At 41.8% G+C, this 140,088-nt stretch overlaps 4 protein-coding genes across 11 annotated transcripts in view; 2 read left to right on the top strand and 2 right to left on the bottom strand.

The window, feature by feature from the left end:
- Nucleotides 1-1,454: 1,454 nt before the first annotated feature.
- LOC117401995 (dual specificity mitogen-activated protein kinase kinase 7) lies at nucleotides 1,455-25,062 on the top strand. Of its 3 annotated transcripts, none has more exons than XM_034002782.3 (12): nucleotides 1,455-1,691; nucleotides 4,316-4,363; nucleotides 9,380-9,524; nucleotides 10,925-10,991; nucleotides 12,294-12,407; nucleotides 13,410-13,529; nucleotides 14,493-14,600; nucleotides 15,783-15,962; nucleotides 17,613-17,693; nucleotides 18,436-18,578; nucleotides 22,508-22,553; nucleotides 24,693-25,062. In XM_034002782.3, exons 1-12 carry the CDS (start codon nucleotides 1,556-1,558, stop codon nucleotides 24,831-24,833), a joined length of 1,329 nt encoding a protein of 442 aa, XP_033858673.1. In that variant the 5' UTR covers nucleotides 1,455-1,555; the 3' UTR covers nucleotides 24,834-25,062. The 3 variants fall into 3 exon arrangements, with proteins under 3 accessions (XP_033858673.1, XP_033858674.1, XP_058863826.1); XM_059007843.1 differs by lacking the exon at nucleotides 1,455-1,691 and adding an exon at nucleotides 2,192-2,210; XM_034002783.3 differs by lacking the exon at nucleotides 4,316-4,363 and having other exon boundaries at nucleotides 1,456-1,691.
- Nucleotides 25,063-36,899: 11,837 nt separating this feature from the next.
- Nucleotides 36,900-61,413, top strand: LOC117402014 (transforming growth factor beta receptor type 3-like). 4 transcript variants are annotated; one of them, XM_059007833.1, is made up of 18 exons: nucleotides 36,900-37,086; nucleotides 39,894-40,034; nucleotides 41,702-41,871; nucleotides 42,413-42,550; nucleotides 42,743-42,923; nucleotides 44,999-45,167; nucleotides 46,550-46,697; nucleotides 48,053-48,236; nucleotides 49,056-49,333; nucleotides 50,158-50,307; nucleotides 52,127-52,234; nucleotides 53,734-53,910; nucleotides 54,716-55,120; nucleotides 56,294-56,453; nucleotides 57,746-57,811; nucleotides 58,060-58,167; nucleotides 59,925-60,018; nucleotides 60,975-61,413. In XM_059007833.1, exons 2-17 carry the CDS (start codon nucleotides 39,974-39,976, stop codon nucleotides 60,014-60,016), a joined length of 2,595 nt encoding a protein of 864 aa, XP_058863816.1. In that variant the 5' UTR covers nucleotides 36,900-37,086; nucleotides 39,894-39,973; the 3' UTR covers nucleotides 60,017-60,018; nucleotides 60,975-61,413. The 4 variants fall into 4 exon arrangements, with proteins under 4 accessions (XP_058863816.1, XP_058863814.1, XP_058863817.1 ...); XM_059007831.1 differs by having other exon boundaries at nucleotides 52,127-52,252; XM_059007832.1 differs by lacking the exon at nucleotides 36,900-37,086 and adding an exon at nucleotides 37,140-37,161 and having other exon boundaries at nucleotides 52,127-52,252.
- A 475-nt stretch (nucleotides 61,414-61,888) lies between these two features.
- Nucleotides 61,889-126,596, bottom strand: LOC117401970 (KN motif and ankyrin repeat domain-containing protein 2). 2 transcript variants are annotated; one of them, XM_034002747.3, is made up of 13 exons: nucleotides 126,486-126,596; nucleotides 98,090-98,216; nucleotides 75,105-75,206; nucleotides 72,710-74,509; nucleotides 72,007-72,246; nucleotides 71,721-71,829; nucleotides 70,922-71,251; nucleotides 69,908-69,995; nucleotides 69,021-69,240; nucleotides 67,273-67,415; nucleotides 66,316-66,516; nucleotides 65,383-65,481; nucleotides 61,889-64,066 (listed from the first exon to the last, which is right to left on the bottom strand). In XM_034002747.3, the coding sequence occupies exons 3-13, from the start codon at nucleotides 75,139-75,141 to the stop codon at nucleotides 64,016-64,018; spliced, it is 3,318 nt and encodes a 1,105-aa protein (XP_033858638.3). In that variant the 5' UTR covers nucleotides 75,142-75,206; nucleotides 98,090-98,216; nucleotides 126,486-126,596; the 3' UTR covers nucleotides 61,889-64,015. The 2 variants fall into 2 exon arrangements, with proteins under 2 accessions (XP_033858638.3, XP_058863813.1); XM_059007830.1 differs by lacking the exons at nucleotides 98,090-98,216; nucleotides 126,486-126,596 and adding an exon at nucleotides 80,444-80,730.
- Nucleotides 126,597-135,613: 9,017 nt separating this feature from the next.
- LOC131706628 (volume-regulated anion channel subunit LRRC8C-like) overlaps nucleotides 135,614-140,088 on the bottom strand; it is a 12,483-nt gene continuing 8,008 nt past the window's right edge. For both annotated transcript variants that reach the window (XM_059008074.1, XM_059008073.1), the window contains exon 3: nucleotides 135,614-138,920. In XM_059008074.1, coding sequence (XP_058864057.1) covers nucleotides 136,563-138,920 — 2,358 coding nt within the window. In that variant the 3' untranslated portion in view covers nucleotides 135,614-136,562. The remainder of the gene's footprint in view (nucleotides 138,921-140,088) is intronic.

Below are 140,088 nucleotides of genomic sequence, written 5' to 3'. Positions count from 1 at the left end.
CAGTGTGAAACACGTGTTCCATCTTCTTATTTCTAATCACTTTTCATAAAAAAAAATTAAAAAACACATTTGCATATATATATATATATATATATATATATATATATATATATATATATATATATAATGCACTGCATGTATCTAAGTGTTCGGTGGCTATCTCGAGTGTATTTCCCGAGCCACCGAACACTTAGAAATTGCAAGTCGTTAAATCTATTGAAAAGCAGACGACACCCCGATATTATTTAAAACGCGCTTGATCTGTTTTATAGAACCTGTCGCGATTTAAGCATTTAAAATGCTTTGTCAGGAGCATTCTGATTGATTACAAGTGTAGTTGCTGCAAGGTTCCAAAGGGGGCGTGATTTATAATGTAGACATTCTGAGGTTAGACTAAAAAAATCAATGAGACAGAGGAAAGCAAATGTTGTGTAGTGTGTGTTTGTGTTTCTTCTGCTGAGGAACAGATCTTGCAATACAGAAATACAAAATGCATGGTTATTCACAGGCATGGAAATAAGACTCGGTGTGATCCATTCCTGGTTTTACTATGAGCTTCACCAAGACACACCTAAGAACATAAGAAAGTTTACAAATGAGAGGAGGCCATTCAGCCCATCTTGCTCGTTTGGTTGTCAGTAGCTTATTGATCCCAGAATCTCATCAAGCAGCTTCTTGAAGGATCCCAGGGTGTCAGCTTCAACAACATTACTGGGGAGTTGGTTCCAGACTCCCACAATTCTCTGTGTAAAAAAAGTGCCTCCTATTTTCTGTTCTGAATGCCCCTTTATCTAATCTCCGTTTGTGACATGAGCTTGTTATCTATACACTGGCTAATCAAGATTGCATGAACACCTGGAATGGGTGACACTATTTCCATCCCTGCTTTATGAAGGGCTTTATAGGGCAGCAGTGTGGAGTAGTGGTTAGGGCTCTGGACTCTTGACTGGAGGGTCGTGGGTTCAATCCCAGGTGGGGGCCACTGCTGCGGTACCCTTGAGCAAGGTACTTTACCTAGATTGCTCCAGTAAAAACCCAACTGTATAAATGTGTAATTGTATATAAAAATAATGTGATGTCTTGTAACAATTGTAAGTCGCCCTGGATAAGGGCGTCTGCTAAGAAATAAATAATAATTATGTCTGATGTATATTGTAAAACTAAACATTTCAAAAATACAGTAGTCATATATATATATATATATATATATATATATATATATATATATAGTTGCAAATGACGTCAGTGCCTCCTCAAAAGAAAACAACAACTGGATTAACTAAAACTGACTAAATGTGTGCCTTCACTGTTAACGGCGTACCTATCCTTTGTGCTGGAGTTTCTAGGTCAAAAACACTTTGGCACCAGAACAGCGTTTACTCCTCCTAGCCTGGAGGAGGCGCTCGTCCTCGAACTCACCAGCGTGGTCGCGCCGCGAGTATTTTTCCCCTCTATGGTGCTCTCTTCCAGCGTGTTCCCGGAAGTGGCTGCGCTGGTCCCGAGCAGTGTAAACTGTGTACTCTCTGGCACAGCGCCCCGGGTTGTTTTCTGTGGTATGAGCTCTGACATGTCGTCGCTAGAGCAGAGACTCTCCCGGATCGAGGAGAAGTTGAAGCAGGAGAACATGGAGGCCCGCCGGAGGATCGACCTCAACATCGAAATGAGCCCCCAGCGGTCGCGGCCGAGACCGAGTAAGTGTTTCCCGTTACCCGGGGGAGCAGAGGGAGAGAGACCGTCCGCTCGCTGCTCGGGCCCGGTACAGAGAAGGGGGACGGCTGGACATAAATATTAGGGACAGTGTATAAACAAACGGACCCGACAACGAAACGGCCGGGTGGAGAGGCGAGCGGCAATTTGGGAAGGGTGTTTCAGACCGATAGTTTTGACAGTATTTAGTGTGGCTAGTTTGGTATTTCTAATCGTTTTTATTATTATTTTTTCTGTGTGTGTTGACGGCAGGCCTATAGTCTGTATCTACACTGAGCACAATACTACTAGCCGGTCAGAGAAATCAGTGATCAGAAGTAATACCCCTGTGGTTTTTGGATTCTAATAATTTTATTTCTGAAATCTCGACGCCCCATTTCCATCGCGAACAGCGCCGAAACGGAGGTGTCGTGTGTTTATTGTTTTTGGTTTGTTTTTGTTCTTCATTTTCCACAATACTACTAGAAGACGAGTTTCAGAAAGTTCTCCTTTCTCCGATCTGAGTAAGCTGTGACAAAGTGATTGCGACAACAGACTGACATGTCGATACTTTGAGTGAAAACAGTAATAGGCTAATTTGATATTTTATTCAACACAATAAACGTCGTGTCAATAATAATAAAAAGTTATTCTTGCATTTGGTGACATTGATTTTACCCCAAATTGTCAACGAGGTGGTCTAGTTTTAGTTTCTGCTACTGTCTGTTGTAGTATCTATTTAAAAGCGTATGACAATTTGAATCGGCTTTTACAACTGGTCAAACAAACCCTGCGAACTTGCGATATCATGATGTACCCATGTATTGCTTTATTGCCCTATAATATGAAGTGAAGCGTGTGTGTGTTTCCTACATTAGCGCGATTTAACAGGTGAGCCGCCTGGCAGGGCGAATTCAAATGGAAAATCCTCTGTTCACAATCAAATAGATATCATACTGTGACTTTCCAAACGTGCAGCCACAGTTGCTTCTCAGTGCAATACTTAGCGCTTTTAAGGTCTTCCCTGCACTTTTTCTGTTTGCAAATTTTGTTGAATGAAAATCAAAACCCCAAACCACATCTCAGTAAGCTCCGGTATTTATAGTTATTGTGTTAATCCAGTTGCTGAGCAGTGTTTTCTTAACACATTTTAGTAGGGTGTCCTGATGGTTTCCACAGAAAAAACAGGAATGGCTCAAACTACCCAGCAACTTGAGACTAAATGATTTTCTGTAGGGGAATGCAAACCAATGAGATCTTATCACCATGGCCTGTTTAGGTAGTCTAAATGCTATTGACGTTTTTAAATCAGTGCTATTGCTAACAGATTCTGATTGTTACCAGACTGTTCAAGTTCCATTATTGTTACTTTTTAGTAATGGAACTCCAGTGCTTTGTATTGAAATCAATGCTCACAGTCTGGTGTCTTATCTGTGGTTGTTGCTACGTTGATGAGCAGTTTCCCCCATTCTGGGTGTTAATACAAACCTGATTCCCCCCAGTGTATAGGTAACAAGCTCAGGTGTGGATCAAACTGCTATGCAATGAGAGTCTTATTCCCATCTGTGCTTCACCTAGGACAGAGCGGAGAGTGCTTCGTTTTTCAAAGAGAGATTTGCTGTATTCGCTGGTATTATGAAATATTTTGCTTGTTCAGGCTGGTAGATTGAGGCGTGTTGTGTTCTCTGGTCCATAGCCCAGTTAAACAGTGTCACATGGTTCATGTTATGTAATAGCAGACTGTCTGTCAAGGCTGCTGGACTCGAGACTTCTGCTTTTTTTCCAATCAACCATTTACTGAGTTAAAAGGAGCTGTCAGTTTGGGTTAAAATTATCCTTTGAAATCCAAATCCGTAACTAACTCTGGACATGTAGTTCCTTTTTGTAAGAAGGCTTTTTAAGTTGGCAGTAATTCAGGTTTAAAATCGGTTTCCCCTCACCGTAGTCTAGCTTGAATTTCAAACACGTTTTGTTGACTTTGAAACATTAGGTGCAACACTTTAGAGCGGCCCTCCGTATTGGTCCGGCGGTATTAAAGTCCTCCAGTGAAGGGATGGCAATAAGATTCCTATTGCAGAGCAGTTTCACTCCTTCCAGGTTTTACTATGAGCTTGATTAGCCACAGTGTATAGTTAACAAGCTCAGGTGTGTCTTATTAAACTCCTAGTAAAACCAGGAATGGATCAAACGGCTATACAATGGGAGTCTTTGATGCAGCTGGTGTCTTTTTCGTTGAAGACATTTTAAAGAAATCGTGCAGCTCTGTTCAAGCATTTACTGGAAGCAAACTAAACCGGCTGCCAGGTTTCTAAATGCAGTGTAACAGGTAGTATTTATTTTTAAACAGGAGTTTTCTTTCCATCAATATTAAATGTTTTCTGACTCCCAGTCCCTGCTGTGTTCCAGCAAGTGGAGCACTCTGCTTTCTTGGCACAGAGTTTTCTTTTGAAATCCCTGTGCTGCCTGTATGATGCATCATACATTTCTGAGTTTGTTTTGTGCCACCCACTTATTAGTTTTGTTTCATTTGGTTCAAATTTGGTCAGTCTGGTGGTTTGTTTTATTATTTTTTGGTCCCTATTTAATTTGTGTTTGTGTTTTTTTTCTTCTTTTTTTATCCCTCCTTCAGTTATCGTCATCCAGCTAAGCCCTGCTCCAGCCCCATCCCAGCGCGCAGGTATTAAATCTCGTTTTATCGTCGCCACTGCAGCCAAATTCCCTCTCCTCTCCCTCTCTCCTGTTTCTTCCTCCCTCATCTCCTCAATCCTTTTTCTCTGTTTTTCTTTCTTGATCTGTGGCTTGCACTAGCCCTGCACTCAGTCCTGGGTTTCAGCACTAGCTTTAGTCCTTATTGAAATGATCAGTAGCTGGGAGTCACGGTCCTGGAATGTCATTCCATTCCAGGTTTAACAGGTAAAATGAGATCATTAACTGCTTCATTAACTGCTAAACAGTTTAGAACAGGAGTGGAGGCGACAACTTTGGCCACCTCTGGTCTAGATGTTAAAATAAATTAAGGCTTTGAAATCTCCTTTTCTAGAGCTACAACATTTTCTGTGAAAAAGTAGACTTGATTTAGTGTTTCTCTTTAAATGTATTTGTTTAAATTTATATTGATGTTTCACAAACAGGATTTGATGACATAGGTTTGCAGTGCATTAGATCGCTATAAATGAGTTAACATTTTAAAACAAAATAAAGTCAATGTAAGATCATCCTCATGAATAGGACAAGTTTAGGTTAGACTTAAAATAAATTTATAACTGCATGAACATCTCCTACCAACCTGCAGACTCGGTGTGACTTCATGCTGTGATGAGAAATGAGATCAGTTCATTCAGAGCAGATTTAGCAGGGGCCTGATAGTTCAGACTCCTGGCACCTGAGCATTTCAATAGCGTACCTACAAGGGGAGCTCTGAAACCCAGGACTGAGTGCAGCAGGGCTAGTGCGAGTTTCAAGCCCTGTCAGTATTGGGGAGCAAGTTAAGAATCATTTGTAAAGGTCTGCTTATTAAAGGGTGATTTGATAATTGAATTTTGTTAGTGCCAGTGCTGACCACCAGAGTGCAGTATTGCCCTCTGTTTATTAACCAAGTAAAATCCACAATACCTGTAAACTGGCTATAACTACACAGTACGGGGTCAAGTATACCAACTGTGCTTGAAGTGTCCACAGTTCAATTTAACCGACAGGTTCTTAAAATCATATCTGAATGTTCCTAGAATAGTTAACTTCACAAGTGGATATCAATATTTTATTTACATAAGCTTGTTCAATTTTAGGAACAGTTTTCTTTCATTCTTTTTTCTCTTTTCCTTTCTCTCTCTCTCCTTCCCTCCCTCCCTCCCTCCCTCCCTCCCTGCCTGGCTGTTTTGCACCCTCCATACCCATTACTTAAAGCGCCTCCTTCTGGTTGGTTTGCGTCTGCAGCAGCAGCAGCAGCATGGCTGTCTCTTGGTTGGCATTAACCATGTTACCTGTGTCTGCATTGTACTGCATGCCGGCTTTCAACACTGCATGGCCAGGACCACAGGTCCCCATGGGGGTGAGGGGGGCGTCTCTTCAGTGATCTTTTGTATTTATTTTTATTCGGAAGTGGGATTGAACTAGCCACTCATGACGCTGCATGCTGTTTGATAGTCTGTCTGTATAACAAATGCACTGGGAGATCGTGACTGGATCTGCACAGCATTTCATATTGTTGCCATCCCTGAAAAGTGGGGGAATGACCTTTTAGACTGGTGGTTCTCAACCCCAGTCCATGGGGAACCCCTGTGTCACCTCGTTTCATTCCAGCTGAGCTCTTTTACTTAACTAAACTCTTAATTGAACTGATCATTCGCTTAGACCTTTTTAATTGTTCTCGTCTCCTAACAAGTTGCAGATTTCAAGTTATTTATACGATTACACAGTTCAGTTGAAATCTCCAACTGTTTTAAGAGCTGAAAACAATTAAGTCCTAATTAAGCTAATTGTTGGTTCAATGAAGGGTCTAGTTAAGTAATTGAGAGCTCAGTTGGAATGAAAACCAGCAAACACAGGCGATCCCTGAGGACCGGGGGTGAGAACCACTGCTTTAGACTAAAGGTATTCCAGGAGGCTGCCCTGGTCTGTTCTTGAATCTCATAAGCCATGTCTTCTGGGCCTACTGCACTACTGGAACGTTAAAACGTTTTCTTAGTAGGTCTTACCCCTGGATGTAAAATAAATAAATTAATGTCTGAATATTATTTACTTCCTTTTTTTCAGCTTCCGCGCTCCAATTTGAATCCACAAAGCCTCTAGGTTCTTAATGCCTGTTATTGTGGGTTTTTTTTGTCTGTTTTTAATGTATTTCCTAACTTCAATAGGCCTGCAAGCCTCCTTCAAAAGGCACAATGGAATGGCTTCTGCAATATTTGCAATGTAATGATTATTATTAACATGCATTTCTGTTTCTTCAGTGCTGTAATGCATTGTGCTCCTTGAAGGCTGACCACAGTTTGAGCGCAGGGCAGGTCTAGGTTTCATTGCGAGACCGCAGTACAGTCTGGGATCGATGAAAATGTACAGGCGGCATTTCCATCGCTGAAGTGGGTTTTGTTTCCTCACTACTGCATTTCTCCTAGTGTAAAGCCCTGGCCTGGGAAAGCAAAGTGGCTGGAACTTGGTTTCAGGAGACTAAAGCCAAAAGTTTTGCATCACATCATTTATGAACATAATTTAAATATTTTATTTAACATCATGTAATCAAAGAAACTACAAAATGAGAAGCCATAATAGTAGTGCAGTATTTCATGTCACATGTTTAATTTGTCAGTGTGACAGGATAGCGCTGTGGCCCGAGCTGTTATCAGCAGGAAGGAAACTCGGAGACGAGAAGCGTCAGTTTAAGCGCTAAAGCACACGTTTATTTAACAAAAAAATAAATACATTTACAAGAGCCAGGCTGAGCGATGCCTTCACTGGCTTTTCTTTTCCAAACAGCACCCACACAAAGGGTTTTTACCTCCCTTTTTATACAGGTGGTCATTCCCCAGTGACCTCATTAGGGACTGACCACACCTGAGATAGGATTTAACCCTATCCCTGCCACAGTCAGGTTTTCATTAGAGTTAGTAGAGGGGTTTCCGAAAAATATAGCGTTACATGTCCTCAACTGTTTAAATAATGTACCTGTAATTCTTCTTTTTATTGTTAACATCCTGACAACTTTTTACAATTCTAACTTTAAAGTCTGTTTCAGAGCTCTTTTGAAAATGTCCGCTCTAGTGCACTGGTAGTGTCAGGATTATTGTCCACATTGTCAGCCAGGTAACACAGCGATCCATGATGTGGTACGGAAGAGAGAAGCAGAGCACTTGTAGCTTTTTATTCTTTTTAAATCTCTCTTCCTGCAGTGATTTAGAGGACAGATCTCAAACCCCAGTGCACTAGAGCGGCCGTTTTGGAAAGAGCTTTAAAACAGACTTTAAAGTTATAAGTGTAAAGATTCAGTATGTTAACAATGAAAATGAAAATTACAGGTATGTTATTTAAACAGTTTCAGCAACACTATATTTTTAGGAAACCCTGCTACTTACTCTTTAAGTATATGGGGAAAACTACAAAGTGGTATGCAATTCAATATGTTAACGGAACATTATTCAGCAGGTTTCATTCAACTTTATGAAGCAAAATTTGTTAATTCTGTAAGGTGATGCAAAACTTTTGGCCACAGCTGTAGATTTCAAACCACTGCGCGGCACACCAGGAGAGACTTGGGTTTTGATACAGCAAAGTTGCCTCAAACTAGGTCTCCTGGAACCAGGTTTCAAGCCGCTGTTCCTGAAAGTGGCTTTGTGTTCCATCAGCTTAAGGACGATCACCAGAGAAAAATGAAGAAACTGCTGATTCTGTATCCCGATCTTTCAAAATCTTGCTTCAAATATTCTTCTCTTAAGCATTGCTCTGTGCCTCAGACATATTTTCAGTATGCCAGGAAAGTCTCAGAGTGTGAGTGGGTGGGTGGAGTGTTTGTAAAAGATTTAAATTGCTGCTGTCGGGTTGTACCGCACTTTTAAAGATGGCTTTTAATTGTCATGAAACGTGCTGTGTGGTATAAGCGCAGAAAATGTGTCTTTGTTCCTTGTTTGCGATGCTATCCCATCGATTCCTTATGAAAGCAGCAGCACCAGAGCAGTGTTGTCAGATTTGGGTGCAAACGCTGAATTGTCCATGTTTCATCTCAAACTGAGCTAGCTGGTTGCCAACCAATCACCATGTTCTAACTAACTTTCCAAACCTTTTCTATTCCAAAGACAACCTGGATTATCCAGTAAACAGGGTTGGGGTCAATTACTGTTTTTTTTATCAATTCCCATTCCCTTTTAATCAATTCCAACATACTGATCAAAATCGCAATTTGCAGTGTTCCGTTAAAATGAGCTTCTCACTGTGGCAACAAATCACTTAAGTCACTCTTCGTCAACTGAATTGGCTTCAAATGAAAGCAGATGAACAATCACAACAATTATGTCTCTAAAATATGAATTCCAATTCCTGCGATGGAATTGGGAACTGATTTTAAAAAAGGAACTGTACTTAAAAAAAACCCCCAAAAAAAACCCAAAAAACCCCAGGACCCTGCCAGTCAAGTCCCCTTACATTTTTAAAAAGTAATGTTGAAACCAGCCTTAATCTGACAAGTAGTTTTTTTTTTTAAAGGATTGCAATCAAAGTTTCTGACTGCTAAAAAAAAATAAAAAAAAATAAAGGTAGTTTCTCTGGGTTTATCCATTAGAGCATGGTAGGAAAAATAAATTCTAGTGAGAGCCTTATAATTCCAAGCACCTGAAGAGCTCTAGTGAGATCAGCAGCAGCAGTGGTGGCGATAGCTCATCCTGTTTATCAGCTCTGTTAATATCATAGATTGGGATCACATTGATGGAAATAAGACTCCTCCTACTGCATAGCAGTTTCACCCATTTCAGGTTTTACTACCAGCTTGATTAGCCCCAGTGTCTAGGTAACAAGTTCAGGGGTGTCTTATTAAACTTAGTAAAACCAGGTTCAAACCGCTATGCATTGGGAGTCTTATTTCCGTGCCTGGATCAGTAGCACTCAGCAGTGGCGGTTACAGGTGCGATTGAACCATCAGGAGGTGTGGGGCTCCTTCACTGACCTGCGCTGTGCTCAGCCTCTCTCCCTCTCTCCTCCTCCCTCTCCCCAGCCCTGCAGCTCCCGCTGGCGAACGATGGAGGCAGTCGGTCCTCTTCCTCGGAGAACTCTCCTCAGCACAACTCGCACCCCAGCCGGCCCAGGCACATGCTGACCTTGCCCACCCCTCCTTACTGCCTCCCGAAGAGCCTTGAGAAGTAAGGGAGGGAACCAGCCCAGTCGCAAGGCCGTTTCGTTCAGACGCTTAGAGCATTTAAGGCAAATGACAAGGGCGGGGGAACTTACGTTGTTCCAGCACTGTTCTAAATGGTTTAATTGAACCAATTAAACCTCAAGTAGTTAATGATCTCATTTTACCTGTTAAACCTGGAGTGGAATGGTCATCCAAGACTGTGATTGGACACCCTTGGACAAGGGCCTATAATTTACCTACAAGTGATGGCCGAAAATGAAATATTTACTAAAGAAGTTGTTTTACCTTATAGACTTTTCCAAGAAGTGCAAAACAGACGTAATGGTATTCAACTAGCAATAAGAAGTATAAAAGCCATAAAGTTTACAGATGAGAGGAGGCCGTTCCACTGGTCAGCACTTGTCCATTTCCTGCCAGCTGGTTTAATATCAAAACGTTATCAAGCTGGGTTGTAAAAGATGGCAGTGATGGAGCATCACCATGTCTTGGTAACCCTTTGTAAACCGTTCCATCCCGTCACCGCTCTGTGTGTGAAGTGGTGTCTCCTCCCCTCTGTCCTGCGTCTATCGCTGCGTCGTTTCTAACTGTAGCGTTTTCCTTTTTACCCAAGTTGCTGTTTTCTGCTAGTTTTATACCATTTAGTTTACCTTTCCACTTGCATCTGCAGCTCTGGCCAAAAGTTTAGCATCACCCTATAGAATTAACTTCTTGTGCTTCATAAAGTCAAATGAAACCTGCTAAATAATATACAATTGCATACCACTTTGTAGTTTGAATAATGTTACGTTAACTTATTGAATTACGTACTGCATTGTAGTTTGAGTAATGTTACGTTAACGTATTGAATTTTGTAGTTTTCCGTATACTTAACAAAAAACGGACAAATTGAAAAATGTGACATTTTAAAATCTAACATGGGATACTGTACTACAAGTATGGCTTCCGGTAGACTTTTGCAATATCATTTTGCTTTGATTACATGATGTTAAATAAAAGATCTAAAATATGTTCATCCTAGTTTTTTATTTTTTTTATTTGTATGTTTCAATTCTAAAATTCAAGTGATGCAAAACTTCTGGCCATAGCTTTTATATAGGGCTCATAGTGTTTTAAAGATAATTTTCTGTTCATTTGACTGCTAAAAACTGTCTTCTCCGTTAACAACCGCAGCCCAAACAGGTCAGAGATGCTGGTTGTGTTTGTTCCGGCAGTTGAGAAACACTTAAAGAAACTGAGTCAATTTGAAGAGGTAATCCACAGAAGACAAACAAAGACTGAAATAGACTTCCAAGTCCAAACCCTTGCATTGGCTTAAATGATTTCTGTATTCAGCGCTATTGAGTGTTTTAAGAGTGATGGCTGTTCTGGGAGTTGTAATGCCTTTTTTTTTTTTTTGTCTGACAGTGCCGAGATTGACCAGAAGCTACAGGAGATAATGAAGCAGACCGGCTATCTGAAAATAGATGGGCAGGTGAGCTGCTTTTACTGCAGGATGTGTATGGAGAGTAAAAACTTTCTCAAACCGTTCAACTTTACTACAGAGAAAGTTCTCTAAACCAGTGGTTTGCAACCCTGGTCCTGGGGACCCCCCTGTGCCTGCTGGTTTTTATTCCAACTGAGCTCTCAGTTATGTTACTAGACCCTTAATTGAATGGCCATTTGCATAATTAGACCTTTTTAATTGTTTTCATCTTCAAGTAAGCTATAACATTTTTTTATAAGGCCCTTGAACACTGCAACTGTTTCAGAGCTGAAAACAATAGAAAAGGTCTAATTAAGCAAATTATCATTTCAGTTAAGGGTCTTGTTAAGTAATTGAGAGCTCAGATGGAATGAAAACCAGCAGATGCGGTCTAAACAAAGGATAGTGGCAGTGGCCATGAATAATCCAGGAGTGTAAAGATCCACGCAGCACAAGAAGAAACAGACACAAGCAGAGGCATTGGCTGTAATGTTGGTTTGCTTGATTGGTGCCTCATTTCTGCTGTGGGCCGATGCGTTTCAGTGTTTTTTCCAAACGTGGCCAACCTCTGAAGTCCTTGTCCTGCATCAAAAGGTCCCTGGGGGATTGTGGGATGTTATTGTGCTGTGTTTTATAGAAACCCGTAGCAGTGCTACGTTCAGCAGTGAAAGAACGTCCGTCGCTGTTTTTATTTTTTGATCTACATACAGTTTGGTGCAGTGGCCATGAACTGTTTCTGGATTTCAGAGTCCGCCCAGATTGTTTGAAGAATTCCCGTTTCTTCGTTGGCACACATGACGCAACAGTTTATCTTCTTTGGCCAAACTCTTCTCAATAGCTATTGCAGTCGTGAAAACAGCTTGCAATGTGTAGCGCTCAAGCAAATACAAGTGTGACAAAATACGATTCAATAATACAGCAGATAACAGTTTTGTACTGTGCTGTATTTAAATGCACAATCATTGCACTACTAATATGTCATTGTAGATAGAACTTGCTGCATCCTAGTTCATATTGTATTTTAGTGGTATTATTTGCACTTACTGTAAACTATACTGTATTATATAAAGATTGCATTGTAATCCTGTACTGCTCTGTAACACTTAAGTCGCCTTGGATAAAGGCGTCTGCCAAATAAATAAATAATTATCATAATTTCAAGCAGTGACAAAGGCATCAAAACCAAAACAGCAAACCTACAGCTTGCAACACTGAAACCTAGAGTAATGAAAAAAACCACCCCATAAAGACTGGTGTACGTGTACAGGTACGAGTGGTACTGTTGGCTAGCCTGTGCTTTTGCTCTTGCAGCGGTACCCTGCGGAGGTGAGCGATCTCCTGAACGAGGGGGAGATCGGCAGTGGGACGTGCGGGCAGGTCTTCAAGGTCCGCTTCAAGAAGACGGACCACGTCATTGCGGTGAAGGTAAGAGTTTCCACACACACCTGCACGCACCCTTAACGCTTCCCATGGTATTGTTATAGATTCCCATGGTTATAATATGCATTTATCACGGTTTGGCATGTTTTTAATGTGCTTTACCATACCTCGCTGGTCTTTTTACAACGTTTTCACTATGCTTTATTATACTTTATGCTTTTACTATGGGGCTCTTTTATAAGGGTTAGTTTACAATGTTTACAATGCTTTCATTGTGCTTTTATTACCCATTGCTTTGCTTTTACTAGGGGAAATTATTATTATTATTATTATTATTATTATTATTATTATTATTATTATTATAATATAATTCTTAGACGCCCTTATCCAGGGTGACTTACAATTGTTACAAAATATCACATTACAAAGTATCACATTGTAAAATATCAAATTACAGAGTATCATATTAGAGGGTAAGGGTAGTAACGTGCAGAATGCGACCGACTGTTCCCTTTAGTCCTCTTATATTGATATTTACAGAATCTGACCTGGGCTCCGGCTTTTCTAAGGGTACACACAGAAGCACCTTTTATCAACTTCATTTTCTGCAGAAGGGTAAACATGGTGCATGTGGCAAAAGAAAGTCTTGAATAAAGAAATAATCAACTTGGTTTTATGAAAAAAAAAAAGCTGTGGGTGCATACGCAGGGCTGGAAATAAAACTTCTACTGCATATAGGTTACAAGTCAGGTGTGTCATTAAAATCATAGTAAATCCAGGAATGGATCAAACTGCTATGTGATGGGAGTCTTTTTTCCATCCCTGCATATCCCCAGTCATGGTGGGAGGGAGGGAGGGAGGTTTTTAGTGGCTTAAACACCAGCAGAACAAATAGCACCATAGATACAGAGACCAGGAATACGGGATAAGAGACTTCCCTGTGTTGGCTGTTAGCTTTCCTATTCATGCCTCTGTCCCTTTTAGTAGCAGCTTGTTTGTCAGCAGCAGGTGGGTTCCCCGCTTTAATCCCCGGTCTTGTTTCAACAGCAAATGCGTCGGACCGGAAACAAGGATGAGAACAAGCGGATCCTGATGGATTTGGATGTGGTGCTGAAGAGCCACGACTGCCCTTACATCATACAGTGTTACGGAGCCATCGTCACGAATGTAAGAAATATGACTTGCCTTTTCATTTTTTTTACTAGAGTTTTTAACCTTTGAACGTTAGGCAAGTCTTAAATGTTTTGAATGTGGGGGGGTTGGGGGTGCATTCAGGTCAAATATGGGTGTTCGCCTTGGTGTTTAGATAGTACTGTGTGTACAGTGAAAGACAGTGCATCTCATATTCAGTATTTCTTCAGTCTGTTCCAAGATTGGGGTCAATTCCTGTTTTTCAGTTCCCATTCCCTGTTTAATCAATTCCAACTCATCAGTGATCAAAATTGCCAGCAGCAGAATTCTGTTAAAATGAGCTTCTCGCAGCGGCAACACAGGATGTAAATTGAAGTCACTGTTTGTTAGTCAATTTTAAATTGGCTTCAAATGAAAGCAGGTGATCAATCATAGCAATTACGTCTCTAAACGATCAATTGGAATTTATTTTAAAAAGGAACTGGAATTGAAAACCAGGAATTGACCCCACCCTGGTCTTTTCCATACACGGTAAAGTGTTGGGCTAGATCCCCCAAGTACTTCACTCCGAATCGTCATTCGCGTAATATTTTTCAGAATGGAAAAAACACACCCAATAGTTACCAAACCACAAATAAACGACGGAAACATCTAATTTAGTGGTGTGTAAACCGACTCATGATGTTTCTTATTTATTTTAGAATTGTAATTGGTTGTTCTTTACCTTTCAGAAAAAAAAAAAAATGATGCTAATGATGATTTGGAGAAAGTAGCTTTGAGAATCTAGCCGCTACAGTCTTATACATAAAGACATGTTGTGGTAGTTAAAAAATAAATAAATATGACGGAGGGCTTTTATGGTTGGGTTTCTAAATATGAGAAGGAAATGAAATGGAAAATCCTGATTGGTACTCTGCACTAGCCCCAGTGCGGGGGCGTCAGACACACTACCCTGAGGAATTTGCTTCTTTTTAACCCTCTTCCCGACTTGCGTTGCAGACGGACGTGTTCATAGCCATGGAGCTCATGGGCACGTGTGCGGAGAAGCTGAAGAAACGAATCCAGGGCCCCATTCCAGAGAGGATTCTGGGCAAGATGACCGTGGCGGTGAGTCCTTCCTTCTCCCTAGACAGTTGCAGAGAAGGTTTCTCGTATGCCTCGTTTCAAAGTACCACTCAACCCCGGGTTGAAAAGCCTGCTGGCCCTGATACTGCGTTTCCATGTTCATTTAGCCAATCCACGTTGGCTGCCAATCCGAGCTGCCCCGTATTTTTTTTATAATAATAATAATAATAATAATAATAATAATAATAAACTTTATTTTATATAGCGCCTTTAAAAGCATTCGTCTCGGAGCGCTTAACAAAAAGAAAATACAAGAAGTCATAAAAACACAGAGGCCAAACAGAAATACAGAATCATACGAAAGCCTTTCTAAAAAGTAAGTTTTAAGACTTGATTTAAAAACACTCAAAGTAGCAGAGTCTCTAATCTCTATAAGAAGGGAGTTCCATAATTTTGGGGCATAACAACTAAATGCCCTGTCGCCCGTAGTGCGTAGGCGAGCACGAGGGACACTCAACAATCTAAGATCATGTGGCGAAGGTTGCGGGTAGGAGTATAAAAAGATAAAAGATCAGATAAATAAAGTGGGGCCAGCCCATGAAGAGCCTTATAGGTAAGCAGTAGAATTTTAAAATCGACTCGGAACCTAACAGGCAGCGAGTGCAAGGTAATAGGATCTGATAAGACCTGGACAGAATTCTGGCTGCAGAGTTCTGGACATATTGAAGTCTGGCAAGACTTTTGGACTATTTCCCAAAGTGGAATGGGTGGAAGTACGTCACAACACTGACCAATCAAGGGACAAGTGGCCTAAACATTGAATCCACTTCTGAGTTGAGCAGGCTTCTCCGTGCTTTAATATTCTTGTATGTTTTTTATTACTTTAGTAACACACAGCTCTAAAGAATGGTTAGGATTGTCGAATGCAAAGCAACAGCGTCCGTCCTTTTTGGGTTTCTAAACAAATTAATGTGACCTTTGCTGCAAGGCTTGCTGGGAAAGAACCGCCAACATCCGTCTCAAACTCGCACTGCATGGAAACAGAGTCTTTTCACTGGGGGGGGGGGGGGGGGCCAGGAGGACAGCGATGCTCGGATCGGTGGAATAAGAAGTGAATCCTAATGGTTGTGTTGCTCTCTCTCTCACGCTCTCTCTCTCTCTCTCTCTCTCTCTCTCTCTCTCTCTCTCTCTCTCTCTCTCTCTCTCTCTCTCTCTCTCCTCTAGATTGTAAAGGCATTGCTGTATCTGAAGGAGAAGCACGGAGTGATCCACAGGGATGTGAAGCCCTCGAACATCCTGATCGACGCTAAGGGCCAGATCAAGCTGTGTGACTTCGGCATCAGCGGGCGGCTCGTTGACTCCAAGGCTAAGACGAGGAGCGCTGGCTGTGCTGCTTACATGGCTGTGAGTCCCAAACGCATACACACACCTGCACAGGACCATGTCGACCTGTAAATCACTCTACCTGAGCACACCTTCTCCCTACCTGAGCTACCCTTATTAAAGTTTACCAGGGGATTTTTGCATGGTCATTTTCCCCGTTCGTTTTCGATGCATTTACCTTGGTTTGCCATGTTTATTAATATTTTACCGTACCTCGCTGTTCTTTACAATGCTTGCCTATGCTTTGCCCTGCTTTCAGTATACTTTATTACACTATGCTTTTAGTATAGGAAACTTTTATAAGGGTAGTTACATGTGTTTAACAGGGGTTGCTCAAACTCTAGGATATTGAATGATTTAAATAATAAGCTTAATTGATGGTATTTTGGAAACCAAGGACTGATTTAGAGGGCTAGAGTGAGTTTCGAACTCTGATATTACTAACGAGGGGAGGGGGGGAGGGAGGAAGGAATGTGTTTACTTACTAGTAGCAAAGTTATTTTTAAATAAATAGATGTGGTTTAACTGGACTGTGCCAAGACACCGGTTCAGTCTGATTGTGATCACTGAAACACAGTGCACACACTCTCATGCACTGTGTTTTGATTATTTTTATATTTTTTAATTAACCTTGCTATTCAATTAACCTTGCTATTCTATTTTTTTTTGTTTCCAAAACTATATTTTGTGTGTGTGCGTGTGTGTATGTGGATGGAGGTCTCTCTATGTGTCTGTGTGTGTCTCTCTTTTTTTTTTTTTTACTCTGTTGTGTTCTGTTTATTTCAGAAATATGTAATCCTGCACAGTCCTTGAGATGTGAATTCAAGGCTGTTGTCCTGGATGAGAGCGGTGCAGATTAAACGCATCGCAATGTTACTCAATACCCTCAAATATCTAATTGCAACAACACTTTTTTTATTTATGTTTTTTATATAAGAGCCCAATTTTTTCCCTTTTTTACCTATTGCGATCGAAACCATGCCCAAAATTATTCATGGTATCACTGTACAAGACATTTTTATAATGTATCTTTAAGATTGCAATCTTTATATGATTCATGGCTACCGTTTCAAAAAACGGTAGCCCCTAAACACAACCAGTTACAGTATAGGTGATGAGCAAAATCAGTTGCCTTATATGAGTTTTCTACTTTGATATTGCTCTGTATAATGCTGTAGTTAGACCTAGAATACTGAGGACAGGACAGAATCTGTAAAAGTTGGGATGGCCAAATGGCCTCTTCTCGTTCCCAGACTTTTCTTATGTTCTGATGCGTCTGTATCGGCTGGTCGAGATCCAGTCCAGGTCTTTATTCCCAGCACCTCGAGACTCAGTACTGTCTGAGGTGTAGCTGAGTGTCCATGGAAATGCCCTCCAGCTACACCTGGGGAAAGGCAGTGGAAACGATCTGTTCGTTAACTGAACCTGCTCGGTGTTAATTAAGTACTTCTTTGTACCTGCTTGGAAGAAAGCCCCAGACTGGCTCTGATGGGACACATTTACGGGTCTGCATACATGTTCTTACTGTGACCTGATTGAGGTTTCTTGAGCTCAATCTAGAGTGACAGCTCTGCAGTGAGAGTCCTGTTACACTGCACTTAAGGTAGAGCTGTATAGAAATCTGTGCTGCCAGGGTTTTCTTAATGAAAAGCTCTCTACTTTTGCTCACAGCCTGAAAGGATAGACCCTCCAGACCCCACCAAACCTGATTATGACATCCGAGCGGACGTATGGAGTCTGGGCATCTCTCTGGTAAGCGACCGCTAACAAGATCTTGATAAGAATTGATTTATTTTCATATCGTTACAAAGCAAGTCTGAGCAAGGCAAGTTATTTTATGGATTTAGATATTAAAGGTTCTGTCTCTAGTATACACCTTCCATCATTTCTACAGTATGTTTGAACACCAGCTAAAATCAATCTCAGTCTGGTTTAAACCCGCCATATTCATTTTTCTTTTAAAAGTGCATTTCTTTCGCACTGGCTTTTATTTTTAATTGACACCTGCAGTGACTAATTGTGAAAGCGGTTCACTTGTGTGCAACGAGGGTAACTATTGCATTGGTTGTGTTTGTGTAGTTTGGTGTTCTGAAAGGGGTACAGTAGAACCTCACTGAACACTTTGGGAATGGAGGTTGGTAGTAATTCTGACATGCCTGTAACTCTGAATATGAGTTTTCTATGTTTTTAGTAAATGTGTACACCTGCTATCTACAGCCTTAATCTGCTGAATAATACAAGGATACAGCACAGTAATGCAATACTCATATTGTTATGATCTTGCTCAGTCACTCAGCATCCTTTTGGCTTAAGCAAAACACCAGCATTCACTTATAGGAGCACCTGTCTGGTTGCATTGCACGCAAGGTTGAGTGATTGCATACTTCCGGCTGAAAGTGGGGTGTTGTGTAGACCGGTCAGTTTGTAAGTTTGGTGTTCGTAACTCCCGTGGTTGTACTGTGTTAAAGTATAGCACCCCCTCTGTCTTCTGCAGGTGGAGTTGGCCACAGGGCAGTTCCCCTACAAGAACTGCAAGACGGATTTCGAGGTGCTGACCAAAGTGCTGCAGGAGGACCCCCCTCTCCTTCCCACCGGAATGGGCTTCTCCCTGGACTTCCAGTCCTTCGTCAAAGACTGGTCAGTGCCACTCCTTAGAATTAGGGGTGTATTTTTTTCATGGTAAAAAAACGGCTTATTTCACGGCATAAAAATAAGTGTATTTCACGATTTAAACTTATGTATTAAAGCAGAAAAAATAGCGTCACAGTGAAAATTGATCATTTTTTTTCTCGAGTTCATTATACAATAAATGTTTAACCCTTTGCGGTCCATTTATTCCACGCGTCTCAGGCGTGTCAGGTCCAATTTATTTTCACACATGCAGTTTATTTTAGACGCGCTGTTTAAAAGTATTTTTTTTCACAGTAGAACAGGTTTAAAAGGCACTGCATATCAACAGGACACTCAGTACTGCATCTCAAGCCCCGCCCCACCCCTTGTTTGCTGTATTTTTCACATACCTCTTCATTGTAGTGCATACCGATAAATCATCTCCTGATCACTTGTTTTATCACCAAACTCCTCAATAATGTGATCCAAGTCATTATTTTATTACTATAACATCTAAAAAAAGCTCTGCAAATGTCTGTGATATTCTTTGAGCGCTGGATGCAGAAGCAGCTATCTTGTTTGTTTATATCCGTTGTAACACAGCGGTGAGGGGGTTAATCCTCCCTGCATGAAAAACATGTGCGAATGCACAGTGGTTTAATTCAATTGTTTTGTTTATTGTTTAATTATTTCTGTTAATTGTTTTATTGTTAATTGTTTATTGGTGATTGTCCCCTGCACCTGGTGATTATTATTAAATTAGAGCCAGGTGCAGAGTATAAAAGAGAGGCAGCCAGTCTGTGCGGGGCTGCTGTGTGTATAGCCCGCTTGCGAGGGTGTGCAGGCGTACCAAGTAGTGAAGGTTTGTTTGTGAAAAAACGGTGCGTTTTGTTTTGTTACAGGTAAACGGCTTAGCCGTCCTGTTTATAGGTTAGGTTCCTGTTTTGTGTCTAGTTAGCGCTCTAAAAAGGAGCTAGGTGTTTATTTTGTGTTTTATTTTGTTTTGTGTTTATTAAAATTAGCACGTCAGTGCAGTGCAAAAATCCATTCCTGTGCCTGGGTCAGTGTTTTTAAAGGGGCAACGAACCCGAGTGGGTGTGATTCTTTTACACCGTGTTATCTATGTGATGCCGGGGCTATCTGTATTCATGAGATACGCCCCCTTTTTTTTCGGCTGCTATCGATCTCACTCGGCCATTGAATAGTTTTCTCGGCTTTTTCCGGAGAAAAAACGACGAGAGACCTTTTTTTTTGCGTCTTTTTGATGCTGTTGGACAGGGTCCGACATCGGACCGGAAAGAGAAAATTGCAATGTCAGACCAGGTCCGACATAGGGCCGCAAAGGGTTAAATGCCTACTTGAAAAATGGTAAATTCTAAATTGTAGAATATTTTCTGTTTTTTTTTTATGTCCACCTTTTTAAAGACATTCTATTTTCACCATTGTGTGTGTGTGTGTTTATAATTTATAATTTATAAGTTCTAGAAATGTCTCAAACAAAGAATTTTAGGAAAAATCTTATGTGTCAAAAGTTTTGCTTTTGTGGATGAGGAAAAAAAAGTTACAATAGATGTCTACAGTTATTTATTTCAGCATTTTTTTTTTCAGAACTCCAAAAATGCTAATTTAAAAGTATTCATACCCTGACAAGGAAAATTGAATTAATAGCTAGTTGAGGCACCTTTGGCAATAATAACCTCTTTTAAACGATTCGGATATTTGTCAATGAGCTTTTGGCATGGTTCTTTTCTTTAGTGATTGTTGATCATTCTTCAATGCAAAATTGTTCCACTTCATTCATATTCCAAGGACTTCTCTTGTGCACAGCCTTCTTCAACTCCCACCAAAGATTCTCGAATCGGATTTAGATCGGGACTTTGACTAGCCCATTCCAGAACATTGGTTTTATTCTTCTTTAACCATTCTGAAGTAGAGATTTTGGTGCGTGCTTTGGATCGTTGTCGTGTTGGAACGTCCAGTTGCGTTTTAAACCAAGTTTTGTAGCAGAGTTTCAGATTATTTCCTGTGCCATTAGAGGAAAAACAGCCACATGCACCTCCATGCTTGACAGTGGGTATGGTGTTCTTTTCTTTGTACGCCTCATCAGACTTTCTCCAAACGTAACGACTATCAGTGTGACCAAATAGCTCTTTTTTTTTTTTCCCCCATCACTCCACAAAATCTTTTTTTTTTTTTTTTTTTTTATAAATTTAGTCTTTGCCAATTTTTATTATTATTTATTTTCTCCCAATTTGGAATAGCCAATTATTTTATTATGCTCAGCTCACCGCTACCACCCCTGCGCTGACTCGGGAGTCGAACACACATTGTCCTCCAAAGCGTGTGCCGTCAGCCGACCGCTTTTTTTCACACTGCGCACTCACCATGCAGCCACCCAAGAGCTACAGCGTCGGAGGACAACGCAGCTCTCGGGCAGCTTGCAGGCAAGCCTGCAGGCGGCTGGCCAGACTACAGGGGTCGCTGGTGCACGGTGAGCCCAGGATACCCTGGTCGACTTGAACTCGCGACGTCCAGACTATAGGGCGCATCCTGCACTCTATGCAAGTGCTTTTACTGGATTTGCCACTCGGGAGCCCACTCCACAAAATCTTTGACCAGAACTCATATCCGTCATTCAAATGCCATTTTGCAAACTTAAGAGATTGTCCGTGACGTTTTCCTAAGAGTGGCTTTTTCCTTGACCTGCGACCATCAAAACCTTCACCATGCAATACTCGACCTATGGTTGAAATGGAAACCCCAGTCCCACTTCCAGTCAATTCACTTTGAATATCTTTGGCAGTCAATCTCTGATTGTTATTAACCTTCCTCACAATTCTTCTACTTGTTCTTGGTGAAAGAACCTTCTTTCTTCCAGACCGAGGGAGCGTTGTGACAGTACCATGAGTCTTGGACTTCTTAATAATAGTAACAATAGTTACTGTATTACTGTATTTAATAGTTACTAAGTCATTGTATTCATCTTGCTCTTAATTGTATTATTACTTGTACTGTAACACTTGAAATGTATTTGCTTACGATTGTAAGTCGCCCTGGATAAGGGCGTCTGCTAAGAAATAAATAATAATAATAATAATAGTTGAAATTGGGATACTCAAATTCTTGGAAATCTTCTTGTATCCTTCTCCAGCTTTATGACAATAAATCATTTTCTGCCCAAGGTCTCCAGATAGCTCTTTACTTTTCCCCCATACTGACTTATTGGTAATGACAGCAATCATCCTGTGCCTAACCCTTTTATACATAGAATGTTCACCTACAATCCAGCATTTTCTAGAATTAGATTCTACATCATCATATTGACATTTCTAGCACCTTTATAGACAATACTATCATAGAATCAAAGGGTATGAATACTTTTGAATGAGCATTTTTGCAAAAACAATTGCTGAAATAAATAATTGTAGACATCTATTTCTTTGTAACTTTCTTTCCTTGTCCACAAAAGCAAAATGTTTGCTATAAAATATTTATATATATATATATATATATATATATATATATATATATATATATATATATATATATATATATATATATATAATATTTATACTAATTTTCAATCATAAAAATTCTAGGTGATGCCAAACTTTTGGCCATAGCTGGAGTTAAAGAGAAAATAACAGGTAGATAGATGCCAGTTAAAAATGCTCCAAAAAATTACAAAGTAAGCCTGTGCTCAAATGAGGGCAGTGGCACTGAATGGGTTAAACAGCTTCTGCCTCCAGTGTGTTTAGCACTGTGACGTGCGATATCTATTGAAGGAGCTTCCTGTTTCATTAAAGATGGCGCTCGCATTAAGAGTAGATGTAGCTGACCTCTCAGATGTACTTATTCACTGCTTCTTTGGAACTGCTGTACTTTGAATGAAATGAGTTTGGATGCAATTGCCTTTAAACTTTTGTAACCAACTTTTTTGGTTTTCCACCCTCCAGCCTTACAAAGGATCACAGAAGGAGACCAAAATACCACAAACTACTTGTAAGTTTTCTTTACAGAATTACGGATTTGAGGGTCAATTCCAGTTTTTCAATTCCCCTTCAATCATTTCCAACACATTGATCAAAATTGCAATGAGCAGCATTCTGTTAAAATGGGCTTCTCGCAACAGTGGCAGCAAATGACTTGCATTTGAAGTCCCTGTTCGTCACTTAAATGGGCTTCAAATGAAAGCACCTGAACAATCACAGCAATTATGTCTCTAAAATATAGAAATGTGTTCAAAGGAATTTGAATTGGGGAATTGATTTTTTAAAAATTGGAAGTGGAATTTGAATTGAAAAACAGGAATTGACCTGGATTTGATACTTTTTTTTTTAGAGAGCCATTTATAGATTTCACGTAATATTTATGACTAGATGTCATCAATTGTGTAGTAATTTTGTATTGTGGTAAACTGATGTCTGCAGTGGTTAAAATGCTGCTGGGATGTTGGCTACCTTTATAATTTGGGAATGCCATTTTGAAACTGCTGCAGGCCTAATATTAGTGTAAGAAAAAGATAACTGGTTGTAAACGCACAGTATATATATATTTTTCAATTATGTCCTTTGTTCACAAGCACTTATTTTTGCTATGTTGAAATTTTATTTATTTTTTTTTAAAATTTGTATGTTGCCCATTTGTCATTCTGTCGTCTGGGTAGTCCTGGCTCAAGTTTATAAAAATAAAAAGAAATCAAGAAGAGAACAGTCTGTCCTGACAGTGCTGCTGGAAATCAACCACCACTGCTTGCCCACATTCTGTCTTCACCAGATATGCTTGGAATTAGAAAAAGGGGGGAAAAATGTGATGGTTTGCTACAGTACGGCTATTTAGCACCAAGCTGTTCACTCCTTACCTCCGAGAATAACAATACAGTACATGCTGTGTCCTAGCAAAAGCTTATCTTCAGAACATCTTGTAGGAATTTGATCATTTGCACAGGTGGGGAAGCATTTTGCTGTTGCACAGTGCTTGGGATGTGGGTTTTAGTGCACAGTGCAACGCTAATATGCTTCCTACCTTCTTTGCTCGCAACACATTTTTTCAGACCTTGTTTTGGTGCCAATGAAGAATCTCTCACAACACACACAAAGGGTTTTACACAGGGAGGAAATTCAGCTTTAGGAGGTAATAATATCTAGCAGAGCTGTGAAACCTCTTTGGTTTGCAATACCGATGACTAGGGAGTTTGTATAAAGCGGTACCAAAAATATATACAATACTAACAGGGGGGAAAAAAAGACTAACGTAAAATAAGTTTACTTAAACTAAATGGCTGATTTGAATAGGAGCAAATATCTTTTACAAAAAAGAGCTGAGATCTTTAAACACAACATAAAGGTGTTTGCATTTTTACTGTCCCTGTTTCACCCAGAGACAAGCCCTGCTAGTCTTTTCAGACCCATTAATTCATTAAGTCTCATTGTCCTCATTTGAGGACTGGCTACTTTGTTATATTTTGGAGCATTTTTTAGCTGGTATTTACCAGTTTTTTTCATTTTCTTTTTAACTATTTTGCCTTGGTAACTTTTATTCTGATTTTGTTAACCGCAAAAGTTAAGTCTAAGTGCAGCTCTTAATTCTGCAAATATGACTGAATGACTCTGCTGTTAACTTGCTGAGCACGCTTATACTGTTTTTGTTTAAAAAAAAAAAAATTGTGATTACAATATCAAAACTGGGACGATTTAACAATTTTACTGTTTCCGACTGGGACAAAAATTTAAGGCTGGCAACTGGGACAATCCCAGTTTTCCCGGGATGTCTAGTAACCCTACACAAGAGCCATCCGATAGCCTGATCTCTGCTGTATACCATTACACTGTACACATGTACAATACACACGTAAAATATAAGTGAAGTGCCGAACAGCTTTCCTGTACGTGCCAGTGAAATACTGCAAGATAGAAAGAGCGAGAGGGATAAAGAAAGAAAGAAAGAAAGAAGGGAGAGTGACTGCAGCCCTGGCACAAAGAGGAACAGTTTTAAAGCCACTGGGAGTTCGTATCTCAGCTGTATTCCAGTCCTGAGCTCAGTGGTGAATGGTTCTTTAGCGCTGGAACTAAACTGAAGCAGCAAGCTTTCCTTAATCCTCCCTCTCACTTCCCCTCTCTTGCCTCTCCCCTGTTCCTGCAGGAGCACAACTTCATCAGGCGCTACGAGGTGCTGGAGGTGGAGGTGGCAGCCTGGTTTCAGGACATCATGGAGAAGACGGAGTCTCCTCGCACCAGCCAGTGTTACACCCAACACCAGATGCTGTCGTTGTTCAGCAGGTAGCCAGGGGGCGCCAGAGAGACAGCTGCCAGCGCCCCGCCACTCAAAACACAGACTGACTTAACACGACTATCAGCGACAAGATGAAACAAAACCGCTTCTTAGTAATTCAGTATTTTTTTTATTTTTATTTTTTTATATTTTGCGGTTATGATAAGCTACAGAAGAATTGTTTTTTTTTAAGTTTAGGATGAATAGGGGGAGAATCGACCTCCTTTTTTTTTTTTTTTTTTTTTTTAAAAACATGGTTTTATCCAGTAGGTTTTTCAAACTGCAAGATTTCTGGTGACTACAAAAAATGAAGCTTTCTTTTCTGATCGAGACATTTACTGCAGAGGGAGACTGCGTTTTTAACTTCCTGAATACTACTCGGCGTAGTAAAGCAAGGTTTTTATTCTATTTCTTTTCTTAAACGTCGCTAGTTAAAGTAATCCCAAAGGTTTCACAGGGGGGAAAAAAGCAAAAGCCACAGCAGTGTGCCAGACTCCTCCTTGTTCCCTAACACTACACATGCACATCTCCCTGGACTGTATGCAGTACACTGTAATCATTTCCCCTCCCTCTATAACCACTGCATTGTGATGTCCCCCTGCTTCCTTTCGACACAATACAAGATGACCCCTTCCCCGTTTAATACAGTAAAACCTGTCTAATCCGGCATTGATTGGGACTGAAAAATTGTGCAGGATTGTACAGTGTGCTGGAATACAGAGGTACTGTAAAATCTAACACTGTACCCAAAATAGGTTATCAATGGCAAACTATTTGAACACTTTGAAAAGCTATGACGGTACTTCTCCAGTAGTTCAAGGATTGTATTTAAATGTTACTTCCGTTATGTAAACAGGGACTTTACTGTAGACTTACCCATACCAGCAGGACATGTTCACTGACACAAAATACTTAACACAGGACTCTCTGCCAGGCTGCACAGTCAGATTCACATTGATTTTAAGACTTGTAAATCATGCTGGATTCCAGAAGAGACAGGTCCTGGATTGTAGAGGGGATCAACCCAGAATTATACAGAGAGAGGCTGGATTGGGCAGGTTTTACTGTACTTGCCCTAAATAGCTACAGTTTCCAGTGCATACCCAGCTCCTGCCCCTCTGTAGCAGGGTGACAGCCCCATTTATCTGAAGTCTGATGCACACAGCTTGTTTCGCTCCCACCGTGCATGCAGTTCCCAGGGGGCAGAATTGCATCGGCTTGGTTTGGGGATTTCTGAGCTGATGCAGCTTTAGCATTGCTTCTATTTGCTGGCCTCCCTGTGGTTTAACCTTGAGATATTTTTATTGGGAGCGGGTGGGAGTGAGGGAGGGAGGGGAGTGGTGATGGTTGCTTCAGGCAGCCTGAGAGACTGTGCCGACATTCACATGCTGGTAAAATAAAATAACACGTGGAGCAGGAAAAAAAAGATCTGAGCTTCTCTCTGTTTTAACCCGTAACTTTTAAACCAGTCCGAATAAAACCCACAGAAACGTCTTCGTTCACCCCTGAGACGAGCATTACTTTAGATCGTAATTTTGTATATGGAGAGAAGGGACTGGGATTTGTAATGTCATTATTTTTTTTTTTTTTTGCTGTTTCTGCTATCTGTGTTTTATAATCTCACTCGCACAGTGTAGGAGCAATTAGTTTGAACATTTTAGGGTTGTGCACACATTTCGTTTCTGATCTAGAGGAGGCACTAGGCATTTTCAAATCTGTTAGTAATGTCCCAGTACTGCTGTGAAAAACTGCTTGACCGGCAGCGGCATTATTAACAGCTCTTGGCAAAATGATTCTGACCTTTTTTCATTCACAGCCAACAATAAGCTCCCTGCTTGTCCTGGGAACGCTAGTGGCTGATAATTGGACAGCTTTATGATGGCAGTCAGATTTTGTTCTGGTCGGTGAAGAGGGTCGAATTGGCTTCGACAGGCAGGCATGACGTTCCAGACTGCAGAGTCCTTTGTCTGTTTAGCAAAGATATTAGTTTTCGCACTGAGACACAATGCAATTTCTTGGAAAGATGCTTACAATGTACCCAACTGAATCCAAAGTTCAGGACGTTACAGACAGCATGTCCTTAACCTTGCGTGCGTGGGTTTTTTATTTTTATTTTATAGGGTGTATTTTTATTTTGTATCCCTCTAACTACTATAATGTACTGATTTCACTGGGAATTTTTTTTTTGTTTGTTTAAACATGATCATGCAGGTACTTTTTATCATTATTGTAATAATCTTTCATTTTAAGCAAACTATTTAAAGAGCAAATCATTTGTATCATTAATTAGGGTTATTGTACCCATCTAACTACAGTCAGCACTCGCATGTCCGACCCTATATAATTTTGACTTCAGTGATGGTTAAACGAGTGTGAGGCATATCTGATTTATTTCATCTGATTTGACGTGTATGTAGGCAAGCACGTTGTAACCTGCCCCCTACCACTCAAACACCCCCTGCCCTGCACACACACACACATTTCGTACAAAGAAAAAATATGACTTGCGTTTGAGGAACTGTACAGGGAGACGTTGATTCTTTCATTGAAATTTGTTAGCGCACAGTTGGGGAATAACAGCAGTAAAAGACAAAAACGTGTCAGTTTTTTCAGGGAACACAAAAAAGATACAATGTCAAAAATGCATAGCTGAAAGGACTGTTTTAAAATGGGCTTCCATTTAGATGTACTGTAGTTGGTATTGTTGGTACAGTACTGTATTTTAATTCAGTAGTGTAATACAGTACACACTTTTAAATCCATATTGTAGCAGTATGTAAAATTCCCCATTAACGACCCAACAGCAAAATGAAATCAAAATGTTAGCCATGCGCAGAACTGCTTAAACGCAATGCAATTTATCAAAAGATTAAAAAATAACAAGTCTCCAGAATTAAAACCGTATCCAAAGTCAGTATTCAAAATTGCAGAATATAGTGCTCAATAATGCCCTAATGTTACAGTTCACTTGCAAATGAAAATGCATAACCACAACTAAAGATCACAGATTTAAAAAGAAAAATGCATCACAGTATCTTAAACTGTTTAATGATTAACCGTGCCTTCGTTCGCTTTGTTTTTGGAGGAAGCGCTGTGTAACTGCAGTGCACAATAAAGACAGACTGATTTGCCATCCCAGACTGACGTGTATCTGAGTGTCGTATATCCGAGTGCTGACTGTACTATAATATACTGATATCGCTGGGAAAAACAAAAAAAACCATAATCCTGCAAGTACCTTTTAAAAATATTTAATCTTTTTTATTGATTAAAGAGGAAATCGTTTTTATCAAGTTTTGAATGCAACCGAAGGAGTTGAACATGTGTCTGTCAACGCAAGGAAGCTAGGCTTCATGAAATAAACTGGAAGCGTTGCACAGTTGAGTATTGTTTGGAGAGAGGGAGCGTGGGTATTACACTTGTTTTTAAATCTGGAATTTGATTGCGATTGGCAAGTAAAGATAGACATGTCGGGAAATCTTTACAATGCTGACGTACAGAATTGTATAACATTGGCTTTAACAGGGGTGGAAATTAAAATAAATAAATCCAAGGACAAACAAATTTCTATTACAGACAGCAATCTGAAGATTAGTCATTGCATTTATCTGGCCCATTTAGCAGTTCTAAATGGATGTTTTAAGGGCTGTATTGAAGGCGCAGTGTAATGCAGTTAATTGATGGAGGATGTAGACTTCGCTGGACGTGGTTAAAAGAATATTTGGTGGCTGAATGTTGGTAGTTTGAAGAAGGCAGCAGCTTGACAGAACGCAGAGAGGGAAGCTAATTGCATCAGCAGCTCCTCAATCATGTTTTAATTATGCTGTTTTTAATACTGAAACCGTACTGCTGGTAAGCATGGGCTTGGGGGCTGGAGCGCTAGGAGGTTTGTCATTGCAGCGGTTCAGGCTGATTTGCAATTAAGGAGTCTTTTAAGGTTTTCAATTGCCTTTGCTCTTCCCCAGCTGAGTTCCAAGCATGACGCTTTCCCGAGCTTTCTCAGACAACAATTTTATTTCTACATCTTTTTCCCCTGATGTTAGAAATAGAAACTCAAGTGAAAGGGATCTTGTTGACTGCACACGTTGTAGAAAAAACATGGGCAAGAGCTGAATATCAAATATCCAGGCCGGTTTATAGGTGAGAGAGCTCCCATCAGGGGATCTGGGAGTACTTTTAAGGTACACAAGGAATGGAGCACTTGTTGTTCAAACGGTTTCTTCTTAAAATACATTTTGAGAGCGACTCAAGCATCACGAGGTGGAAACTGAATTTTGGATGACCAGATCCAGTAAATGTTTAAACCCTATTCAGTGCACCTCATTGCAAATAACTGTATATGTGTAGGACACACACACACGTCCCTTGTACCTTTTTAAAGGGTGAAGAGTATGTTATTGAACCAGTGGGAAGGAGTTTGTATCTGTATTTCCAATACAGTTGCTGTTTTTGATTCAGTTCATGAAGGGCTCGTTTTAACTGGTTTTGGTAGATAGGGGAGCGCAGGTGTCACAATGAGGTTCACAATGGCTCGTGGAGTGGAGCGTTGTGAATGAGGAAAGACGCTGTATGTGAGAAAGCAGAAGCATGTGGAGAAGGTTACTAGGAGTAAACGGAGTGGTACTGAAGCAGGTATTTCTAAGTAAAAACACAGACTTAATGGAGACAAATTATTTTTATAGTTCTTTTGCAAACATTTTAGTAGTTTTTTTATTTTTTAAAGCAACAGAAAGGGTTTTTAGTTTATTTATATACAAGAAAGAAAAAATCTACGCGTTGGTGTTGATTTGTTCTTGAGGTATGCAAGTTATCCTTGTTGAAGCCGAGTTGGGAAACCACTGCAGTTAGCATTTTTAACGTTGGTAGCCGCTGGCACGATTCAGGTGTGTAACAGTCATGTCAGAGGAATGTGTGGAAGTTTATACAGCAGCACGCTTTTCTGTTGGGTTTATATATTAGAAATCAAGCACACTCGATGGAAAGGGTCATTAGAATAAAGGCAGAACGCTAATACGCATTGCAATTTGGTGTTAACATTAGTAAATGTAAGTATTTATTTTTGCATACAGTATTACAGCACAGTAATATACTTGGCAATACCTATTGAAAAAAACATACAAAAAAATGAACAGTTGCAATTTATCCTGTTGAGCGTTTTGTGGAGCTAAATTTAATAACTTTATTTAAGGTTGCTTAAACATAGGTGAATGTTTAGGTTATGTTTTATTGATATCGATGTCTTTTTTATGTAACTTTTTGTTTAATTTGTATTGTACCACGCTGCTTTTGAGTGATTTTCTTTCTTGTTCTCTCGTGTTATTACCAGCATGTGAATTCAACTTCAATCTTTAGCTTGGTTGGATAAAAAAAAAAAAAAAAAAAGAAAAAAACCAATAATTTAAAATTAAAAAGTGCAGTTTTATTGCATTTTTTTTTAAGTCGCGATATTTTTTTACATTTTATTTAGAACAAAAAGGTTTTGTTTTTCATTATTATTATTATTATTATTATTATTGTTCTATTGTTATACAGACAGGGATGTTCACAAAAGAGTATGCGATGCATGCAAAACCACACCATTTTAACTTGACAAGCCAAAGGTTTTAAACAAAACTATATAAGGTAGTGTCACAGGGGACTGCAGTTGACTCAAAGCCAGGGTTACTGCATGGTAACACATGAAAGAGATCAGTCATTTGCTGGATCCATATTAGCAATCGCATGATCACGTTTATAGGTCTAACGGCTATCCATTTCAAGTCCTTTTATTTATTTATTATTTTTTAAAAAAAGAAAATGTTTCAAAAGGTCACACTTTTGTTTAATGGTCCCTCCTCTTTCTGTTTTTAGTTTGTGAGCAGTGTCCAAAAACGCTGAATGCAGAAGTGATGTTCAACAATTATGCAGTGCTCCCTCTTCTAAAGGAGCGCTGCTGTATGTACCAAGTGTGTCAGACCTTTTAAAATGCAATAGGATTGGGTCTTCTGTTTGTTATTGATCGGCGCTAATGCATCAAATTTGTGACAGAGCAACAAAAGTGTGTCTTTTTTTATATATAAATACAGTATATTGTTTATGAATTTATTGATTGTATTTTTTTTTTGTTTCGAAAGGAATTTCCCTTTTTCAATTCACCGTCGCAGCTCTGAAAGAGCTGAAAAAAAAAAATCAAAACGTGAAAGATACTGCAGGGTATTGTAGATGAGTCTTACTTGTTTTTTGATGAAATATGTTTTAAAACCGATATAATGAGATACATAGAACTGCTGAATTATCGACATGTGTTAGTGCTGTTCATGGGGGGTGCTGCAGTGCAGAGGTGAAACATGATCACAACCAGCCCTTCCAAATTCAAACAGCCACGCCCAAAGATAACCTGTGCAATCTCTCCTGTGAAATTCAAGATGAGGGGTTTCAATAGAAAAGAACCCCCCTTTCTGCAAATGTGACGTGCACACAACACCGTGCAAAAGCTCGTCACAGCAGTAGCGTGTTCAATTTGAATTCGAACCCTCTTTTCCGCAGAGGGAAAATGCTTTTTACTTGCAGGGGGTTTTCAAAACTCCCCAAAAAAAGTGAGCAGTTTTTCTTTTCAGTATCAGCGTACCAGGCTTGCCCAATGGCAGCGACTCAAGTTTGCTTATTGACTATCGTGAGCCTTGTTTGGGGCTGCAAGCAGTCGAGGGAGAACTTTCAAAAGTATAGGAAATGCATTACGGATTAAATGTTTTTAAATGGTTGGAGACCACCAAGTGTTACTACCAGACTAGCAGGGACATACAACACAGCTAAATCCCATCGCCATCGTAGCCACCAACTTTAATGAAACCAAAGCTGATCTCCTGTCAGCGTCTCAATCCTCCGAAGACAGACCTGGATATGGCATACTGGTGTGGCGGCTGCTGCTGCTGCTGGTGTTTGTTGAATGCTGTTCTGGTTGCAGGTGTCTGAGAGACTGCCGACCCCCAGTATTGTGCACAAAAACGTCCGCTTGCATAATAGCATGAGGTGACCTGTTCCCCCTCCTCTCTCCTGGCTCCACTTGGCTGTATAATCTCACAAGGACACACATACAGGGAGAGAGAGCAGGGGCAGTGGCTACTGTTCTTTTAAATCACAGTGTCAGAAAAACAACTAAAACGCATTAAAATGGGGGTAGTTTGTTCTATTGAAACCAAATAGATGTATTTTAGATTTCACAGGTGTTTGTGTTGGTGTTCACCATGCTTGTAAACTTAGGCACGCTGCACATAATATGTAATCAGTCAGGGGGTTTCAGTAAATGTCAAATCCCCTGTTTTTAAATTCAAGCTAGTTTTATAATGACAGCACATTGCACTGCAGCACCCTGTCCTCAGTAGAATCTTGATGTATGTAAGGTGGGAGGGGACATGGGAGAGGGAGGGGCTTGTTTGGTTAAGGGGTGGGGCTTGCATGGTGACATTTCATTGTCTCTTGCATGAGTAATGTTTAATTTAAAAAAAGAAGAAAAATTACAAAAAAAAACAACAAAATGCTATTATAGATTTATATTTATTTTATTGTGTTTTTGTTTGTATGTGAAATTGTACGGTTAAGAGTGATTTATTTTTTTTCTCTTTTTTGTTTCGTTTCATATTTATATATATAAAAATGCCATTTTATTGTGAATACCTCAATTTCTTTTTGGAAAATGCTCATTTATTTATATTTCTGTTTTTCTTGTGGGTTTTCTTTCATTCATCACCTGAAAATCAATCTGCTATGTTGAAACGTGTAGCATCCCATATACTTTACCAATATGTTTTTTTCTTCTTCCATATTTTAATTTGATTCTTATTAGCCAGTGTTGATAACAGTAGGTTGTTTCTTGTTAAATGTTTCACTTTAGAGCTGGCAGATAAACCTTTATAACTAGGCTTGCTCAGTTTCAGCATTCAATTTTCAGGGTCTCACAAAATACCATAATAAATCTCTCACCTTTTCTGTATTAGACTCTGTTTCTTCATTGGAACACAGTGAAACATTGTACAGCAGGTTTGACCACTTTCAGTTTGAGTTGTTTCTGGCCAGCTGAGCTGTGATTGAGTGGGGCGGAGATACCCAGTCGACAATAGGAAAGAAAGCGTCGGGTATGATTGACACCCGTATCGTTTGCTGTGATTTTCCTTGGATTGGATATCCCGGCTGCATTTGGTCACCTGCTAGTCGGAAGCAAAGAATAATGTATTTTATTTTATTTGTATTTTTTTTTTTAATCCATGGCGACTTACAGCTGTTACAGGGCAGTAAAGGGGTACAATGCAAGCTTAATATTTAAGTAGTGTAATTTTACAGTAAGTGCAAATACTACTAAAGTACAATATAAATTAGGATGCAACAATTTCTATCTACAAAGAGATTGTAGTGCATTAGCTGAGGTCAGGCAAGTCCAGTGCATGGTAGGAGGGGTAGAGCAAGAGATCTAGAACAGCAGTCTAAACAGGGGGGGTCATGAGGAGGCGTCGGAAGGCGGTGAATGACTGGGCAGTCCTGAAGTTCTCCAGTCGCTGGTTCCACCACAGAGGGTCGCAAAGCCCCTGCAACTCATTGCACAAAATAAAACAGGTTTCACTAAAGAACCTGAGTCAACTCAATAATAAATAAGTTACTCAAAAAGGTGAGTGATTTACTACGCTGTTTTGTGAGCCCCTCTAACATAAACAGTGAAAGGGGCGAGTCTGTTGCTAACCACCCACGACTGCTGCTGCAAGTGGTAGTGGGCCATGTCTGTTTTGACCTGGTGGGTGGTGTGAAAGCATTTTTTTTTTTAAAGGGGGCTGAGCTTGTACCACATCTTTGGGGAATGTAAACGGCGCTGTCAACAGTTTTTGTTTTCTGTCTGATCGTTTTTAAAGTGCACAGAATGCAATAAAGGACACTAAGGGAGTTGTATTGTAGTCTAAATTTAATGAATGAACCGGCCAGGAAAAGTAACCGAATTACAGCCGTGTCTAAAGCTGTGTTTGTGAATAATGATCTGGAATTCATTCTCACTGTCTGCTGTGCTGTTCCAATGATTGCCCTCTGCAGGACCCTGGTTCATTCAGGTCTCAGTGTGGAGAGTGGCTGTCTCGGGGCATGTAGAGTGAGCAGATAGTATGTCTATAAAGACAGGACAAGGTCTTCATAGAATATACTCTTTCCAGGAAAGAGGGTGGGTACATTTTCCATTTCATGATCAAACATTTTGCTTGACATTCTAAAGGACAAGGTATGAATACGATTAAACCAGCGATAAACAATACAGTGCTCCCTCCAGTCCAGAGCAGGCTTGAGGCATGGAGACTGAACTGCTCGCTCCCTCCCTCCCTCACCCCCCTAAGAGAAAGGGTGCTCCCTCCAGTCCAGAGCAGGCTTGAGGCATGGATACTGAACTGCTCGCTCCCTCCCTCCCTCACCCCCCTAAGAGAAAGGGTGCTCCCTCCAGTCCAGAGCAGGCTTGAAGTATGGAGACTGAACTGCTCCCTCACCCCCTAAGAGAAAGGGTGCTCCCTCCAGTCCACAGCAGGCTTGAGGCATGGATACTGAACTGCTCCCTCCCTCCCTCATCCCCTAAGAGAAAGGGTGCTCCCTCCAGTCCAGAGCAGGCTTGAAGTATGGAGACTGAACTGCTCCCTCACCCCCTAAGAGAAAGGGTGCTCCTTCCAGTCCAGAGCAGGCTTGAAGCATGGAGACTGAACTGCTCCCTTCCTCCCTCACCCCCTAAGAGAAAGGGTGCTCCCTCCAGTCCACGGCTGGGTAGTGTGAGAAATCTCATAATAATATTTTGATAGAAGTCAGGGCTAAGTTTGTCGTGCACACTATGTTTCAACAGACATAAACACAGCGTTACTGACAGCACAGTAGCAGTGCACGGATGTTTATCTTACCTCTAGCTGGAACAGTTCATCTCACCGAAGTGATATGATTAATTTTGCAGCAGCCCTGGTGTAACCTTGCCTGTGATTAGTACCCAGACAGCTCTAAACAGTAACTGAGACAGGTTCCGGAATACAGCACTTTCAAAGGGTAAAAGCAGCTGTTGGCATGGCAATGAAAATCACACTATAATTGTAAAAGAAAACATGCACGCACGCACACACTACTAAAAGGGTTTCTTCCAGTGAATTAAATTGTTTTGATTTAGGAAAGATGAAGCTCTGTGGTCAACACAAATCAAACCCGAGAAACGTATTTTACGGACGCACGTCATAGATTGACGGACAGATGCAGTGTGCTTCAAACTTCACCAACTGACGGACATGCCATAGATTCAAATACAACTTGGCAGGTGTTCACTGCAGACCATAATCAAGACAGGGGTGTCAGTAGGTCTACCAATGTGATTACAATCTAGAGGCGCCGTGGTGACACCCAAACTACTTCCCAGAATCTCCCAAGCTTTCTTTGACAGATACAGTCATTTTCCATTTTAAACGGAATGCGGTGCCGACCTGCTTCTTGATAAGAACTATAAAACAATGCGTATCAACACATTTGAAAAGAAAGTTAGTTGACAAATTGACTCGACTCTTTGTGTAGAAGCCAAAAGCTTGTTGTCGAAACGTGCGTCAAAGAAGTTTGCAATTTGTATTTGTATCTTGTATTGCGACGCCCCGCTTCTCTGCTGGAACAATGGTCATGGAGAGGCGTGTGTCTTAATGCAGTATTGCACAACAATGCAGTGTTTCCTCTGAAAGAGAAGCAGTCATTTGTAGAATTGTGAGGCTATTCGTGGTTTTAACCCTGCCTGCCTGCGTGAGTTCCTTTTTCCCTGTGTAAACCGGCTCGGTCTCTTATTCCAAGAATACGATTAAAAAACTACGGGTTTTAGTTTTCCAGCTCCTTCAGTTTGGAACTCGCTTCTAAAAATGTATCCGGAATGTGGGTGTATCAGTAGTTTCTTTTTTTTTAAATCTAAGCTCATAACATACCTCTCTGATTTGGCCAGCAGTTGGGCGCTCTTTTGGCTTGTGCATTTTTTTTTTGTAACGTGCCTTGGGATGCTTGCACGTGAAGGACGCTATGCAAATGAAATCGCTATGGTACTGTATGGTATGATATTAAACTAACCTATCTTGGGGTCAGCGCTAGCAGTGCATGACTGAGTGAAAAAGCACCGCCGCATCATAGTGAGTCATGCAATCATGATTCCAATAGAGCAGAGTTGACGATCTCAGCTGACGGCTCAAGCTGCGCTCTCCCCTCATTGTGCTTCACCGTGAAAGGGTCAGTAGTTTGCAGGATTTATTTGGTTTGTGAAAATACGCCAGTACAACACAACAGCAAAAAAAGAGATAAGCCTCATTCTTCCAAACGCCGACAAACGACCCGCACAATTAAAATGCAAGCAGTACATTGATACACGCTGCAGGAATATTACATTTATTTTAATGATATTAGTAAAAAATACATCTGGATTTCTGACCAATATACATTTAGACTTCAATGTCCGGTCCACAGCCATGTTGAGGCTCGTTTCACACAGACCCCGATTAGTACTTATCTTGTACTTATTAAAATTAGTGCTGAACCCTACAATGCCCAAGTATTTGTAAATGAAAAAAGCTACTTGATTTATTTATGTAACTAGATTCCGCTTCGTGTACAACATATATAAAATTATGACTTGTGAGGCTGGATTTTAAAAAATGATAGAGGGGTGCCATGGCTAAGTTGTATCATAGTAAGAAATTGGCATTGCAGTGTCGGGTCTGTGAACCCAGCAGTTAAAGAGTATCACATTTTAAACGATTTACGTTTGGGTTGAAACTAAAAAGACAGTAACAGAAATAAAAATACATACATCAAATAAAATCTGACTTTTAACTTTTTTTTTTTTAAAATGTACCTTTTTTCTTATTTCGTGCACGCTGTTGAATCAACCAGAAAAAAAAAAAAAAAACATGATTTTTTTTTTGTTTTTGTTTTTGTTTGGACGTGTTGTTAGAAGGGAGGATTTCGTTTCAGATGGACCCGAAAGAGTTACAAAAAAAAAACAACTTTCTAATTTAACCCCGCCCCTTTTTTCTTTGTGTTTTCCTTTTAACAAAAAAAAAAAAAAAAAACTGTAGTGCGAAGTTGCTAATGTGACCGGGTCGGGGGCTACCATCGCTGCAGCAACCCAGCAGCGGTGCAGTCGGTATAATACCGAGCAAAGGTTCATTCGTGAAGATATGCAAAGCGAGCATCGTTAAACACCAGCCTTGGCTGTTCATTTAATTACAGCTGCTGCAAAACAAGAACGACAAAGACTCAAAAACAGGTAAACGCGCCGCTTTCAACTTTTTGGCTGTCGTTGTTGTTGTCTGATGTCGATTTGAGTGAGAGGCACTAGACGGTAAGTCGGTTCTTACTAATGCAGTTTCCCCCCCTAGTTTTACATTTCTTTTTTATATGCTAATGCACAAAAAAAACAAAACAGATTTTAAACGGTATGGAATAAAAAACAATATTAGCTCTCAGCAGTAAAAGAGAACACTGCATGATAATATTTACTGTAATAGTATTGACCGTAACAGTGTGTGCAACTTGGGGGGGGGGGGGGGGGGGCTGTTTAGTTTATATATGTACTGTGTGTGTGTAAAATGTAACACATCAATAGAGCTTGCGTTGTGATTTTTATTCAAAGAAAAATGTATTTGATGTTAATACAAGTTTATGCCTTGCAGTCTTCTATGCCATTAGGGTACTTTCATGCCATTAGGGTACTTTCATGAGCTGTTACCCTAAAAGATAGAAGTGGCATAGCTTTTATGCTTATTTAAATACATAATATAATATCATGTAATATTAACTGATGAGCATTTTATTTAACGGGCTCATCCAGTTGATAGTTCTCGTATCACACAGCCGCGTGGCACGGGAAACTCGCGCCAGTTAATACCACAGCAACGGAGCGTTGCCCCAGCGCGAGCTGATCAAAACAGCAACACATCTCCACCCTGCTGTGGTGTGTCCTTGATAAAGAAAACCCACCTGTGCAAATCAGATCAATTCAAGAGAAACACACGTTTCCAACGTCGAAACTACCTCGGCAACAGGCTCTCTGCTTTCAGTCTTCGGGCCAAACCGCATTTTCCTTGAGGGAGTCAGCGTAGACATGTATAAATCGGCTTCCCGAAACATCTCCCATCCACAGAAGAAGATGCTTTCTATTACACGCTGATTCTCACAAAAAAAAAAGACACACAGAAATGATAGCAAACGCAAACACTCTCAGAACAAACTAGTGAACATAAAAATAGGTGTATCTATATAAAAAAAAAAATGTTAACATGCCTAATTTTAACACGCTCCCTAAACTTTTTTCAGCCTCCTCAAAAAAAATATAAAAAATACTAGTTGCTACAGAAACCTGATGGCAAAGAAACCCCAGAACTGGCACTCTGTACTGTCTCACATAATGCAAACCGTGTTTCAAATTTTGTTCAAGTTATCAAAGTTGTTACTATTTGAAATAGAAATTGTTATGCAAGTTCACTCTCTGTCTAATAACTCATGGACAAAAATTAAGCAGAGTAAGCCCCCCACAACAAGCAACACAGAACTTGGCAGGAGAAAAAATTGCCCAAGAGAGATGATAGAAAATACTACATTGGGGTAGTGTGTGATAAATGAGAATTTGAATGCACACGCTTTATGTAGCATCCTACCCTTGAGTGTGCTCTACATTCTCATATCACACACTACCCCATGCAGCATTCTCTATGTATAACATAATATAATATAAGGGTTTTAATCTTGACATTTTCTGTTGATCGATTAATCATCCGATCAATGCAATCAATTAATCACGCATGTTTGCTAGTGATATGACACTGTATTGAAAGATAATTACAAGTAATCACTTTTAGTGACGTGAAATGTCGTTTTCTTTTGAGCCGTTCTGCCCGTTTGCGTTTCCTTCAGCCAAATGCCATGAAGATTAAAAATACACTAAGAGCGGATGTATTAGTATAAATTTCCAGTTGCATTACAACCGAGAATACTGTGTTTCCGTTTTTGGTTTACTGTAAACTTGGCATATGAGTGCTATTTTATTTCAGTTAGCTGAAGAAAAAGTAAGGTATAAGCTGTTCATTTTTTGATACCGTCTGAAAGAAATGTGTTGAATAAAAAGAAAAATCTGCTAACTTGCGACTGAGGTGATATGAGAAACTTGTAGTATTGCTGTGAAAGGAAAGCACCGGCGATGAGCAAAGCTTTCTCGTACGCCGTTTTTTGATACCACACTCAAGATTAATCGATCGATTATTTTTTAATCCCTCAGGTGTGATTAATCATTACATCGATTCAAACCGCTTCTATAATGTACTGTGTAAGATACTTGATGTTCATGAGAAGGTCAACGTTGTAGAATGAACCACACTTGAGTTAAAACCACAAGACTCATTTTTTTGGGGGGGAGATTAGAATGTGTTACAGTGTTAAAGTTGCAGTTGATGTAGAAAGTTTTAATGCAGGGCTGTCAAACTCCAGTCCTCGAGGGCCGCAGGGTCTTCTGGTTTCATTCCAACTCAAGCTCTCAATTCACTTAACTGATCTAATTATTTGTTCATTTGGACACATTTCATAATTTTTTCAAGGTCTTTTACGGCCCATGATTTTAAAAATGCACTTGATTCAAGGTCCTGGTACGCTACCTATAAGACATTTTGAGGCCTGGAGAGAAGTGTTAAATGTGTCCAATTAATCAAATAAGTAGAGCGATTTATTAACTGAGAGCTCGGGTGGAACGAAAGCCAGAACACACTGCGGCCCTCCAGGAGCTGGACACCCCTGCTGTAATGTTTCAGAATATTTCTCATTCCATTCCCTGGGACCCTTGGGATTTTTAAAAGCAGTTACGTATTAACTGCTTCAGTCCAGTTTCTTCATATTAACAAGCTTCTGAAGGTTCAGCGCCACAGACAGCTCTTTTCCAAGTTGCTCCACAACTTTTCAGAGTCGCCCCTCCATTCTTTTTAGCGAGAAAGGGGGTTCCTGTCCAGTTAAAACACCACAGGGATGGAAATAACATTCCTATTGCGCAGCAGTTTCACCCAAGTTATTTTTTGTTCCCTTTTGCAGATTCTCTTGTCCCCAGCATGTAAACGTTGCCAAAGCCAGGTCAAGGTTGCAGTGTCTCGCATCGCCACGCCTGAGCAGAGATGGGGTCCATGGCCCTGCTTTTCGTTCTGTGTCACCTGGTGTTCTGCGCAAACTACGCAGGTAGGTCTCATGGCAGGGGCTGAGAAACTGCAACACTCTGTTAAGTACATTGCAACTATGCATAATAACATTGTAATTGTGTGTAAGTACACATGTATTTACTAAGCAACTACTGTGTAAATACACAGTAATTGGAGACACTTTATAGAAAGTGTTACCGAATGTTCTGTAAGTCACAGGCTGTTGTGCAGCTTTCATTAGAACATTCTTTTTGTTTGTTAAAGCACAGCACTGAATCACCTGATTCTCAGAAGCCCAGTTCTTTTAGTTTCTGAGAAACAGGCTGTTTCGTAAACTGGGAAACTATCTTAGCATCTCCACGCTGCCCTGAGAAGGCAGGACTGCAGGGAAACTGCAATTTAATTCCCACCGACAGATGATAATTTAGTAGCGGCGAGAGCCTTGCTGAACCTGATACATTACGGATTAGCGGATAACCCCTGCTAAGATTAGCATCAGAACATTACAGAAAGATCTTGTTTCAGACTATTGCATCTTAATTTTCAATATCCCGATCATTATACAAGTCTAAGCCTGCTTTTTCATTCGCAGATTATGTTTTAAAAAAAAAAAAAAAAAGTTAAAGACCTTGAATGATTCATCTTTATATGTCCTCTTAATCTCTAGTTTAGGGGCAGTGTTGGAAAGTCAGCTAACACATCCATGCTTTGTGTGCCTGTGGGCCCCAGAGCTTTTAGCTATTAAGTGTTTTTTAATGCCCTTGAACTAAATGTGTGTAACTCTGTAGAGCTACGATAGTTTCAATTTGTTTTCACTGTTTCACTGTACTTTATTATTATAGTAGTGCGATGTATTAGAACACCCTATTGCTTTTGTTGTTTTGATTTGTTGTGAAATCAAACCACAGTGCATTTTATGTATTTATCTATTTATTTATTGCATTTATATAGCATTTTATACAACACTATTACAAAGCACTGTACAGTACATAGCAGAAAAAAAGAACAAATCACAATACATTTGTATAGCATGTCACACACACAACTGCCAAGTCAGACCATTTAAGTAACAGATTTAAATAACAGTATAATAATAATAATAATAATAATAATAATAATAATAATAATAATAATAATACAAAAGCAGCAATTTTAAAGTTACATTAAAACCCACTAAGATAAGAGCCATTTTCTAGTGTTTTTAGACTTGACTTGAAAACTGTAACGGTCCCAGCTTCCCTGACAAACGAAGGCAGAGCATTCCATAATTTTGGAGCTCTACAAGAAAAAGCCCTGCCTCCCGTGTTGCTTTTGTTGACCCTAGGAATAACCAGCAGCCTCGCATCCTGTGATCTCAGAGTGCGGTTTGGAAGATACGGGGTCAGTAACTCCTGCAAATAACTAGGTGCTAATCCATTCAGGGCCTTGTAAGTTAACAGCAAAAGCTTAAAATCAATTCTATACTGCACAGGGAGCCAAAACAGGGGTAACATGCCACACATGCAATTAATTTAAAATAGTAAGAGAAAAGGAACACAGCCACAAATGGTAAAATGCAGGAGACCTTTTAGAAGTTGTTTAATGTGCCTAATTAAAGCACAGAGTGGTCTAACAAAGAAGTCTTCAGGACATTTAAAAAAATGTTTCCTTTAGTCTATTCATAAATGAATTGAGCTTCTTGTACTGTTCTGTCTCCGTCCTCTGCAGGAAGCTTTTCTCCAGATCAGTGCAGGCAGTCTCCAGTGGGGGCACTACACCCAGTCCAGGGTCTTCTGGAGACCTACCGTGCTGGACTGGGATGTGCCACGCAGGGGAAACATGGTCACGAGGTCCACGTCATCAACCTGCGCAGGACCTCACTGGACCGGGCCAAACAGGTGAGGAACAGAACCCAATTGCCATCTGATCCCATCCCAGGAAATATAAGAAGCTGGGTTAAGTTTGGTCAGTACTTCTAGGATTGCGATCTACTAAGTTCTCAGAGAGCTAAGCAAGAACAGTAGGAGCAGGATCAAGTCAGAACTTCTTCTACTTCTTGAATTGTGATCTGCTTAGGTCTCACATAGCTAAGCAGCAGCAGGGTCAGGTCTGGTCAACACTTATTCTTGTATTGTAATCTGCTTCGATCTCAGAAAAGCTAAGCAGCTTAACAGAGTGATTGCTGGTCAGTATTCTTCTAGGATTGCGATCTGCTTAGATCTCAGAAAGCTAAGCAGGGTCAAGCCTGGTCTGTACTTCTCCTTCTTGTATTGTGATTGGCTCGGCTCTCAAAAGCTAAGCAGCTAAAAGAGCCAGGCCTGGTCAGTCCTTCCTTTTGAATCCTGGCTCGGTGAACTCCAGTACAGGTTGGAAATGAAAGCCCTGGAATTGGTGGAAACCTCTTCAGGTATCACCCCAGTGTCTGTTTGTCCCTCCCAGGTGACGCTGCATTTAAGACCGATCTCCATGCTGTCCGTCCACCGCAGGCCTCTGATCTTCGTGCTGCGATCCCAGCGTGCCCTGGGCTGGCGTGTGGAGGCGGAGCGATTGGAACCCGGGGTCCGACACCTGTTCCACGTGAGTTCTGATTGGCCAGTTACTGCACCTTCCATAATTCTGTAGCTCTTACACATTAAGTACATTGGAACAATGCACAATAACATTGTAACAATGTGTATTTGCTAAGTAACTACTATGTAAAGACACAGTAATTGGAGACGCTTCATGTAAAGGGCTCCCTTCTCGTGATTGTCTGTGTGTGTTTACAAGGTGTCAGAGGGGTCAGCTGTCCAAAGCCCGTTGGAGAACTTCACGCTGTCCCTGCTGTCTGAGAAAAGCTTACCCAGTCGGAGTGAACGCCTCTTGCGCTGGACATTGAGAAAGTACCGGACAGTGACGTCTTTCACAGAGTTTGACCAGGTCAACCACATCTACATCCGCATCGGAGAGGGTGAGTGCTGTTTTTAATTGAAATTATACAACAAGTGTGGAGAGGTGTGGCGTTGAATAACTGTTTCGTGTTCGAGTCTGCTGAATCCGTCTTGCACTCATTCAAATCCGACGACAGAGCGGCCATCCGAATCGCCCTGTTTTTATTTTCCACGGTGCTCAGCAACTGCAGAGCTTTATCTAAGGAGTTTTATTTAGGATAAAACAACCTTTTCTTCCCAGACGTTATACAGGACCGTGAAATAAGCCATTTATTACTTTGAAAAAAATACAGCCCTACCCGTCTTCCCTGTAAAAACAGATGGAAAACAGTCATCTGTGTAGATAGACAGTGTTTCTTTGCCACCGTCCTCCAGAAAACTCTTGCCAACGCCCAGCTTCCCAGTAAAATATCTTCCAGACAGTGATCCTGGTAGCTAAGCAGTGCTTCTTTGCCGCATTGCTTTACATATCCTATTATATCACTCATCTTCCCAGTAATAATTGGCAGAAACGGTTTTCTTTGTAGTTTCTCGTCATTTCCCCACTGCATAGACTGTTTTAATAACAATATTCCTGCTAGAAAAGCATACGTGACGGCGCATATCAAGATTTCTTCACATACAGATCAGCTTACTAAACCATACAAAAATATTTCCCGAATAGCATTTAAAATGAGCAAAACACATTTTAAACTTTTTTTTTTTGTAGTGCCACCTAGTGACTGCCATATTTATTGCAGGCAGTCACCCAATCATCCAGGCCCTCTTTTAGTGTGACCCCTGAAAACTATATGCAGAAAATAATTAGAATTAAGACAGCAAAAAGGTAAATTTATTTTAAAAAAAGGCCATAAGTGAATATGTTATCGTATGAAGCTGAAAGAAGTGAACTCCAATAAACCAATGCTGTCGTTCTCCAGCAGGCAAATTGCTGAAATAAAGTTTTGAGTCAACACAAAGATTTTATTTATCGTCCTGTTGCATCTTCTTTAGCAGCCGCATCTATCCCAGATATAATGGATTTGGTTATACGGTAGAACGTCAGAGTTATGAACACCAAACTTATGAACTGACCGGTCTACCAAACACCCCACTTTCAGCCGGAAGTCAAATGTTTCCTTTTTCTATGTATAGTACAGTTTTCAATTCCTTAAAATTAATCACAATGAGTATTGCATTACTGTGGGGGGGTGTAGATAGCAGGTGTGCACATTCATTACCACTGGAAATCAATTTTCAGAGTTACAGTCATTTCAGGCTTACAAACAGCCTCTGTTCCCATAGTGATGTAACTCGGGAGTTCTGCTGTATTGTTTAACATCTGGAGTTTTGAGGGTGATTGAAATGCGCAGCAGCTTCCCTAGTTAGATCAGGAGCTGCTATCTCTTCAGCCAAAGAAGCAGACTTGGCAATGTAAGATGCTACCATAATGAAAAACAGTAATGTAGCGTGAGGTTTGTACAAAAGCAGGGTCAGCTGTTGCAGGGAGAACAGAGTTTATTTCTCAAACTGATCATTTTATGAACGGTGAAAGCAGAACGCATAGAAATACTTGGGACTGTAGTTGGGAAGAGTACTGCTGAGAGAAAAAAAAAACTGAAATGAAATGTACATCAGCTTACTTGATAACAGTAGAAAAACTGTCGTTCACTGAATTTAACTCTCGGATTGTAAAAAACAATGGTTTGGAAATATCTGAAATACATGACAATGTGCTTGCTGTGGTGTATTTAATATTATAATTAACAGCACTAACTCACTGAGTAAACGGTAACATGTAAACATGTCACATGCTCTCAGATCAGGACTCTAACACTGAGCATGCGAGCTGCCAGCATGCTATTCCCATATTGTACACAATTAGAGGTGCGGTCACCAATTCCATGCACAACACGTGCAAAATATTCAAAATACAAACAAGCTGAGTTCATTACAGTCATCAGCTGCATAGATTAACCATTCAGCAGGATGAGGCAACAAACCATGAACAACCCACTCTACCACTTTAGGAGCTCACCCAGGTTATTCGGTTATCCTGATTCGTGGAATAACTGCAGTGCACCATGACGGGTCTTCGCTTTTTTTTCTGCTCCAGATCCGATGATGCCAAGCTCCTGCGTCCTGAAAAAGCTCTTCCTGTCTCAGAACTACTTGGCCTCTGACCTTCAACCCCAGGAAGTGACAGGTTGTGTGACCCCTGGCCTGGAAATGGACCCGGAAGTACACCTGGTTCACCTCCGGTCCGCCGGGTCAAACCTGTCTGGGTACGTGATGGAATGCAGTCAGAGACCAGCTGAAAAAAAATGGTCAAAATCGAACACTGCATACAGTAGGTGTAGCAATGAATCAGCTGCTTCCTTTAAATCGTGTATTGTATCGCAACACAGTACGTATTAGACCGAGCTTTATAGCTGGTGTGATTACATACTCTCCCTATCTCGTGTGATTTTTGTCTCTTAAGAAAATACAGTAGTCCATCATGACGATAACAGGTCCATGACTTGTGTAAGGAAACTAATCTGATGTCTGCAGATGAGTGCGCACAATACCAACTACTATATTAGCAAGTTTATATTTATTGATTCCAGTATTCAAGTGTTTCACACGTCTAGCTTAAACATTCCTTGTTAGACACAACAATGTAGCACCTAAACAGGAATCAGATGGTGATCGGTTACCTAATGTTCTGGGAGAAAGCTCAGGTACGGAGGTGGTCTGTCGTCGGGGGAGGATTCAAGTCTCCTTTTCTCACTCGCACTCTCGAGTGCCTGTCTTACATATCTTACTCAACTGCGTGTGTGTGAAGCTGAACTTTGTGAACTCTGCTTCGGTGTTCCAACCAAGGTCAGTCAAGTTCCCACACTCTACTCAGTTCCTTGTCTTGAGCAGATAAACATTTCTCTGTTGATAACAGCATAGCTTGCAGCTGTGCTCAGCACAGTGTTCCTTCTCAAGTGTGCTTCACAATATTTGTTTAGCCTTCGTTGACCCCTACACATGTATCATTTGAGATGCATATAGTGAATCAAGGTCCACATCGTGGAATATTTTGTTTGCTGCCACCATTAATCTGTTAAAGAGTAAGTAGAGGGGTTCCGAAAAATATAGCGTTATACATCCCTGCGTGTTGCTACTGCTTAAATAATGTACCTGTCATTTTTCTTTTCATTAACATCCGGACAACTTTTTACACTTCTAACTGTAAAGTCTGTTTCAAAGCTCTTTTCAAAATGTTCGCTGTAGTGCACTGGGGTTTGAGATCTGTCCTCTAAATCACTGCAGGAAGAGCGATTTAAAAAATACAAAAAACATAACAACAAGTGCTCTGCTTTTCTGTTCCGTACCACACCATGGATCGTTATCGCTGTGTTACCTGCTTGACAATGTGGGCAGTAATCCTGACGCTATCAGTGCACTGGAGCAGACATTTTGGAAAGAGTTTTGAAACACACTTTAAAGTTATAAGTGTAAAATGTTCAGGATGTTAACAATGAAAAAAAAAACACCGGGTCCGTTATTTAAACAGTTGTAGCAGCACGTGGGGACGTGTGACGCTATATTTTCCTGAACCCCGCTACTTACTCTGGTGATTCCCTGGTCGAGATGTGGTGTGGGGAAGAGCAAGTGACTGTGTTTGTGTGTCCAGCTCCCTGCAGGTGGACGTGATGGTCACTCTGCAGCCCCCTGACGCTCTGCTCACAGTCTGGAGTGATGTCATCCTGCTGCTGAAGTGCGATGCGTCTGTCAACTGGGTTATCAAACCACGAGGAGTGCGAGGCAGGCTGCGTGTTTATGTGAGTCCAGCCGTTCCTCTTGGAAAATTTTTTGCACTGAATTTTTGCAGTTTTACCCCCATGCTTTTCTCATGGTTGTACTGTGCATATACAATCATTTACCCTTATTAAGATGCTTTATATACCTTGTTGTTCTTTACAATGCTTACTTATGCTTTACCATGCTTTCACTGTGCTTTACTACACTTTGCTGTGCTTTTACTATGGGAAACTTTTATAAGGGTTAGTTTACCATGTGTTTGACCATACTTCTCTCTGTGCTTTTACAATGCTTACCTTTGCTCTCCCATGCTTTCACTGTGCTTTACTACACTTTGTTACATTTTTACTAGGGGGAAAGTGTTATACATGCTGTAATACTAAAATAAACTTTGCAAAACCCACTGACACAAGTTTTCTCAGTGCCTTGAATGAGCTTTTTGTGGATGCCCAATCTGCGGTTATAATAATTAATTTGTTGATGCAGGACAAGACACATTTCTTAAATACATGAACTACATGGTGAGTCAGGGATCGGGGGGCAATGTCATAAATTCGGCCAATTAGGATATTCTTGTTAAACCCCTTAAGGTACACAAGGATTTTTGCTTTTTTGTTAAAACGGTTTCTTCTTAAAATCCATTTGAGAGCGACTGAAGTATCACAAGGAGGAAACTGACAATTTGGATGACCAGATCCAGCCCGTCAGTACATTTTAAACCCTGTTTCGTGCACCTCATTGCAAAAATTAGAAAGTTAGCATCATTTTTATTTGTAGGACACACATGGCCCTTGTACCTTAGAGTTCAATCGAGTGGCCGCACTCTGACTACACAGCAGTCTGAATTCATTCCTCTTTGCTAAAAGACATTTCACACCTGAAAGAAATAGAGTGACAACTAGGGTTGAACCGATACTTGCAACTACCTTTAAATAAATATTTATCGGCAGGTATTTATTACATCCATTCAGTAATGTGTTGATTTGAAAACAAGAAACGCTGTCCTTTCCTCACCTTTACAATCGATTACCAGTCAATGGCAATTAACTTCCGCATTGAGTGTTTTAAAAGCCGATTGGAGGAATCGTCCTCTTATCCGGGGCATTGATGTTTTTTATTGCCGTACCGAGGCAATCAACTGACAGTTATGAGGCAATCATGAGTTTGGGTTTCTGCACTCCCCTATTGACAACCAGTATTAACAGTGATGCCTATCATGCCTGACAATGCAAAGCATATATCAAGTAAATTAGGCTGGGGCAAAGGCTTTGTAAGTAAGCCTTTCTTTGTCTTTCATTGTTCAGTGGTTTCAGTATGAAATGTGGGGATCTGATTGTGTGTGTTTTTTTTGGTTTGTTTGTTTGTTTCTTGGCAGGCGTCCAACAGCATCTCCATTGGTTTGGGTCCCGAGCACCTGGCCCTCACCACCATTGTCTCCGCTGACCTGCAGGTGACCCCTGACCTCCTGGCCTGGGCCAGTGAGAGGGGTTTCCCTGCCGTGACATCATACACAGAGGCGGGGCTGGCCAACAGATTTGTGGTCACAGTGACTAAGCACGGTACTTTAAGAAATTAACATTTTGTCTTTATATATATATATATATACAGTGTGTGTGTGTGTGTGTGTGTATATATATATATATATATATAGCTATGTATGTATATATATATATCACAACATCCCCCCCCCCCCACCCCACACACATTCCCTCGATTTTTTGTTTTTAATATTTTTGTATTTACACATAAATTAACTAGGGAATTACTGTTTTCAACTTCTACTCAGGAACGTTCGCCAGGAGAAAAAGATTCTGTTCTGCACATCGCGGTGTATCCAGTTCATTCTGGTTGACATTAGGCAGGTTGAAACATTGGATTATTTTAAATCTAAACTGAAAAAAAATCTCTTCTAAGGATCGCAATGTATCCAAATCACGCTCCCTCCTGCAACAACGCTGGGGCTCTGATTGAAATGAGTGGAACAAAAAAAAAACAGCATTGTTGTAGGAGGGAGCGTGATTTGGATACATTGCGATCCTTAGAAGAGATTTTTTTTCAGTTTAGACTTCAACCTGCCTAATGTCAACTGGAATAAAGTTCCATGTTTGTTTTAGCTGCGAGAATGGACTTGCATACAGAACAATTTTCGTGGTTGTGTGGGAGCCACGAGGATTATTCTGATGACGTAAAATGAATGAGAGAGATGGGTACAACGCTCGTGAGTTTAATGGCCTGTTAGTTCAGTCTCCTTCTTTCCCGCCCCTGTTCTCCTTTCCTGCCGTTTCTATTGGCCTTTTAGTTCACTAGTTTCTTCTCTCAGCCAATCAGTGTGTAGAACACTTTCTCCACTCATTGTGATTTGTGCAATCCCATGCCAGGTATCGTTCCAGGTGTTGCTGATCTCCTGGACTCCACCTTGCCCCTCCAGCAGCCTCAACCCTGGCACGCAGACTCTGTGCCCATGGTGCCCCCTGGTGTTGGGTTGGAGGGCTTGCTGAAGCGCTGGATGTCTCCAGGGGGCGCAGGAGGAGGAGGAGAAGAATGGAGGGGAGACAGCGAGTCACTCCTAGGTCAGGACCACTCTGTCGACGGGGTTGTGCTTGTCCAGTGCCTGGGAGCCACTATATCCATCCTGGTACAAGTGGATCTGCTCCAGGTTAGTGCCCACAGCTACTGATTTGAAATCTTTGAAATCATAAATGGTCTGGATGAAGTTAACCCAAGGCACTACTTGAAATTTAGCACAGAGAGAAGAACAAGATGACAAGTGGAAACTGGGTATAAGTTTAGAACAGAAGGTAGGAAGCACTGTTTTTACACAGAGAGTTATGAATGCATGGAATAGCCTACCAGGTGACGTATCTAAAACACTGAGATTAAGAAAGACTCGATTGTGTGCTAACAAGGGATGAGCCTTGATGGTCCGAATGGCCTTTTCCCGTTCCCAAACTTTTCTTATGTTCTTATGTACTGCTACAGCTGCCTGCTCCCTGGTTAAAGCTTTTGCTCTGCCTCCCTGTAAGGAATCTAATTTGATGTCTCAAGTGTGTGTGTGTGAAGCTGATCTGTTTTCCTAACAACATCTAAACCCTATCAATCTCATGGTGTGAGTTACAATGTTGTTCCAGACACCGAACACACATCTCTTCAACACAAGGTCAAATGTGCCGCACTTTATCATTTCCTTGTTCCTTTTGTATTTGATTTGAGTTGGAAAACCTCCTCCCACAAGTGCTTAGCTTACAGCTGTGCTGAGGCAGTGTTCTCAAGTGTGCTCCCAATAGTTGTTTGCCCTTCATTAACCTCTACAATCCCAATCGCTGCACAGCTTAAACATGAAACGATACATACAAATATTTCTGAGATGATGCAATACTTGAGTTGATTTTTAAACCCGTTTTGTATTTTAACAGACATTTCTGTTTGGCTCAGAGAAGTGATGCTATCCCTCCCTCTTTCCCTCTCCCTCTCTCTTCTCAGTCTCTGGGTCTGGCGTCGGCAGATCTCACTCTAAAGGATCCCAGCTGCAAGGTGGAATCAAATGGCACCGACTTCCTGCTGGAGTTTGACGTCACTTCCTGTGGGACGGTGGCAGATTGGAGCTCATTGGGAGTGAGGTATCGGAACGCGGTGAGTCACGGGCAGAAAGCACTGCAACTGGGTTTTCACAAAAAGGGTTCAACCAGCAACTCAAAAAATAAACATGCATTGTTTTCCAGTGCACATAAGGCATCCGATGAGATTTTAACCAGTGTGTAGCTGCTGTGATTTGCTTTGGGGGGGGAAAAAAAAAAAGGAAAACTGGTTCCAACAAACCCTTGACAGGGCGCTTGAGGACCAGGATTAAAGAAGTTTCATTTGAGTTGCGTTCTCTTATCAGAGAAGAAATCTTGCAGTTTGCCATGCTGTAATGCATTTACCTCAGTTACATTGCTGTGCTTTCCCTTGCTTTACTACCCTTTTAACAACACACTGCAGTCAACCAAGTACAGATCTATCAATGCAGAATGCCTACTGACAGCAACACAGATGCCCAAAGAACCACTCTAAGAACATAGAAGCATACAAACAGGTTTGAAAATCCCTGAACTTTCTACAGTGACCTGAAAGAATCTGTTCATTCCATATCATTCCCCTTACAGCTATTGAGAATCGAGACACAAAGAACTCTCAAGCTGAAGGAACACAAAGCCACTTTTTTTAGGAACAGTGGTCTGAACCCTAGTCTCGTGAAACGAAGCCACGTTACAAGCCACAGAGTGGCTTCGTGTTCCCTCAGCTTAACATTTTAGGAAACAATACAAAAAAAACAATGGAAAATAATAAACACAGTATACATTACAAGAGTATATACACTATAGTTGAAAGAAGGGACTACCTATCTATCTATCTATATCTATCTACCTGTCTATCTATCTATTGTGGCAGGGACAGGGTTAAAAGCCTCCCTGCCAAGTTTAATTGTTTAATTGTATTAGTTAATTGTTTTGGCAGTTGGCCTTGTTATTGCAAATTGAGGCCACCTGCCAAGTATAACAGGAGAGCAGCCAGTCTGCTCGGGGGCTGCTTCTGTGTGAAGAGCCTGATGGTGCGTCGTGTACTGTGTTCAAAGATACTGTGTGAACATTCGTGTTTTGTGTAGATAATGTCAGGTAAACAGCTTAGCTGTCCTGCAAGTTAGTCGGGGAACCTGCATAAGTGTCTAGTAAGGGCTCGAAAGAGCTAGGTGTGTGTTTTGGTTATTATTTTGCTATGTAAAATAAGTGTGCAGAGAAAGTGCTGAAAACAAGTTCCTGTGTGTGTCTGGGTCAGTTACGTGCTGGAAAAAGAACCCGAGAGAATGTCTCTCGCACTATCTACCTATCTACATTTATACATAACGAAGAAAAAAAGTAATTGAGAAACTGAAAACTCACGATTTTAATAGTTAGCTACAACGTTTTGGCTTCCTCCTTCTTCAGCTAGCATGGTAGAAACAGCCAGGAAGACTGAGGCTGTAGTTTCAGTTTGTAAGCTGCACAGTGACTTACAGCTGAATGTTTTAAGAACACTGAGACACTTCTGAGGTGGAGTTCCAATCCTAAAAGGGTGCATCGTCTTCCAGGTTCAGTCCATGGGGAAGTGAAGCCTCAAGTCTACGAATCCAGAAGTTTTCCCTTTTATCTAACATGTTAGGATTGTACACTTCTATTGGAATCGAGTCCTAGATGTTGCTGTATAAGGACACTCCTTTGCTGTTATCAATATTTCCCTGTTTTTTGATGCGTGGGTCAGACAGTGAAATGAAGAGTTGTATTGTATATATGCATGGTCTCATTTAGGTGCAGGGAGGGTGAGGGAGTTTGCTTGTCACTGTTGCCTCTTTCAGGTTTTTTAGGTTGATATAAAAATGCCTCGACTCCAGCTGGTCGTAATTATATCCATATCCTCTAATTTCTCTGCTGCCCAGGTGTTGCTATGGAAACCTTCAGGTTCCGTTACCACCGGCAATGACACAGAAGAGAAAGAGACCCCTCCTGCACCGAGAGGCGCTGGCCGATCGCCTCAAGTTATTAATGTGAGAGAATTAGGAAAGGTGTTTTATTTTTGTATTTTTTTATCTTGTGTACATTTTGTAACCTGTTCACCACCAATAGTTGACAACGGTGTTTGGGTGCTGTGTAAGGAAAGTCCAGCAGGGAGCAGCACTGGGTTATTTATTTATTTATTTATTTATTTATTTATTTATTTATTTATTTGACCGACGCCTTCCTCCAAGACGACTTGCTGGTGTTACAGGGCAGTGCAGGGTTGCAATGCAAGTACAGTATGGTTTACAGTAAGTGCAGTAATACTATTAGAATACAGTATGAACTAGGATGCAGCAAGTTAGGATTACAACAGATATATCTACAAAGACATTGTAGTACAATAGTGCATCAGCTGAGGATCCAGTAACGTGGTGCTGAGGTCAGGCAAGTCCAGTGCAAGGTAAGAGGGGCAGATCAAGAGATCTGCAAGCGCAGTCTGAACAGGGGGGTCGTGAGGAGGCGATGGAAGACAGCGAGAGACGGAGCAATCCTGAAGTTTATATTGGTCAGAGTTCCTAGTGAACTGGTTAACAACTGATCATACGGGTCCTGCTGGAGGGTCGGTGCTCACTTAAGCGTGCCAGCTTTAAAATTGTACTTATTCATTCAGCACGTGCACTCGAAGGTTGTTTGTTGATTGTGTCCGCTCTGCTAAATGATTTATTTTCTGTAAACGTGTGTAACAGACAGCTATGGCCACAAGTTTTGCATCACCTAGAATTTTAGGATTGAGACATTTAATATAAAAAACAAAACAAAAAAAACTCAATTTAGATCTCTTATTTAATATCATGTAATAAAAAAAAACTACATATTGTTATTGCAGAAGTCTACAGGAAGCCATAATAGCAGTACAGTATTTCATGTTAGATTTCAAAATGTCACATTTTTAAATTTTTGTCAGTATACAGAAAACTACAAAGCGGTGTGTAATTCAATATGTTAATGTAACATTATTCATCAGGTTTCATTTGACCTTTGTAAAGCAAAATTAGTTCATTCTATAGGGTGATGCAAAACGTTTGGCCATAGCTGTACATCACCATAGTAGTTCTCATGAGATGGGAAAGTTGGTATTACTTTCACTATTTAAATGTTTCTTAATTAAACATTACATTACAGATAAAATGTACGAACAGCAATAATGATTAATTTACACGTTGCTGTTGTTATTATTTTTAAAGAAACAATCAGGTACCATTACACAATTAAAACTGCACATGGAAAATGATTACACATACAAAGCAAGTTCTTCATCCTCCAAAAAGCACACCTTCTATACCCCAGATCATTTCAAACACATTCAGTTTAGACTCTAGAGGCTGCCAGCACTTTAAAAATGACTGAAACACCTCCAGTTAAAACCTGGTTCTGGCAGGGTTTTATTCTGCTTTTGATTATTGCCAGTTTGGCCTCCACTCCTCGCTGTCATTACCAGGCACCTGTCAATCTCTCTCTCTCTCTTTCCCACTGTCTGTCCCGGCAGTTCAGCTGCCTGGCCCCCTCCCCAGCCTTCCGAGGCGGGCAGCCCGGGGCAGTGCGTATCTCGGGGGGTCTGGGCGGACCCCCTTTCTTCAGCATGGACCTGTACAGCTCAGAGTCCTTCCTACAACACTACCCGGGCCCCTGCATCATCTCAGCCAACAGTCGGGTCTTCGTGGAGGTAAAGTACTGCAGCCAGATGAGGAAGAAGCAAATGAGAGAGTGGCACGGTATAGAAACAGGGCTTGGATCCAGGCACCTGTTTTCCGTTGTGCTGTATTCAAAATGCATGGCTTATTTTATAACAGGCATGGAAATAAGGCTATTGCATAGCAGGTTTGATCATTCCAGGTTTTAAATGTGCAATACCTGCCTTTTTTTTCTGTCGCCTCCAAAACTTTTAAAATTAAAGAAAGAAAAGAAGTTCCTCACAAAGCACATTACAGTCAGTCCTCTCCCCTTATGAGAATACAAATTCCCTTGCCATCCTTTTAAAAAGGATTCATTTCTGTACAGAGGAGAGGAGAATCTGCAAGGCAGGCGTATGTAAACTTGTCTTTGAAATAAAAATGCACCCCATATGCCATTCAGTACTGATTTCCCCCTGCCTTTGAAATAAGACTTTGCATAGCAGTTTCACCCATTTCAGGTTTTACTATGAGCTTGGTTAGCCACAGTATCTAGGTAACAAGCTCAGGTGTCTTATTAAACTCACAGTAAAACCAGGCATGGATCAAACCACTATGCAATTGGAGTCTTATTCCCATCCCTGTGCTGTATAAGGTTAAAAATGACGCAGTAGTTTAATTGCGCCTGTTTCACACTTTCCTTTTTAGTTCCTGACTTAGATTTATTTTTATTGTGCCTTAAACTGATGTAAACGTGCCTTAAACTGATGTAACTTCATCGAAGGACCAACACAACTTAAGAGGAAGTGGTAAAGCCAATCCGAAGTGGCTCCTCTTTCTCTCTAATTCTCTCTCCAGGTGGTGGTTCTGTGGAGCGAGCCTGGCCTGGGTCTGGGGGTGCAGTCCTGCTTCCTGTCCCCTCTCTCGGACCCCGAGGGGGGGCCGGGCTGGACGGTCATCGCGGGGGAGTGTCCTCAGGACGACTCGGTCACGTTCTACAGCGAGGGAGCGGGGGGGAAGAGGAGCAGCCCTGCCTGGGAGGGAGCGGGGAGGAGCTCCTTCTTCAACCAGGGACACAGCGGGGGACAGACCTTCTACACCGCAGAGCGTGCCCCGGAGGGACGGGGGGGGACGAGGGACAGACGGCTGTTTAGCTTTGTGTTGCGTCCGCAGTACAACAACTCGGTCCAGTTCCTGCACTGCAAATTGACGCTGTGTGAGAGGGGGGGTGCGCCCCCAAGCCATGGGGCTGGCATGCCCAGGGTAGGTGCAGCGTTATGTCTGACATCTGATACAGTGCTTAGCCACCCCTCCTATATTATTATTTTTTAAATCCAGTCTCACAAGCCAGAATATGCAGTACGTTATGTGTTGCCAGACAGTGGGGGATAAAAAAAGGGTTTTGTACCAGTAACAGAATCTAGTTATGTAAATGATGTAGTTTTTCTCATTTCAAAAATGGTTGGGGATTACAGGGTTAAATACTAAAAGTAACAAAAAGTGTTACTGACAAGGCTGTAGGGTTTAAAACACAATGCATTATTTTGTACGCATTCCTGCAACATTATCACGATTGTTTTGATATTGTTGTTAACATCCCCCTAGTTATAAATCAGTTTTATTTTTGTTGCACATCAGTTATGCATCGGGTCTTCCCCATCAGAGTGTCTTCTGCATTCTCAACATCTGCAGCTTCAATCCAGCCCTTTCAATCAGAAACATGTCATTGCTTCCCGACTCCTCTCGCAAAGTTCAGTGTTTTTGATTTCCGAGGTAAAATAAGTAGTCAAACCTAATTTTATGACCAGGGATATGTTGCAGGAATACATACAACAAAGCAGAAAGCAAGGGAAAGTGATGCATTGTGTTTTAAACCCGACAGCCTGTTCAGTAACGCTTTAAATATGTCTTTCTCAGTCTTCAATGTTCGAGTTTTGATTTACATAAAGTGCTGATCCCTGGAGCCAGCATTACACTTCAGCACCGGGCCAGTAGCAAATACATGTTACCTGGAGGTAAAGCGCTGGAGGCTCATATATTACAGTGAAGCTACGTCTTGGTTGGTCCCCATCACTACTATCTCATTGTATCTTAACAAAAGCCGAGTCCAGTATTAGCATGAAATAAATAACAGCTACTCTCATGTTATAAAAAACATTCCTTATATCGCTGGGTGGTGTGGACTCCACTTCCCAAAGTGTTAAAGTGGGAAGGATCTTGTACTGGTCCCACTGGGAGGAATGTTTTAGAAGATGAAGAGAAACGATAGAGAAAGAAAAGACGAGGAAGTAGGGGAGAGTTATAGATTTTGTGGTGGTATTTTGGTAATGGGTTATCGGTTATTAATTGTGCTGTTGTTTGTTGCTTCCTTGTCTTTTTCCCTCTCCCTCTCTCTCGCTCACTCCCTTTCACCCCTCACTCCCTCTCTGTCTGCAGTGTGTGTCCCTGGACGAGGCCTGCACTGGCAGTATCGTCCCGCTCTCGGACAGCTCTCTCTGGGGTCAGTTTGGCCGGACGCTGTCCAAACCCATCCTGGTCACTCAGGAGGGGGAGCTGCCTGCCCTAGGATTGCCCAGGATAGCAGCCCATTCTGCCGGTCAGCTCACAAAACAACGGGATGTTAATACAGCAGTGTGCACATTTATTAGCGCGCCTCATTGCTTCTGTAGTTTTTTTTTTGTACGTATGAAATCAAAGCACTGTCAATGAAAATCTTGGAAAATTGTCAAAATAGGCAAATTAGCGATTGTCTAATTTAATTGATGACTGTAATAGGCCACACGTGCAATTCATTTAAAATAGTAAGAGAAAAAGAACACATAACCACACCTGGTAAAATGCACGAGACATTTTAGAAGTTGTTTAAGATACTTAAAGCACAAAGTGGTCTAACATTTTCACACACGAGTGCCTAATGTTTCTATATCACTGTTTACTGACAGAAAATTAAAATTCTCACCCCCAGAGGTTTTCATGCAGGCAGGTATATAAAAGATATAAATGACAAGTCTTGAGGTGTTCAGATACGTTTTCACACGACTGTATGGTCAGTACAATTATGTTAGACTGTAGTATTAGGGACCTTGTGTTTAAAACTAAAATGTTGTTAGTAAAGTTGCCTGTACTTGCTTTGAAATCTGCCTCACCTCTGTCTGAATGCATTTGTTGGTACAGTCATTTTGCCTTCTCCATGACCAGCATTCACTTTATAGGAGCGCCTGTCTGGTTGCATTGCACACACTGGTTGAGTGTGTGCAAAAAAAAGTGGGGTGTTCGTAAGTCTGGTGTTCGTAACTCTGAGGTTCTGCTGCATTTTTTTATTTTTAACACCAACAGCAGGTTTCACAGATCCACAGTTTCGAAGTGCTAAAAGTCTTTTTCAATGTCTTCAGTTGACATTTGTCATTACATTTATTATATATTTGGTATTTTTAAAGCTGGCACTTCTAGTTATGGATGGTGTTAGGGCAGTACTTGAAAACCGTTCTCTGTGTATGTAACTTCACAGGTCTGTGTGTTCATAGAATATTCATAATGCAGTTGTTACTGTTTCCTTATAAAAGTTTCCCATAGTAAAAGCACAGCACAGTGAAATCATGGTAAAGCATAGGTACGCATTGGAAATCGCAGAGAGGCATGGTAAAGCATATTAAAAAGCAAACCATGGTAACTAACCCTTATAGAAGTTTCCCATAGTACAAGCATAGTAAAGTGGAATTAAAGCCAAGTGAAAGCATAGTAAAGCAGAGAGAGGTATGGTAAAACATTAAAAAGCACGGCAAACCAGGGTAAACTATGGTAAATGCATGGCAAGTAAAAGTGCAAACATACTGAGGTTGTTAACAAAGAAAAAGTTCTTCATTATTATTATTCAATTTTTTTTCCCAGGAAATATAATGGGAAAACCAAGAGCCGGCTCCCTTTCCGTTCCCTGGGCTAGCCCTTCGGCTGCTTGTAAGTGTCTGCGATCACTTCATCCAGACTAAACATGTTGAAACGAGGGGCTTGGAGGAGAAGCTGGCCGGCCCAGGCCGAATCCAGCATGGTAGCGCGTGAGCCCAGGTTGCTGGGATCATTTAGAGCTGTTAATAGTTTGCACATTTCCAAGTGGTAAACGCTTGAGTTGTATTGAGCAGACCCACACGCTACAGTACGTGTAGAATTTCCTGTCTGCATTGTTTAACTGCCTCTCTCGCACACAGACGTGGACGCTGGGCTGGACGCCCGCGTGGTTGTTGGCATCACGTTCACAGCCTTCCTGATCGGCGTGTGCCTGACTGCGGCGCTCTGGTGCATCTACTCCAGAACAGGTAAACTGTCTGCCTCTTCCCTTCACTCTGCCTGCTTCTTCAAGGGGACTAGCACTGGGGATAAATGCAAGTAATCAACAGCGCTCCAGATGATCTGCGTACTGGGTGTTTTACACATTGACAGAATATGAATTACGCATGTTTAAATGTCATGTGTAACAAATACACAGAGCAGTTTCACTGCACAGCTTGAGTTTGCATGTTATCAAGCTTCTTGTGGTTCATTGGTTCCCGGAGTCTCGGTGGTTAATTGTGAATATTATTATTATTATTATTATTATTATTATTATTATTATTATTATTTATTTCTTAGCAGACGCCCTTATCCAGGGTGACTTACAATTGTTACAAGATATCACATTATACATTATTTCATATTATATAGATATCACATTATTTTTTATATACAATTACCCATTTATACAGTTGGTTTTTTACTGGAGCAATCTAGGTAAAGTACCTTGCTCAAGGGTACAACAGCAGTGTCCCCCACCTGGGATTGGACCCACGACCCTCCGGTCAAGAGTCCAGAGCCCTAACCACTACTCCACACTGCTGCCCCATATACTGCATATACTGCATGCTGTGGCTAGAGAATGCGGGGACATTGTAGCCTGCCTGGGAATTGCCAGAAACGTGACCAATAAGTCCAAGTTTAAAAAAATATATATATATATATATTTTAAAACAACGTACAGTTGAATCCACTCACTTGCAATGCGTGTTTGTGACGGGTGAATAAGAGGCTGGATTCTGGATTTCTCTGCGCTGTCTTAGTGTCCCTCTCAACCTAATCTACCATTTTACCTACAGGTAGTGGACAGAAAAATGGAAACACCAATGTAAAGTGTATCCCTCTCTGTGGAGTTCTCGGCTGACCGTTTTTGATGAAACTGGCTGCTCACGCCCCAGGTTGAAATTTGCAGTCAATTGATCTGCAGTTGCTCGTCCCTTTTGCCTTGCACTTCGAATTAATGCACGGATATCACGATCCTGGAGTATGCGCTTCCGCCCACTGATGCCCTTTGCTGATGATGTCTTTCCCTCGGAATTCCATGCCGACATCACCTTAGACACCGTTGCTCGTGAAACATCAGCAAGTTGAGCTGTCTTGGTCACTGAAGCTCCTGCCAAATGCACCCCAACAATCACCCCTCTTTCAAAGTCACTGAGGTCTCCTCTTGCAGCCATGCTAGCCATAATAATAGGCAACCAGGCTTGTTCAGCATTTTTATACATGACCCTAAGCATGCTGGGATGTTATTTGCTTAATTAACGCATGAGCCACACCTGTGTGGAAGCCCTTGCTTTCAATATACTTGGTGTCCCTCATTTGCCCAGGTGTTTCCATTTTTTTGTCCACTACCTGTGCATGTCAACTGAATTTTTTTGGAAGGGAAATCTATATAATAAATACAATATTCTGTGTTTGGAGAGAGTCGGGATGCTTTATATTGCTGTAGCAAAGCGATCAGTCAGGAATACAATATTCTCGTTTCTTTATAAATATATAGTATGTGCATGCAGACCTTTTGTTCAGTATATTCCATCTGCAGCGTTGGAATTAAAAATATAGGTACCAGCAATGGAATCAAGACTCCTATTGCATAGCAGTTTCACCCATTCCAGGTTTTACTACAAGCTTGTTTAGCCCCAGTGTATAGGTAACATGCTCACATGTGTCTTACTGATGCATCAAACAGCTATGCAATGGGAGTCTTATTTCTATTCCTGAGGTAACTGCTTTGTGTTTTCAGACGTGTCGAAGCAAAAAAAGGGAAACCCACCTTTCAACGACAATGACGATCCCCGGAGACCCTGTGTGGACCGCTGCAGTAGCTCTGTGTAGAGGTGAGGACTGTACCCCATTGTGTACCCCATAACCTGATGATAGAGAACTCCACTCAACACCGCAGAGCGCTCTGTAGTATAGGAAAGAGAACTCCACTCTCAACACTGCAGAGTGCTCTGTAGTATAGGAAAGAGAACTCCTCTCAACATCGCAGAGCACTCTAGTAGTATAGGAAAGAGAACTCCTCTCAACATCGCAGAGCGCTCTAGTAGTATAGGAAAGAGAACTCCACTCTCAACACTGCAGAGCGCTCTAGTAGTATAGGAAAGAGAACTCCTCTCAACATCGCAGAGCACTCTAGTAGTATAGGAAAGAGAACTCCTCTCAACATCGCAGAGCGCTCTAGTAGTATAGGAAAGAGAACTCCACTCAACACTGCAGAGCGCTCTAGTAGTATAGGAAAGAGAACTCCTCTCAACATCGCAGAGCGCTCTAGTAGTATAAGAAAGAGAACTCCACTCTCAACACTGCAGAGTGCTCTAGTAGTATAGGAAAGAGAACTCCACTCCACACTGCAGAGTGCTCTAGTAGTATAGGAAAGAGAACTCCACTCAACACTGCAGAGCGCTCTAGTAGTATAGGAAACAGAACTCCACTCAACACTGCAGAGCGCTCTAGTAGTATAGGAAAGAGAACTCCACTCAACACTGCAGAGTGCTCTAGTAGTATAGGAAAGAGAACTCCACTCAACACTGCAGAGCGCTCTAGTAGTATAGGAAAGAGAACTCCACTCAACACTGCAGAGCGCTCTAGTAGTATAGGAAAGAGAACTCATCTCAACATCGCAGAGCACTCTAGTAGTATAAGAAAGCGAGTGCCACTCAGCACTGCAGAGCACTCTAGTACAAGAGCAAATAGAACCCCACTCAACACTCCACTACACCCTGCATTCACAGACATCGTCCAATTCAACAAAGAAAAAAAGTAAACGCTTTCTTTTCCCTCTTCATTTCAGGCTTGTTGCATCCCGACAAGATAAACAGCCTCACTGTATTCTGCATTGAATGCGTCTCAGTGCCTGTCCGCTTACTGTCTCTCAAACCCACTCAAGGAAAAATGGCACAGATGTTGAGCTACAGCATTTTTCCATCTGCGTTTTTGTTCGTTTTCTAACCAGCTCGGAGTAGCTGTGTCCTCTCTCTCTACAGTTAAGCCATTGCACTTCTCTACTGCTACCAGCTACCCTGAGCACAAAAAGACAAGTTCTGTTTACCTAGACTTTTTTTTTTTTTTTTTTATACCGACAATTCAGCGTTGACTCAGTTTGATTGTATGTAAAAAAGGAAGAAAGAAATACTGGTAATTATAAGAATAATACAAATATGCTGCTTTTCGTATCTGAAAATGTGATGCCTTGTTTTAATATAATAAATCTTTTTTTTTTTTCAAATGTACTCTTTTGATGTTGTGGTTCTTCTCAACTTATATGAAGTTGTATGTCTGTGATTGTGTGTGTGTGTGATTTGTAACACAGCAGGAACATTCAAAAAACAATTTACAGTAATGTCATAAGTCCCAACCAGGCGTGTTGTAAACGTATTGTCCCAAACATGGAGGCCCAATTTAATCTACAAACAGGTTTTTAAAAATAGAAATAGTACTGTTATTTCCGATGATCCACATTTGCTGTTTTATATTTTCCTAATAGGCTTCCAGACCACCCAAGTGACTGTATTTCGCTGGTCAGACCTGCAAATTGACATTAAAACCCGCAGACCCGCGACAGTCATTGTACAAGCCGCAAAATCAAACTGATATGTGAGATTTGATTTAAGGTCAATCTTGGCTGGTTCCCGGCCTCAGTGTGCAGCACAGGACCAGAGTGTGAATAAGCAGATAAGGTTTATCAACATCAACATCAACATGAACCAGTGTTATTGCTTTTATTGATTCAAAATGTCCATCAAAAAGCAGGAGTTCATTTTAAGACTGGCGTTGAGGCTTTGGAAATGTGGCCCAATACCAAGTCTAATGAGACGTGATGGTTTTGTTTAGACAGTTTCTAAAGATTCTACTGACAAAGGTGCTTGCTATTTTAAATTGGAAGCGCTTAACCCATAAAGTGTTTGATATGATTCTGTTTACTTGATTGACAATTTTATAATTTATTATTAATACAAATACTAAACACGAAGGATGGTCCGCAGAACACTTCACAGATATCTACTGAAAATTTCAGCGGATCTGGCCTGCCTCTACTCCTCACTGGGATCCTTTAAGACCCGACTTGACAAAGTTCTGAGATCAATCAGCTGCTAGGAACCGGACGAGCACAGACAGGCCGAATGGCCTCCTCTCGCTCGTAAATGTTCTTACGATCTTTTGTTCTAAATGAGTGCTAATCAGAGTCTGTGAAACGTCTATTAATGAGAAGACACACAGTTAAAAAATGTAATTAAATATAAGAAAAGTCGCCTTATTTGGGGAAAACAACGATCTGACATAAGAAAAAGGAACTCTGAAGTGTGAAATGTACAGTTCATTTTATACACAGGAGAAAAACTTTTTTTTTTCTGCACAATTCTGAAAAGACACAAGTAAAAACAGGAAAAATTACAAAGAAATAGTGAACGTTCAATAAAATACAAAAATACCATACAATAAACAGTCTAGGGTTTTATATATATCAGTTAAATAATACAAATATAAAGTATTCAGATTATACATCAGTACTAATCTTAAACTAAGTGTAGGAAAGTTTTTGAATAAAATTAAAAAGTAGTGTTTTAAACCTTAAAAAAAAAAAAAAAAGCTTATAAAACAGCTTATATTGCTTCTCCATTTTATTTGGCTTGTATTTTTATGTAGTTTTGATTTTAAATAAAAGTATAATATTGTAATTATGTATTTATTGATTGCGTTATTTGGTATATATTTTCACATACTGTAAAACATTGTACAATAGCGCGCCAGTCTGCATGTAAAAAAACTGATGTTGAAAGCGAGTATCGAGGAGCAAAAGAAGCATAAAGAAGGTAGGACCTTGTAAAACAAAATAACCTCATTAAATAAAGAAGGGGTCTCCGATCAAAATCCTTTAAAACCAACAGCAGTGTTCCCTGTCCTAAATGTTGCCCAAACCCTAAATTCACTTTAAAGAGGTTTCATGAAGGTGCAGTTCCGGGGTTCCTGGAAAAAGGGGGCTGCGACTTCCAGACTGACGTTTACATAGCTGTGTGGCGTGTGTAACGATAGACACGGTTCAGCTGCAGTGAAATGTCGAAATTTAAAAAGAAATATCAAACCATCTCCTTGCTGGAATTAAACTGGGTCGTTGTGTGTGTGTGTGTTTTATTTCTTAAATATTATACTTTAACATGTAAAAACGGATAGAAATGGGAGCACATTTAATACAAAATCTAATACATTTTTCTAAAATGACAAGCAACTTTTCTATAGAAACCACAGTGCCACCAATCTGCAAAGCAGTCCATCTTCCTAACTTCCTCCCCGCCACTAACTTTTAGACAAACGACTGCGTCCTTCAGTTTCAGCAGTTTGTACGGTGCAGTGTTTAGTGCTGTGTAGTGTCAGAAACAGATACGTCCTGATTGAGAGGGATAGGGATACAGGGGTGTCCAATCGCCGTCCTGGACAGCCTTTCCACTCCAGGTTTAACACCTAAAATGACATAATGAACTACTTCTGGATGGAGTGGTTTAATTGGTTCAATTAAACAATTTAGAACAGCGTTGGAACAAAGACCAGGAGTGGAAGGGATGACTTTGACCACCCCTGGTACAGAATATTGCAGAGGTTACAGGAATCTGTAAGGAGTTGTTAAAATCGAGCTGGACGGACCGATAAAGGACATCTTTATTCAGAATTGATCCAGAGCCATGGCTGCTTAGCGGAAGTCTTGGAAGCCACGCAGTTGAGAAGGTCTCCATTTCAGAGCAGTTCATTTTGGAAGACAGGAGATCATTATATTATTATAGTATGTAAGAAATCAAAGCAGTTCCCCCCTAGGGCAGGGTAATCCCAAACCCTCCCAAGTTACTTTGCCTCAGCGGGTGGACTTGTCCCAAGTAGTGACTTCTGGGCCACCTGAAAAACAAAATAGGGGGGTTAATAACACAGTAACATATACCCCCCACCCCCAAAATATCACAGCTAGGGTTACTAGATTTCCAGAGTGAAAAACCGGGACATTTTTTTTCTTCAATTAATTTACACTGTAGCAACTCTGAAGCAATTAAAAGGACTGTATGTATAATAACACGACTTTAATTGAAAAGTTAAAACATCGGTTTATTGCAGATCATAACAATTCACTGTTTTCACTCTACTGTCATCTGTCCAAAACATGTTAAATAAACAAAAAGACAATTGGGACTATTAAACACACAATCTGAATTATTGAACAACTAGCCCATAGGATTGTTTCATTTATTTTTGAATGGAGATTACACAACCTAATGAATGACTCTGCTGTTAACTTGCTGAGCGCACGGCTACGGTTTTGTACTTTCAACAACAAAAACAAACAAACAAACAAACAAACAAACAAAAAAAGAATCAGGACGATCTAACAAATGTACTGTTTTCGACCGGGACAAAAAAAATTAAGGCTGAAAACTGGCACAACCCCAGTTTTTCCAAGAGTGTATAACTGGAGGCTCGGAGACCTTGCTCGTGGTGGCCTATGCTACGACGCACACGGTTTTGCTGTTGTTCATTTTTATAAACACATTTAGTTTCATTTTGTATTACTAAATTATATTTTCGGCTGTGCGTGAATAAAAATACGATTTATATACGATTGTCCTGACATGAAACATTTTTCAAATTAGGACTTTAAAGTCATTCACAACTATTTTCTTAATTAATAATGTGCATTATTCAACACACGGGACGAATTTAAACTTTCTGCACTCATCACCCTTCTCCAGTTGGTCTGAACAACATCGCGTTGATTTTATTTCCGTCTCAAATGTCACGTGTATCGAGAACCTAAGCCACCACAGGCCACCACAAGCAAGGGCTCCGAGCCTACAGTTATATTCCTCTCCGTTTTTCCGGGATGTCTGGCAACCCAAGTCAGAGCTGTACTAAATCCAAGCTGACAAGAGGGTCAACTGGGAGCTGGGGAAGGCTAGGCATTTCACACTTAGCTGGCAATTAACCAGCTGCATTTTTAATGACTAGCTTTTAGGTGGAGCGGGGATACTTCATGAATGTTACTGTACAAGCAGGAACCATGTGCTGCTGCAAGTCTGTGCTCTTCAAGGAAGAAGAAGAACAACTCTTTTTTTTGTGTGATGGAGGAATTCTTGTAAGCTCGTTTGACCCTGCTGTTACTGATGGTGGAAGTTCTCAGAATTGAGCTTTGTCTCCCCCTGGTGGTGGAAGATGGTACGTACCGGGGAGGGGGGCTTGGCAAAGTTGAGATGGGCATAGAGGAGGACGGCGATGTCATTCTGACTGGCTTCCAGAGCGATGGACAGGGCTGAGCTGCCATCCTGAGAGATCAGATAGAGAGAGAGAGAGTAAGGAACTCCGGTCTAAAACGGTTGCTAGACTGTGGAATTCAAACGCAGGGGAAAAACATGCAAAAAAAAGTATATTTGTTAAAAGGCTTCAAATAAATAACTCGGCAGGTTCATTTAAGAATAGTTTTTTTCTTGCAAATTTGGTATCTTTCATCAGTTTGTTTTTTCATTTTACAAAAAAAAAAGTGGTGCAAGCTTAGCGTGATTATAAATACTTTGTGAATAACCCCAAGGGTTTCCTGACCAACCTTATCTTAGATCTCATCAAATCATGATCCAAAAAGAGGGAGAAAGACTGACCAGACCTGACTCTGCTGCTGCTTAGCTTTCTGAGATCTGAGCAGATCACTCCTAAGAATACTGACCAGAAATCACTCTGTTAAACTATTTAGCTTTTCTGCGATCGAAGCAGATCACAATCCAAGAACCAGACCTGACCCTGCTGCTGCTGCAACTAGCTTTCTGAGATCTCAGCAAATCACACTTGTGAGAAGAAGTGCTGACCAGACTTTGACCAAACGTCTTAGGTCTGGAACCAACTCCCCTGTAATGTTGTTGAAGCTGACTCCCTGGGATACTTCAAGAAGCTGCTTGATGAGATTCTGGGATCAATAAGCTACTAACAACCAAACGAGCAAGATGGGCCGAATGGCCTCCCCTCGTTTGTTCACAATACAAACATTGAGCCGATCGTAATCCCAGCAGATCACAATCCTAGAAGAAGTGCTGACCAGGCCTGACCCTGGGGCAGCTGCTTATCTTTCTGAGATCTGCGTGGCGTGGCGTGGCAGAGAACCAACTTACGTTATCCGTGAGCGTGGCGTCACAGCCCGGCACTGCCAGCAGCTGCTTCACGATGTCCACGTGTCCGTGCTCACAAGCGCACATGAGCGCCGTGGAGCCGTCGTGGTCCTGCAGGTTCACGTGTGCTCCGCTCGCCAGCAGGGCGCGCACCATATCGATCCGACCGTGACTCACCGCCAGCATCAGGGCTGTCTGTCCCGCCTGCAAAGAGAGAGGGGGGCTGGATTAGCAGAGATCAGGGAGCAGACAAATACAGCCAAGCTTTGTCTTCCCCTGGTGGTAGAAGATGGTGTGTACTGGGGAGTGCTGCTTGGCAAAGTTGGTGAACCAGAACATGGTCACTCTTCCAAGTACAGGAATGGGTATTTGCGTGGCATAAATTTAATTAATCAGTGTTAATAAGCAGTCAATAGATATGCCATGCATGTGTGTATCATTAGGCTGCCATTTGAGCTCCTATTTCATATGCATGTTGAGTATGTTTTTTTGAGACTTGGTAGATTCCTGCTCCATAAAAGAAAAAGACATACAATGACTGGTATGTAGCAGATCATGAATAATTATATTATTCTATAAGCTATCCACCCTACCTAAATAATGCACATTTAAACCATGTGATTGCCATTCGCAATTGTGATGATCGTGACACACCTGAGCTTGTTACCTATACACACTGTGGCTAATCAAGCTTATAGTAAAACCTGGAATGGGTGAAACTGCTATGCGATAGGAGTCTTATTACCATTCCTGGGGATTCCCTGGTACTGATAAAAATGTTGTGGGGGGAAGAAAAAATCAGGAGTTATCAGGATTTGCTCTTCCTGTACGCACAGCTGGGGGTACAGGATGATGAAATCAACCCTTTTAGTTTCTTATTAGTTCTCCTCCTGGATTTTGCATTTCTAGTGCAGACCCTCTTCCCTTGCCCCTGTCCTGCCTCCTTGGTCTGTCTCTCACCTGGCTGGCCTTGGCGTTGACGTCTCCCATCCTGAGGAGCTGCATGACCGTCTCCAGATCACACTCGGAGCGGAAGGCAGCCAGGGCAGTCAGCATGATAGCAGTGTAGCCTGCCTTGTTCTGCTTGTCTGGGTTACAGAGACCTGCGAGAGAGAGAGAGAGAGAGAGAGAGAGAGAGAGAGAGAGAGAGAGAGAGAGAGAGAGAGAGAGAGAGAGAGAGAGAGAGAGAGAGAGAGAGAGAGAGAGAGAGAGAGAGAGAGAGAGAGAGAGAGAGAGAGAGAGAGAGAGAGAGAGAGAGAGAGAGAGAGAGAGAGAGACATGCCTTTTAAACTGAGGTACGTTGGCTTGCCTTGAAGCTGCTAGAGCACTGCATTCAAAACGCTGCTTCTCTCTTACAAGGCTATTCGTGGTTCTGGCCCTGCCTGTCTGCATGAGTTACTTGTTCCCTGTAAACCGGCTCGTACTTTGAGATCAGTAAACGAAGCTCTCTTGGTAATCCCAAGAACCTGATTCAAAACCTACGGGTTCAAAGGCTTTCAGTTTTCGATCTCCTTCACTGTGGAACTCAACTCCAAATCTTTGTTCCGGAATGCTGAGTCTGTCAGCATTTTTAAATCTAAGCTCAAAACACATCTCTTTGATTTTCTAGCAAACAGTTTGGAGCTCCTTTGGCTTGCTGTGTATTTTTGTAACGTGCTTTGGGATGCTTGTACATGAAGGACGCTGTATGAATGAAAGTGGTATGGCTTGGTAGGTAGGAGTTTCCGTTTATGTGAATGGTTTTGTAATCTCCTCATACCCTGTACTTCTTTTCAAAGAAATCTGTCCAGGATTGTCCGCTTCAAAGATCTTTCAAAACTAATTTTTTTTTTCTTTCTAAAACTGGGCACTGAAGCTAATCAATGGTAGCACAATCGGTTTTAATCCCATTTTTCAAACAGCAGCTTTGAAGGTAATTGAAAATTTTGGTTGGATTCTTTCCCAAGAAACGTTTGGAACAAGAAGAGGTGGTTCCTTTCTAGCACCCCCTTTTTTTAAAAGGTCAAACTGTGCAAAATATTAATAATCAACACCCTACAGAACACATTACGTATTTTCTTACTGTATAAATCACAAAAACGAATCTTGTACTGAAGGACCTACTATTAAGCAAATGTTTTAGCATTACAATTGTGCTGTATATTCTGTACACAGGATGTACACAGGACAAGCTGTAATGGGATTGTCTTCATCAGTAATCAGTTGATTTTTCAGACATCATTTTATAACAGGACAAAACAGTGCTGCGTGAAATGAGTATTCGGGTTGATCGCTCCACAGGAGGGTCACTGATGTTGATCGGGCTGATTTACCATTCAGAGTGAAGAGACAGCAGCTTGGGTTTGTGCGGATCGCTGTTCTCCACAGAGTCTAAGAAAAGCAGCGATCAGCACAAACCCAAGCAGCAGTTTCTTCACTCGTTTCATTTGGAAAGGTAAACTAGCCCAGTCGACCCCAGTGACCCTCACCTGCTTGTCAGCTCCTGATTTCTGTGAAGAGCTCAATCTGAATGATCGAATCATCGGTTAATGCAGCACTAGAGTAAAACAAACAAAATAAAAAGGACAGAAACACGGGTTTTAAAACCTTAGATAAAAGCCTTTGAAGGGAACCTTCTTCGGCTGTCATCTACTGTGTTAACTGAGCTTCCTGACGAATGAACGAAAGCTCTGCAGGTTTCTAAAAGGGCGCCGGGCGCAGATGGTTACCTGTGTCCAGCAGCAGCTTCACCACAGGGAAGTTGGAGTGTGACACAGTGTAGTGCAGGGCTGTGTTGCCGTTGCCATCGGCCATGTTGACAATAAACGCCAGCAGCTGCGGTGACAGGGCCCTGAACACCGCCATGTGCTGGCGAACCACTTCCGGATTGGCTGCCTTGTGACAGGAAACACGCAGCCACTCCTGCAGCACCGCGGTGTAGGCCGTCCTCTGCAGGCAGAGCGGGGGAATTGCACGTCACCACTTTTATTTTAATTTTTTTTTACAAATCACTTATTAATTTACACTGTTTGCAATCATTCTAAGTGCTTCCGGGTTCTCCAAGGTTTAGTTTGACAGCTTTCTCAAAATCAGTCTTTACTTGTTTTGTGCTTACCTGGAGAATCCTAAGTGCCAGCTACTCTGTGTTTTTAAAAGGCAGAGAGAGGAGGTGGGGCTGGTAGAGCTGAAAGGTCTCACAATGCCTCCTACCTTCTGTTCTAAACTCACTGTTACTCAGCTTCCACCTATGCCCTCTTGTTTTTCTCTCTGTGCTAAATTTGAAGTCGTTTCTTGGGGTAACTTTATCTATAGCATTCCGCGACAGAACCGCTCAGCCTGATTGCAAACGCCATGAAACAGTAAGTGAAATGGACGCCAGACATCTTTACACATTACTGCAAGACTGTATGTGTACAGCATCTTATTGTTTATGGAAAACACTGAATGAATAAATAAATAAATAAATAATAATGGTACATGTATATGTAAGCACTAATCTTGATGCCTACATTGCACCTGCTTATTTTAAACAAGGTTATCAAAATTCTACACTTTGAACACTTAATAATTGAAAAAAAACCAAAAACAAATAGAAATAACAAGATAAACTGTGTACCGGTTCTTGGTGGCTGAATGCATTAGGCTCCCCAAGAGCTTTCTGCAGGACCGTGCAGGCTGAGACCAGGCTCTCACTCAGCTCAACGCTGCAAAACAAACCCAGATAGACATGAGATTTGACTCTCTATTGAGCTTTTTCCATGTGGTATACCCCTGATTACTCGAGAGCTACCGGCTGTGGAAACTGGGATATGCTTTTCTTTGTCGAGTTTAATCTACAGCTCTGGCCAAAGGTTTTGCAACATCCTATAGAACGAACTGATTTTGCTTCATAAAGTCGAATGAAACCTGCTGAATGATGCTACGTTAACATATTGAATTACACACCGCTTTGTAGTTTTCCATATACTTAACGGAAAACTGACACTGAAAAGTGTGACATTTTGAACTCTAACATGAAATACTATTATGGCTTCTGGTAGACTTTTGCAATCTCATTGTGTAGTTTCTTTGATTACATGATGTTAAATTAAATATCTCAATTATGTTCATATAGTTTGTTTTTTTTTAAATAATGTTTCACTCCTAAAATTCTAGGTGATGCAAAACTTTTGGCCATAACTGTGGATTTGCCCACGAGCACAATCCCACAATTGTAATAATATAATAATATTATTACAATTGTGGAGGCTGTGTGGTCCAGTGGTTAAAGAAAAGGGCTTGTAACCAGGAGGTCCCCGGTTCAAATCCCACCTCAGCCACTGACTCATTGTGTGACCCTGAGCAAATCACTTCACCTCCTTGTGCTCCGTCTTTCGGGTGAGACGTAGTTGTAAGTGACTCTGCAGCTGATGCATAGTTCACACACCCTAGTCTCTGTAAGTCGCCTTGGATAAAGGCATCTGCTAAATAAACAAATAATAATAAAATAGTAATTCAATACAGAGATGACGCATTTGCTATTACACGTTGCTATGTTTTTACTGCGGGAAAGTTTTTTAAATTAGGGGAACTGGCCCCTGTTCCAGCGTTCCCATTAAATAAATCAATAAGACAGACGCAGTCACGGTACCTGCTGTCCTCTGTCCCCTCCCTCCCCTTCTCCTCCTCCTTCTCCTGTGGGGAGGGGTTGTCTGGCGTGGGGGTGGTCTGACTCTCTCGCAGGGTCTGAGGAGACTCTTCCTTGCACACTGCCTGGGCAGGGGCAGGGGCAGGCGCAGGGGCTGGGGTAGGCGCAGGGGCAGGGGGGTCCTGTGTGGGGATGGTTTGGTCCTTACTCCCCTGCGCCTGTGTCCCAGCCTCAGTGTGTCGCTCGTTGGCCTCATGGTACTCGCTCTCTGAGCTCACGTTCTCCTCCGAGCTGGACTCTGAGCTGGACTCCTCTGAGGAGGTGGACTCGTAGCTGCCCAGAGAGAAAAAAAACAAAAAACAAATACGACAAGCATGTCAGTAACATTCTCCAGATACACACAATATTCTCAATAACCTAGATTTGTTTTTGAGAATCTTATCTCAAGAAACCCAAAGGAAACTTTCAGGTATTTTTAAACTCAGCACTATTGAGTGTTCAATAGTTAGAACATAAGAAAAGTTTGGGAATGAGAAAAGGCCATTCAGCCCATCAAGGCTCATCCCTTGTTAGCACACCCTTCTACTGGAGGGATTATGGATGATGGTGTTGAAGCAATTAGTTGAATGTGACACATCCACATTTTTTTTTACCAGTTCTCAAATAAATATGTTTTCGTTGTTGTTTAGAGTTAGTGTTATTTGATCAAACTTACAAGCCACAGCTGTATTTGTTTTATTGCTTTTTACAGTGCCCTCATCCACAGGTATTGCCCATAAAAATATGAGAAAAAGAGTCGCACCCTCCATTGACTCCTACAAACTGCAGGTTTTTCTTGGTGGTGGGGGAATCGGAGGGGCCGAGCTGGTCTGTCCTCTTCATGATCGATTTCAGACTCGCCGGGGGAGAATCTGAAAGGGAAGGAGCAAAGCCTATATCAAAAAAGAATAGTCGCTTTGCTGCACTTAATGACGTTTTTATATTCGTGAATATACCCGGGGTACCCTGACACCCCACCCGCCCTCCCCCTCATTCATGGCAAACTACAGTCAGACTTGAGGGATTATTCCACAGTTTGTCTCTCGCACCTGGCTCCTGCACCTCCTCGCTCCCTGCCGCTGCATTCATGAGCGCTTCGTTCTCCGCTTCGACTTCCTTTAACCTTTTACACAGAGGCGCTTGCTGATTGGATACAAGCTGGACGGCGCTGACTGTCTCCATGACGACTGCCGGGCTTGAGACGGGCACCGAGGAGGACACCTCACACTTCGGAAGGACCTCGCGCACCTCTCTGGAGCAGATGGCGATTGGCAGCTCGGGGGACGTGTCTGAGGGAACCAGCAGAGAAAAAAACCTACATGAACTGCAGCGTGCCACCTGTATTCCTTTACACAATGCAATACACAACAGTTTCATTCTGTTGTCTGGAAGCATAGTTAAGTCTATTTGTGTTCCTCCTAAAGAGAATGCATTTTTCCCTAAAACCTATAATGAAGTATTACTACATTTTTGACTCAACTTAGAGCAGTGTAAATGTTGCCGTTTTTTTGTTTTACTACTGCAAAGTTAACAGTGTCCTCAATAATGTATTAGTATTGCCCGCACTGTGTTCAGCAGCCTCATCTAAATCCTGCTCTTTTGAGAGGATTCACATATTTTCCTAACCTCCTGATTAGCTGTGTATTGTTTGTTGCTGTATCTGTACTGAACTATCCTCCAGTGCAATATAACCTAAACCAGGGCTGTCTGATGAATATTCAAGGTCACCATACAACAACCCTGGACTTGTACCTGGTACTCCTGCAGTCCCCTCCGTGCTCCTCGCCTCCCCCTCTCCCTCTCCGCTCCTCAGGCTGATCTTCACCTGGTGGCTCCCAGTCAGTGCGACTGCCTGTCCATGAACGGGAAAGGTGGTCTCTACGGTCTCGTTGCTCCTGTAAACAATGTATGGCACTCCCGCGGACGACCTGGCTTCCTCCTGGGCTCTGCTGTGCGCCCCGCTTTCCAGAACTCCGGGAGGCGCGCTCGTAACAACGTCCGGGACACTGCAGGCAGCTGGGGCTTCAGCTCTCATCGTCCTGTGCGCAAACGCTGCTTGATCCGCCGCGAGGGCCACCTCTTGGCACTTCCTCAGTCCCACCACCGTTGGCTGCTCCAGGGTATAAACCTGGATCCCCACCGTCCTCTGTTCCTTCTTCTGGGGCTGCTGGTTGAAGGAGACCACTGTCTGGAGTCCTGGAGCTTCCCCCGGGTGCCCTATCTTGTTGCTGGTCTCCTGAAGATCCTGCCACCCAATGCTGGTCATGATAACCGCGTCGGCCATGGACAGCTTGGCATCCTTGCCCCTCTCTGCCATCTCCTTGCCCTGCTGCTCCAGCCTTTGATGGGCAGTCTTGAGCTCTTGCAGAGCCTTCCTCAGCTGGGTCTCCAGAACCATCATCTTGGTCTTCAGGCCTTCAGTGTTCTGCCGCTGCTGCTCCACCTGAGCTTGGGTAGCCTCTGAGGAAAGCCCCAGGTCCTGCTCCTTCACCGCTATGCCTACATGCCTCACGTCAACCGCCTTCGAACTTCCACCATCCTTCGCACATCCTCTTCCCTCTTCTACTGCTTCCGTTCCCACGCCCACCGACCTCACTTCCTTCCTGCCGCCCATCTGCCCCAGCTGCCTGGCGCCGCCCACGATAACCGTATCCTCGATCTCGCACCCGGAATCCTGGCGTGAAGTGTCGGCAAATGTTGGTGACAAGACCTTGCCCCCTCCTCCAGGGCTGTCCTCTTCCGGGATGTCAATGTAAAGCTCCCCCCTGGGTCTGGGCTTCCCAAAACTCATGCTGTGCCCCAAGAACTTCTGGCTCTTGAGCTGGACGCTCAGCTGCCTTTTCTCCTCCTGGAGGACGGAGATCTTCACCTGCTGCACGGGGATCACCTTCACCTGCTCCTCCAGCTCCCGGATCTTCCTCAGGGCCACCGCCATCTGCTCCCTGACGTGCTGAAGGTGAGCCGGAGTGGGGGAGACCGGAGTGGAGAGCCCAGAGCTCATGGGAGTGAACTGGCCCCCCTGGGTTCCGTTCTGGGACTTGGAGTAGGACTGGTTCAGAGAGGAGCCCACCAGGGAGCTGGCGGACCCTGACACGCTGCTCTGCATGCTCCCCAAGTTGGAGAACGGCTGCTGCCTCCCTGCGGAGTCTGTCTGGTTCTGCTCGAGCTTCTTGCGGGCATCCAGCAGGGTCTTCTCCACCCGGGCGTTGAAGCCTCCAGCCAGGAACGGGGGTCGGGTATCAGCCCTGTAGGAGCCGTGATACCCTGGCGCGCAATACGAGAAGGAGGAGTGGCGGCTGTCCATGCTGACGTTGGAGCACAGGGACTCTGTGGAGGTCCACCAGGAGCCGGTGTATCCAGCGCCCCGCGGGAGGGAGCTGTAGCGTGGCCGGCGGTGGATGGGCACCTTCTTGATGGTGTTGCCTTTCTCGATGTCATTGACGTACTTGAGGAAATCCAGGTCTAGCCGGTAGCCGTACGGGGTCTCCACTGAGTAGGGAAGCTCCTTGTCCTTGCCTTGCAGGACACTGGGGGAGGTCGGGTTGCATTTCCCTGACAATGAGAAACGCAGACGTTTTAAAGGGCATCCATGTAAGAGTTTACCACAGTACATTTGCATGGTAATTTAGCAGTTTCCCCCCATGCTTTTTCGCACGGTTATATTTTGCATTAACCATAGTATTGTAAGACTTCAATTAATTGTCGATACACAATAAATCGGTTCAAAAGGCTTTATTGGGAGACTACACAGGATTAGGAGATGTACAGATCAAAGAGATAATGCAGCTGTTTATAGTCTTGCTTACAAGTCCCCCCCACGTTTCTCTCTCATTGTCACTTCCGGTACCCCCTACATTAATGTAAAATGCCAATGTGCATTAATTCAAACCTCTCATTTAAAGGTGTAGACACACATTTGAAACATGAGTAATACAAATGACTTCTTTTCTGTCCTGCAGTATCCCATTGTTTTTAAAATATTCTTTTTAGAATAGTTTAGCATACCTCTCTGTTCTTTACAATGCTTAGCTATGTTTTACCATGCTTTCGCGGTGCTTTATTGCACAAAGTATGAAGTAATTAAACGCTACAAAGGCGCATTTTCTATTTCACAATAGGAATTGTGTAAGGCAGTTTTTTTTCATACCTGGAAAGTTAGGGTCCATGTGAAGAACTTGAGCCATTGTGAGTTTCTCTGTCACTCATTCAGCCTCGAGGAATCACAAACTTGTCGACTAAACGCTGCCAACTGCAAATAAATAAGAGCCACGTTAGCACAGTATGAAGAACCAAATTCACTTTCATTGCAAAAATCACAACACAAGCTGTATTTATGTAATCTGATACATCACTTTTGCGGCTGACAGAATTAGAGTATGTTATCATAACAATACTGTATAGTTAAAGTGAGAATTTAAACAACAGGTAGATGCCAGTTAAAAAACGCTCCATAAAATTACGAAGTAGCCTGTCCTCAGAATGAGAGCACTGAATGGGTTAAAGAATTGCAGAGTTAAAAGCATACCAAAAAAAAAAAAATTATCAATTAGCATTTTTTAACTAATGAAAACAAACTTTGAAATAAGCCTTCTTTAAAATAACGCATGTGTAAAATCTTTGTGAATTCTGGTCTGAAGCAGTGTTGTAAGGTCTCTTCATCTAAAGGGCACATAAGAACCTTTTTATTTCATTGTGTTACATGCTCCCATGTGTTGCTACAACTGTTTACGTAAGGTGTGTGCATTGTTTTAATAGTTTTTTGTTTGTTTTTTTACATTTTGACCACTTTTTTAACTTTTAATTTGCATTCCCTGTCTCAAGATGGCTTCCCATGTACCCGCATGGCCCTCAGAACTACATTTCCCATCATCCTCCTGCTCACTGGTAAATCCATCTCAGTTACATATGTGAGCAGGAGGATGATGGGAAATGTAGTTCTGGGAGTAAAGAGTTTCAGATAGTGCTGTTATATCACTGTATATTAACCTTACTAGATTAAATAAGCCATGCTTTATCATTGCAGCATGCAACAAGGACCGGTGTCTTTACTCCTATACTCCAGCAGAGCCTGATCAACGTGAAGAAGATGTTGAAAAACTACAGCATGCAGTTCCACACACACAGCAAGCTTGTTACGATCAATCCTGAAGCTGCACTTGTGCACAGAAACAACACTGGTGATCCTGCTTATGTCCTGGGTCCCAGGTATCAGCTTGGGGTACTCATGCTGGCTTTGGTACACCAGGAGCCTGGCTGATTGGGAAGCAACTGCTTTAATTTTGTGTAGCTCTGCAGATATAGATCAAGGGGGTTCTCAGTTCCGTTCCTATTATTATTATTAGTTTATTTAGCAGACGCCTTTATCCAAACTTTACCTAGATTACTCCAGTAAAAACCCAACTGTATAAATGGGTAATTGTATGTAACAATAATGTGATATCTTGTAACAATTGTAAGTTGTTACAAGATATAACATCTGCTAAGAAATAAATAAATAAAATACTGTAAGTCCGTGAAACACCATGATTTCTGCAGTTCTGTTGTCTGCCTTGCATTGTCTGCTACGCAGAGTTACAAGTTAAGGATCAACAACTGCCCTTTCAAATCTGCTCTGCTCATTTTACAGCTAAACAACAACAGCTAACTGCTCTAGGTCCTAATATAGTGCAGTCAATTCCCTGGCTCAGATCCATCTTGACATATCATTTGCTCCTGGTGAGACTGGCTTAGTTTTTCCTAATAGCGACTGTGTGTTAAGTGCATGTACTGCTATGTACCTCACCAGAGTACCCTTGGCAGCAGAGGCACAGAAATCTAATCGTAGCATTTGAAATAGCTCAGATAACACAAGTTATTAAACACACAAGCTCTCAGACATACACGATGAATTAGGCAATAAGATTCCTTTCTGTTTGCGATATGTTATTTTCAAAAAACAGTTTGGGGAGAGCGCTGTCTTACTTTACTGGGTGAGAGAGTGCTGTGTGTTGACCTCTTAACCTACTGTATAAAGAAAAAACAATACTACAGTATTGCAACAACATGCCCTCAATCTGAAAAGCACCTTAACTACTGAGCTACTCAAATTCACTGCCTTCCACACTGCAGTCCAGCACTTTCTCTAACCACTGAGCTACTCAAACCCACTGCCTTCCACACTGCAGTCCAACACTCTCAACCACTGAGCTACTCAAACCCACTGTCTTCCACACTGCAGCCCAACACTCTAAACCACTGAGCTACTCAAACCCACTGTCTTCCACACTGCAGCCCAACACTCTAACCACTGAGCTACTGAAACCCACTGCCTTCCACACTGCAGCCCAGCACTCTAACCACTGAGCTACTCAAACCCACTGCCTTCCACATCTCAGCCCCAGAGCAACTTGCGTGTTACTGCATACCGACATTCCATCGCTAAACGTTTTTATCTTCGCCACTTATCTGATTAGCCGTATCCAATAATTAGTCTAGTCACTGGCAATTTATATGCACTTAGACTGAGCACAACCTCAAAATGGGATTAACTGGGCTAGTACCATCCGATAGTAAGGGAATCAGTATTGAGCAGCTTGTGTTAGGGGAGTTCTAACTGTTTTAGATTTGATACCTTTATTACATACCATTACTACAATAGACTGCAGTAAAATGGATTTTGAATGAGCTACTTCTAAATGTTCTGCACTGCATATAATGCAGTACTACTACAAAGTGACTGCAGCATGTCTAAATACTGGTGTACCGTGGCAGAAACAGATTTAATTTTTTTTTACAAACTAAATGATCTTTAAACCTTCTATAATGTTTCTTCTGCCACAAGGAGAAAAACATATGATAAAAAGAATATATAAAAAAAATTGTTTGTGGTCATCTAGAGTTTAAAGCATGCTGATGCGGTGATGACTGCATCGAAAGGGCTTAAGTTGCCTTGAGAGGCTCCTTGGCTTCATAACTCCAGTGCTTCTGGCAAAGTAATTTTGTTGTACTGTATGTGTGTCTGCGTTAATGTGTGTGAGTGTGCATCAATCACTCTGCTTTAGAAATAAGGGGATTTTAGCTGTATATACATCAACATGCTGAGGATAAAAATCACGGTCTTAACTTGTATTGTGCACTTCGCTTAAAAAAGCTGCTTTCATTATTCATTAAGATAAAAAAAACTATAAAGTGTTTCTCCTCTACCTCATCATGGAGTTATAGTATAGTGGGAGTCAATGCAATGCCCTTACTTCTGTAGAAAAGTGGACCCCTTTGTGTGTGTCTGTGCCTGTGTGTGAGTGAGTGTGAGTGTGCATCCACATCTATTCTGACCAGATGGAGCTTGTAAGCCTGCAAAAGACTCATAAGAAAAACATTATTCCCAGCTGAAACAGCCCTGGTAGGATAAAAGCCAGTCTAAACAATGAGAAACTGTTTGAGTGTCCCTGGTCAACCCCTTGCATTGCACTACCCTTCCAGAACCACTGCTATGCAATTGAATATCATTAGGAATTGAATACAAGTTTAGCATAATTGGAATACATTAATTGAACATTGGTGTAATGCCCTTTTATTGAAAATAATCATTTGATTTGCTTGTTTACGGTGCCTTCTCTAGCATTGTGCTTCTGACCTGTCTGACAAGTCAGTGTGGCTCGAATTTTCCACTGGTCATGCTTTGTAGATCGGTGGGCGTTTTATTTTCTTTTTTGGTGCCACACCCCTCAATGCCACACCCCTCAATGTAAGGGGTTCGGGGTGAGTAAATGCAGCTGCAAAGATACCCCGCAGGGCAGTAAGGGGTTAACAGCGAACCTCATTCTCCAGCAGTGTCTTGGCGGTTCTAATGAGGCATTTCCTGGATTCTCTGCTGATGATCAGAAGGGATAAGCTGACCCTGAATCTCAGATTTTCCTTGCATTGGCATTCTTTGCTTTTGACATGTGGAAACATTTTGCATGCATGTGAACTGCAAGAAAATCCTATAGCTCTCATCTACTGTAGCACTCCTAGTCAGGCACAATCCTAAAATATATCGCAGTCAATCGTATAACAACATTTTATAAAATGTAAAAAACATCAACATTTCATCCTGTTACCATGTTTCTTTTCAGCACTGCAACGGAGAAGCAGTATTTTTTAAATCCAGCTGTTGGATCCTCCTTCAAAACCGGTAACGGATTAAGGAAGATTTAATCACGGTCTTGGTAGATGCTGCTTAAGTGGCAATCACTCCGACAGCACAGATGTGATTATCCCTGGTGCAGTTTGTGGCGTGCAGGGCTATCAGATCTCTGTTCTCGGGATATGAGGCCAGATGTCTTTGGCTTGACAGTGGTCTGTGGATTGGATTAAATGATCCTACACGCTGCTTTGAGAGTTTGTCTGAAAGTGTGGTTTGAAGTTTGACAGCTCAGTTGCTACGAGAAAGAGAAGGGGGCTAGATGGTGCAGTGGGTCAACCCACTAGCCTTTCATTTTCGGAGGTCTGGGTTCGAGTGGGGCAAGTGAAATGGGTTGGTGGTCCCAGCAGACTCCTTGACAAGACCGCCATGCCTAGAAAGAGTCGGTCCGCCACTTAAATGCATACAAGTTGCCTGTCTAGGTGCGATCACTGAGTCTTAAAACGGTCATTGCATTGCCAATGTAGCCCGAATGCTGAATGGCCTTGGAAGATCGTTTGTGGGATGGCTCACTCTTGTACTGTACCAGGCAACGTTCCCTCGGCTTTTGTTTGCCAATTCGAAATGACAGTCTGGAGCACAAGTGTGACGATGCTTCCTCCCTCACCATTGAAATGAGGGAGGTCATTAGCAGCAACGTAGCCGCAAGGGAACAGAAATTTCACGCAAAACCTTTTAGTTCTATGGGGGGGGGGGGGGGGGGGGGGGGGGGGGGGGGATGCACACATCTTGACATCTAACTCAACTACAGCACAGGAAGCCAAACAACTATAATATAATGTATTTGCACAGTGGGTTAACGCTCTTGCCCTTCATCTCTGGGGACCAGGGTTCAAATCTGACACAAGTGAAACGAGCTTGGTGTACTGAACGCAATTCGCACCAGACTGCAATGTGAAGCACTAAATTGCACTGCCATGTAGAACAACTGCTGACACTGGCAGTCACACTGTACAACAAAGAGGGGCCAACATGCTAACAATGGGAAATGCTACATTGTCTCTGTCTGTGCTCTACCTGTGCTCTACTGCAGCATGCCTGCTCTGTGGAGAAAGACACCAGTTGTCTTTCTTCCTTTCTCTGTCTGCTTTTCTGTCTGGGATCATTGACATGCACCAATATATATATATATATATATATATATATATATATATATATATATATATATATATATATATATATATATATATATATATATATATATATATATAATCACACTAAAAACTAAAATAATTAAATCAAAACTAAAACGATTAAGCAGAAACAAAACACAAAGCCAGTACAGCGTTGTACAATATGACAACCCCAGACCACAAAGACCTTACCTTCATTTGGCAGCTGTCTACAGTGTTTAGCTACCCTTTGCCGGTCACCATTGTTCTCTTAAATTAATGAAGGTATTTACTTTGTTCATCTGGAAACCCAATCGGCAGTCTCTGAACTCCTCTGGGTCTGTGATGGTCTGTCGCTGGTGGAAAAATGATGAAGCCGATTTCTGAAGCGAGTTACCGTGGTTACATTATGAAAATCTTTGCCCCCATGAGCTGAAAATGAGGAATAAAATGATCTCAAATCTCTCTCCAGGTTGCTAACGCTCTCTTTCTCTCTCTCCCCCTCCCTCTCCCCCTCCCTCTCTCTCTCTAGCTTGCTAACACACACTCTCTCTCTTGCTTGCTAGCTCCCTTTCTCTCCCCCTCCCTCTCTTTCCTCCTCTCCTTCACACTGAGATTTCCACACCAGAAAGCATTCAGTTGCAGCGTCATGTGATTCTGTTTATCAGCCCTGCTGTTATAGGTTCAATGTGAAGATCTCAGTGCTTCTACAAGCTCTGGTTTTGTTCAGCAGTGCACACTCTAGAGAAAGAAAGACTTATTTCATCATCTCACAGCAACACCGGAGCTGAAACCTGCTGAAGAAACAGCAACAAGAACAGGGCTTCTTGGGGTCCTGCTTGTTTTAGTTCTGAAATGGCTTAAATCTCTTTATACTGAATCTTTTGGAACGATGAACACTATTTTAATGATCTTAATACTGCCGGTCTAAAGTTAACTCATTTTCACCGCATCACCTAGAATTTTAGGATTGAGACATAATTAAAAAAACAAAAAACAACTATCTGAACATAATTTTGAGTTTTTATAATCATTTAAGCAAAGAAACTACTAAATGATATTGTAAAAGTCTACTGGAAGCCATGATAGTAGTACAGTATTTCATGTTAGATTTTGAAATGTCAAATTTTTCAATTTTTCAGTTTTTCGTTAAGTATATGGAAAACTACTAAGCGGTGTGTAATTCAATATGTTAACATAACATTATTCAGCAGGTTTCATTCGACTTTATTAAGCAAAATGTGTTAATTCTATAGGGTGATTGCAAAACTTTTGGCCACAGCTGTAGTTTATAAGTGGGTCTATAAATCACCCAAAGGGGCAAACTCTCCTGGATTAATATGGAGTTAAAGTCCGGTGCTATTTAGATCAGTGTTAAACTTGTATAATTTTGCCTATTAACTGTTTACCGTTGTCAAATATATTGCCTTAGTGTTTACAGAGTAGTAAATGTACAGCTATGGCCAAAAGTTTAGCATCACCCTATAGAATGAACACATTTTGCTTCATAATGGTCGAATGAAACCTGCTGAATAATGTTCCATTAACATACTGAATTACACACTGCTTTGTAGCTTTCCATATACTTAACGAAAAACTGACAATTTGAAAAACGTGACATTTCGAAATCTAACATGAAATACTGTACTCCTATTATGGCTTCCGGTAGGCTTTTGCGATATCATTGTGTAGTTTCTTTGATTACATGATGTGTTAAATAAAAGATCTAAATTATGATCATTTATTTTTCAATCCTAAAATTCTAGGTGATGCTAAACTTTTGGCCAGAGCTGTGGAAGTGTAGATGGGCCAGTTTATTTCATATTGAATATTTCTTCAGTTTTTTTTCCTTACACAATGAAAGGCTGTACAGATACAGTGCAGTCGTACACACCAATACATGTTGCTGTAGTTTATAAGAAGTGATGGCCGGCTTCTTGAAATGGCTTCTCTGGTTAAGAGCTTCCCAGTCCTGTATGTGTTTAATCATACACATGTTGAAAAGTGTGGAACATCAATGGAAACTGCTCTTCACTGTGGGTTCGTCATTTGAATAGTGGTTAGGGCTCTGGACTCTTGACTGGAGGGTCGTGGGTTCAATCCCAGGTGGGGGGACACTGCTGCTGTACCCTTCAGCAAGGTACTTACCTAGATTGCTCTAGTAAAAACCCAACTGTATAAATGGGTAATTGCATGTAAAAATAATGTGATATCTTCTAATGATTGTAAGTTGCCCTGGATAAGGGTGTCTGCTAAGAAATAATAAATAATTTGAAGACAAAATAAAGCCCCAGACAACAACTGGAATGAGCTGCATTGGCCAAACTGTTCAATAAACAGACAAGGTACAGATTTCTTCTTTTTTATTGCTTTTTGGAGACCACAAAATCCCCAAACTTGTACGCAAGTAATAAACGTCAACGGAAAAATATGTTTCATTTTTATATGCTGTAAAAAATAAAAGTAGGAGTAAAGATTTTGGCTCTGGGATTATTTTTATTATTACGGTATATAAATATAAAAATAGATACAATTAAAATTAAAATTAGAATTAAACTCCCATTTCCTGTTTTTTTAAAGCTTCAGTCTTAAATTGTTCAAGCCATTTTTTCCTTATTTGCCAGCCTAATAAAAGGGTTGCCTAAAATCTCCTTAAAGAAACTTTTGAAATCCATTCCCTGGCTCTCGATGGCTTTAGTACCAGAGTCACTGCTCCCCTAATCATTGCATAGTGGAACCTTCATTTTTAACACGTTTCTGAACTTTGAAAGAAGCGTCTTGTATTTGTGTCACCGCAATATTCATCCCTGCGTTGGATTCTAGTGCCACAGCTTAGAGTCCCCTATTCTCGCCTTTAGAGAAGCTTACCACAGTAAAATAATTGGGGGAAACAAACATGGTAATTGCATAGCATGGGAAAACCATTGGAAAACAGCTCAATTACTGTGCAAATGTATTGTGGTAAACTTTCGTAAGGGCTGAACTGATTTTTGTTAACATGAATGGAATAACATGCTTACTGGGTTTCCAATACGTCTTTCCTTACATTCCAATCTGGTGGTGTGCTTCTGAGAATGACCCAAATTTCACTCAGCAGTCTTTTCTAACTAGCGCCCAAGGAAAGTAGGAAAGATGTATTAATTTGCGTGTGTGTGTGCCTATGAGTCATAGTAAGTCCTTTAACCACATCACTGTCTACCTACCAGTGTGGTTGGAGAGCTCCTATTACACAGTGCTCAAGGCTGTTGTTTTAAGGCATGGCAGATCTAGTGTGAAGAGATATTTTCTAGGAAATATGATTGGTAACACTTTCCATGAAGTGTCTCTAATTACTGTATATTTACATAGTAGTTACTTAGTAAATACATGTGTATGTGCATGTTATTACAATGTTATTATGCCTAGTAGCAATGTACTTAATGTGTCAATATTTTTGCACGATATACAGTATGTAAGCATACAATTGTATCAGAAAAGGGTTAGGCTTAGAATTAGAGTTAGGGTTAGGATTAGAGTTTGGGTTAGGGTTATATCATGCAAAAAAATACACATTAAGTATATTGTAACTATGTATAATAACATTGTAATTAAGTATTTTGTGATTTTTCATTTTGGTGAAAAGTCCTGAAAAGATGGAAGAGAGAGAGAGAGAGAGAGAGAGAGAGAGAGAGAGAGAGAGAGAGAGAGAGAGAGAGAGAGAGAGAGAGAGAGAGAGAGAATATTCCTCTATTCATAAAACATAAAACAGGGCTAGGACAATCATATGTGTGAGCTTCCCCGAGCATTTCTCTGTGGGGGCGAAGAAGAAGTTTACACCGAGACAGAACTCCAGACACATTTGTAAATAATATTTTCCTAGTTATATTTTGCCACTGACGACTGCTTTCACAGACCCTGATTGGCTCCAATCACAGACTACCTAATGCTACCTAAAGGAAGTCTAAGACTATTGCTAATCAGGGTATGTAAAACCAGCCATACGTGTTCTATAGCAATGCATAGTGCTGAATGGATGCCAAGAGCACCTACTGGAACGCATTTCACTTCAATTCGATTCCCGCTCTCCAGATTTGAAAAGCAACTGCTGTTATAATGCACAGTATTATTTTATTACACTCCAAAGCAAGCCTCCGAACACTGAACACAGGGCACAGCAAAGACCATTAAGTGCTTGGAGGTGATCGAGCCACGACCTCCTGTTTATATCTCTCTGTGTGTCTCTCGGTGTGTCTGTGAGGCTGCTTCACTCTATATTACTCAACGCAGACCCTCAGGAAGACAGGGTCACTGTCAACTAGTCCAGGTTAGGCAGGTTATTAATGTATGAGCTGGTGTGGATGGTAGGAGTAGAATGATTACTTGTCGCCAGACTAGACCGGCGTTAGGGGTAAGCAACATAGGAAGGCTGCCTAGAGCACCTAATAATGGGGGGTGCCAAAAAATGTTTCAGCAATTGAATAATACTGTCCTACGATAGTGTAAATATACAAATATGGCCAAAAGTTTTGCATTCTGTTCGCTTTTGCGAAGTGAATGGAGTCGTTGCTGTAGATTTCAGGCCAAACAGTCAAGGGAGAAATAGTCGACTAGTTGCCACCTATTTATGTATACAGTTCTGTAAAACGCTCTATATTTTAAAACCAATTGGAATTTTGAAATGATGTTCTAAAATGTAATTTATTATATGTAAATGCATTGCAATAATCGCAACTTCCCTCCATCTGAAACCGCACCCTTCACAATTACTTTCCATTCAATTCAAACAGCTGCATACAACTGAAATGCTGGCATTGCTAGCTCCCTGCTAGTGGACACTTTAAACACACACCAGCATTACTTAGTTGCTGCTGCTGCTTTGACGTTGTAGAGTGTGATTAGTCTACTGAGTTTCGCATCGCATTGCTTTATCAGGCGTCGGTGCCACTTATGAGAGACTATGTCTGCATGCACTACAATGCTCATGAAACCATTGTGCACCCAGTTTGGTCCAAGCTGGCCTGACTTAACCCTTATCAGGGAATCACAAGCTGCCCCCGATGCTCTTAAATAAAGAGATCTGAGTACAGCCCTCGGACACTGCATGCATTTGTTTAATGATACGCCATCGGCTCACCGGGGTGCAGGCAAGCTAGAAGGCTGATCGATCGACCGAGATAATGAGAGTGGCAGAACGGAAGCGCCCAGGGGTGGTCTGAGTGCCATTAGGAGTGGGATGGAAAAGAGCGCTAGCACGCTCCAGCGGCTACAGAGTTTCAAAAAAAATATAATCTTCACAAGTAAAATAAATCTGCTTTTAAAGGTATAGTGTTTCCCCCATGTGGTTGTTATTATTTGTTTATTTAGCAGACACCTTTACCCAAGGCGACTTACAGAGACTAGGGTGTGTGAACTATGCATCAGCTGCAGAGTCACTTACAACTACGTCTAACCCGAAAGACGGAGCACAAGGAGGTTAAGTGATTTGCTCAGGGTCACACAATGAGTCAGTGGCTGAGGTGGGATTTGAACTGGGGACCTCCTGGTTACAAGCCCTTTTCTTTTAACCACTGGACCACACAGCCTTCTGTGGAGACAGACGTTGCGCTGTGTAACGGTCCCCATAACCACAGCAATAAATAAGTTTTATGTTAGGATCAAGCCAGATCATGAAGTTTAAAGCAAGAACGGTGCAAGGATGGTACAAGGATAAGGTTTCGTGCCTTGCACAAAAAAAAACACGAGAAGGATTGTGCCTGGGTGATGCAAGGGATGCACGGATCACAAAAGGAATTTGCAAGATGAGAACCCAGAAAGACATGCACGTTTTGTGCAAGGCATGCATGCAATCTTTTCTTATGCTTGCACTATCCTTACATTGATCATGCTTTAAACTTCTGGTCTTGCCTCACTTTTTTGCGTTTTTGTTGTTTTTGGTACAGGTTAATATGGTGCATCCCTTCTTAATGTAACAGGCAGTGTTAAAACTGTATGACTATTGAGGCAGTGTGGTCCAGTGGTTAAAGTCCAGGGCTTGTAACCAGCAAGTCATCAGTTCACATCCCACCTCTGCCACTGACTGACTCACTGTGTGACCCTGAGCAAGTCACTTCACCTCCTTGTGCTCTGTCCTGCGGATGAGATGTTAAATCAATGTCCTGTTGTAAGTGACTCTGCTTATAATGCACAGTTCACAGCCTACCTCTCTAAAGTGCTCTGTGATGGTGGCCCACTATGAAAGGTGCTATATAAATATATTATTATTATTATTATGTGCAAAGTCAAATTTAAAAAGGATTCATATTTTGTTTGTTATCCTAAGGTATTTTTAGTTATACTGAATGATGAGGTTTAAACAAAAAAGTGTGAAAGTTATTGAATACTGATGTGATGCAAGTCTAATTTAGTTTAATTTGCTAATTAAGCCCAAGTTAAACCTGTCTGTTCATAAGATCACATTTATGGTTCAAATTCAAACATGCATAAAATGGGAACCAATGGGAACCAAACGCAAAAAATGCGTTGACGTTGTGATTTGTTATTGAGTCCGGATTGGATTATTCTTTGCTTGAAAAGGTGAAGCAAAGACAAGAAAATAAAGCTAGTAATCTGCCTCCATTTCGTCCAGTGAGCTAATTATTTAAACACAAAGCCAATTAACAACAAGTCGTCTAGCTTACCTAGACCTATAATTTTATTTTGCAACAATTTAAAACCGTAATTGCTGCATTTTGGAACACCTTGATTGAGTATTAACCATTAAAGTACAGAACACTTAAAGTAAATTACAAGTTTGTGAAACCTGGGGGTACATTAGCGCTCGGTTGCGGTGCGCATGGTCGCCGGTTTGCGCCCAGCCTCTGCCCTATTACGTCAGCACAGACAGTAAGACACTGGTACAAATTGCTTTTTGCGCGCTGAACGCATCACATTGTACCTTGCTTAAAAAAAAAAATACTAAAAATAATTATTTGTCATCCTCGGAGGTGATCCAGCCACAAAGGCGCCAAGGACAGAGCGTGGATTAAATATTTAGGTTTGCTGCTTGAGAAAGGGCCGGGGGTGACCGATTCAAACCTCCTCGGAACAATAAACGCTTCAAGTCGGCGCTCGGATGTTGCGACGTCGTTCGGACGAGCTCAGGAAATTTGGCAAAGCGTCTCCTGCTGCACCTTCTCTGGCTGCTTTCACAGCAGTCGCATCAAACCCCAATAGGAAACGAGTGAAGACTGAGGGGGGGAAGTAATGCACTACTACAATTACACCACACATCCCCTGGCTATGGAAAACAGATCAATCAGAAGCGTATGAGTATAGAGATATTAGACAGGATGACGTCTATTTAATGCAGCGTACGGTATGTTGCAGATATGCGTTACAGCTAGCAGTGCCCGGTTCAGTTTGAAATATTTTTAATATTCTCCTATAGCCTTCTGTGAGTGCACTTTGGTTCATTAGATACTGTTGCCAGTTTTTAAATATATATATTTTTAGCTTAAGTAAGGTAGTGAACACAGGCAACCGCCTCATACTACCTGCAGCTGCGTGGCAGGGTTTGGGGGGGGGTGTAATGACTGCCATATGCCAGCTCTGTTTTGGATCTGAGATAAAAAAAAATAAAATAAAAAAAAAACAGTAATGTAATTAAATGACGCGTTGGTATACTCGTAACGTTTAATCACAGCCTGGCGACAACACTGCAGGTTCTTTTAAAGTGCTTTGGAAACGGCACGCGATTTAAACCGCGCTGTGCACCACGTGACTCGTATAAATAACACACAGAACTTGCCTGTTAATTTTAACCAGCTTGCAGAGACAAATCAAACTAACCCTGGTACGGCTGCCAGGAATACAGACTCCAGTCTAAGGTAAACTTCTGGTGGTTCGGAGATTGTATTGGGGGGGGGGGGGGGGGTATATGTTTTTAGTTTCCATTATTTGCAAGCTGTGCATCGGTTAAAATATTATTAATTTGCCGTTAAAAAACACATAGCATTCAAAGGCAACCTAGTTGTTTGTTGGTATATCTGTCACTAAACTCAGCAGGCTACAGCTGCCAGACTGCTTACATTGGTTACCAGTGAGCTACCAAATTGATTTAAAAGTTGCTGTAATAATTTACAAGGTCCTTCATGGGTTAGGGCCATCCTGTCTCCAATAACTGCCAACTCTGTATATTCCTATTCGTTCCTTGAGATCAGAAAATACAGAATTTTTAGTTGTTCCAAAATAAATCGTCTCAAATCACGTGGAGCCAGAGCTTTTTGCTGTTGTGCTCCTGGCTTGTGGAACTCTATTCCGGTTGACATTAGGCAGGGTGATACGATGGATTCTAGATTGAAAACATTCCTTTTTGAATGTGCTTGTGTATAAGTGGTTGTAGCCGGAGTGTGTTGTACATATGAGCTCTCTTGTTTTGTTTATTAACTTGTCACAGTGTTCTGCGATGCCATGGCGTGAAGGGAAGGCGCTATATGTAAAAAATACATTTGTATTGTACTGTAGTCAGATAGTCAGATTTAGAAAATGTACAAAGGTATCAGGCTGGGTTGTATTCAGGGCCTGCTTTGAATTCAATACTGTGTTACTGTGTGCTGTAAAAGAAAATAAATGAGTGTATGGAATGCTAAACCATGTGAAGAATGTAAAAAAAACCAGATACAGTTCCACAATGGACTGTTCATTGATCGGCCTCACATTTATTTGAACAACAGTTAAGCACATTATAGAGCCCATTTGTAAAAGTGAATGCAGCGATCAAGGGAGTCGTTAGTACCTGCAGGGCAGTCTGCAGCGTTTGTGGCTTCTTGCCTGGTAAAAACACAACCCAGACATTTTAATTAACAGGATTTTAAAATCGATAACGCACTAGGTCAGTCACGCCCCCCCCCCCTCTAATTATCCTCTCCAGTGGGTACAGCGAAGACAGCCGGCCGTCAGTATGTTCGTCCGTCCATTTCTTATTCTGTACTATTCTACGCATACTGTTTATATATGTGACGGCCATCAACGTTTTTGTCATACTGATATTTCGCCATACTCATTTTTAATTAAAAAAAAGCATATTTAATTTCATTTAAACTTGTCAAAGAAACATTACTTGGGTACAAACTGTGTTCCATTGTGCAGCACAGCCCTCTCATGTTAAAACTGGTGTTACTATAAGTGCTAAGCTGTTTGGCAGCATTAAAGATAGGAAACCATCAATATTAATACAGTCAAAGCATGAATAGGGCTAGTTACTTCAAGATGTGTGTTCTACACGACCATTGTAGAAACGGAAATCCTTTTTTGGAACAGAACAGCCTCTTATTTATAAGAAAGGCCTGGCGATGGATATGGACAGCAGTGAAGCACAGAGTATTTTAACAATGCTGGATTTTTATGTTTTTCACATTACTCTGTGGGAAGTTAGGAGGCTCAATGGTTGACTTGCAACCATACACTCACACACACACCAGCAAAAACAAAAGCTGTCATTGTTTTAAAAAGACATTAGGGGTGAACTTTGACCTCAGACGGCCCGCCCCAACCACCCACAGAGAGGGAGAGGGAGCGGAGACATGCCAGAGCAGTGCTACCGCTAACCCCCGGTTTATATTTTTATTGGGTGCTCCTCGGCTCGCGATGAGCAATGCTGATAAGAGCGGAGGGAAGGGCGGGCTCAGAAACGAGGCCCCAAACTCATTTCCTTTACACCGGCAGGGTCCCAGGAGCCTGGTTCACAAGCAGAGCAAATTACTCCCACCAAGTAACTGAGAATTATTAGAACAACAACAAAAAAGCAGCAGGGATTTCTGTCTCCAGTGCTGCCTTCCTCTTGATGGTATTCTCGTTTGTGTTTTTGGGAACGCTTGCAAAATGATCTTAAGGGGCCGTGTGCCGAACCTGTACCATGAGGGAAGATGCCATGGTACGTGGCTGCCTTTGGTGGAGTGGCATCACAGTTTTGACCCACCAGTGGTCTCGCAAGTGTACTAACCAGTGCTGTACTGCATCAGGACCACTGTCTGTGCTGTGAACTATAACCATGGTAATTTCCCAAGGTTTCCCCATGGTTATGCTATGCATTTACCATAGTTTATTATAATTTGCTTTGTTTTTTAATGTGCTTAATTAATCCATCAATCTTTTTTTTTATATAGCGCCTTTCACGATAAATCGCCCCAAAGCACTTTACATTAAACATAGACAAATATTAAAATAAGTAACAATGAGCAATAACAGTGAACAATATCACGCCTCTCTGTGCTTTTACAATGCTTACCTTTGCGTTTCCTTGGCTGTAGGGACTGAATGGAACAGCAGAATAAAATACCAGTGTGTGGTAAAGCTCTGCTATGTTTTAAGCATGCTATTGCAGTGTTCTGTCCTTGCCCATGTTGCTCTGCTCGCTATGAGTCTGTTCCTGACGCTCAGTGTTTTAAGGCAGATGGAAGGGAATGATGGCATTTTGCACGTTTTCACATTGGAAAGAGAGCAGATGGTTGCTTCCTGCAGTGTGAAAGCATTAACTCTATCAGCACTGCTGAGGTGTGCAAAGGCAGAAAACTCCACTCATAACAAGAATGTACAGCTACGGACCAAAAATTTTGCATCACCTAGAATTTTAGGATTGAGACATAAAAAAAGAACTATATGAACATCATTTAGATCTTTTATTTTACATCATGTCATCAAAGAAACTACAAAATGATACTGCAGAAGTCTATACCGGAAGCCATAATAGTAGTACAGTAGTATTTCATGTTGAAATGTCAGTTTTTTTCTCTATGTATATGGAAAACTACAAAGCAGTATGTAATTCAGTATGTTAACGTAACATTATTCAACAGGTTTCATTCGACTTTATGAAGCAAAATGAGCTCATTCTATTGAGCAAAACTTTTGGCCAGAGCTTTACAGTAGGCTTTCCTTATATAAAAGCGTGCTTGTCAGCAGAAGACAGCAGAACTGTTTCGTTAGTTCTAGTGCAGAAGTGTGTAGCGTAAAGAGTTAAAAAGTAAGTAGACATTTACATCTAAATTACTGACATTGAAAATGAAGCACCAGGAAAACTGCCAATGATAATGTGACTCATTCTAGTGCAGTGATCGAGGACAGCTGGAGAGCAGGGAGGGTTTGGCAGGTGTGCTCCAGCCTAAACTCTTCATCTTGCTTTAGGGCGGTCAGCTGCACTCCCTCGCAGACAGCCTGACCGTGGGATGCAGAGCGAGACCCGTCCAACTGTCTTCCCAATCGTACGGCTCGGCCCGATCGGACCCTCGCACAACCCACACCGCTCGCTTCCTGTGTCCTGCATTGAAACGTCGACCGTGATTCTGTGCCTCATGGATAACAGAAGCCCCGTTGTAACGTTGCGATTAAGTGTGAAGAACGTACTACTTCTTGGCTTGCATGGCATAATTGGATAACTGTTTGAGTTCTGCAGTTGGCTTTTTGAACTTGGTTTTAGTTTTTGTCATCCTTGTGTTCTGACAGCCACCTATATGTATTCCAGAGATGGAAATGAAACTCTTATGTCATAGCAGGTTATCTCTAGGGTCTAGCAGTTAGTGTTGACTTGGCTAATTTACCATTTTGAGTGAAATGAGTGAAGAAACAGCTGATTGGGTTTGCGTGGATCGCTTTTCTCCGCAGAGTCCAAAAAATAAAGCAATCATCACAAATCCTAGACAAGAAAAGGCCATTCAGCCCATCAAGGCTTGTCCGTTGTTAGCACACCATTCTCCCCTACTGGGGGGGGGGGTCTAATTTAAAAGCACAGAATCTAGTCTTTTTGTTTTTAGTGCCAGTGTTTTAGATCCTGCTACGTCAGCTGGTAGGCTATTCCATGCATTTATAACTGGTAAAAAAGTGCTTCCTACCTTCCTTCCCACACTTGCTTTTACTCAGCTTCCATGTATGCCCTCTTATTCTTCTCTCTGTACTAACTTTGAAGTCTTGGGTTAACTTTATCTATTCCATTTAATGACTTCAGCACCTGAGCTCAATCCCATATAATAGATGCTTTTATCCAAAGCAACTTGGAGACTAGGGGATGAACTATGCATCAACTGCTGCTGCAGAGTCACTTACAATAGGACCTCGGTTTTATGTCTCATCCGAAGGACGGTGCACATGGAGGTTGAGTGACTTGCTCAGGGTCACACAGTGAGTCAGAGGCTGAGCTGGGATTTGTACCAGGGGACCTCCTGGTATCAAGCCCTTTTCTTTAACCACTGGTGCACCAAGGCGTATTTATGCAGTGGTCAAAGGCTTTTTAAACCCATGTATTTATTTTTTGAATGGTTAGATGACGGTCTAAAAGCGAATACATCACCTGTCACCAACCAGCAGTGTGGTCTTAAAATAAAGAAACCCCAGAACGCTCTGGAGCTCTCAAATGGAACCGCACGGCACTTTCCAAGAACCTCTGGGATTGCCATGGCAACTCAGTGTTCTGCTGGGAATTCCCTTTTTCTTGAAGAAGGGAACTGACCTCTGCTCCTTCCTGTGCTCCTGTGATCCACCTACAGGAAGTGTGCGGCAGTCTTAAAGGTCTCTTAAAGATCATTTTTCAACGGCAAGGAGAAAGAGAAGTTCAGACACAAAGAGGGCCTGTTTCAAACATGGGGGTACCTTAAAACAAGATAAAAAACTGGATCGATGCAGTACATAATTATATTTATTGTTAGCAGCCGAATGCAGTGTTTATTGGCAACGTAAGACTTTCAAGCATATAGGTTCAGTTTAGCTTGACCTTTGTGATGTTTTCTTCTGACAACATCAAAGCAGTTTGAAAAACCAGCAGAAATCAAAACCGGTTTCAAACTGGGCCCCAGTTAGGATTACTGGGCTGGCAGAACGGGATCTCTCCATACTGGTGGAGGAAGCTGCCTAACGAGGGTCCAGTGCAAAGGGGGCTGGATTTGAAACCCTGGGCTTCAAAAAAACAACTTGTAGTTTATCAGCCTACAGCAAGGTTTCAGCCCTTGGAAAAAGCCCCCTAGCTAAATTCAGCAAATCTGATCCCTAAGTCGAGGGAACACGAAAAGTGGCTTTGTGTTCCCTCAGCTTTAGAGTTTTCTTTTGTTTTAGGCCTACTAGCTCTGGCACCTGGTTGTTATTAGAAACCTACCCCTCCGTACAATCAAGGATTTGCTAAAAAGGCTCCTTTCCTGTATATGGAAGCAATTTTCCTGCAGAATAAACAGAGTTGCTGCCCCGTCACATGAGAACTTCCTGAGCTTTTAAAGAAAGAAAAAGACCAAAAAAATCTTGGCTTCAGTGTCCAAAGTGTTCAGCTTCAAACTAACAACGCCCACCGCTGTGGGAGTTTGTGGATTGCTTGAGCCCACAACTTGGAACCGCTGAACTGCACTAAATACAATTCTTTATTTTTTGTTTTTTTCGGTGTGTGTGTGGGTTTTTTTTTTTTAATTTTATTTCGGGGTTAGTAAGTACCAGGCTATAGTTTGGGTTTATGGAAACTATTACAATCTTCCAGCTTCTTCTAGAAAGACTCTCTTAAAAGGACACATCTTATATATATATACAGATATATATATATATATATATATATATATATATATATATATATATATATATATATATATATACTAGCTCTAGTTCTTGGCTTGTCACAACACAAACAAAAATAGAGACAACTAAGTATTTATTTATTTAAAGAAAGGAGGACTTCCCCATTGACTCCGATGCATTTTATAATGAATTAAATGTCCTCCTAATCCTGTTCTGTTATCTCCTTATCAAAGTTTACCACTGTATTTTGGCATGGTATGTTTACCCTTTTCCCATGGTTATTTATGTTATCCATTTACCATAGCTCACCCTGGTTTGCCATGTTTTTTAATGTGCTTTACCGTACCTCTCTGTGCTTTCTTACTCTTCTATGATGATTTCTTACTCTTCTATGAGAAACGTTTATAAGGTGGGAGCCCCTTAAGGTGCATTATTTTTTGTATGTATTTTCCTAGGCTCATCATCAATATCAGATTTCTGGCTCATTGCAGGAGTAGGTCTCTTTAAGGGAGGGAGGTGGGGGGTTGGTCTAGCATGCTTGATTAGCTATAATTAGCCCGATCCTGAGCCGTAGCCCAGCATGTGATCTGCCTCTAACGAGCCGCCATCTGGAGCCACTGCTTCTGCTTTGCTACTCAAATAGGATCCCCTTGACCGGGCTGCTAACAATCCCGTTAACCACACCCTCACTGCGCTCCGACGCACTCCACCAGCGCCCTGTACAATCACTGTACCCACACCCTCACTGAACTCCACCAGCACCCTGTACATTCACTGTACCCACACCCTCACTGCACTCCACCAGCGCCCTGTACACTCACTGTACCCACACCTTCACTGCACTCCACCAGCACCCTGTACACTCACTGTACCCACACCTTCACTGCGCTCCGACGCACTCCACCAGCGCCCTGTACACTCCCTGTACCTGTCTGCTATTTCCTCCTGGATGCACTCGCATCACCTCAAACTCAACCTCTCTAAATCTGACCTCCTTTTCTTTCCCTCCTCCTCCCCCTCCTCTGATCTCTCTATCTCTGTTCCTCTGGAATCTACCACACTCTCTCCCTCTTCCTCCGCTAAGAACCTTGGAGTCACCCTGGACCCCTGCCTCTCTTATTCCCAGCACATCTCCACTCTGGCACGCACTTGCCGATTCTTCCTGAGCAACATCCGAAGAATCCGACCCTTCCTCACCAACTATGCCACCCAGCTCCTGGTCCAGGCCCTGGTACTCTCCCGCCTAGACTACTGCAACTCCCTCCTGGCTGGCCTCCCTGCGTCCGCCACCCGTCTGCTCCAGCTCATCCAGAACTCTGCTGCCCGCCTGGTGTTCTCTCTGTCTCGCTTCGCCCACGATACTCCACTACTCCGCTCACTCCACTGGCTCCCGATCACCGCTCGCATCCAGTTCAAGACTCTTGTACTAGCCTACAGATGCCTTGACCAGACTGCACCCAGCTACCTCCAGACCCTCATCTCTCCCTACACCCCCACTCGACCTCTCCGCTCCGCCTGCACTAGAAGACTGGCTCTACCTCCGCTACGCTCCCCTGCCTCCCGAGCCCGCTCCTTCTCCACCCTTGCTCCGCAGTGGTGGAACGACCTTCCTACAGATGTCAGGACTGCCCAGTCCCTGACCACATTCCGGTGCCTCCTTAAGACTCACCTCTTCAAACAGCACCTGTAGAACTCCTCTGTTTGTATCCTGAGACACTATCACCCTTCATTTAAATGTGCTTTATTTTGCTCTTATCTGCCCCCTATTTTACTGCATTTAATCCTGTACTTCAGAATATTGTAATCTGCCAAGTGTTTAACCTGTAGTATTTTGTACTTAATCATATCCTGATGTAACTATCACTATTTAATCATATCCTGATGTAACTATCACTATTATCTGCTGTATTATTGAATTGTGGTTTGTCACACTTGGACAAAAATTATTGTATTTCTTGCTCTTACTGTATTACTTGTATTGTAACACTTGAAAGTATTTGTATTTGCTTGCGATTGTAAGTCGCCCTGGATAAGGGCGTCTGCTAAGAAATAAATAATAATAATAATAATAATAATACCCACACCTTCACTGCGCTCCGACGCACACCACCAGCGCCCTGTACACTCACTGTACCCACATCCTCACTGCGCTCCGCCAGCGCCCTATACACTCACTGTACCCACACCCTGACTGCACTCCACCAGCACCCTGTACACTCAGTGTACCCACACCCTCACTGCACTCCGACGCACTCCACCAGCGCCCTGTACACTCACTGTACCCACACCCTGACTGCACTCCGACACACTCCACCAGCACCCTGTACACTCAGTGTACCCACACCCTCACTGCGCTCTGACGCACTCCACCAGCGCCCTGTACACTCACTGTACCCACACCCTGACTGCACTCCGACGCACTCCTCCAGCACCCTGTACACTCACTGTACCCACACCCTGACTGCACTCCGACGCACTCCTCCAGCACCCTGTACACTCACTGTACCCACACCCTCACTGCACTCCGACGCACTCCACCAGCGCCCTGTACACTCACTGTACCCACACCCTGACTGCACTCCGACACACTCCACCAGCACCCTGTACACTCACTGTACCCACACCCTCACTGCACTCCGACGCACTCCACCAGCGCCCTGTACACTCACTGTACCCACACCCTGACTGCACTCCGACGCACTCCTCCAGCACCCTGTACACTCACTGTACCCACACCCTGACTGCACTCCGACGCACTCCTCCAGCACCCTGTACACTCACTGTACCCACACCCTGACTGCACTCCGACGCACTCCTCCAGCACCCTGTACACTCACTGTACAGCTGTGGCAAAAGTTTTGCATCGCCCTGCAGAATTAACTAATGTTGCTTCATAAAGTCGAATGAAACCTGCTGAATAATGTTCAGTTAACATGTTGAATTCCATACTGCTTTGTCGTTTCCCATATACTTAACGAAAAACTGACAAGTTAAAAAAAAATGACATTTCAAAATCTAATATGAAATACTGTAATACTATTATAGCTTCCTTCTGGTAGACTTTTGCAATATCATTTTGTAGTTTTTGTTGATTACACTAAACTGTAGCCAGCAAATCTAAGAAGACCCCTTATAAACTGTCCCACAGTAAAAGCATAGCCAAGTATAATAAAGCATAGGGAGGTATGGTGAAGCTTGTTATTAAACATGGCAGACCAGGGTAAACTGTGGTAAATGCATAATATAACCATGGGAAAACCACAAAAATACCAAAAAAACATTTTATAAGGGTCACCACAGCCTCCTCAAGAGACACTTTGACCACTGATATCCTGCAGGATGTTTGAAGAAGCCCCAGTTCTGGAGCTGTCTGATCCCGGTGGATTATGTAAGCCCCCCTGCCCTGCCACATTCCAGACTTGAAACAGCGGAAGTGCTTGTCTGGTTCATGAACCCCCCCAATCCCATCAGCAGCTGCCTTGAGACTTTATTAAACATCATAAAAATTCTCTCAAACAATATTATTTTGCTTTTGAGCTTTTCTCAAGGTTAACAGTTCACTGTTACCATGGTCAAGGAAGAGAAATCCGTCTTCCAACTAGACACTGGTCTTCAAACTAGACACTGGTGCTTACTGGAACAGATAAACCTCTCTCCTCAAATATGCGTCTTGCAATCCGCCCCCATTATTACTAATTTAAAAACAATTGAGTGCCTGCAATGATGACTGGAACACCATGCATATCCTTTTGGTTTGAAGCTTTCTGTTTATGAAGCTGCTACCCCTCCACTCTATCTGCACTGCCAGACCATGCAAGTTAAACATTATCTTCACCCTGTCCCTGAGGTATCAGCTTTATTTCAATGTAAACATACTGGAATGTAAACACGGTCTTGCCACGTAATGAGGCACAGTGCACGGAGAGGTAACTAGGGATGAATGTGCAATACAGACACTGAAGAATCATGCAGTATTTTAGACGGATATTAAAAATCAGTGGAGGTGCAGTCAACCAGTTTCCTAATAGAATGATTATCGACTAGCAACGCCAGGGATGGAAGTAAGACTCCCATTGCATAGCAGTTTCACCCATTCCAGGTTTTACTACGAGCTTGATAAGCCACAGCATATAGGTACAGTAACAAGCTCAGGTGTGTCTTAGTAAACTCCTAGTAAAACCAGGAATGGATCAAACTGCTATGCAGTGGGAGTCTTATTTCCATTCCATGAAGGAAAGCAAAGAGTAACCAGGTAGCTAGTTACTGATCGATCAATGGATGTTTAATTGAGGCTTGCCGTGACGATCAATAATCGATTAATTGTTGCTTTTCTAACTGAAATTGAAGTTTTGCACTCACCTAACAGCCGGAGTCCTGAAGGTTTTCCAGTCTTGATAGGAGAGGGCTACCTGCCAGAAACATACCGTCACTCTTCCACTTCCATTCAGAGCTGACTTTCCCACATGTGCTTTCTCAGTTAAATAACCTAGACAAGCACAACAGGGGCATTGTTATTATCACGTCTGTTTGTAAGTGTTCGGGGGCTGCCTCGAATCAAGTTGAGAGTGTATTTCATTCTCACACACTCTCTGCTTTGCCAGGTTTGTCACACAGAGTGCAAGAGAAAGTACTCTCTCAGCTTGATTAGAGGGAGCCATCATAGAAGTCATGAAATCGAAATAAAAAAAAGACGAAAAGCTGATGTGAATCTATTTTTTTTTTTACCTAATTAATTTGTTCATTTAGAACCTGCTGTGGTTTAAACATTTATAATGCTTTGCTGTTGACATTCTGAGTGGGAGATCTACACTCTCGTCGAAATTAAGTGTACTTGTGTATTCAAATGAAGGAAAACGGTCTCCCACTCACTCTCTCTGTCTCTGTCAAGTTCAAGTTCCAGTTCAAATACTTTATTGGCATGACAAGTTGAACAAGTATTGCCAAAGACACAATGTGTTAGAGAACACAAAATAACAGACATTAAATAAACAGTGGTATTTGTGTGTGTCGGGCTTGTCTGCTGTGTGTCTCTGGCTCTGTGGCAGGACTCTACAAACTCTGCAGCTGTTACTGCTCCCTCTCTCCTCTCCTCTCCCCCAGAAAGACCTGCAGTTTCTCCTCTTGGCTCTGGAACAGACAGCCCCTCTATTCTGTCAGCCAGTCTGAGGGAGTATCGCTCTCTCTGTGTCTCTCACAGTGAAGGATGAAGTGGGTCTCAGTCTCAATCTCTCCGCTGTGTCTCTGGGTACAGAGTCTCTGGGTCTGCACTGTGCTCTGTGCTGCCTGTTTCAATATCCAATTTGTGGTCACTGACTGTATTTAGTTAATAAGTGTTTGTCTTTTAGATACTCTGCCAGATTCTCTCTCTCTCTCTCTAGACAGACAGACAGACAGACAGACAGACAGACTCATTCTGATGTAACCACAGCATCACTGACACCTGCCGCATGTTAACTAAAGTGCCTCTGAATCATAACTCAATCAGCTTTCAACACCTTTCCTATCCTGGCCACAATCCACGTCTCTCAATTTCCTGTCACTCTCCCCATGACTTCTTTGCTTTTAGTTTGTATTCTTTGTTCAAACCCATTAGTTCAGTCGTGATGCTCGGAGGTGGTTTTAGGGGCCAGCGACCCGGGCAGTTGCCTGGGGCCCCAGGCCATGGGGGACCCCACTAGGCTAAGTTAGGTCATATCTACAAAGTGTGTTCCTTTTCTCTTACAATTTTGAATTAATTGCATGTGTGGCCTATTTAAGTCATCAATTCAATTAGACAATCACTAATTTGACAATTTCCCAATTTTCCAGTTACAGTGGTTTGATTTCATATGCACAGCAAATGAAATCAGAAGAAATGGGGTGTTCAAATACATTTGCACATTACGGTGTGTCACCTTAAAGTTGCATAGTCTAGTTCATGACACTGTTTAATTGCTCACATAAAATGCTAGCATTATCTTTTAACAGGTACGTGACAGTAATTAGGCCGACTGATCTTTTCGTTCACATTCTGAATGTTTTAAGTGATTTGTTTATTTCTGATGTGAAAGTCCTTTTCCAAACAAAGCAGCAGTGGAAGTCATCCAGAGTGCGGGTGGGAGGAGGGAGGAGGGAGGGGCCCACGCCTTAACCTCTGCCTGGGCCACGAGTCAAACTCCGGCTCTGGTGAAGCTGTATCTGCATGGGTTGGGCAGCCAGGACGTCACTAAAAAGTGTGTGCTACATGTGGTAGGTAACCATTTGCAGCAGTGAACTTTTAACCGTTAGGATAGTTTCGCAACATTTAAAATGTGTTTTTTTTTGTATTACGTCAACAAATACAATTGCTTGGAGAACCAGACCTCAGATCTCATGAATCACCATAATAACCATGCTAATAATAATCTGAGCCGAAAAAGGCATTAAAAATAATTTAGCCCCGCCTGCTTTAACAAGCTTATCATAATAGCACTCTGGATGTCTTTTTTGTAAGCCTGTCTGCTGCTTTGACAGAATGTGGTGCAGTTTGTTTTCTGTGCTCTGGATGTTCGCAGTTTGAACACTGGTAGAGTTTTGATTGGCGTGGGGGGGTGGGGGGCAGGAAGGATGGTGCTCGCTGGCAATATGCCAGAGATTGTGTTTAGGAGGAGGGAGGTTTATAAGCAGGACAGTCCACTTGTTTTATACTACGTGTGTGTTTTTTTTTTTATATATTTCAACAGCCAGCTTGACACAGTAGCATCCTCACCAGGGTTTGAATTCAGAATTGCAGTGATTAATTCGTAAAGCGAAAATAGATCATTTAAATAAATCACAATGAATTAGTGACAGTCCCTCTTAGTCTGTCATCTATATTAAAACATTTAGAAAAAGTTTCAACCCTCCATAGAGATAATCTTCACATTAGGGTGGGTACGTCATTGTGCTCAGATGATCGTCTCTCTGTGTTTATCTCTTCATTACGCAAAGCGGTGGTTCAGGCAGGGAACTCCCTTTTAACCTGAGATCAATCCAATACCAGATCAAATCCTCCATCAAATAGCTACTATCTATTCATCTTTCGATAAACGATACATCCAACGATCAGCAAGGAAAGGATTTCTATCTCACCTCAATCCCTTACGTCCCCCCTGTGTGCCTGCTTGTTAGCTTCGTCTTACAGGGGAGGGCAGCTATCTTTCCCCCCTGCCCATGGCATCTCTGCGGTCAGCCTCTCCACTTATCAGCAAGCTAATTTATGGGCAGGGGTACCTCGAAAGATGAGGTCAAAGCATGTAGTATGAAAATATGTATAATGCAGTAGTGTTGTCTGAGCTTTAATAAATCATCTATCACATGAGTTTCCTAACTGAACCTCACTTGATTATTTTTGAGTTTTCCCATCATTGTTTGTCCTCTCTGTAACCGCTAGCCTACACCACTTACAGATCACACAATCATTCTAGGAGTGGATGAGATGTGATTGGGATTCAAGGCCAGCTTCACCCCCAGGCTCCTAGCTCTAACCACAAGTTATTTGGGGTTGGACGTCTGGCATTCGAACAGATCTGCTCGCCTTAGAGGACTGGACTTGAAAAGCCCTCCTTCCAGGCTACAGATCAGTGAGCCTCCAGTATTGTAGTGAGGCTGTCCAATCGCATTACATCAGAGTGCTGCATGGTGTCAATATGAACCCAGACACGGTAGGACCCGAGGCCACAGACAGAAGTGACACGAGGACACATTCCGAACAGGACAGAGGTTAACACGTGTATATATTAGATGTTCAGATCTCCAATTAAAATGTTCTGGCGTTCTTAAATAAAGATCTTATTAGAGCACCCCATTGCTTCTGTAGTTTTGATTGGCTGTGCACATGAAATCAAAGCACAGTCACTGAAAATGTAATTGATGACTTTAATAGGCCACACATGCAATTCATTTAGAATAATCGGAGATAAACTTATAATAAGCTGATGTGGACCAGGTCACCTGCGTGTGTCACGAACACCTCCTGGTTCACCCCTGTGTACCGGATGCTTTGTGTCTTAACAGTTTTAATTGTGCACGAAAAACTAAAAAAAACATCAAACCTTACTAGCCCCTACCTTTTTGTAGTCTCATTATTAGGGATTTTATAGAAGCACGCAGAGCTAGCAGAGATGAAAGGATTTGCATGTTTTTTTTCTTCTGGAATCAAAAATCACAGACTGGCCAAGTCATTTATATATATATATATATATATATATATATATATATATATATATATATGACACATGGTGCTCTACAGTACAGGCCCATATCCACAAGTAGAATTACTGGCTATCACTGTCTATCTTACACAACACCCAATAACATATATATATATATATATATATATATATATATATATATATATATATATATATATATATATATATATCCATATACAGCAGTGTGCACATGTATTAGAACACCCCATTGCTTCTGTAGTTTTGATTTGTTGTGCATATGAAATCAAACCACTGGAACTGAACATCTTGGAAGATTGTCAAAATAGGCAAATTAGTGATTTTCTAATTTAATTGATGACTTTAATAAGCTACACATGTGCAATCCATTTAAAATAGTAAGAGAAAGGGAAAACACAGCTACACATGATAAAATGCGTGAGGCTTTTTAGAAGTTGTTTAAGATGCCTAATTAAAAGCACAAAGTGGTCATGTTTTCACACGAGTGCCTACTGTTTCTCTATGACTGATTACAGACCGAAAGTTGAAATTCTCACCCCCGGAGGTTTTCATGCAGGTAGGTATATAAAGGATGTAAATGACACATCTTGAGGTGCTCTAGTAAATGCACACACTGATGGAAGAATAAACGGCACAGATCATCATCTGATGCAAGCCATCCGACACACAGAAATTTCAGGTGGCCGTATCACATCAATGTCTTTACTTGTGGCGTACTCGAAATTCCCTTCTATGAAGCATTTATAGGCAGGTATTAAGTGAATCCATTCACTAATGTGTTGATTTCAAAACAAGAAAAGCTGTCCTTACCTCACCTTTACAACTGAGTACCAATCAATGACAATCAGATTCCACACTGAGTGTGTTTTAAAAGCTGATCCTGGGCGCTGACATTTTTACTGCCATACATTATATCTATCTATCTATCTATATAATTTTATTATAATTTTTTTTCCCATCCAGCTGAAGAAGGACTTGTAGTCCGAAACGTCCTGATATAATTAATTTTAAGTATTCACATTTTTGTGTACCTACTTTACTTTTCTTTTTCTTTTTGATTTTGCACCTTATGGTACTCAGCAGTTTTCCTTTTTAAAATTCTGGCATGTGATGGGTTAAAACCTCATCACATAACCAAAAATAGATCCAACTATTGCCCCTGTGACGATAGTCAATAATTTTTTTTTTTTTTTTTTTTTACAAACTCTCTCAAATTACATTATCATGCTGCGGCTTTGGGCATTATAGTCCCCTTTTGGTAACTATAGTTCTTCCCTTGGGGGCCATAGTTTCCCCTTAAGCCCCTGCCTTCCTGCCCTTATGCCCCAAAAGTGCCCTTTTTCTCAGTCATGCAATGCTTGAAAAGTGCCTGTTTTTCTCAATGAGCCCTTTTAATGTCCTCTGAACATTACTGTGTGTGTATATATATATACACGCATGCCCTTTTGTATAGCACACCATTTAATTATCACAAAGCAATTCACCGATGTTGAAAAAGCCAGTAGGTCAATTTGTGTAACACAAGGCTTGTGCAATTCAGTGTGCTATTTATTTCTGTGCAGGACAGTGAGTGAAGTGGTTGTCATTGTCTGTGTCTCACACCTGCAGCACTGTCAGGCACAAGTCCAAACACCCTCTTTATTAATGCCGTGCAGCTGCAGTTTCAAGGACAGTGAAAACACTGAGGGTGTTGAAAGGGAAGATTTATTACAACGGCACCGCTGAGCGCTTTCGATCCCAGTCGTTCTAGATAGACCCACCCTGAGATACACTGCATGATGTTCATCCGGAAACACTCAACAAGGATGCAAACCAGCCGTGTGTCATTCGTAGCTGTCTGTATGTAAACACCCATGCTGCGGTACAGGGTAGGCTGCTCCGCGTGTGTGGCTGCAGCCCCTGCTGTAGGACTCAGATGGTGATAACAGAAGGGGTTGGAGGAAAGCTTCAGCTCCCCGTCTGTTAACCGCTTCCCTTAGAAAAGTGTATCGTGGTAATCTGAATGGTAAGTTGGCAGGTTTCAGGCATTTACCATAGTTAGCCATGGTTTGCTTTTTAATATGCTTTGCCATACAGTATGTGTGCGTTACAAAGCGTGCGTGTACTTTACCAGGCTTTCAGTGTGCTTTCACTGTGCTTTATTACACGTTTCTGTGCTTTTACTATGGGAGACTTTTCTAAGGGTTAGTTTACCAGGGTGTGTTTTTTAATACCACACATCTCTGTGCTTTACCATGCTTTCACTGCGTTTCATTATTACACTTTTACTATGGGAGACTTTTATATGGAATAGAGCACCCAATTTAGGCTTAAGACCCTATAGTAAACCGGACTGTGATTTCTTCCAAAAGAAAATATGACTTATTATAGGCATTATTGCACCATGTTAAGTTTCCTATCTATGTATTGATTTTATATGCATGTATGTTTTTTTTTTTTTTTCAAAAGTTATGGCAGGACTACTTCTCAGACTCCATAGACTTCACACAAATGTTTTAATTTCTAAAACTTAAATAAAAAAAAAAAAACAATTGTGACCGAAGGGGATATAGGTATAGGTAAACGCCTAGTAAAACCAGGAATGGATCAAACTGCTATGCAGTGGGTCTTGTTTCTCTCCCTGGTATATATGTCATCTGGTGCATAGAGCACACAGCATAGCTCTAAAGTTAAACACCAGCCCTCCTTTATGTTCCCGAGTACAGTTTGTTTTTTTTGTGATGTAAAGTTATTATATCACATGTAGGGTGTCTCTCATAAAATAAATCAATGCACAGTTTAAGCAAACAGAACCACTTAACTTTGCTTAGTGGTCCTCTCCCCCAAACTGTATGAGATGACACCTCTTAAAATAATCAGAGACACCCTACACACGACATACCAACTATATTACAGAACAAAACCTCGTCATGATGCTGGAACATGCGGAGAGGGAACGAGAGAGATGTGTCTCATTTACTAGTTATTATATTAGCATTCTTCCCATTATTAATTTGTCTTGGGGTTGGAAAATTTCGACAACATACCGGCTTTCCAAGGTTGGACAAAAAAAACATAAAAAGCGAAGCTTGATTATAGACAGCGAAAAAAATGCCAGAGATGGAATGCAGTTTGAATCACAAAGAGCCATTTATGCAGAGGAGAATGCCACAGCTGGATTTAATAAGCACAGGAGAGAGGGGGAGGGAGAGGCAGAGACACTCCCAATCACTGGAGAGTCCAGCAGGAAAAACAAGCGTGTTTCAGAGATTTAACGCAGGCAGGACTCTGTGGGGCTGTCAGGGGGAGGGGGGTGCTGTCGGGACCTCTGTTGCCTAATTGCTTCCATATGTCCCCCCCCCCACTCCCCCCATCCTGCACCAAATCATTTTCCTTGCCAGTCTGCTGTTCTTTTGTACAACAGAGCAACTTAACAACTCAACAGTGTAGATATTAGCACCTTTTATTTATGGCAGTATATTTTTTTGATGCCTCAACAAACACAGAGTGGGTGGGGGGCTTTGGTAACAAAGGATAGTGTAGCTACACTAATGTGCAGGTTTATTAGAGCACCTCAAGATTTGTCATTTATTGAGTTCTGCGCACACAAATGTACTACAGAAATGAGTTTTTGCGAATGCATTTTACATGAAACTCATTCAAAACTAAAAACACAGCGACGTCTTATTGTGTCTTTAGTGGTAATAGTTAGGATGGCCCCCTTTGGCATCAATAACAGCTGGGCATCTTTTTGGAAACATGTCTCAAAATCGCTGGTGTCATTTGTCTCCCTTTTTCTTGAAGTTGTATCCAAAACCTTTCTATTGTACAGTCGGTAGTTTTGTCAAGAATAGAGCGCAGTAAACTGCAGAAGCAATGGTGTGTTCTGCTACACGTGCACACTGCTGTACATGTAGTTAAAGTGTAGATTCATATTTTATTCTACAGCCTTTCTTTTGATAAAACGGTACTTTCAGTGGAAGGTAACCTAAAGCTACTCTTTGGGTGTCATTTTTATGTATCCGAAATCCTTGCTTTACCCGGCCTAATAGAAAAAAAAAACAAAACGCTGCCCAAACCAATAGGAAAAGATTCCCATACTGTGAGTACCTCTATAGAAAATACTTGTGTGAGTCAAACTCAATTCTGCATGTTTAGTTACTTTATCATATAGAGCTTTTCTAAATCTGTGCTTCATAATGCATCATCTTATAATGACAGGTCTGTAAAGTGCTTATAAATTATAAACTCCAACCCAATTAGTACCGTGAAGCAATTAGCTTCAAGAATCTTTTTTTTAATGCGTTAATTATATGTATGTGTAAGCCCACTGTATACAATGTACAGTGGTTCCCTTATAAAAGTTTCCCATAGTAAAAGCACAGTAAAGTATAATAAAGCACAGTGAAAGCATGATACAGCATAGGTAAGCATTGTAAAGCACAGAGAGGTCTGGTAAAGCATATTAATAAACATGGCAAAACCAAGGTAAACGCAATTCAAAGCCTTCAAATGACTTTGTAATATTTTTTGCCTTTCAAATATTCTCTGCAGCAATGGCGAGTTCTATTAATTCTCCTCCCTAAGTTTAGATTACATTCACCTCAGCTGTCCAATACCAAGTGTGTCTTTGAATCAAGATAAGCCATGCAATGTGACCGTACGTGTCTCCACCGGCGCTATGCTAGATTATAACTTTGCAGTACAGACCGCCTGTCTCAGGCAGAGCTGTTAAGGGAAGGGGTATTGCTGATGTCTTAGCAAGTCGTGGTGTGAAACCTTAGCCCAGCATCTAAAACAAAGACACCCAGCTGCCTCCCTAGGGATTTGAACCCGATTCCAGGGGTCTGCAGCCTGGCGTGTGGCTCCACCAGACCACACCTGTTGCTAGTTTTTAGTAGCATCACCAAGCCTATTGACTGACCTTTAAACCCCTTAGAGACGCTGTACGTGCCATATAGTCCAACACTCCCTCAGCAGCTGCCTCATCAAAGTCTCGCACCGTTATACTATTCCAGGAGTAATAAGGATCTTAGGGGTGAGGGAGCAGTTCAGTCTCCATACCTCAAGCCTGCCCTGGACTGGAGGGAGCACCCTTTCTCTTAGGGGCTGAGGGAGGGAGGGAGCAGTTCAGTCTCCATACCTCAAGCCTGCCCTGGACTGGAGGGAGCACCCTTTCTCTTTAGGGGCTGAGGCAGCAGTTCAGTCTCCATGCCTCAAGCCTGTCCTGGACTGGAGGGAACACCCTTTCTCTTAAGGGGATGAGGGAGGGAGGGAGGGAGCAGTTCAGTCTCCATGCTCCTGGAACCGTCACAGAACTAAGGAGACTAAAAATCCCCCTTTGCGACAATCACACAATTGCAGTATATGAACCAGCCTCTACTTAACATAGTTTGAGCTGCAAGCCCACACGCTTCCTCCCTCCTTGAAACTTTCAGCAGCAGAGGGAGGCGGTATGGACGTCTGTTTCATCTCAAGGAAGGAAGATATACAACAATGTAAACACAGCTCTGCTTGTTCCTCCTTCGATTGCTGTTGGAGTTTATTGTTTCTTGGAACGATCTTGTAAGAAACGCCTAGAAAGCGCTAGACCTTCTTGAATTGCTCGGCTCCTGATGCATTGACGCCTCTGCTTCTCAGCTACGTGGTCTGTATAATCGGCGGTGGGCGGCGCAGGTGAAAGACTTTTTGTCTTTTTTTGGTTATATAAATGAATTCTCTCTGCCCCCTCTACACAGCCGCTCTGTCTCCCCTGAGCCAAACAATCGACAGCCCTGCCTAAAGAAGGCAATGCTTAGCGGAGAGTGTTTTAATCTGGCCCTAAACATCTGGGCTTGCGTTAGCGTTAGCAGATCTGCCCTCCCTTTCAGCCTTGTACTGAATTCATTGCAATGGTATAATCATATACATCATATCCTGATGTAACTTTCACTATTATCTGCTGTATTATTGAATTGTGGTTTGTCACACTTGAAAAAATTATTGTATTTCTTGCTCTTATTGTATTACTTGTATTGTAACGCTTGAAATGTTTTTGCTTACGATTGTAAGTCGCCCTGGATAAGGGCGTCTGCTAATAAATAAATAATAATAATAATAATAAATAAATAATAATAATAATAATAATAATTTTCTGGGCTGTACCCGAACCCTGACCTAAAAGCATGCTTCTGTTCAATTACACACAAGGCTGTTTTAGTTAAAAAAATAAATAACTTCTTTGATTCCTTCTTTCTTTCTTTCTTTTTTTCTCTGTTTCGGTACTTGTGAAAGGTGCAGGATTTGCAGGACTGGAAACAGAGAAAGAATAATAGGATATTTAGTCCTCTATAGTGTAGCAGTGGCACTGGGAACAATCCCTCACATACCTCAAGTCTGCCCTGGACTGGAGGGAACCCCCTTTCTCTTAGGGGGTGAGGGAGGGAACACTAACTCATTTCAATAGTGACTCAGCCAGATTTAAACCAGGCATCTGCAGCCATTGATAAATAGACTTTGAATTGGCTGTGAAAATACCAAACGTCCTCTCTCTCACACCTAGACGATATGTCTTTGAAACCCACTTGTTTGAGAGCGTGATATCAGGATACACTTTGAGAAGTTTATCCAGTAATAAATCCTCTGTATTATTTAAACATGGACTCTCTGTTTTTGTTTAGTCTTGGTTCAGGCTCTGATGGCTACATAAAAACAAACAGGGCCATGGGAGGACTCTCTGTCTTTGTGTTTACTAACACAGCAATGCAGACTCTTTAATGGAGGGATATAAATCTGTCAGACCCATCAGCTCTCCTGCACTGTCCAGTCCTCTCTCCACGCTCAGGTGCTACCCCAGCATTCACTTAACAGCTCTGTGTGTCTGCGGAGCGGTCATCTGAGAAGGTGTAATGATGGAGAGCAGACTCCAGTAATGCCCAGTGGTTAATTAAGCTGTTTAAGTGTGCAATGTATTCACCACCCCCTCTCCCCTTTCCAAGGAATTAAAACTCTTTGTTGCTGTGCATTAGATAAATGATCAGGTCACTGGGATCTGACTTAAAGGCACTAGCTGAAGTGTCTGTCTGCCTGACACTGTTTCTTGTTAGTGTTTTGGTAAAGTTAAGGATGAATGGCCAGGCTTGACTCTGTTTAAAGGTTGTGGTTTCTGATCGAATCACAATCCCAGAAGAAGAGCTAGAAAGGCAAGGCTCAGTTTGACTTTCTAAGAACTTGAGAGATCCTTCAAGGATTGAACACACACCTGAAGGAACGGACAGTGACTCTAAACAGCGACCATTTAAGTGAGAAACAGCGTTTGGAATTGCAGGCTGTATTGAGGATTTTCATACTGATTGTGAAAACGACTACAGTGGTACTTTTTTCTACAGTTTTTATTCAAACAGGTGCTGCAGTGGGTATATTTTCAGTTACGTTGGGTAAGGCAGGCCACGTTTTTTGTGCATTAAAATGTTTGCACATTTTTCATCATAATATAGTAAAGATTTTCTTGCAATACGATATTAATTCAAGCTTAAGCGTTCAGAGTCCAGTTACTGAGGGACAGGACCCAGGACCAATGACGAGATTCTTATCTTGAGCTAAAGGAACAGTTCCTACAACTCCTCCCAGCAGATAACCTTGTAATCCTAACCTGGATCTGAGCATTAGGAAGACAGCAATGTTCTCACACTCGGGAATGATCTATGGGCTGTCTTTTAAAATCTTGTAGGAGAGATCAGAATGCTCTACCATCACTCCCTAGTCTAACTTATATCTCTCGCCTTCAACACCACTGGGTAGTTTGTTTTCCGCACTTAGCTGCTGGTTGCATGGGTGTTTTTTTTTTTGCAGCTTTGGTCAAAGACTCCAGCAATGACTTTTAACCCTGTAAAGCATGGAATCTGATCAAGTCATAATCCAAACAGTACTGACCAGACCTGACCCTGCTGCTGCTGCAGCTAGCCTTCTGAGATCTGAGCAAATCACACTTGAGAGAAGAAGTACTGACCTGACCTTTACCAAACGTCTTAGGTTTATTGAGTTATTGAGCTGATCATCACAATCCAAACAGTGCTGACCAGGCATGAACTGAAGAGATTACACTTTCTCTTAGGGGTTGAGGGAGGGAGGGAGGGAGCAGTTCAGTCTCCATGCCTTAAGCCTGCCCTGGACTGGCAGGAGCACCCTGTCTCTAAGGGGGGTGAGGGAGGGAGGGAGCAGTTCAGTCTCCATACCTCAAGCCTGCCCTGGACTGGAGGGAGCATCCTTTCTCTTAGGGGGGTGAGGGAGGGAGGGAGCAGTTCAGTCTCCATACCTCAAGCCTGCCCTGGACTGGAGGGAGCACCCTTTCTCTTAGGTTGGTGAGGGAGAGAGAAGTTCAGTTTCTGTGCCTCTAACCTTTTCCGATGGGGGAGGTGACAGGGCAGTTTTTGAGTCTCTGCAGCAGAGGATTTAACCCGACACAAAAAATTGAAGCAGCACAAGATTTTGCCAAAGCGCATTTCCCATGGATCTAGTATGTGTTTATCGCAGTTTTCTCTTTTCCAAACTGTCTGGTGCAGAAAACAATGCAGCAGCTCTTCAGTTCCTGAGCGAGCCTTGTATTTTAAGATCCTGGTTTCTCACAGCGCTCTTTGTTTATCTGTAGCTGGCACGCTCCACACAACAGCATCTGGGATATTTTTTTCCACCGACGCTAGCTATAAACAACAGACCCTGAGAACCAAAGCTGCAGCACAGCCGACGGGGCTGACTAAATTAGAACGAGACTTCTTCCGAAAGCTTGAAGTTTTCAACAACAGTCTCCATTACTTCTGCTGCTGTTGCCCCTGGCATCTGTGTATTGTTCTTTCTCAAACACCGATCAGGCTTATTTTGGTGATTTGGTCTGGTTTAAACAGATTTTATTACAAATTTGTATTCAATGGAAAATGCATACAAGCTGTAATCCGCTTGTTTACAAAGGCGTCCCAGGAGAAACACAGGAGCAAGTTACAGCTATACACAGTACAAGCATACAGTGAGCCCACAGTTATTACAATTACAGGACTGGTTCAAATGATCAAACGGGAATCTCTTAAAATGAGAAAGTGACTCTGTGGATCTGGGTAGTTTATTCCAGTCTGAGGGGGCAGCAAAAGTTTCACTTCCAGCAGTACTTCTCACTGTTGGTATTTTGAAGTGTTTAGTATCACCGACATTTTATGAGAAATAAACACAATTAAACTCCTGGAATATTTAGATAAACAGTTTATTATTCGCCCCTCTTAAAAGGATCTGGTTCCAGTGGAAACTCATTCTATTCTCTATGACAATAAGATTACAGTTAGATAAATAAAAAGTTGTAAGCCCACGCCAGCATTTCTTATCCATCGGTTGTTCAATGTACTCTTAAAAATAGGACAATCGGATACTCCCGTTAACTTTTGCTAAATCAGGCATGGAAACAAGACTCCTATTGCATAGCAGTGTCACCCATTCCAGGTTTTACCACAAGCTTGATTAGCCACAGGATACAGGTAACAAGCTCAGGTGAGTCTTATTAAACATAATAAAACCAGGCATGGAGCAGACTGCTGTGCAATGGGAGTCTTATTGCTAGCCCTGCAGCTCTTGTATAACACTGATCTGAATTGATTTTGAGGGTAAGGACACTGCTTGTAAGTTTAGTTGCCTGTCAGTGGTGTCTGACCCAGATATGCACGCACATAATACACAAAGCCTGAAGCTTTTATTAATGCTTCCTGTGGTTTATTTGTTTGCATTTGGGGGTACTGAAAGGTTGTGTGGCTCAACACTTCTGAAGGGCATCTTGTATTGAGCTGTAATAGGGTTGTTTTCTGCAGTTACACCACAGATTGTATGTGTAGTTTAAGTGTGCTGGTCTGTGTTCGCATGATTGGGCTATTGGCAGCCCTTTCTGACACAGGAATTTCTGACGAGACGTAAACAGGCATTCATTTTTATTACCAGGTTTATTAAAATAGATATCTGGGAACAGGATCGGAGATGTCCATTGAGAAATATTTCTTTCTGACAGGCGTGACTGGAAGGGGGGGGGGGGGAGGTTAGTGAAAAAAAGCTGTGAAACCCCAGCCTCCCCAAATGCCCCACCCCACTCCACTCCCACTCCCACTCCCTGTCCGAAATTGATTAAACGCTGCAGACATTTTCTGTGGAGCTGCCTGGAGTCGAATCTCTGAGTCGGAGCTCCAGAGCCAGGGTGCCTAGTGAATTACGCAGGGAAAGACGTGCGGTGTGTGTCAGTGTACATGCAAAGAGACTTCTAAGACTATAACTTCATACACTAGCAATCAAAAAGAAATGCTTTTTGTTTTAAGATTTGCGGTGAATTTGGGCACTTGGCGGGCAAAAACACTGTGGGTCTACTTGCAGCAGTTAGAAGTTACAATTAACACATGAACACGTGTTTTTATAGCACTGGAAAGTAATCTTAAGTAACATGCAAACCCCCTGCCTTGTAAAAGTTGACCAGGGTATTTTTGCAGTTTTACCTCCATCCTGGTTTGCCATGCTTATTAATATGCAGTATTATTACTATTCTATACAATGCTTCCCTATACTTTACCATGCTTTCTTACACTCTGCTATGCTTTTATTAAGGGAAACTTTTATAAGGGTTATTTTGCCATGGTTTGTTTTTTATATGCTTTACCATACCTCTCTGAGCTTTACAATGCTTCCCTATGCTTTACCATATTTTCAATGTGCTTTATTACACTTTCCTGTGCTTTTACAATTATTATTATTATTATTATTATTTATTTCTTAGCAGACACCCTTATCTAGGGTGACTTACAATTGTTACAAGATATCACATTATTTTTACATACAATTACATTATTTTTTACACATTATTTTTACATACAATTACCCATTTATACAGTTGGGTTTTTACTGGCAATCTAGGTAAAGTACCTTGCTCAAAGCTATGGGAAACTTTTATTAGAGCTGCTAGGATGAGACTTTTTAAAAATGCACATGAACGCCCCTTGCCTTCGGTGTGATCAGCATGGACAGTGTGTTCAGTAACACAGCATCACAAGACACAACTGACGCATGACACCATGAGCTAGATTCAGTGAACTTCATAACTTGTGATTCAGTACAGTGCATCTCAACCGTTACAACTGGACAAGCTGTTTCCAAGATCCAGTTACAATCCGAGCAAGATAATAGTTAACCCTGTCCTATACTTTATAGAGTAAGCAGCGGGGTTCTGAAAAATCTATCGCTCCACGTCCCCACGTGTTGCTACAACTGTTTAAATAACGCACCTGTGATTTCTGTTTTTATAGTTAACATCCTGACAACTTTTTACACTTCTAACTTTTAAAGTTTGTTTCAAAGCTCTTTAAAAAAATTCCGCTCTAGTGCACTGATAGCGTAAGGATTAATGCCAACATTCTCAAACAGGTAACACAGCGATAACGATCCATGATGTGGTACGGAACAGAAAAGCAGAGCACTTGTTGTTATGTGTTTTTTTTTTATCCTGCAGAGATTTAGAGGACAGATCTCAAACCCCAGTGCACTAGAGCAGACATTTTGAAAAGAGCTTTGAAACAGACTTCAAAGTTCTAAGTGTAAAAAGCTGTCAGGATGTTAACAATGAAAAGAAAAATGACAGGTGCGCTATTTAAACAGTTGTAGCAACATGCGGGGAGAATTGTAGTGGGGACCAACCAAATAATATATAAGCCGTCACTTTTCTTCCATGCTTTACCATACCGCTCTGTGCTTTTCCGTGCTTATCCTTTACCATGCTTCCACTACATATTAAACTTTGCTATTACTGTGCGGAAACTTTCATAAGGGTTACTTTTCTGCTTTACTACGCTTTGCTAAGCCCTGCGATCTTTAAGTGCTTGGCAACGCAGGGGAGCAGTACTGAAGCACAGCTACATTTTTCCTTGTGGAATTGAAAAGGGCGTTGTCGGGTTTTAAAGATGAGTGCAGTTTATGGGTGTTTCTTGGCTTTACTGTTGCAATGTTTTTCCTTTTCCATAAATGAGCGATGTGATGCTAGCGGCCACTCCCAGTGCTGTTTCCGAGACCCCATGACTAGTTTGATTGGGTGACTCATTCTGATGTGTGGTTATGGTGCACCCTGGGCAGAGATAATGGAATCAGCATGTCTCAGAGATCCCAACAGCATGGGCCACTGTTTAGAGCAACTGCTAGGGAGAGTTTACACAACAGGATTAGTGGGGAGGAGAGACTGACTGTTACAAAGGAGGCTGCCATCCACTGACATGTATATCTGGATTGCTGGCGTGCCTGGGTTACAGGGGCTGATGTTTGGTCTGTATATTGTAGTGGTACTGTTACTGTATCGCTTGATATTATCAGCTCCCTCTATATAATACCATCCCAAAATGAAACTGTCCATTGAGCAGTGTCTCAGAATCAGCTTGAAGCAGACAAGTTCATTTCTTTATAAAAGGGGCAGAGGCAAGTGTTTTCCCGTGGTGGTTTGAGGTAAAGAATTAGATAGTTCTTAAGAGTTAAGTTTGGGCCAGTAGTAATACCTCTAGATTCTGGTACTCTGGACAGCTTGTGATGATGCATGTGGTAAGCAAAGCTTTACCACAGTCAGATAAGCTGTTCTCTGGACACAAGTAAACATGCAAGTATAACACAAGATGTTATCGCCCAGATTCTGAAGATCTCTGAGGCTGTATTCTTTTCACAGTATGGATCACGGATTTACCCATTCCCGTGTAATATGTAGTTCCCTTTGAAAATTCCCATTTCTGAAAGAACAGTGTAGTTATGCATATCACTTAACAATAAATAAAGCGGATGTTTGCCTTATTGATGCATTACCTGTTACACTGCATTTGAACATGCAGGACTCTCCTAATGAATTTAATAACTATATTCTACAGTGATGGCCAAAAGTTTTGCATCACCCTATAGAATGAACTAATTTTGCTTCATAAAGTCAAATGAATAATGTTATGTTAACATATTGAATTACATACATTAATTACGTGACAAAAATTGAAAAATGACATTTTGAAATCTAACATGAAATACTTTCTTTTTTCTTTAATTACACAATGTTAAATAAGATATCTAAATTATGTCCAGATAGTTGTTATTTTATTTTTTTTTAAATTAATGTCTCAATCCTAACATTCAAGGTGATGAAAAAACATTTGGCCATAGCTGTATATAAAGCAAGATATCTATGTGCACAGAACATGTGTAGAACTCTACAGTGTGACGCATGTTGTTTTTCTGTTCGGTTTGTTTTCACTGCCCCTGGTACACGGCGCATGGAATTGATGACATCACTCACACATGGCACCAATTAGCTCGCTCTCGCCAGCATCTGACACACATCTGAGAGGTGGTGAGACGCAGGCTGGTTGGAAACTCCTTAAGCAGCACAGAAAACAGCGACTGAAGCAGCCAAGGAAAGATCAGACAAGCAGGGAAGCAAGCTCACATTTCATTTAAACCCTAAAGCAGCCCCGGGCTTTCCAGTGATTTTTCTAGGGCCAGCTTTATCCAGAGCAAAATTCAAACGTAGTGTAGCTAAAACTTGTGTTAGTCCTTCCAGGCAGCCTCAGCGTTATGTTTTTGAATCCCCAAGCCCTTGTGATCTTTATTAAGTTGGCAGGCGCTACAGACTGTGTTTTGTATTATTATCTGAGGATCTTTATGCGTGTTGATTGTGCTCCAATACAATAAACAAGATCAAAGCAGAAGTAAGAAATACAAAAAAACTATAAATGGTTTCCACGATCCAGTAAAACATATCATACAGATTGCCAATGCAACGCCTGCCAGTAAATCACAACCACTACCAAATGTCCCTGGTACGAAAGCTCTCATCGGATGGTCTGTGATGGCAGTGCAGAGCAACTATGAAGGTTATGCTACACAACTGTCTGTAGGGGGTAGGTGGTAGGTGGGCTCGGGGTAGGGGGGTGCCAGATGGACCGAGCTGCTGACAGGAGACCTCCTCTTAATCGCGGGGCAGGTCGTGAATGCAGAGTGGCTAAGTTAATTGTAGAACATCTGAACACATCCCTCGACTCCCAATCAATCAAAACCTTTATTTATCCAGATGAGTCAACTGAGAACAAATTCTCATTTCCAAGGACGACCTGGCAAGAGGCTGACATCACCACAGCAAACAACATCAAACACAATACATAAGGAGTAAGAAACACATAACCAATCATAGAACATAAAACTCAGCAGCAACTTAGATACAGATGTCAGTCAGCAACGAGTCGACCCTACGGCTTAAAGCAACCTCAGATATGAACCGTTCTAATTTGATCTTTTGTTGAAACTCATTCCAGAGTCGTTGGCTGCTGCAAACTGAAATGAGCGACGACCAAAAACTGTCGTTACCCTCCAGGGGAACAAGCAGTTTAATAAAATGACTGGATCTTAAGTTGTAGCACGCAGAAGAGCGCTCCAGTAAACTACGCAAGGAAGCAGTGAAAGAGAATGAGATCGCTGAAAGGACAGTCAGCACCATCTTTAGGCATAAATATCAAATTGAAAGAGTTGGAACACGTTAAACCATTTTGCTTAACTGCTTTCCCATTGCCAAAGATAAGCATGTGAAATGCAGCTGTCGGCCTCTGTGTGTGGTTTATACAGCAGTACCCTTATGATAAATGTTTACCACAGTCATTTTGCAGCTACAGTACCATGCATTTTACCATAGTTTGCCATAATATTGTGCACCACACCTCTCTGTTCTATACAATGCTTACCTATGCTTTCCGTGTGCGTATTCAAATTCTGCTTTTACTGTGGGACATTGTGTGCACAGTGTATGGATGATTGCTGCATGCGTGCATCTTTAATATAGGAAAATGTGAGACCTGCTTTGAAGGGATGGTACTACAATCAGACGGGATTTACTGGAATTATTTAGTTAACTCTGTGTACTTTTTAATAAAATGCTGGTCATCAGACTCCAGAGTGGAAGGGACAGATAGTGGGCTCAATGTTCAGCTGGTATTTAAATAGAGCTGCGAGTTTAGCACATTATTCACTTTGGTTTTTAACCAGGCTTTGACATACTGCTCTTTTGCTTTTCCATATTTTTCTGTGCTTTACTTTACTCCTCTCTGCTTTGCCATACTTGCTCTGTGCTTTACTGTACTTTTCCCCATTTTTTCTGTGCTCCTCACTGCTTTGACACACGTTGTTCTGCATTTAACACAGTTTACGTAAAGCCGCCAGAAATCCGGCCAATTTGGGGTTAAAGGAAAGGGCCTCACTCTCAGAGGTCCCTGCGGATCCCAAAAAAACCTTTGGCACTTCCTGTCGGCCCACCCTCCCCCCGAGAGCAAGCGAGAGATAAAAAAAAAAAAAAATCACATGAAAAACAACTTTCTGACCCCAGCCTGGGAGCAGCAGCAGCAGCCATTTCAGCTGAGCAAAAGATTTTCAACATTCCCAGCTCCACGTTTATTACAAGTACAGCAGCTTTTTACTTACATCCTTGTAGATGAATCCTTAGAAAAGTTTTCCACGGTAATTCAAACCTGTCATGTTGCCCATGCTTGTCCTGCGGTTATACATTTACCCTGCTCTTTACCAATGCTTTACCATGCTTTCGCTATCCTTTATTTTTTATTTAAAAAAAATTGACAATTATTTGTATTCATTTTCCAATTTTTCTCCCAATTTTTGTAATGTCCAATTAGTTATTCAACCTGGCTCACCGCTGCAAACCCCAAACTAACTCGGGAGAGATGAGCGTCCGAAATGAGTGCCATCAGCCATCCGCTTGTTTTCACTCTGCAAGCCCGCCATGCAGCTATATCACAACGTACAGCATCGGAGGACCACACAGTTCTGAATTCCGTACGGGCCGGCCTGCAGATGTCCGGCTAGCCACAGGGGTCACTGGTGTGCGGTGAGCCAAGGACTCCCCAGCTGACTCCCTACCCCACTCGGGCAGCGCTTGGCCAATTGCGTGCCGCCCCCTGGGAACTCCCGTCTACGGTTGGCAGTGCCTTAGCTTGGATTCGAACCATTGATCTCCAAGCTATAGGGCGCATCCTGCACTCCTGGTGGAGTGCCTTCACCGGATGCGCCACTTGGGACCCCGATTTCGCGATCCTTTATTACACTTTGATATGCGTTTACTATGGGAAACTTCTACATGGGAATTGCTTATGAGAAGAGACCCCATGTACAGTAGCAGTAATGATCAATAATGCAATTACCCCCACATGTCATTGCTCTCAATATGAAGAGATTTATTTAAAAATTAAATGTGATGCTCTTGTGATAAATAAATGTAACCAAATGTAATCGCAATTGGACAATAGCCAGAAATTCAAGTGCAGCACGAAACCAGGGCACAGAGTTGGAAGGTGGAGACACTTCTTTGCACAGGGGAAGTGGTGAGGGGATGGAATGTGTTACCAAGCCAATCTTGAAGACACGATTTGATAACGTTTTGAGATTAACCAGCACCGATGGGCCAGCCGTTCGTACATTTTATTGCATAGTCATGTGCATATTTATTAGAACACCTCAAGATGTGTCATTTATCTCCTTTATAGACCTACCTGCATGAAACCCTCGGTGTGAGAATTTCAATTTTTGGTCAGCAATCAGCAATACAGAAACAATAGGCACTTGTGTGTGAAAATGTTACACCCCATTTGTTCTTTAATTAGGCATCTTAAACAACTTAAAAAGTCTCATGGAATTTACCATTTGTGGCTGTGTTCCTTTTATCTTACTATTTTAAATGAATTGCACGTGTGGCCTATTTAAGTCATCAATTGAATTAGACAATCGCTAATTTGGCTATTTTGACATTTTTCCAAGATTCCAGTGGTTTGATTTCATAAGCACAGCAAATCAAAACTACAGAAGCAAGGAGGTGTTTCAATAAGTGTGCACGCTGGTGTATGTGAAAGTGTAAACGCAAATGTGCACACGGAGGCAAAGGCAGCTGGAAGGGAGAGTGTAATCTTCCTCGTGATCTAAGGATTCCTGTTTTATATAGTCTGTTTCTATCAGTTATGGACTGTATCCTGTCTGCCTATTTAACATGTCATATATTTAATTACAAATGCGTCTCTGTGAAGATGCAGCACTCCTGGATCAAAAGCTCCCGATGCATTTTTTATTATTATTAATATTATTTATTTAAAGTTTTGACACCTGCTTACATGATCTCTGCACTTTTCAAGTAGTCCGGCAGACGGTATAGGCCACTTGGGTAGACGGCACCAGCAACCGGAGCTAAAGATAGAGCGTAGGTAGCTTTAAATGATCTGGTTCCCTCGGCTGCACAGCGTTTTGTAAAGAGATTCTATTCTAATAGGTGCTCTGCGAATGCAAGTTGAATTGTGTGATCTAAGAGAGCACAGTGGACAAAATGTACTTGAAAATAGTTTGGGATTTCATGCATCCCTGGGTTCCAGTACATTAGAAAGTTTACGAATGGGAATCTAAGCTTGTCCGGTTCCTAGTAGCCGACTGCCCTCAAAACTGTCAAGTCCCATCTTCAAGGATCTCAGTGAGTCAGCATCAACAACGTGGCTAGGCAACCCATTCCATTTGTATTTATGTATGTATTTATTTGACAGGGACAGCGGACAGTTTTTAACATCTATGACGTGTCATAAGATGCATTGCACCCAGATTTAGCGGAGCTCATTTTCATTGGCATACCCTCACTGTGTGAAGAAGTGTCTCCTACCCTCTGTCGCAGGCAGCAGTGTGGAGTAGTGGTTAGGGCTCTGGACTCATGACCCTCTGACCTGAGGGTCATGGGTTCAATCCCCGGTGGAGGACACTGCTGCTGTACCCTTGAGCAAGTTACTTTACCTAGATTGCTCCAGTAATGTAGTAAAAACCCAACTGTATAAATGGGTAATTGTATGTAAAAAATGTAATTGTATGCAAAAATAATGTGATGTTACAATTGTAAGTCGTCCTGGTAAGGGTGTCTGCTAAGAAATAAATTATGAGTCTGTCTCCCTTTATTTCCAGCAGTGTCCTGGTTTCTGTGCTGCATGTAATGGTTAGTGTTAACTTTGTCAACTCCCCTTTAAGATTTTAAAGACAATCAAGTCCTCCCTAATTCTTTGTTCTTGCTAAAGAAGAGTTAGGTCCCTCAGCCTGTACCCTGCGAACGATGGATTCAGCTGGGTGTTCTTCACATCACGAGACTATAGATCATGCAAAGGAAGTATCGCCATTCACTTCTGCAGCTACAACAAAAAGTTTTGCATCACTTAGAATTTTAGGATTGAGACATAATTTAAAAAAACTACTGTATATGAACATAATTCAGATCTTTTATTTAGCATCATGTAATCAAAGAAACTACAAAATGATATTGCAAAAGTCTACCGGAAGCCATAATAGTAGTACAGTATTTCATGTTAGATTTCAAAATGTCACATTTTTCAATTTTTGTCACTTTTTCATGAAGTATATGGAAAACTATAAAGCAGTATATAGTTCAATATGTTAACGTAACATTATTCAGCTGGTTTCATTCGACTTTGTGTTCTAGGATGATGCAAAACGTTTGGCCATAGCTGTGCACACTGAACAGTTTCACATCTAAAAGAAACGTTGTCAGTCTAATAACACAACATTTGTGTTGAAGCTACAGTACCCGTTCTCAAGCTGGCTCATGCCGTGCCAGTGTTGCTGGGCTGTAGAGCTGTGCTGCTCACAGCTCACATGATAAGTGAGCAACACCTCCCTTTGACCTTTCCATTTCAGTCACTTTCTATTTCCTCGCTAGTCTGACTCGCTAATCTGCATTCAAAATCCTGCTGAGTTCATTAACACGCTGTTGAGAGTGACAAGATCCCAGACACAAAGTGACGGGCCAAGGCTCCGAAGCCCTTGACCTGCAGACAAGAAAAAACAAATCAAAACAGCAACATGCTGCTGAGAACGAATCTGAATGCACACTGACAGGAGCAGGAGGGGTAAGCTTGTGTCTCACACTGACACAACTACCTGGAACTAATGTGTGGAAGCATGAAGGAAACTGATACAGATAGATTCTATTTTAAAATGGAACATGATTGCCTTTCACCCCTTGGTCTCTGTAAGTTGCTTTGGATAAAAGCATCTGCTAAATGACTAGTATTATTATTTTATTAATAATAATAATAATAATAATAATAATAATAATAATAATAATAATAATAATAATAATAATAATAATAATAATAATAATAATAATAATAATGTCATTGACATGACATTGAAAAGAATACAGTGCCATCCCTGTACCTTCAAACTCTGCCTACATAAATGACATTCTGTGCAGTATGTGGTTTAGTATTCAGAATTAGTTATCTCTGTATTGGTTAGTCTGCTGTCATGCTATTATTAAGCTGTTTCAAAAAAGTGTAACATAACGTTTAAAAGACAAGTACAGGGTGCATGTATTTAGGAGGTAACTGTCTTCTGAATGATACAATCCAAGACAGAGTCAAGGTTTTTATAATAGGGAGGTAGGTGGCTGTCTCAGAATGTATTTTACATGTGTATGTACTGTATAGTCCCTTCAGTCACTGTGCGCATAATTGTTCCACATTAAGTTTCCTAGCTCTGTATCTATTATATAACCCATATATGTTGTTTTTTTTCAAAGTTATGGCAGGGCAACTTCTCGAACTCCGCAGAGTTCACACAAACCTGTTTTAAAATTTCTATAAATTAAATTGAGCATTCATGACCGAAGGGGATATAGTTTGTAGTGTTTCGTTCTTTAATTTTTTTTTCAAAAATCCTGGATTTTAACACCAGACCAACTAAGAGCTCCTCCTAATGCAATCGAATCAGTCATTCGGCTCAGTGATAAGCTGCTGTTGCTGTGCTGTCAATGGACCCTCTGTGACGTTTGTTTATCCATGTCGTGTTACCGCAGGATAACAGAATTGGAATCACATTGAAAGTGAAGGGCAGAGGTAACCCGTTTCTCTTCCTTACAGTTCAATACAATCCATCCAATGTCTGGAAAGGACAGCTGGAAACAGAGAACTCCTTTCTCCACAACTTCAAACGCTTGCCTTGAGGTGAAACCTATGAGAAACCGAAGCGAAGCAGACAAATGTTCCGACTCGAGCCTTCAGCAGAGTTTCTAATCGGTTTCAGGGGAACCAGGCTCCTGGAATCCTGTGCATGCTGCTGCTGCAGTGAGCAGAGGAGTAAACAAGCCCAGAGCCTAATAAAACACACCGAAATAGCTTCTCCCTGTTCCCCCGGATAATATACGATGTCATTAGAGGGAGATTTTCCACTCAGACGGCCACAGCGCATTCCTGAACTCCACAGTTGTAATGCCTTTTAAACAACCGTTGATTAGCACTGGGTCAGCCAGCACTGTAGTCCGAAATCTGCCGGAGCGCCGCTAAAATATCGATTTTCTTACACAAGAATTCTTATTATACGAATTCCCATTTTATGTGTTAAATTAGTGATTTCCATTACATGAGAGTAGATGCTAAAACTTCATGCTGATTTGAACTCGGCTCTCGCCAAGATAAGCACTAACTAAGACGTAGCTTTACAGTAAACTAATGTGATCCATCTGTGTCTCCATCCATTTGTGTTTCCTTCCATATGATGATGTAGATATCCTTCTGTCTGGTGTTGATGGCTGAAGTGTAATGCTGGCTCCAGGGATCAGCTTATTGCCTCGCTAGTGCATCAGCACACACAACGGCTGCGATGCTGGCTCCGGGGATCAACCACAGTGCGGTCTCCCCAGCGCATCAGCATGACAACCGTCTGGATTGAGCTGAGTAGGGAACATCTCTGGGGTCTTCAAGTGGGCACCTTCCATCCTCTGTGTTTCGTCGACTAGCCCACGACCCCTCAAGAGGGCTCGACAGTGATGCTGGCGTCCCAGCATCACCCCCCTCCGTCCCCCACTCAACTCAGCCCAGCTTACTTACCCGTACATCAGCATTTCTTTCTTTCTATTGAATCTTTCCATCTCAACCACAACCAGTTGCTACTCCTGTCTGCTGCTTCAGATAAGTACCTGACTGGGGTATTAACTTTTATAAGTTAATACATTGTGTGTAGCCAGTCGCTTATTGCTATGAGATGTCTTTGAATGCAGTTTGATTATAAATCACAAAAACAAAGTGCTGAACTCACAAACTACTATAAAACATAAAAGGCTTCTTGTTTTTTAAACTTTAGAATTTGATATCTACTGTATAAACAGGTAAGACGCACTGGAGACTTGACAAACCCTGACCAGTAATTGGATGATTTCTCATAAGCCATGTATATAAAGCAGATTGTCCCTGCCTTCCTGTTAAAGAAACCAAGCAGATTAGTAAAACTTGGAAAAAATATTCGGACTTCTTGAGCAACTGCTCTCTGACCGCTTGGAGGTGCCCCCCCACCCCCTTTCTCTCTGTGTGTATCTGTCTGTTTTTATACCAGTAGACAACATTAGCACCGTATTCCAGACAGCTTGTAATTATCAGTGATGCAACACCACCGATGCTTTCCTTTCCCTCCGGTGGAGATCCTTCCAAGTTTTCTGTCATACGTGAAGCAGTAAAAGTAGTTTAATAGAAGAACATCTATTTAATCCGACACTTGTACCTGCAGTGTGAAATGTGCTGGGCCAACTCCTTTACCTCCAAATGCGCGATAATGGTGCCTTTAAAAACACTGCAGGTGATGCACGCCCGTTTAACCTGCAACCACACGGTACACCCCTGTGCAACAGGTATTACCGCCCCCAGCTGCACTCCCTTTAAGTGGTGTCGGTAGGACCCTAAATACCGGATACAAAGTGAAAAGTTGGGAAAACAAACAATCTACGGGCAAAAACTGACTTGCAAGAAAGTTAGGCTTCTGAGAGGTAGGGATTTTTTTTTTATGAAGTTACTACTTTACTTTGTACAGAACTATTCTGTGTGGCAGACTTGACGTCATTGTTGGTGTGCCGTTGTGAACAGACACCTGTGTCAGTAATAGTGGAAGGTGGGGGTTGATGTCACTGTTTTAATTGAAGCGGTGGACGAAACACAGACATCTGCTTGACTTCTCAATCTTCCATGTGTTTTTTTTTTCATTTTTCATATAAGAAACGCAGGGGGGAGGGGGTTACACGCAGCCGCGGTCGATCAGATTACACCGAGCAGCGATGCACATATTATATAAACAAGCGACTCGGCAGTGCTCAAGCGCGCATCCCTAGAGTCTCGCTGCAACAGTCACAGAGCTCTGGGCTCAGATTTCTAATAGAAGAGTCATTATTTCTAGTGGGCAAGATCTACATAGATATTCATACTCGAGTCAGAAGCATACCTTTCTTGCAGTAAATCGACTCCATTCAGAACAGTTCATCTAAAATTCCGTGCTTTTTTGCACGTTGCAATAGAACACAGACCATTCAGCTGCACTGCATTCCAGACAGTCTATGCAATCCATTTATAATACACCCCCAAACCCCCAACCCAGCAGACTGTACCAGAAAACGCACTGTTTTAGGGCAAGTTTCCTATTCGAGCTAGCAAGAAATAGGGCGGTTGCACTGTATGGAGCAGTTTCTTACAAGTTGTATACAGGACAGGGTCTGCTAGGTTCTGACAGGACAAGTTCAGTCGACAGAGGCACAAAACAAACGGAGATTTAAAAATCTGATTTAAAAAATATATAAAAGACGACGTGAGAAAATATGTACGTGCAATGAGAAACCCACAACTAAACAGCAACAAGAATAGCAATACAGTAATAACAATGATCAATATAATTGTGAACTAATATAGAAATGCTAAACATACATGTGCTGTCTAATTCCAGATTAAAACCAGCGTTCTAAATGAAATTCCACAAGAACATTCCATCAGCATCACATTCCAGACTCCTAATTGGGAATGCGAATCTCAAAGCAACATTCCAGATCGAACTTTTATTTTACTCGTGTTCTGTGGTAAGTGAAGTGGAACTTCAATGATGTTTTGTTGTCGCGTCCTGTTGTGTTCAGAAAAAGGGCGTACACTACAGTTTGAATTCAACTTTTATCGCAGACAGGAAAATGCTGAATGCTAAAAATAAATCTTGATGATGATACGGTAATAATAATAATAATAAATACATTTGTATTTAACTGTAATACAGTTAATTTTGCAAATAAACTATTCATGTGTGTATGGTAACGTAATTATGTGTGCCTTTATATCGTGTGCCGCATTTCAATTGCCATTGAAGAGGAAGGGGGCGTCGGTCAATGCGTCCCAAATATATTTATTTTTTGTATCAGGATATGTTTTCATAGCTTGTGACTAATTGCAAACATGAATCACAAATCTCACGTCACGGCGGAGTATTAAAAAAAAAGAGGTCCCAGAACGGAATGGAGAGAAGCGGCGGAGCAGTGAATGAAAAGGCAATCGGAGTTAATGACAAACACATGTTAGTTCAATAAGAGGAGAGGGGGAGAGGGGGAGAGGGGGGAGAGGGAGAGACCCCCAACCGACCCACCCTCTACTCAGCAACAAGCAGTAAAGCTGTATAGTCGCAAGTTGCGCTGTGTCTATGAAAACGCCTTTTTTCTCTCTCTCTCTCTCTCGCTCTTTCTTTCTCTGTGAAGAAACAGAAGTATCTAGTTTCATGTTATTATTGTGCCTGACCCGTCCGCAGACCGATCCGCAATGTGGACATGCAGTACGGCTGTAGGCTGTGTTTATTATGAGGCTATTAGAAAGACATGCGTATCACATTAACAACACAAACACACAGCGCTGTTTACCCTAGGCAGTGGTGGAAAAGTTTTGCTTCTCGCATTATCCCCATTGCCTGCAACTTTTTCATAAAAGTGCATTAAAAACACGCGAATTAGACCAACAAATAAATAAATAAATATATCAAACGTAATAATGAAAGACTTTAAAAGAAAATACAAACTTTATTTAAAATGAAGACTAACATACTGCTGCGTTTTCCTCAATAATAATAATAATAATAATAATAATAATAATAATAATAATAATAATAATAATAATAATACAGCTCAATCGGATACAATAATAAAGTGTAGTCTTTTACTGCATGAAATGTAAACAGCAAAGCAACGAGAATTAAAAACCGCACGATAAAGAAACCGATTATCTACTTGACAAAACCGTCAGACAAAACCAGTCAACGCATTTAAAAAAAGGATTAATTAATATACGGTACAAACAAAAATGGACATTTACAATAGTTTTAACCTGAACGTGTGTTTTTAAAAAGTATTCCAACAAACCAGAATAAAACATTTAAACATGATTCATTTTAGCATGAAATGATGATGGATATATATTAATCGAGTGGTTAAGTATCTAAATATGATCTAAACTCCATATTTAGAGGGAGACTGAAAACTAGCGACGTGTTTCCCAAACTTTGCGAGGCGCCTTTAAAAAGAAATCCATACCGTTATAATGCATCAGCTAGACCACTGTTCTGTATATGTCGCTGAAAACAGAATAATAAGCGAGCATATACAGTAATAAGAGCAAATGAAAGTTAAGTTCTGCGCATTGAGTCTTTTCTCATCTTACTGTTTAACAGAGTTCGGTGCAATGGTAGGTTTTGCTTACCTTCGCTCTCGCTGTCCAGACAGTCGATCCTACACCGCCCTGGCTCCGCTTCAAGCCGGACCCGCACTGACAGGGGGCTCCTGCACACTCCGAGACCCGACAGAGCCCAGTCGCCTCCCATTGCCTGGTTCTTAAAAGGGCAACGCCAGCGCCGGCGCGACTCGAGAGAGGAACAAGCGCACAAAAACAGACGGGGGTTTAAAGACGCACTAGTCTAGAAACATTCAGAAGAATGACTTCTTATAAAATTCTACACTCTACGGTCATATTTTGCTTTGTTTGGCATCCTTTTGGTTAATCTGATACATGTATTTATGCATATAATTGTATTTTTTCTAACATCAAACTTATTTTGTTCAATTTGACACCCTACATATATGAATGTGTGTGTGTGTGTGTAGATATTTTTCATTCTATTTTATGTCTTTAAAGCAAATTTCGACAGGTCAGCCCACGTGGAAGGGGTAAAAATTCATTTGAACCACTTCATCATTCCCAGTTTGAGATGTCTCTCAAAAAATGATAAAGCGTTAGTTTCCATTGCTCTAGCGTTGTTGATTATGTAGCTTGTCATACATCACGACCATTCATCATTCTCCTTTAAAAAAAAAAAAAAAAAAAAAGATAATCCCACCCATATTGTTCTCTATTTGAATGAAATAAATACAAGGCGGACAGATCCGTGTCTAGAGTTTGGGGCATAGTGTCGGATGTCCTAATTCGATGCCATTGTATATTCATTTCAGAAACGTGTAAAGCGGGGAGGTGAAGGGTGGCGGGCATGGTGACGCAGTACAGCTAATTCTTTATCTACACTCTGCCCTGAATTAAATCAGAGCGCATGGCGCTGCCACATAGCTAACGCTAATGTGGTACAATATTCACTCCCCAAGACACACTCACAAACTTGAACAACGACATCACGTTTATTAAGAGCTCGCAATTGAAAATAATAATGCGGTTTGAACCAAGTGCTACACTTTTTTTAAAATTATCTTATTTAATATTGAATCCGTGTGTAAAGTAAACGGTGTCAGCATACAGGTATCGTGATACAAGGTGTTCAGTGCTTTTAAATAACGTCATTAAGAGGCCCCTCTCCTGCCCCGCATTGCTGTTTAGTACTACTTTTGTAATATGAATATTTTCTACGAGACCATGACTTTCAAACAGGGCAACAACGACACTAATAAATGTATTGCGTTTTACTACAGCAATCGCAAAATCACAGAGACAGTTAGAAATGAACCTTTCGTGATTTCGCAGCGGCAAAGTCTGCAATTATAGATGGAAAATGCAGTTTTCGTTCCTACGACATGAAGTACGTAGTTTTTGATTAATTTCATGTTCAGGGAAGAAAGTCTTCTCTCCCCTGACGCTACTGTGACAGGCACAGTCCAGAGCAGACGCAAGCCAATGCTGATGTTAGTGCAGCCCAGCAAACTGCCCTTAGATGTAGTCGAGCATCGCAAGAGGCGAGCAGTGTGTCAAAATTAGTTCATTTTTAAATGTCTTACCTTTTTTTTTTTAGCTTAAATCGTGGGTTACATGATTACGAGGCACATAATGACAAACTTGCGCTCGGCTTTCAACCGCTACACGTTGTTTTTTTCTTTTTATGACGTATCGATAAAAAGAACGTTACAATGGCTAATAAGTCATTCATTCTGGTGCAGACTCGAGGTGAATATAAGCTTATAGTAACTGAGCCATGACAACAGCGGGCCCCTTGCTGCCTGGGTAACGTGGGCTTAGAACTGCTACTGCTTCCAACCATAATAGCCGCTGGTCCTTCCTCTATGATTCCCAGGCTGGTTATACGCGAGTCATTGATCACAGCCGCTTTCATCTTTCCAAACCCAAAGCAGATGTGTAAGGAAGGGTTATGACTGTGCACCGGGGAAAGGAAAACAACAGAGACTAGTACCTTTAATCCTGGACTTAAACTGTCTTCTAATAATGGTTTTGTCCTGTTTGAATTATTTATTTATTTATTTGTTTATTTATTTTGCTGTTGATTTTATAATGTGTAATTTCTTTCCCGGACCCTCTTGATAACGAGATGTATAGATCAAGGGTTCTATCCTGATTTAATAAAGACATTTAAAAGTTGACCTGTCTGATGCACGATTCTTAAACATGGTTGTCTTGGCCCGGTGGAAGCCCTGTGTTGGGGGCTCCTTGTGCAAGACTCCGGGGGTTTGGTTGAACTCTTCTGGGAGCTGTCCCTGGTGCTGAATTTAAACAGCTATTCGGAGCTGCCCTTGGTGCTGAATTTCTACAATCGAATCTTTTGAAACCATACTGTATAATTTGAATCTGTGGCTGACTGTGGGAATCTTTTTCAGTGTATTAATCTGTGTCTGTAGTTTAAAAGCGACAATGCTTCCTTAAACATAAGTTTCCCAAGTATCTACAAAAGTGTTGCGTCACCATATAGAACGAACTCATTGGCTTCATAAAGTCGAATGAAACCTGCTGAATAACGTTAGCCTGTTGAATTACATACCGTTTTGTGTTTTTCCATATACAAAATCTAAAATGAAATATTGTACTACGATTATGGCTCCCGGTAGACTTTTGCGATATCATTTTTTTATTATTATTTATTACAAATAAAATATTTAAATTATGTTTAAGCTCCCCCAGGACAGTTTTGTCAATTAACCAATTTTCCTTTAAAACCAAAAGGAAGGCTTCTGGATGATTTGAACCCTTTCCTCTGAGGAGGATGGCACAGCATGCTTGTCAATAAACCTACTGCGCCATCTCACGTCCATGGAGAAGTTTGGTTTATCATTGATAATATAGGAACTTAACCAATTTATTGCAAATAAATGATGAAAGTGATTCGAACCCGGCCCTCCAAGAGGTGTGCAAGGTAACTGAATTAGACCACTACGCCAACACGCCACCCTTGTATATGACATTCATTTCCTTTTAAAATGTTTCAAAATTCAGTGCTTTAGACACACTGCTGCAGGGCACACTCGGATTGTCCAAGACTTTAAAACCATGGTTTTATTCAAATATAAAACAGTAAAATAAATATTACAATAACGCAACACCAAATCATTTAACACACGTGTGAAAAGTGCACATTTTGAAAACTAACCGTTACTGTAGAATACTTGGTGAATTAGTAAACTATGCTTTTCTCGTGCTTGCCGAAAGCATTGATCAAATTTTAACATGGTTGTCAATATACTTTATCATATATCCGGGCTTTACAAAGCTTTTAGTAAACGTCTATACGGGTGGACAGCTGGTGTGTTCTCTGCTTATTTTTACATACAGTTGAGGCAATGTACAGGACATCATTCAGTGACAATAAATGTCTGATTATTAAAATTTTGTATACAGAGACAGAAACACAGAGACCCGTGAGGCCCACGTAACGATAGGGTTGCTGCTTGTCTTTGGTAATGCAGAATGAGGTGGCAGAAACCAGGAGTGACAAATTATTGTTTTTAAATTTTTCCAAATGAAACAATAAAACACACAAATGTTCCTCTGCAATAACAATAGTAAATAATAATTATAATCCCGAGCGGATGTCTCGGGTTCGGTGGCTCCTGCGGTTCCTCTTCCGTAGAGTTCCCAGGTAAGTCTTTGTTGTTGTGTACGGTTCAGTTTGGCTTTTGCTTTTTCTTTTCCAGGTTCCCGGGATCGACCACCAGATGGCGCTGCGAGGCCAGGCTCATCAGGTAAAGTAGGAGTACCAGGATGTTGCGCTCAAAGTCCGCCGGTTCACTGGGGTACTGCAATGCAACCGGCTCCCATCCGTCCCTTAATGGAGACGGAACAACCAGGCTGCTGTACGGGGGAGTATTAGTCCAGTACTCCGTTTTTAAGAACACTAATGCGTTTATAATCCACAGTTCTTTTCAGGTACCACTTCCCATCTGTGATATTCCACGAACCAACCCGTTCTCTTCTGAACAGTCAATAAAATGTATTTTAAACCCAGCTGACTTCTCTTGGTAATTATTTTAAAACAGTAAGTTTAAAACACAGTTCGTATTTTGGGGTAAGTATGCAATACTTCGTGGACATACAAAAAAAACAGCGTCCTGTCCTTTCCGCCGTGAGCACAAAATAATAGCGTACTCACTGTTGTGGTAGCTTCGTGTCGGTGTGCGTTGCTTTGCGTCTGCCCTTCACTTTGGACAGCACTCCCAGCAATATCTCACAGCACCTGTACAGCTCTTTCACCAAGGTTGTGTCTGCTCCGTACCACAAAGGGATCTTCAGTTGCCATCCTGCTTTGCTACTATCTAAAGAAGGTTTTATAAAGCTGGTGCCAGTACCCACCTGGCAGTGATTGGCTTCACTAGGGCTACTGGGAAATGTAGTGTCTAACTGTGACGTCTGTGCTGCATTTAAACCCCGGTGTTCTTCCTACAATACAGGTGGAACTTCGGTCCCTATCTATCCCTCTCCAAACCCCACCTGTCCTACGATATATATAGTATAACATATATATATAACTCGGCAACATCCTGTAATGTGTACTTATAAAATATATATTAAACAATTATCTTAAATACCATAAAATATTCATGCTATCTGATATAGATCAGGGGGGTAGCTAGGATTAGATTTTTACTGAGGCAAAAACAAAAAAAAAGTTGAACAAACCTCTTGCAGATCCTGTTCATGTTACAAAGGTAAAAGGTATCCTCTTATAAAGCCTGGAGACTGTTCATGCAAACTGCAAAGCAATATTAAGTCCCTTGGATGATGATGTTAATGTTACAATTTGATGACCCATATTATTTCAAAGATTAAAACTAATTGTCTCCCAGCAAAACCACAGCAACCTAAAATGACCATATTGACACTGTCAGAAATATGTGATTTTAAAAGGACGAGAATATAACATCAATATTAATAAGTAGATGGGTTCATACCTTTAATGACTTGCATTTGGTTCACTGCTACTTAAGTTGCCTTACACTGCTGGGACTGGTAACTGCTGCTGACCGGTAAGACTGGCGCTGACACTGTGACTGGTGCTGATACTGCTGGGACTGGTGCTGACACTGACTGGTGCTGACACTGCTGGGACTGGTGCTGACACTGACTGGTGCTGACACTGGGACTGGTGCTGACACTGATTGGTGCTGACACTGCTGGGACTGGTGCTGACACTGCTGGGACTGGTGCTGACACTGTGACTGGTGCTGACACTGCTGGGACTGGTGCTGACACTGTGACTGGTGCTGACACTGCTGGGACTGGTGCTGACACTGTGACTGGTGCTGACACTGCTGGGACTGGTGCTGACACTGTGACTGGTGCTGACACTGCTGGGACTGGTGCTGACACTGCTGGGACTGGTGCTGACACTGCTGGGACTGGTGCTGACACTGTGACTGGTGCTGACACTGCTGGGACTGGTGCTGACACTGTGACTGGTGCTGACACTGCTGTGACTGGTGCTGACACTGCTGGGACTGGTGCTGACACTGCTGGGACTGGTGCTGTTTGTGTACAATATTTGTATGACTCTACAGTACTTTGACAAGGTATTCACCAAAAATAACAACAATAATAATAATAATAATAATAATAATAATAATAATAATAATAATAATAATAATAATGTGATGTTCCCACCTCTGAACGCTAGATCTCCTTTGAACGTTTACACAGTTTCTCACTCAATTCTAATATTCTTTTGTCAATATAAATCGACGATAGGAAGTAGTACAGTACCTCAGGCGGGGGAAACCGGTCGCTGAGGTCCCGGTGCTGCCTAGCGCACAGGCCGGGTCGCTATACATGCAAATACACAGTCACTATGCTCGAATAAAACGCTATGCTATAGCAGGTAGGGTGATACTTGGATGAGCTGACTGTCCAGTTAAAGTGACGCGAGAAAAAAAAAAACCATACAGCCAGCTATCCCGGTTTAGCTACACATTTATTGTCATCATAAAAACAGGTTCTTGGATTTTTGCTGTGCTGGCGTTAAAACATTCCACATGGGGGGGGGGAAAAAAGATGATTTATCAAAACATATTGCAGCTAAACATCACATTGCGCAGGGGGAAAACAACAATATAAATGATAAATTCACTTAACATTGATTCTTACCAAGAGTCGGCTTCTTTAGAAAGAAATGTGTAATTGGTTGTTTTTTTCTCTGTTTCATGTTAGTGCTGCACTGTAAACCAGAGTACAGAGTAACTTGGGAAACTGACTAATGAGAAACTTCTTTGTGGCGCAAATTTGACATACCCCAGTGTCTGTACAGCCCGAGATCACAGTCATGTGAAGAAATTAAAAATAATATTTTATATATCTCAATTTTACACTCTTAAAAAATAAAGTAGGTACGTTTTGGTTTTTTGATCTTTTTTTTTTTCGTCTTCACAATTAAGAATTAAGCCGATTTTTACAGAGGCAGCCGACTCAGCTGCCTCAATGGACGCTACTCGCGTGTAGAGATATATATATATATACACACACACACACACATACAGTGCCTTGCATAAGTATTCACCCTCCTTGGACTTTTCCACATTTTGTAGTGTTACAACCTGGAAATAAAATTGATTTAATTTGGATTTTTTGTCACTGATCAACACAAAATAGTCCATAATGTCGAAGTGGGGAAAAAAATCTACAAATTTTTCAAAATTATTTACAAATAAAAAACTGAAAAGTCTTGATAAGTATTCACCCCCTTTGCTGTGACACCCCTAAATAAGCTCTGGTGCAACCAATTGCCTTCAGAAGTCACATAATTAGTTGAATGGAGTCCACCTGTGTGCAATTAAAGTGTTACATGATCTCAGATTAAATACACCTGTTGCTGGAAGGCCCCAGAGTTTGTTAGAGAGCATATCTAAACAAACAGTATCATGAAGACCAAGGAGCTATCAAAACAAGTCCGGGATAAAGTTCTGGAGAAGCACCAATCAGGGTTGGGTTATAAAAAAATATCCCAAACTTTGAACATCCCCCGGAGCACCGTTAAATCCATTATTAAAAAATGGAAAGAATATGGCATAACCGCGACTCTGCCTAGAGAAGGCCGTCCACCAAAACTCAGTGACCAGGTAAGGAGGGCATTAGTCAGAGAAGCAACCAAGAAGCCAATGGTAACTGAAGGAGCTGGAGAGATCCACAACTGAGATGGGAAAAACCGTCCATGGGACAACTATAACCCGGACGCTCCACAAAGCTGGGCTTTATGGAAGAGTGGCGAGAAAAAAGCCATTGCTGAAAAAAACCCATATCAAATCCCATTTGGATTTTGCCAAAAGGCATGAGGGAGACACAGCAAACATGTGGAAAAAGGTTCTCTGGTCTGATGAGACCAAAATTGAACTTTTTGGCCTTAGCGCAAAACGCTATGTGTGGCGCAAAGCCAACACTGCACATCACCCTGAGAACACCATCCCCACGGTGAAGCATGGTGGTGGCAGCTTCATGTTATGGGGATGCTTTTCATCGGCAGGGACTGGGAAACTGGTCAGGATTGAGGGCAAGATGGATGGAGCCAAACACAGGGAAATTCTAGAGGAAAACCTGTTTCAGTCTGCAAGAGACCAGGGACTGGGGCGGAGGTTCACCTTCCAGCAGGACAATGACCCTAAACACACAGCCAAAGCTACACTGGAGTGGTTTAAAAACAAGAACCTGAATGTCTTAGAATGGCCCAGTCAAAGCCCAGACCTCAATCCGATTGAGAATCTGTGGCAAGACTTGAAAATTGCTGTTCACCAACAGTCCCCATCCAACTTGACAGAGCTTGAACAATTTTGCCAAGAAGAATGGGCAAAAATTGCAGGATCCAGATGTGCAAAGCTGGTAGAGACTTACCCAAAAAGACTCACAGCTGTAATTGCTGCCAAAGGTGCTTCTACCAAGTATTGACTCAGGGGGGTGAATACTTATGCAACCAACAAATGTCTTTTTTTTTTTTGTTTAATTAACTTTTGTGTCACAATAAAAAATATTTTGCACCTTCAAAGTGTTAAGTATGTTGTGTAAATCAAATGGTAAAAATCCCAATTAAATCCATTTTAGTTCCAGGTTGTAACACTACAAAATGTGGAAATGTCCAAGGGGGGTGAATACTTATGCAAGGCACTGTATTTATATATATATATACTGTATATATATATATATAAATTTTAAATAAAAGTCTTTTTGAGGGTCTAAAACCCTTCCTGCCTTCAGAAACGTCTTGGTTGAATAGAAGCATGGGTTGAATCTGCACTGACCGGGGTCAGTATTGAACAGAAGCATGGGTTGAATCTGCACTGACCGGGGTCAGTATTGAACAGAAGCATGGGTTGAATTTGCACTGACCGGGGTCAGTATTGAACAGAAGCATGGGTTGAATCTGCACTGACCAGGGTCAGTATTGAACAGAAGCATGGGTTGAAGCTGCACTGACCGGGGTCAGTATTGAACAGAAGCATGGGTTGAATCTGCACTGACCAGGGTCAGTACTGAACAGAAGCATGGGTTGAATCTGCACTGACCGGGGTCACAGTAACTTCCCTTTCGGTGGAAAGTTTTAAATAAAACTCTTTTTTTTAATGCTTGTAGGGAAATGATTCATCCAGAAGGGGTGAAAATGAAACACACACTGTGGTCCATGTACACGTTTTACTGACCTTTACTTGATAGAATGAGAAAAAAAGATGTGTTTTTATATTCTCTTATTGCTTGGTGTACTGCTTGAATGGGTACCAGTAGCAACGTTGAACGATTACAACACTGCCACACAGTGGCAAATATAAAATGTAATTCATTAATATATAAAAACACAAGGTTTTAATGAACAAACCTCCTACATATCTTTTTTTTTTTTTTTTTTTTTTTAAAAGAGAGGTGAATAGTATGTGACTATACGTATTTTAAAATCTTAACCCTTTCTAATGTGGAGGTCTGGATTGAGATCATATGGTATTTTATTGAACTCCTTTTACATGGTAAGACTCCTGAAGAAGTTCCTTTAAAGCAGGGCTTCTTATGCTAGTTCCACTGGTTCATTTTTAAGTTGGTGTGATTGTTGGTGGTAGTTTCACACAAACAACAAAATGTTCTGTATTAAAATGCTGCGATATCAGGGCAGCTCAACAAAGATCACCACTTTAAAATGCTTGGTTCTCATCATCTACCTTTAAAAAAAAAATAAAAATAAAATAAATATATACCAAGACATATTCCAGTATTCAAAAAGTTCTACAGTCATTATGCATATTTATGAATTCCTGTTGTCAATGCAAGGCTACATACACAAACCCCAATCGATTCATTTTCTCCCTGGTATTGACAGAATGCACACATGCCTGTACTAAATATATTGGTGGTGCCTATTCACTTTACAAACACTAGGGGGTGCTGCTAGACTAGAATTCATTAACGCCGCACTATCGCCAGCCAGTTTCACCCATCAGTATGGATCTGTAGCAGGCTCAGTTAGTCAAAACTATCTATATAGTAAGAATTTAAAAAAAAATAGCTTAATGCGTTATGCACATAAATACTAGAGCTAACATTAAACAGATATAATAATTAATTTAAATAGGTTCAGGGTATTGCAATCATGGTACATTTGAAAGAAATCTGACTTGATAGTGAACCATTAGCCTGAATTGTACTAGATTAATGAACAAGGTTGAGCTACAGATGTATGAAGTGTTATTTTGTATAGAAGTAGATAACTGTAAAATTGAGAATAGACGTGGTTAGCACCACTGGGACAACCGTCAAGGGCACTGATTGAATTAATAAAAATATTATAATTATCAACAACAATAATAATAATAATAATAATAATAATAATAATAATAATAATAGAACAGCTGTAGTTTCTTGTGCACGATTCCCTGGGATATTGCTCTCTACAGTTTTACTTCCATGGTTCATCCTTCTTGTATCCATCAACAACAACATTCTCCTTCTTTGAAAGCCAGCTTGCCACGGTTGCCAGTAAGCCAAACAGGAATGTTCTGAAGCCAGAAATGTTGTGGCTAATCACAAATGTTTCATGGCTCTGCATACGTGGCAGGACACCTTGCACCCCAGCCCATATTAACACCCTCCCACCTATTCATTCTTTAACTGCTGCTGTATCTCAGCGGGCAAGAGATCAAAAAGGTTGTCTTCCACTAGGAGCCCGCTGAGTCTCAAAGAGCTACAATCACTGATCTCCAGTGGCAGCACTTCCAAGTGGTTCCCCTTCAGGTCCAGCTTCGTGAGCTGGGTCAGGTTGCCCACTTTGGGCGAGAGAGCCGTGAGGTTGTTCTGGCCCAGCTTGAGGGTCCTGAGCTTCTTGCAGAAGAACAGCTCGTCGGGGAGAGAATCGAGGGAGTTTCCGGAAGCAGAAAAGTACTGGAGGTTCTGCAGGACGCCCACCTCTGGTGGGATGCTGCGGATGTGGTTGTGGGACAGGTCCAGGTGGCGCAGCCGGGTGCAGAGGAAGAGCTGGGGCGGGAGGGTTTCGATCCGGTTCCTGCTCAGGTAGAGCCTCTCTAAGGACTTCAGCTTCTTGATGTGCTCGGGGATGGAGGCGATGCTGTTGTGCCACAGCTTGAGGCAGGTGAGCCGGCGGCAGTGCTGGAAGCTCAGGATCTCCTCGATGGACGTCAGATGGTTCTCCTTGAGGTCCAGCTCCTGGAGGTTGGTCAGGCTGAAGACGGCATGGGGGATCCGCTGCAGGTCGCAGTGGACCAGCTCCAGCTGTGCCAGGTTGAAGAGCTTCTTCAGGTTGTTGAGTGTGAGGAGCTTGGTGCCGTCGTTGTAGATGCAGAGTCTGTGGAGGTGGCCAGCCAGGTCTACCACGCTCTGCGGCACCTTGCTCAAGTTGCTCTTGGCGAGGGTCAGGATCTTGAGGTTCCTCAGCTCCTTCAAGGTGTCCAGCGAGACGTTCCTGGAGAGATCCTGGGTCAGGGGGCCCACCAGATGCAGCTCCTCCAAGCTGCGCAAGGTGTACATCCACAGGGGAACCTGGCGCATGTCGTCAAATTTTATCCTCAAGACTTTCAGATGGTTCCGCAGGTAGGTCAAAGCCGGCAGCTGGAGTCGGACGGGGCAGTTTAGCAGGGTGAGCTCCTCCAAACACGCCAGCTGGGACACCATGGGAGGGATGGTGACGTCGTTTAGGAGCTCCAGCTTTAGCGATTCGACTTCTGTCACCTCGAAGACCGTGTCCGGGAGACCCGAAAGCATGAAAAGGTGCATCTCCAAGCGATTCTGGCTGTTCTTTTGCAGCTTCTCCCTCAGCTTGTCCACCGTCCACTCATGGTTCAAGTTGAGCTGACGCAGCTTGCTCTCGCTGACCTCCGAGAGGAAGACGGCAAAGCGCTTGGAGTACAGGGAGTCGTACTGGTCGATCAGGTGGAGCATGAAGGCAAAGTCGTTCTTCACGTCCGGTATGTCATTAATCCCGGTCTCCTGCCGCACGTACTCGAAGGAATACTCCTTCAGGGGTCTGTAGAACAGCCAGTACAAAGTGTAAAGGCACACCATGCCGTAGACCCCTACAAAACAGATGTAGCAGATAGCCAGCTTGGAGAAGAGGTGCGCTTTTGTGTGGTTGCAGCAGAAGCTGTCGTAGCCAGTCATATCCTCCACGGCCAAGGTGCAGGGCACTATGATGTGGATGTTGGGTACCAGAGCAGCGTTGTAGACGATGATCAGCACAAACTTGAAAACCTTGAGCACCGTCTGACGCACGTACATGGTGTAGAGAATGTCCCCTTCCTCCACGTGAAGCCTGAACTTCTTGACCTTCTCGAAGAGCGCCTTGGTCTGCTCTCCTTCCTTCTTGTCCATGAGAGAGACGTTTGGTTTGTCTGCTACCATTTTATCCGGGATGGACCTGACCGAGGGCGAATGCACCAAGCTGGCGGTGTCATCACCAGCAGGGGACGCATCTACGTTGGAGACATTCAACCTGGACTTGGAAAGGGTGGCCAGATCCTTCATCTTCTCCCACCCGTTCTGATCCTCCTGAGCCTCCCCAGACACCTCGCTGATGGCCCTCGTGGTCCAGGGGGAATCGAAGCACTTTCCTAGGATGGAGATGAAATGCTCCAGTTTGGAGCTCGTGCCGGGGAACTTGAACCAAAAGCTGCTGCAGATCATGAAGATGAGCGTGTGGATGACGACCAGGTAGGGAAAGTACTTGGCATACCAGTGCAGGGCCTGCTCATAGCAGACCTGGTTAATGAAGCTGTACTGCTGGATGTCCAGGTTGTTCTTCAGCCCGCTCATTTCACGAGGTCCCTCCTGTGGTCCCGCTCCAGGGTGAGGAGGAGCTGACGAGGGGCTGGGCAAGGGGGACAGGGATCGGACGCTAGCGCTGGCATTTTGGCTTCTGTCTTTGAACTGCTGGCAGTCGATCTCTCCCCGAGAAGGATCAGAGACATGGCTAGGGAGACAGATGATCTTGTCTTGTGTCACCTGCGTTACAAACAGAAAACAAATGCATGAAATGGAGCAAAAATTCTGAGATTGCAAAATGTAATTTCTCAGGCCCTGTGAGAAAGCAGGCTTTGTTGGCACGCCGGTTTAAGCTGTATGGACTACCTCTGCGAGCCAAGCAGACATGCCCATGCTACTACCTGCAACAGATGCATGTTAAAAACAGCTTCTTAAAAAGGGCTGCAGCCCAGAAAGCAAAACAAAAGCCCCTCTACTCCTGTCAGGAAATCATATCCCCCACATGGGAATAATAACTGTATTGCATCTTGGTATTACAAGCTTGCTCATGCTTGCAACTGCACTCCACTAATGCTGTAAGTTCTTCTTGAATAAAACATGCACAGACTTCTCAGCTTGGACATCCTCCAGCTCATTCCTAGACTTGTGCTGTTTGTCTAAACCATGTGTTTTCTGTTTGGGACATTTACATTAGAGAGTAGAGCATTGGAGGCTCTAAACATTAAAAAATAACATTCAAAAACATCTGTCATTCTCTTATTTCTATTTCTCTTAACCGATTGCATATATTAAAATGTCGTTTGTTATGTGCTGTCCCAGTCATCCTGTTAGAAACATGAGAAAATCTAATTCTATTAGCAATGGCTGTCCTGCTCTACAGCGTTCGAGTATCAATTTCGAAAAGCAAAACCGTGTCCCAGAGGAACATCATGAAGCTGGACTTCCCGGAGATCTGAAGGAATTGGATTACAGAGAGACGCAGGGAAATCTTAGAAACACACACACACACACACACACACACACACACACACTGCCAGCCAGTGCAGACAGTTGGATTGCAAACATTCTTTCTCTCACAGGGGTGTGACAGCTCAGGAATGCAGAGCTGCCCAGATCCCAACCTCACGTGCGTGCCCCTAAAGGAAATATTCTCTCAGGGAAAAGAGGCAACGACAAAACAAAGGAGGGAGGGAAAAGGAGGAGAGGGAAAGACTGGGAGAGCAAAACCTCACTAAATACCGGTATTCTCTGGGTAAAGGAAGGAGAGACAAAGAAAGGGAGGCAGAGGGAGGAGGGCTCTTGTTAACATAAAAAGGTTTTCACGAACCAACGTTGCCTCTGTTTTATTACAAGCTCCTGGATACTTGTAAGGGAGCACTTCTTAATTAACATTTAAAATAAGGGACAC

The sequence above is a fragment of the Acipenser ruthenus genome, chromosome 36 (assembly GCF_902713425.1).
Source record: "Acipenser ruthenus chromosome 36, fAciRut3.2 maternal haplotype, whole genome shotgun sequence".
Lineage (NCBI taxonomy): Eukaryota > Metazoa > Chordata > Actinopteri > Acipenseriformes > Acipenseridae > Acipenser > Acipenser ruthenus.
This window is presented reverse-complemented; position numbering and strand designations above follow the sequence as displayed.

What these genes read in the sequence shown, in the direction of transcription:
- LOC117401995 (XM_034002782.3), top strand. Translation starts at nt 1,556, where the DNA reads ATGAGCTCTGACATGTCGTCGCTAGAGCAGAGACTCTCCCGGATCGAG. An exon ending in AGCCCCATCCCAGCGCGCAG is followed by an intron (nt 4,364 to 9,379) that starts GTATTAAATCTC and finishes CCCTCTCCCCAG; the next exon opens with CCCTGCAGCTCCCGCTGGCG. An exon ending in ACGGAGCCATCGTCACGAAT is followed by an intron (nt 13,530 to 14,492) that starts GTAAGAAATATG and finishes CTTGCGTTGCAG; the next exon opens with ACGGACGTGTTCATAGCCAT.
- LOC117402014 (XM_059007831.1), top strand. Translation starts at nt 39,974, where the DNA reads ATGGGGTCCATGGCCCTGCTTTTCGTTCTGTGTCACCTGGTGTTCTGC. An exon ending in GTTCTGCGCAAACTACGCAG is followed by an intron (nt 40,035 to 41,701) that starts GTAGGTCTCATG and finishes CGTCCTCTGCAG; the next exon opens with GAAGCTTTTCTCCAGATCAG. An exon ending in CTACATCCGCATCGGAGAGG is followed by an intron (nt 42,924 to 44,998) that starts GTGAGTGCTGTT and finishes TTTCTGCTCCAG; the next exon opens with ATCCGATGATGCCAAGCTCC.
- LOC117401970 (XM_034002747.3), bottom strand. Translation starts at nt 75,141, where the DNA reads ATGGCTCAAGTTCTTCACATGGACCCTAACTTTCCAG. An exon ending in CGAGGAGGTGCAGGAGCCAG is followed by an intron (nt 71,830 to 72,006) that starts GTGCGAGAGACA and finishes CTTCCCTTTCAG; the next exon opens with ATTCTCCCCCGGCGAGTCTG. An exon ending in ACGCCACGCTCACGGATAAC is followed by an intron (nt 65,482 to 66,315) that starts GTAAGTTGGTTC and finishes CTGATCTCTCAG; the next exon opens with GATGGCAGCTCAGCCCTGTC.